We start from the raw sequence: 144,179 nt of genomic DNA on the forward strand, positions 1-144,179 counted from the left end.
TTTAACTTTGATTTTTGTTGTGTTTTTGAATCCAGCCCTCAATCAGCTGGTGATTTGGGTTTCCATGGACCGTTGTTATGTCATTTTGTTCTCAATGAATTACACAATGTTCAGTAAAGACTTTGATGTTGAATATTTAGATTTCATTGAGATTCGATGTGTGTTTTTAAACAGAGTATTAGCTCAGTGTTCAAACATCTGCAAGTGAGGATTGCTGTAACAATTACAGATTGATGAGGTACAACAAACATGTTACTGTTTGTTGCAGGAGCCTGGAAGACTGATCAGAGGGTGAATATCATCATCATCCCCACACTCTGAGATTGGGTACCAAGGCCCAACGAGCTCTTACAAGAGCTATTCCATCAACACAAGGGCGACTGGTCTGAGATTGACTATCATCACTAAACTGGATACCCAAAAACCCCCGCTGCCAATTATATCTATAATCTAATATAACTGTACTTTTTAATGCTGTAATGTCTTCTTTCTGTTCTACTGCCCTCTTTCTCCTGCTTTTGTCTTTGTCTTTTTTCCTCATGTTGATCTATTGCTCCATGAGAATCATGTTTTGCTTTGTCTGTCATAGACACTGTAAACTCTGCTTTTAAAGGTGCTATACAAATAAAGTTATTGTTCTATTTAATATTAGTTGTGCTGAGCTATTTCAATAGTTGTTTGAGTTGTCCATTTAGCATCGCTGAATTTTTTCCATTACACCTAATTTGCAATGGTGGTTGAATAAGTTTGAGTGCAACTGTGTATATACTGTTTAAGGCAGGTGTGAAGAAATGCTGTCAAGTAAGAATGCTTTCAAAAATACAAAATCGAATTGTTTATTTTCATCGATTGACTAAATGCAAAGTGACTAAACAGAAGAAAAATCTAAATAAAATCAATATTTTGTGTGACCTCCCTTTTCCTTCAAAACAGCATCAGTTCTTCAAGGTACACTTGCTCAAAGTCAGGGATTTTGCAGGATCATAGACAGGTGTATAATTAACCAATTATACCAAAAAGCTGCTAATGATCACCAATTTTTTATCAATTCATCAATAAATTTTTCATGAACTGAAACTCTGCTACCAAGGTGAGGTTGTGGAAGACAGTTTCAGGTCACAGGTCACAGGTCATACACCATGGCAAACCTGAGCACAGCAACAAGCCACAAGGTATTATACTGTATCATCAAGGTCTCTGCCAGGCAAAGATTTCAAAGCAGACCTGGTTTTCAAGATGTGCTGTTCAAGCTGTTCTGAAGAAGCACAAAGAAACAGGCAACGTTGAGGACAGTAGACGCAGTGGTCGGCCATGGAAAGAAACCAGTTGGACCCAGGTACACCCATCTACTGTCTGGAGACATCTGGCCAAAAGCCATACCTTCGACGTGGAAACATGGCAGAGCGACTCAACTACGCACAAAGACATCAAAACTGGGATGCAGGAAAATGAAAGCAGGTGCTCTGGACTGATGAGTCAAAATTGGGTATCTCTATCTCTTAGAAGCACCACAAACAAACAACCATGACACGTGCTGCAGTCCAGACAAACTTTGACTTTTCAAATGCAGAGTCTTGGTTCCTGCTCTCTCTGGGAGAGTGGGGGATTTTTTTAAAAAAAAAAAAAAAGAATGATGAAAAGCCCATTTCACAGCTTATCCCCGCTACAAAAAGGAAGACTTATCTTTTCAGTAAGATTCCAAATTAAGAAAGGCAAAACCTCGCTGGCAGATGTGCTTTGCTTTCATCAAGCTGACTCCTATTTGCTTGGGTTTATCTGCCGGCAGATATCCACAATGTGACAGAAATACATTTTACAACTGTAACGACAAGCACACCAAATCCTGTGACGGGGGAACATTCAGCAGTCCTTTGTAGATGGTATGCAGACTGCAAACTTGCATATTCATCAGAGTGAGATAACACTGATCCCCACTTTATTATAAACTTAAAACAAACAGATGCCACAGTTAACGCCTTTAGATGAGTATTCAAGAATGTGGTTCATCTTGCATCGGAAACCAGATGACACAAAAATACCCCTAAGTGTACTGTGCAAGAGACTCTTTATGCTTGCCATGCCATATAAAATGATTGTCTGTGCAATCGCAAGAAAATGGCTACAGCTGCATTATACAGACCTCTAATGCATGTTTGAACAGTCTGTGTTATTGGGGAGTATCAATCAGTCAGAGCATACATTATACCACGTAAATAAATATTCCATATTTTCTATTCTATTACATTTACATTCTGTAAATGAATATTTATTTATTTATCTATCTATCTATCTATAATGGGAGATACAAGGTCGATTGTTGTGGATTAGTTTCGTTATTGTGCAAAGATCAAATGTGTCAGTTTAGATCTTTATTTTGTGCAAATGGAAGCAGTGGATGTTTGTTACATTTATAGTTTTTCTTTGCTTAAATAAAAAGTGTTTATATTTTCATACTAAACATATTGTATGTGTGCCATACATATAAAACTATAATATAGTAGTGCACAAAATTTTGGCTTGGGAGCCACTCACAGTTCATTTTGGCCTGACATCTGAAATGTCTACATTGTACAAGTCATTGGTTGTAACACAACCTAACCTCGTATGGACAGGAGCTGTCGTTAGTTTGAAGAATGATTTTTCTCTCTAATGAAAATGAGAGAAATGCTCGCTGATAGATTGACTCACTATGTGTTTGGGTAGTGAATTTCAGGACTCCCATTGCTGGGTAAACTAGCTGTATCTAACCTTGTACAAGTGTGTCTGAGATAGCAGTATATAGCAGAAAAAAGATGGCATTAAAATATGTATATACTTTTTACAGAGACATTAAGCATTGAGAAACTAGGAATCACATTATAAAAAAAACCTGTCAGCTTTGCTGTGTGCTGACTGACAGGTGATGCTTAGTTAGCCTTCGTTAGCTGACCTGCTCGTTTTCGTAAAATGACCAATAAATTAACACTGAACCTTGAGTCTTTAAATACCATCTAGTATTAAAACCACATGCTGCACCTTTCAACATTAAGGATAATGGAAATTATTAATGATTGTCGTGATAATGAATCATTGTCATTAAGGCAACGATAATTTTGACAGTGACAACGATGATCGAAATGAAGATTATGATGCAGAGTTGAATTGATAGGAAGATTATTAACGAGATGTTAAATGCAATTTTAACAAAATCAATGTCAAAATAGTTTTTGGTTGACTAAAAAAACAATAACATTGTGGTCACTGCACCTTGCTTATGCATAGCTATTACAACCATCCAAGACAACAACAACCAAAGCTGTGGCAGAGGGCCCAAACTACATTTGGGTCAAAGAACAAATCAGCCATTATGGTTTTGTACAGTCAGTGCAATATCAACTGTATACCTATAACCCATTTACATAGCTGTATAGTTAAACTACTTTTCTTAATTTTACCCTTCTTGACACTGAGACACTGAATGTCCAGCTTCCGAGCCTGCCTGAGAAGCTCTTTAGCTGTTAAATGCTCTGCTATGAGTGCCGTGCCATTTTTCCGACATCCCATTATTCCAAAACCCCAATAATTCAAAAAATGACCCATCGGACTGAAAGCCAATTTGTCCAACAAGCTCATTATGTAACACTAACCCTAAACCAATAGAAACTTAACCCCGACCACCAATAACACACAGCACACATAGATGTACCTTGCAGTTTACATCGAATGACTTGGGTATAGGGGGTGCACGCCAACTGAGGTGAAATTGGAAATTTGTCGGTGAAATCACTTGAAACGTTGCTTGGTGTAAGACCAGAGAGATGTCCTCGTAAGGGCGAAACCCCTCACCAATTCAGCACCTTGGACGCGGCCGGCCTGCTGAAATAACAACTGAAGCAACAATGGGTCACTCAGAACGCAGCGTCTTGCATGCAAACCTGACTGCAATCATTTGGATTCTCATACTTGTAGTTTACTTTGTCCCTGCAGTCACATGGCGACCCTTCCTGACCTGTATGCATCGTCATTCCCTTCTTTTGCAGTTGCCTTTTGCTGTGTTTTAACAAATGCTGTTTGATATACATGCTGTCCTCTTTAATGTCAGCCAAGACCTCAAAGAGCCTTCAAACTTTGCCAGCTATCAATACGGTCATTTTGGTTGTAGTTATTAAGTTGATCAGAATACAAAAATTCTGGTTTAGTATAGTTAATGAGACTGCATCAGTTATTAGTTAGTTGAATTAAGATCATTTCTCCTCTTTTCAACGAGATGGTGCTCCCAGGGGGGACTATAGATTAAACCTTATTAATGAATATAATCATTAATTATTTCTGATCATTCCAAATTATTTATGATAGCCAAATCTAAACGTAATGTCCCAAGTATGGCACAACCCCAACATTGAGTATAAAAGAATGAATTTTACTTCACCCAAACATTTGATTTTGAGGCAATTCGGGGTCAATGACGGCACAGAATAGCCCCTTTGTTTTGCATACTGTATTTATCCCATCATGTTATGAAATGTCGCATTGAAAGTGAGATAAGCGACAAAACTATACCTACTGTATAGGACACACCACAAATTCATTTTTCACTCTGTTCACTGAAATTCCATTATGTTTTTTCATCCTCATGCATGACAGATACATGTTGTATATGTGTGCGCAAGTACACAAGCAAATCCAAAGCACACTGCAACCATGTCTCCAGGCACTTTAGGTGTTAAGAGAATGTCAAGCCATCGGAACAGCTCGCTCTGTGGCTTCTCTCTCTGATCTTCTCTTCAGACCTGATCTCTCTCGATGGTTCTCAAGTTCTCTCATGCCTGTCTGCTCTTCTTGTGACCTTTTCAAAGTTATACATACAAAATGAGATTCTTTCCCATCTGGAATGTACCATTTGAGAGCAACCCCATAACTTAGAAGACACTTTCCAGTGCTGCGAGGATTTTCAAATGCCCATTGAGACGTACTGTGCATGATTTCTGTTTTTTTTCACCCCATTCTCCTGCCTCGCTGTTTTTTTCATAGTCATTCCTCACTTCAGCTCCCACTCTACATCTAATATTGGGCCAAGATTTCAATTTGTTGTTTGACCTTTTCTCAGCTACAATCTTGGGGAAAGTGCAAATAGCATTGTGCTCCCAGGGCTTTGATTCTTGGCACTGAGCTTCACTGAAGGAAAAGTCCATCTTCATTATTTAAACTATATATATATATATATATATATATATATATATATATATATATATATATATATATATATATATATATATATATATATATATATATATATATATATATATATCAATAGTGCTCTATTTTTTGATGCCTTGGAAATATAGCTGTTATTTACAGATATTAGATACTCCCTTGCAGAAAATTAGGTTTGCATCTCCCCTGTCACTGTTACCTCAGAGAGACCTGTGATGCTACTCCGACTGTTTTACAGGTCCAGTGGAGTTTACATTGTGCAAATGCAACTTGGATCATAAATAAACTTGTTAATTTTTGCCCTGCTGTTAGTGATGACAAATCATCCACCATGTAAACATTGCCAACAGATGGCAAAATTACTCAAGCGAGATTGTGCCCGATACTTCTGGGAGCTGTAATGGCGGGCTGTGTCTGGCAATGGGATGCTAAGTGATGCAGAGCTCCATTCTTCTTAGCTCAACCTCGGCAAACAGCTTCATACATCATATCGACGCACCTCCTCAGACAAATGTGCGCGGAGGAAAAGACAGAACACATGCTACTATTACCTCAGACAGATTTTGACAAAGCAAAGCACACAATGGATATTCTGAGCTTAAGAGGCCTCTGGAATAACAGTTCACCCCATGAACACAATGTATATGTAAATGTAAGTGAGAGCGTATGCATGCCTCCTGTCTTCACCACATGTGCTCAGATTTATCAAATTCCATTCATATTCTGTGAATAATTGTTAGATACACAAAGTCATCATTTGCAATTACCCACTTTTGTCGTGAAATTGCAATTACACAACACACACCACATTGTCGAGGGGGTCATAGCTGTTTGCACCAAATTTCCTCCCATCCATTCAGCCTCATTTTTTTCTCCTTCTTTCAAAAAGGCAGGTGAGGAAAGGGGGAGCAAACAACCTGATATGCAGACCTTGTGAATATGGCTTTCAACATGAATGGGCTCATTGTGTCTGCTGAGACGCAATTACACTGCCTCTTTTGCTCACCTTGTTTGCCCACTGGATGAATAATTGTTGTGATATTTGGAGGTTAGAGGTGAGAAGGCGCAAACTCGAGTGGCTTGAGTCTTTGTTATGGCTGGGAAAATGCGAGTGGAAAAGTGAATGAATAACACCGTGTTTTCAAAAGTTGTGTGAAGATGAAATTCAGAATGCGATGAATTTAAAACGATCTTGGTGAAATATTAAAAACAGTGACTTGGATGAATTCACTGTCTTAGCATTTGTTCAAAAACAATCTTTTCCTAACCTTAACACTCGAACTGCTAGCTGCACACCTCAAACTGCAAATGGGTAAAATTTACCCACTATTAGAATGCGTTTTATGATTATTTCTGCTATTCTGTTGCTCAAACACACTTTTTGCAAATATTCAAGACCTCGGCTGTACACATCCCAACAAACAACATCACTATGCAGATGATTCTCCTGCATTTGTAAGGGGCTTGTCCACATGTGGTGACTCTTATGAGGCCATCCAGTCCAAGCACATGAAGCTAAGCAATGCACTAAGATAGAGAGAGAGAGAGAGAGATCATGTTCATCATGTAATCAATTCCCCTCCAAAATAAAAAAGCATGTATAATGACCACTTTTGCTAAATACTACCCTGCAATCGAAAACTATATACTCTTGACCAAAGTCATGTGTGTCAGAGCTTATTAGCAGTCAGACTCTATTCCCCTCAAATTGACATACTCAAGTTTCAGCGGCTTGGTTCTGATAAGATTTCTCAATTTTTTACAACTTTCCTAAATCATTCATAAATTTTTATTCATTTTCAGAGTGCTTTTATGTTTTTGCACTCTGTTTCATGTATATGAATACATGTGCTAAGAAACAGACCAGGCATGCTTCACTATACCTGGGATCCAAACCAGTATCCCTACAAATTACCAATAATACCTAACGTCTACTGTTCATTGTCAGTGAAGGAGGTGGTGCAGGCTTTACGTACTGAGTTGGAAAGTATATGTGGAGTGTAATGTGGTGGATGGATGTGTAGTGTGACAGACTGTCATGCTGTTGTCTGATTTCTTTATGTCGTCACAGACTAACAGTTGTATTTGCATGAAGGAAGTTTGTCCATTTGTCTATCCTAACCTGCTTTTAATGAAACGTGGTGGAAGGGTGTCACATGGGCCAAGGAAAACCCAATACATTTTGGAGGCTGTTGGCCTTGGCTAAAGCCTGAGCTCTCTGATTACCTCTCTAGTTTATTTATTGAGTCGTAACCTTGGTATCACTCAAGTTAACCAGGTTTCACTAGTTGCCCAACCTTTTTTTTTTTACTAAAACCATGATTTTTCACCATCTTAACTGTACTGCAGATGCCATGCATTGATATTTTAGCTGGAGGGTCATCGATGAGGGTCATATTGAAGTGATGCTTGCTATCTTTCTACCCATATAATTCGATGACCATCTTATAATGAAGCTCTAACTCGAAAGTCGAAAGTGAAGTCTAAATCATCTTTTACTACCCTTCATTTTAACTCTTCTTCAGATCAGTCACCTGATGTTTACCAGACAGATATTGTTTCACTGCAGCACAAAAGTGTGCAATTCTAACATCTCAGCATAAATGCTAAGCAAAGCTTTGATTTGAAATGAAGTGAAGGCAGGAGGTGGAGCATGCGCTGCCAGTGACTGAGCATTATATCATATGCACTATGCTAATCTTTTCAGCAACACAGCTGGAGTCCAAGTTAGACCGAGAGATACAGCTTAGTTCTCAGGTTCAGGTTATTTTAAAACATAAGAGACCTAATTTTCAAAGGAACGGTAAAATGAGAGGGAAAAAGGTTGAGCCCCAAATAGAAAGATAATTAGGTATTCTCTGCAGCAGTAATTATCTTTGTTGTTTTTGATAGCATTAGATGTAAGGGCTTGTTTTCCTTTGCTTCCATTTACTTGTGGATGTGTAGCTCCTCTCATCTTGGTCATGCGGACATTTGATTTTCTGGCTTTTCTAGTGGAGCCTTGCCACATTTCATTATTTCATCATTTTGTGGGAAATGGTAAACACCACTGCACGAATGATGATCAAATATCTGCAGAGGAACTGCTCATTCTCACATAACCTCAGATTATTAGGAATCGTAAACCCAGAGAGAAAACAGTTAAAAACCCAAAAGTAAGTAAATCTCTTGAATGTTTTAAGACACCAGATATACTAAAGTAACAATCGCAAAAGTTCATCCTGCAATTTAGCTCATTTGTCTCTCTAACAATGAAATGCTCAGATCAATGATGTCATAAAGAGAAAGCAATTTTGAGTCAGCTCTCCGGGGGAACTTCAAAAGTCTAGTCTGAGCCTGCCAGAGTCAACTATCAAATCTGGGAGGATGACTGAATTGAAACCATAAATTGATTGTCTAGCACTTACAATTTAAATATGTGGCAGTAAATATGGATTGTGCTGACAGAAAGGTTATTTGCTTTAGAAAAGAGTACAGCAAAAGGAAAACCTGACAAGAAGTAGGCTATTGCTCATGTAGCTTAATAGGCTTTATTGTATTAAAGGTGAACCCCACAGATTTTTAGATACAGAGATAGATACTGTAGCTACCAGTAGCTCACATAGTCAAATTGACAAACAATTCAGTGATCCAGTGAAATCAGTCTGTGAATCTGGGGTAGAGAGTGGGTAGGTCATGAGCCGCTGCCCTCAACTGAGGTATTGTACAGTCTGATGGCTCTGGGGACAAAGGATCCTCTGTACCTCTCAGTCCTCAGCCCAGCGAGAGGAGCCGTCCACTGCAGCTGCTCCTCTGTCCTGCCAGGGTGTGGTGAAGAGGGCGGCTGACATTGTCCATAATGGCCTGCAGCTTGCTCTGTGTGTGTCTCTCCACCACCACCACCACCACCCTAGTGAATCCAGGCACCTTTTCAACCAGCTTGTCCAACTGCCCTGTGTTTTTAGCTGTCGTGTTCCCTCCCCAGCAGACTGCAGCGTAAGACAGTACACTTACCACCACTGACTGGTGCAACATTTCACTGCAGACATCAAAGGACCTGAGGCTCCTGAGGAAAATTAGTCCCTGTGTCCCTTTCCATAGAGAGCATCAATATTCAGGGACCAGTCCAGTTTGTTGTGCAGGTGCACAGCTAGATATTTGTAGGATTGCACCACCTCGATGTCACTTCCTCAAATGTTGACTGGGTGAGGTGGGGGACTTAGACCTCTGAAAGTCCATGACCACCTCCTTGGTCTTCAGTAGGTATTCAGTAGGAGGCCATTCTTCTCACTCCAGTCCTTCCTGTCCCTTCCTCACACCTGCTACAATAGCCGTGGTGTCAGAATATTTCTGGATGTGGCAGGATCCAGAGTTATATGTCCGGTGTGTAAAGGAGACAGAACAGTCCCCTGGTGAACCCCTGTGCTGCTCACCACTGTCCCAGAGAAACATTTCCCCACCCTGACGTACTGTGGTTGTCATGTCTGGTAATCAGTGATCCAGGCAGTGAAGGAGGGATCCACCCCCATCTTTTCAAGCTTGTTTCTAAGCATGGAATGTTGGATGGTGTTGAAGGCACTCAAAAAGTCAAAAAACATCATCCTCACATGACCACCTGGCTCATCCAAGTGAGAGTAATCGCGGTGGAGTATGTTGAGGAGAGCATCTCCCAACCCCAAATTTTCCTGGTACCCAAGCTGTAGGGGGTCGAGTGCGTGTTCGCGCTGTGGTCTCAGGAGGTGGAGAAGTAGCCGCTCCAGTGTCTTCATGATGTGCAATGTGAGGGTCTGTAGTCGGGCGCCCTACTTTGGGTGCCGTAAAGAAACATGATGTTTTCCATAGAACTGGAATCCTCCCCGTCTGCAGACTCAGGTTGGAGATCCTTCAGTCAATGTCAGTGTCCAGGTTATTGTTATTCTCCTGTAACCCCAGCAGTACACCCCAGTCTGTGCACTCAAAACAAACCCTTGGAGACCCTCTGGCCTCTGGTGTCCACTTCCTGAATGTGCAGGTGGTTGCAGGCTGCCTCAGTACACAGGGTTTGTAGGAGGACTTCAGAAAGACCAGGTTGTGATCTGATCTGTCAAGTGGTGGAAGGGCTGCAGTGCAATATGCCTCCTTTCCTTTTGCATAAAGCAGATCAAGTGTCCTGCTTTCCCTTGTGAGACAGTCAACATACTGTGTAAAGCCAGTCAGATGGGAGGTGAGGCTGAAATGATTAAAATCTCCTGATATCACAAATAAATGCATCTGATGGTCTGTATCCACGCAACAGCGTCGTTGATGACGTCACACACAGCCCCAGGCCCGGCTCATGGTAGATGTGAGAAAGCTCCCTCAGTACGTAGTAAGGTCTGAGACTGACTGTGTTTTTATATCCATACTAGGAACTAAAGATCCTATCCTGGCCTCTACTGCCTCACCTTTGACCTTTCTTTTGAGATGCTTTGAGCGTGGCTCAAGAGATGACATACTGATATTCATGGTTCCTTGACAGTGTATCCAGATGACTTCGGTGAACCCTTGACTCTCCCTCCAGTGTCATTTTTTTATTGTAAATGACAATCTCAACAGTTATTGAATGAATTGTTGTGGCATTTGCTACAGATGTTTATGGTTTCTTGAAAATCAAAGTGTAATTACTGGAGTACCTCTCTAAAGGAATTATATTGCTATGACCAGGGCCCTGAATGAATTACAAAATGTCCCTCTTAGGAATGACCCTTCATGATCACTTAAAATGTAGTTGTTAAATTCTAAAATTTAACTTACTCACACACACGCACACACACACACACACACACTTGTGTGTGCTTGGCAGCATAGAGACGTAATACAAATTCTGCTTCACTTGCAAGTGCAAGCTATCAATATATAGTGCCTGTGCAACATTTGTACCCACAAGTCCATGAATTGCCACCTGTGCTTTAGCAATGGAAAGATGTTGAACGGGTGAGGAATGGTTAGTGGTGCTGCTACAGTCCATAATCAGTCTAATTCAAATTAGTCTTTAAAATGTTGTGTTAAAACCAGTTCATTTTAGTCATTGAAAAACTATAATTCATGTGTGTCTGTGTGTGTGTGTGTGTGTGTGTGTGTGTGTGTGTGTGCATGCATAAACACACACAGTGGCTTGGAAGTAGATTTTCATGTTAATTCTTCACAAGCTTAAATACATCTGAAACGAGAACAAATGCAACAATTATAAATCAGCAGCAAAGTGCTTCAGCAGCTTTTAGCCAACCATGGCTTTTCTGCCTAGAGGATATTTTGTGCTTTTTGCTGTTTGAATACCTATTACATACTACATAAAAAAAACTAAACTAAAGAACTAAAACGCCATGTCCTCATGGCTCTGAGTGCTTTTTCCTTTCTATTTCATAACCAGAGCAGAGTACAGGACACTTCCCTAGTGGCACGGCCGCCAACGCCTCCTGGGATCCCGGCACATATGGATGGAGGCCTTCCACTTGTGGTCCTCAGTTTGTCCATGACCTCAGCTTTCTTCATTTAAATGACTAAATCTATTTGGTGTGGAGAAACAACTGCAGACAGAAAAAAGAAAAAAGATTAGCAAACAATAGTAGAACTTGTTGAATCAATATCAGCCTAGACTTTTATTTTCTAAAGAGTTTTTTCTACTAAATGCAGGAAATGAACAGTCAAGTCCTGAGTTCCCCAAAAACAAAGACATTTGCTACGCATTGCTTTTCACCTTATTCAAAGCTTTCTAGGTGACATGCAATTAATTTCATTTTTCAAGAAGATGCTTTCTAACAAAATTACAATTATTCTGTAGCTCATTTCCTCTCATCTCTCTACTGGTGTTATCTAATAAAGGAATAAACTCATCCCATCCCATTCTAAAAATAACTAATAGGTAGAGAAAGTTCAATAAATTATAAAAAAAAACAAAAAAAAACAATTAGATTAGTGAGAAATCATTGTTCACATACATTTGAAGTTCACATGTCATAAATACCTCTGAGATCTCGTCCACACCTGCACCCCCTACTGGCACTCCCCTCAGACAGAGGGCTCCGTGCCACTCCTCAGACCAGGCTGCATTCTGTGGGGGGGCCAAGCCCTCAGTGCATTCTTCTTGCCTCCATCTGCAATGCGGAGTCCGTTTCTGTTATCAAATCTAGACTTAAGATCCATATCTTTAGCTTTTAGATTTTTCATTAAACCTCATGCTACCAACATATTTAACATACAAGCACTTAACATCTGGGCTCCCTGGGGACCCCTATAATAAGCTGCTATAAGAAACCACCATCATACTTCAACTTATGTATTGTGATGTAATGTATTCTCATATATTGTTATCTATAAGATATAGATATCTATATTTTTTTCTTCTTCTTCTTCTTTTTCTTCTTCTTCTTCTTCTTCTTCTTATTATTATTATTATTATTAATATTGTTATTATTATCATCATCATTATTATGAGCATCTCAGACAGTGCATGAAGCCAGTTTGTGCAGGAGCTGTAATGGAAGATTACTGTTTGTGTATCATTTGCAGCTTCATGCACGTGCAGTGTGTAAAATTGTAATGTAATGTGCAAAATACTGAAGAAAGGTACGTCAAAGTGCCGCGTGTTCTACAGGATGTGTCCCGGTCGGTTTAAACCAGTTCTGCAGATAACCCCCCACTGTCCCACTGCAATAAAAGGACAACGCTTGTTGGGCTTCTCTAACAGACTGCATGATTACTCTGTTACAGTTTGCTCCTCTTTGCAGAGAATAAAACCCACAAAGACAGTTTTGGTGACTCTCCGTTCATTCAGAAATAGTTTTTCCAGCACAGAGCCTCTGCATCTGCTGCACTCAGAGCAGCCATCAATCACATCTGTCATTCATGACTTTCCACCCCCCCTGTTTTATAGCATCAAATAACTAATTACAACCAAACTGATCAGATCTGCTAACATGGAGAGAACGACGTTTTTGACCTGTACTGCCACAGGGGAGTCACATCTGTGATCCAGATGTTTTAGCTTCACTTTTGGGGCTCTGTCATGCCATCCATCTAAAACACACTATGAATACAATAATGGAGGCAGTGCAGGCGAAAGCTTTTTTTCTGCAATAATGTGAATATGCCTGTCTCTGAAGCCGCCACATCAACTGTATATAACACATGTAGACAATGTGGTAAAGAAGTAGAAGGCCTACTTTTTGGAGGTATGTAACATCAGCAGCTATAATTTAGTCCCTGGGACTATACATACCACTAAGTATACTACAGAAACGATAATGGCTTCACACACTGATCTGAACAACACCATAGCTGACTCCTGACTGTAGGCTTACCTGTGGCTATTGTTAGCTGGTCAGCCGAAAAGAAATCAAATGTAAATAAGACAACTGTGGAATTATCAGACGGCCCCTAACAATACATGCTACTGTAACGCATTACACAGAAATGTGTTACTGCCCACCAACACAACGCTCTGGGGTGTGCAGGGGATTGAAAATGGCATGAATGTGGCTAGCTTCTACTTGTTAGCCTAACTTGCTAGCCTCCACATAATAAGAGAATTACAAACTTAACAATGCAACACTATGCTAACTTGTTCTCAGTCCTCATCTTATAGTGACACTTTGTTGTCGATGTGGGCTCGTCGAAAAAAGGATGAAATGCCATGAGTCAGCAGTCCAATGACAAACAGTATGATGGTCTCCAGCCAGATGCACATCATGGACTTTGACAGCAGGCATCGTAGCTATGACGGCAGATGTGAGTGAACTGTTGTCATGGGAAACATTCATCTATAGTCTTGAAACCCACATGCTGTCTCGTAAAAGAAATGAAGCTCCATTTGAATAAAAGATGCACAGCATGCTGCATTGAGCGTATCCACCCCCTTTGAATTGCTATCAAGCTCTCGGACTCTATTTTAATGTTTGCTCTGTGTTATCTACCGCTGTCCTTGGTGTGGTGAACTGGAGCCGGGATCAGCAATTATCCATCCTCCAGCCCCTCCCCCTGTCCCCTTGTCATTGGCATTTCTACCATTCTCTATATTCACAGAAATGACATTTCCACCAGTGCTGACTCTGTTTCCCCACACTGCAGTGCTGTATTTATCCACTTCAACATCTCTGACCCCAGCAGTGACCCGCAGTGAAAACATTTCAGCTCATCTTTTCCTGTGTTTGGACACTACCTGCTCATTTCTAGGTTTTGTTCATTTCATTTATCATCAGCCCAGTATTTGGAACAGGATGCTTTCTATGAATGTATTTAGTCCATTCGCTTTCATTTTGTAATACAAAATATTTGAGTCTACTAATTTCGAATGACAAACAATCTGGTATCAGTAACGTTTCTTACAGGTAAGGAGTGTGGGGTGCACATAATTAACTTAATTATAATTAAAAACTAACCAAACTCTGAAATAGAGAACATTTTTATATTCATGAATACAAACACACAAGAAAATATAAGAAAATAATTAACACTCATTACTAAGAGAAGAATTGAAAATAAAATGCATGAATAAATGCACAAATCTAACGAAAAAGAAAAAGAATAAAGATGATATTTAAAAAGTACAATGCACTGACATGCTACAAAAGCTACCACAAAACTTGCACCATCTCTAATGACAAGTTGTTGTGCAGAAATGATTAGTCAGTTAACTGATAAGCTCGATGGCTGAATTACTCAATTCAATTCATATTCAACATTAATGTCATGAAATGTTACGTCTTAGCTTCACATCAGTGTCAGTTCAATATCTTTAGCTTTTGGACTGTTTGTCAGGAAAAAGCAATAGTTGATTAATGGAGACACAATTGATGGGTCAAGTTCACCTCTTCGTGCCATGTATGTTAGGTGGTGCATTGTGCAAATGCATAAAGATGGTAGAGCAGCTGTGACGTGAGCAGCACTGTTCACATGTAAAGTATGCATATTTAGTATGTACCTGCAGGTTTACGTTTGCTGTTTTTTATGATGCTGACTGATTTTTCAATTTGTTGATTTGTCTATCGGTGTTTTATGGAGCACTTTGAGATTTGCTAATGTAAAGTGCACTACAAATAAAATGCATTATGATTATTATTATTATTATTATTATTGCGTACACGGGTTACTGCTGCATTAGGTTTGTGTTTGATTCAACAGTTCAGTCGTTATTTAGGTTACTCTCCACTGTAAGAGGACCCATTTCTGTTGTTTCTCAGAGTTACTTTGATTCCTCTTGTGTGCTGATTTAACCCCTAACCTGAATTGATTTGTTTCCTGTGTGAAACCAAATGTCAGCATTGATTTATGGTAACTGTGGACTAATTTTGCAACGCTCATCGACGAGATGGGCCTGATTTTAGCAATATTACTTAGATGGGAAAAGGCCGTCCTGGAAATGTTGTTTTATTATTATTTGTTTTATGTGGGAGTAAAAGGACAAATCCTGATCACAGATAACTCTCAGATTCCTCACAGTGGTGCTGGAGGCCAGAGTATCGCCATCCATCCTAGCTATATTTCTCAAATGTAGTTTTTAGACAAACCAAATACTCATAGTATCAGGCTGAGCTAATGCTTCAAAGCCTCAGTAATCCATATAATAAGGATGGATGGGGAGAAAATTTGTCTCTTGTTTATCTGTGAACCGTGACTTTAATGACAAAATGTCAAAGATTTAAGGATTAAGCATCACATATCAACAGTAATACAGCAAGCACTGCATGACTCCATCTGATCTACCACATGCTGAATTTCTTCAGTACATTTATGTGCCGCAATCTTTCAATAAATTATTTAGTCAGTTCAACTACAACATGCTTGTTGTCGAAAGCAGAGCTTTTTTCTCTGAGGACAAAATTAGTCAGAGGTTTCATAGAGGCTTTTCTGGGGCCTATCTCACTTAGTTCATGTTTTTGTTAAAAAAAAAAAAAAATCATAATTGCTCATGACTTTAACTATCCAAGATATTTCAATTTATAGCAGCAATACACCAGATAACACAATCTCTTCAAGCTTCTCATGGCTGACATTTTCCTCAGGTAGTATGTCAGAGGGCTGCGGTTGAGAGGCTCAAACTGAATGTAATGAGTCTGGCCTCAAGTTAGCAATATTTTGTGTTAATTAAAATGTTAATTAGACTATCCCTGCAGCTGAAAAACTTATTGCTGCAGTGCTCTTTTTTTCAGGTCACTCCATCTAACCTCTCTTGGACAACACAAATGTCATGAAACAGCAGGGAAGCTGCTTTGAAGTCTTCTCACTCCTGAGATTTGAAACGCAGCATGGAAATATATACGGCATGTTATAATTAAAGGAAATTCTTTTCATGGGAAGAGAATCTATAATTTGATGGTGGGGTGGGGAAAAGTGCATACGTTTTTGTTGAAAAAACTATTCATTGAAAAATTGTAGCAACCACAGCTTTAGCGATCAGCTTGTGGCAGGTCAGGCTTACACCAGAAGTGGGTCAGCAATATCTATACCATAATACTGCTTGAATGATGTTCATATGCAGCTAAAATGCATCATCGGTTGACATTCACCGGTAATATTTATTGGTTTTGCAGGAAGCAAAGTGACATAGTGATGAGCGTGAAGGAAGGGTGTATTAAACTTCAACAGCACATCCATCCATCCATCCATCCATCCATCCATTATCTTCCGCTTATCCGAGGTCGGGTCGTGGTGGCAACAGGCCAATAAGGGCGCTCCAGACGTCCTTCTCCTGGGGTAGCGCTTTCCAGCCCCTCCTGGGGGATCCGAGGCGTTCCCAGTCCAGATGAGATATGTAATCCCTCCAGCAAGTTCTGGGTCTCCTCCCAGTTGGACGTGCCCGGTAAACCTCCAAAGGGAGACACCCAGGGGGCACCCTGACCAGATGCCCAAACCACCTCAACCGGCTCCTTTCGATGTGAAGGAGCAGCAGCTCTGCTCCGAGCTCCTCCCAGATGTCCAAGCTGCTCACCTTATCTCGAAGGCTGAGCCCAGACGCCCTACGGAGGAAACTAATTTCAATCTTGTTCTTTTGCTCATTACCCAGAGCTCATTACCATAGGTGAGAGTTGGAACGTAGATCGACTGGTAAATTGAGAGCTTCGCCTTCTGGCTGAGCTCCCTCTTCACCACAACAGACTAGTACAGCGCCCACATTACTGCTGTCGCCAGTCAGAGCCCTCCTGTTCACCGGGGAGAACTCTGACATGGTGGTGCTGGGAGTATCCCCACACCCACCTGGCGTTTCTCCGAAGCTATGCGAGGGAACACTGAACTTCTGGCTCCGCTTCATACATGTTTTTTTTTTTTAATCTGTCTTAGTCTGGTCTCTCCCCTGGAACCACTTTGCCATTTCTGGAAGATAAGATAAGATAACTTTTTATTGATCCCACGGTGGGGAAAGTTCCCTGTTATTGCAGTTCAAAAGACAGACATAAAGCAAACAATTAAAGAAAGAGAAATTAAATGAACATTATATACACAGAAACATTATATACACAGTAATACAATACCATCTCAGCAGTGGTCTTCCCACACCGAAGGATCCTAGCCTCCTCAGCAGGTATAGACGACTCTGACCCTTCTTATAAAGAGAGTCTGTGTTGTCTGTCCAGTGCAGTTTGTTATTTAGGTGAACACCCAGGTACTTGTATGTTCACCGGTGCAGTGATGGAGGGTTTCCTGTGGAAGTCGACCGCCATCTCCTTTGTCTTGCTGGCGTTGACTAGAAGGTGATTCTGCTCACACCAGTCGACAAAGTCCGCGATGACCGTCCTGTATTCACAGTCGTTCCCCTCTGACACACATCCCACGATGGCAGTGTCGTCGGAGAACTTCTGGAGATGACAGCTGTCCGTAGTGTTTCTGAAGTCTGATGCGTACAGGGTGAAGAGGAAAGGTGAAAGTACTGTACCCTGGGGGGGGGGGGGGCTGTGCTGCAGACCACCACATCAGACACACTGTCCTGCAGTCTCACATACTGTTAATAATTAGAGATAATTGCTAATTATATTAATGGGACTTACTTTGAAATCCAATTGAAGCTTCTCATTGAATAACTAAGCTTCAGAGTTCTTCTCAGAGTAGAGGTTGGCAATATTCACTCACACAACATTAAAGAAGACAGCATGTATAGTAAAACATATATTAACTCCCAAAACAAATCAAACATACAGTCTAACTAAATATGCCTAGCTAAAGAACAATAGGAGGTGTGTGTGTGTGTGTGTGTGTGTGTGTCTGCCCTAGTGTGTGGGTGAGTGTGTGGGATAAAGGTGCCAGGTTAAGAGAGGATGGTCGGTTGCATGCAGCACCCTGTGTCTGTGTGAGTAGATCTAACCAACTTACCTGTGTTGCTACACAGTGAATGAAGACATCACAATAATCAAACTCATGGAGCAGCAAAAAGCGAATCAAAACCAATACATTAATACGGCTAAACCATCGCTTAGCCATGTATACAGTTATGCTGTGATATATATGTACCCAGTTAGAGTTTGTTACCAGTCCCTCAGTGTGCTGCTTTCTTTGCCGGCCAATCTGTTGATGAGCCAGGCTGGAAGAAGGGTTTTGGCCCTGTTTTTTCTTGCTGTCCTGGTTTCAGGTTGCAGGAAACCAGTCGCCCCTTTTGTTCCTTGCTAGTTAGCAGCTCGGTGTTGTGGAGTTCATGTGCCGCACATTAACCGGCGGTGGCTGGAGAATTGGGTCCAGGGGTGTGTTTAGCACATAGGTGTGAAAACTTGAGGACTCTGGGAAACTGAGTTCAGAGCAGGAGCCCTTTGTTCAAAAGACAAAGAAACATGTAGTCCTCAGCATTCAGTGGAGCCAGACAATTGTCATTGCCTTTATACTAGTTTTAGCAGCGAGTGAGTAATAAAATGTTGTTTCAGAGTGTACATAGTGCACATATTTCATCGCATCGTTTGTGACTACTGTTACTGCTGTATGAACCTCTGGGCTGTGGCCTGTATATAACAGTGTGTATATGTTACTATACAATCACAATATGGTGATAAACAGAATCACTGACTGGATTCTGGTCTGAGGTGAAGTTTAGGCAACACAATCACCTTAGTTCAGTTTTTTTTTATTTTACCCAGATCATGATCTTTTCTTAACTACAATAAAGCTGTGGTCTCAACAAGCAGATATTCCGACATCAAAACAAACAAAATATTTCGTCATTATATAATGTCATTGAACATTTTATTGATACATTCAGAATCAATTTTTTTTTTGCCGGATACATTAGACACTGATACTTCTTTATTTACTGGATGTGATGAGACTGTTACTTTTATTAGTGCTGTTCTATTACAGCCATGTTACATTTGACAAAGATTATGTTATGTGAAGTATTTCAAAGCTGGATTAACTTTAGATTTAACTGTGAGAGGCGTCAGGGACTAAATGGCTCCATAATACACACTTTAACTCAGCCTCTGCACAGGGACAGAAACATATTACTGTTCTTTTCAGCCAGAGTTGTACAGCCAGTCCTCCATCCGGCCATATGTCATCTATTACAATGCTAGTCAGTGAGATTCACAGAACGGCAATGAAAGGTTCTCCCAATGTCCGCTCTCCTATCTTTGAAATTAAGTCAACGATTGAAAGGAATGAAGACAGAGAGCAATAGGCCATACTTGAGGTGACTGGCAGGAGGCTGAAAAGTGAGAGGGAGTTCTTCAAGTAGCCATTTGCCGTATCTTCACGAAATGATGGTCACAAGTATATCTTTGCAGTCTGTGTGTGTGTGCAGAGGCAACTGAGCAAAGCAGGAGAAAAATGGACCTCATACTGCTGTAATCAAATATTATTATGGTCTTGCCCAAGGACGCTTCGACATGCAAACATGGAGGGGATCGAACCGCCAAACTGAACGGCCCACTCTGCCTCTGAGCCACAGTTGCCCCTTCATCTGGTCTATCTCTTATATTACTATGAAATAAGTTGTAATATCCATTGCTAGGCCTGGTTGGCACAAAAATTATCAATACAAGAAAAACTACAAGTCAACGACATGAGACTTTGCATTAATGTAATCGGGAATTTAAAAATGGATTTGACTGAGCTATGGATATATAGAAGCATTTTGTCATTGTATATTATTGCACTTCCATTTGAAATGTGAAATGTGAAAACGGCAGTAAAACAACACTGCAGTGAAGTCGTGCCATCAGCCTTGATAGACAGACTCAGACTCAGACCAACTCAGGTGCAATCATTCAAATTTCGAAACGCTATTTGTTCTCCTCTTCATCTAATTAAAATGATTGGATCGGTGCTGAATGCAGGTCTGAATTAAGGAAGCACGAAACCCCTTTTCATCAGTAACAGGCTTCTTTCCATTCTCTTATCTCTGATTTTGCCTTTAGCATGCACCTTGGCTCTCAGTCAGGTGCAGTCGGAGAATCTGTGATAAATTACCTTTAGCCCTAAGCAGAAGTAGGACTTTTTATCTTTTTTGTTGACTGTTCTTCATAACCTGTTTGATTTCTCTGCCATTGTTTACCGTCAGATGTGAAGTAATCAGTTGCAGTGCAAAAGGTTGTAAGCTGTAATCTGTGATGCACACTAGAATCGCCACTTTTTTTGAAAATGGTCATTAAATGGTTTCGACACACCAGAACATCTTACTTTAGATCACAAATTATACATTTACAGACTGAATAGAAAAATACAGAACAAACTAACTGCAACAAAATTGCAGTATGAATAAAATATCATTCTTCAAAATAGAGCCCAGAGTCTATATTCTACAATCTGTAGAAATAAGTTGTACAGACAAAACTTAATCACTATTTAAACGTGCTCAGACTTGAGCTATTGGAAGCCCGTTGGTGGATGGCTGGCATCTGAAGGGAAACATCATAGATTACTAGGTCAGGTGTTCCAGCTGTGAAGGAAGAACAGGAGAGGCTCGCGGCTGATAAAGGTGAAAAGGAGCTATGCTGAACTGCACCATTGAATCATAAAACCTATTCTTAACAAGAAGCAAATGCTCTGAGATGTAAAACAGCAGTTAGCAGTTATGTAGTGTACTATTTCATCTAAACAAGTGCTTGAATTTGTAGACCTAGTTTGAAATTGTCCTACTTAGTCGTCAATAAACAGATATTGGTTAAACTTTTTATTCGCGGGGAACTCAGATTTTACACATCAGTGTGTTTTCCAACTGTTGGGGTGCATTGCTGCAAGTATCAAAATCTACTTACTTCCTTTGTGGCTCCCAACTGACACTGAGACCTCTGTACCCGGCTCCTCGTCTCTTCTTGAGGCTACATTAGCAACCAGGATTTCTGACCAAACTGTCAGCTGTCTATTTACGTTGCGGGCAATGCAGGCAGCAGCAGCAAGAGAGAAGGATGCATGGAATAAAAAAAAGACAACATCTTTGGTTCTGCTGCATTGATCTTGATCCTTTTGGCCACGACTGATGGTGTTATTAGGAGCACTATGCTTAAACAAGTGGACTACTCTTGTGATGGCGCTAGCTTCAGAGTGGAGTGTCGGGCCCAGAACTAACAGCTACACAACGTTACTGCACCCTGAATATCTGTGAGGCTCGTTCTTCACTGAGCATGAAGGAGTTTACCTTCAGGTAGAAAGACTTCAGGAAATCAGGTGATGTAGTTTAGTCGGACAGAACAACCGAATGAGTTGAGATCCTGATGGCTGAATAGATCAATAGTCCATTCGACTCTCACATTGATGCAAAAAGCTGATGTTGAGATTTTATTTTTACAAGTACACACACACTATGTGTATGTAGTAGCTTTGTAATTTGTCGTGGCAAACTCTGTGCAAATATGTGCATTCCGTGCACTCTGAGACAACATTTTATTGGTCGCTCGCTGCTGAATCTAGTGTAGAACAAAATGAAGAACTAATATTTTATGGTGAAATATAAACTGAGCTTTACAAGGAAAGAGCAGCTTTACTGGTCATTATTGGAGGCTCTTTATTGTAGGAAATGGCATTTTCAAGTGTTAATTAAAATTAAAATGTTCATGTCATACCTTCCCTTGACCGTCATGCACTCCCACTTTTCACTATAAACAGGCCCATGCTTACTGTGCTAAACACTTTTTCATACCAGTAACACTTCATTTATGGTGCTTAAAGCAATATAAACTGAGCTTCACACGAAGAGACTGTTGGTTTCCCTCTGCTTCCATTCTTCGTGTCAAGATAAACTGAACATATCCTAAATGAACGCCTCATGTTTAATCCAGATGAAAATGATACTGATGAGGCTTCACCGCTCGCTTTCCACCGTCAACCTCCGCCACTCGCTGATTCGCACTCGCTCAACCACACGTTCTCCGCACAGATTTGCTGAACTATTGTTTTTATTGTTTAAAAGGAGATATATTGCCCCTTTAATAATGTGTGTGATGGCCAGCGTTGAGTGACCAAAGCTGACTCCATCTATAACGCAACCCTTCAGCTGGGAAACACTGTGATCTCACGTTTCCCGATACAACAGTAAATATTATTTTGTCCTGAATGTCAGTGTCGTCTTTAATTGTTATATCGTGAATGACAAGAAAGTATAGTTTTTCGTATGATCTAACGTCATCATATTCATTCTGACAGTGTGTTAAGGTTCACTAGGCAACCACACAGTGAAAAGGTAAGGGACCTGTCTTCTACTTTAACATTCATGACACTGATTTGTTTTCAGTACCTGAGATGCCCCAAAACAACCTTGAATTGATTTGACAGCGGGGTGTCACCCTCATGTCCTCCTGTGTATGCAGTTCGCTTCCTTCAATTGCGCCCCTATGGCAACCAGCGAGGATTTCAAGGTGCAGGGAGGATTTTGCTGGAGGGGGCTTTCCATATTGCATGGCAGATAGATTTGGAACTTTAAGCACGGCGTCACATCTGAATGCTGGATACAAAGACTCAATAATTTACCGTAGACCCCGACACACACACTCATCTTTCAACTGCCACGATTGATAGTGAATTGGAACTAATTTGTTTGTTAACACATGAGGAAAGTGCTCAGGAGAACAATGCACGCCTGTCCCAGGCTCTATAGTTTAATGAGGCCGGCTTCACATTCTGTCAACACACATTCAACACTCAATTCTCTTGGGCTCTCTTTTTTTTTAATCAACACACCCACTCGCTTCTAGCATCGCAGCACATTTCCATAACTGCTTTCATACGGCTTCGTCTGCCTCCCGCGTTAAACTCGGCGCGTTGTGTTTGCACATTTTAAGGTGACAAAGCTGTTGTTGTCATATTCAGTCACTGACAGCCGTCCTAAAGCCAATACATTTTGGCTGATGTGTCAATATGAGTTTCCTCCAATAGCTTCTGGGATTTGTAAAGCATTGAGTGATACTTGGCACTGATGGGTCTTGCACAAAAACATTCCCATTCTTCTGGGAATTTTGTGGGGGGGGAAAAAACAACAAAACAGTCAAGCAGGGTTAGAAAGTCACACGGTACATTACAGTGACGGATTCCTGAAAGCCCAATAAAGACCCTTTCATCAATGCCAGTTTCAATTGATTACTTTTAATGAGTACAAATAAATAATGCAGGACTCTTCACACACACACACACACACACACACACTGGCAGGCTACAGAAACTGTAGTAAAGTTTAATGCCCTTCAATTGCTTTGCCATTGTTAAAATGTCTTTGAGCAGAATTGCTTGTTAGCACTTTGCCAACCACCAGATCCCACTAGCACCAATAAGACAGCGTCAGAGGACCCTTGATCCTGTTAAGTCAGACATACCGGACAGCATTTGTGAAAGCATACAGGGGATTTATATTTCAGTTCTGGGATATCCACATTAGCCTCAATAGTAAAACCTTTTCATGCATTGCTATGGGCTGATCATAAATTGAGTTTAGCTCCCTTTTTTGTGGAAGGGTTTACGGAGTATGTTTGTTTTTGCTCTTTTGAGTTAAATCATGAAGAGAGAGGCTTTCACACCTGGAGCTGGTTGTACTGGAAGGGCTTCCGCCTGGTCTTAAGCTAAGACGGCTGTGACTTGGTCTGACTTTGTAACCAAGTCTGACCTCATAGCTACGCCGATTGCACCAACAGGACTCAAGTCTTCTTCTCAATGACACTGGGCGTAAATCTACCGCCTTGTCGGGAGAAGGCATGCAGTCAAAATCTGGGCCACTTCTACTGTAACAACACACCTTGTATACAGATATAAATATAGCAAACTGGTATTTATAGAGAGCAATTGGGGACAGAAGTAACCCATTAGACACTTACAACAGATTGTAATTCTGTATGAGAGATCTATTTCAACTTGAGCTGTCGTCACACCCGCAGTTTGTGTTATGAGATCGAAGCTGAACACCTGAACAAATGTGTAAACATGTAGATCCATAACCTGGAAAGTGCAGAAAACAGCTAAATAGTAAAAAAAAAAAAAAAAAAAAGTAAAAGAAAAATTAAAACAAATGCTTTTGGAGAGTGTCGTGGGCTGAAGATCTGATGGGAGCAGAGGGAGACACTGTTATTTGAAAAGGTCTACCTGTGTCTGCATTGTTATTTTTGCTTATTGCGATATTGTGATTCATATCTCTAAGGCCTGCACAATTGTACAACATTCATGTATGCGTTAGATGGGAATTAGTTCTCCCAGCAATCATCACTGCTGTTCAGATTGTTTGAGAACTTCATCAAAGAGCCTATTGCTGTTGAATCTGCATCTGCCATGAATGGTGCATTCCTTGATATGTCTCTGATTGAAAAGTAGACTGGATAGTGCTGGGTACAAGTGTCCATGACTATCCAGGGGATGGACCCCACTGATCTGAGAGTGTTCTCAACAGAAAAAATGACAGCCTTGGCTCAGGGTTCAACACTTAAAACAGCCTGTGTTTTCCTCGTCCTACCTGACAAGGACTTCCTGTGGTCACATGAATGATGACCCAAGTATAGATCACCTAACTCCAGCTTGACTGCAGCACCGTTAGCATTTTATACATTTTTTTAATGGTTTTGGCGAGAACAGACAAATTATTTCCAGATCGGAAATGATTGCTTGAGCTTGAAGAACAACCATTTCCATGACTACTGAGCAAATCTATCCTCTGGGGATTGACACGAGAAGCTTTGGAAACAGGTACGTTTCCTTTTTGTCTGGAAGGCATTGCCACATTTTTTTGTCCTTTAGATTGAAGAGATAGCTCTTCTTGTTTCATATTTTTCTAGCCAACATACTTCCAGTTAACTCCACTTCGCTAACCTTTAGGCCACAGCATCCCAACAGCGTTGTTACATTTCGGTCTTCCCCATTTTATTTGATTTACAATGTCATCCGCGAGGTGTGAGGAAGCAATTGAGAACACATTGCCTACACCATACAGTGCTGCCAGTGGGGCGCATTGCATTAAGTCAGGAATCACAGCGGCTCTGTCTCTCAGCATGGATCCTGTCTCTGCAACGTATACATGTATATTTCATGAGCGTATGAAAATGTAAACTTCAGTTATCTCATTGTTATTTTTATTTTTTTCCTTCGATGGAAGCATATAAAAAGATCTTAGGCCATCTGTGATTCAACATTGCCACAACAAAACATATTTGAATATGCAAGCGTTAGACAGCCTTATTCATACAATCATTTCCCCCTTCCCTCTTTCTTTGTGCTGCAATAGTACCAGTAGCCTGATTAGAGTGCCAGAGCCTGGTTTTTGATTTGCCCCCTCTTCGCTGCTACTCAAATAACTGTGTCATCGCTCACTGAATTAACAAACACAAGGGTTAATTTTGCATTGTTGCTCATCTTTGTCTCTTTCCTTTGCTTGCTTTTGCTACTTTGCCCGCTTTGCATTCTGAATTCACTGATTAAGTAAACCTGATTAGCCGAGCTGCCGTTGCCAAATTCATTCCACAGTTCCAAAGAGGATCTTTTTTTTTTTCCTCTGGCTTCATTTTCCATTCCTCTATCTTGTCTTTCAAACTGATGAAGGGATGATGAGATTTGACAGGCCCATTTTTACCAACAGAGAGGTAGTTTCCTGTTTCCGAGGTTTGCACTGATGAAGGCTGACTGCCAAAACCAAGAGACCTGCAGTAAAACCAATTTGCAAAATCACCTGCAAAACGCTGCCCCCCCCCCCCGCCTCAACTCAAACATCAATGAAATCATTTGTGAGGGGTCTGGATTGCTTTGTGGTTAGGAGACTATCTAAGTCAAAATCTTGCTCTCAGAAATATACCATAGTTATTTTACTACACATAATATACATATATATATATATTCAATAAATGCATAATTGCGTACAGCTTTTCTAAAATAAAATGTATACGCATTTGCACTTTTAATCAGCAATTCCTGAAAAACTTGCTGTCACCTACGGTGTTAATGTTCCAAAGACTCTTTTATGTTTGTCAGATGTTTTCTATTTCTATGTACAAAACACTGTGACTTCTCTTAACTGTTGTTCTCAATGAAATATTGATATTTTCATAAAATTCTTATAGAGGTCCAGCTGGTCCGAACTTCATTCAAATTTCAAAAGGCTCAGCGGTGCACACTGATCAACTTCACAAAATCACACAATGATATATTTTATATTCAAGTTGATCAAGTTGTCACATTCAGTCTAATTGTATTCATACTGCATCTCAGCACCTGTACATAATAAAAACTATTTGGAAATGTTTAGCGGCATATGCAGATCATCTATAATAATAATCTCATTATAATGGCATTTACAGTTGATTGATTACATTGATTGAGTAATTTCTCGACTGTTGAGGCTCAGTTTTTATGTACATAATGTCTTTGTAAAGACACGTATAGTCTTTAGATCATCATCCATATGGAATACACCAGAGTGGATGGGGACTCATTCAGTCCTATAGTAGTTTTCAGCACCTGTACACAGCACAAACTCTATTCAAATTCTGAAAATCTGCTTGCAGATTGGACATCATAATTGATGTTATGCACAATTTGTGGGTTATTTGAAGTTTTATATTACACTAAAGTCTAAACGGGCCCATACATTGCATTTAAAACACCACTCAAAATGTAAAAATTTCCTGCATGTTGACTTACGTAACAAAACAATATATTGTGATGCATCATAACCAAACACTAAAGTGTGTTAAAGCTCCCACTCTTTCCCATAGCATCTTTTTCATATGTTTCTAAAGTTATCCAAGCATCATGACAGAAAATATGTGTCTAATTTTATACTACTGTCATCACATTTTTTGTTTTTGTTTATTCCTCCTTCTTTGGGTAGCTGCAAGAATGAAGGGCAGATGGGCCAGTTTCTGCTGTCCCAGCACTGTTTTCAGCCCCGTCCCCAGTTCAGTCACTATCCAGCTCGGTATGCTACAAACCAAACAGATGGAAACCCCCAGTGTTTGAATTTCATCTGTGAAAATGGTTTATTTAAATATTATTCTGATATTGTCATTATATTACAAACTGTTGCAATGTTCCAGTACAGAAGCCTTACACAATACCAAAGAAAAGAGAACTATTATTCATCAGAATTTTTGACAGCTCAACAAACAGACAGGACCGCATTGAAATGAAATACATTAGAGGAAACAAATACATCTAGAGTCTAGAGTGGATGAGTAGTGTGGCATATGGAACAGAACAGAAAAATGGTCGTATGATGTTTCTCAAATAACATCCCTGGATGAAGGAATTGCTGCTCAATCCGTCATTGTGAACTTTTTTTTTTTTCTCTTTGGTAACAGAGACCGTGTTGCCTGTCAGCAATTCAGCCTCCATCACAGCCGAAACATTTCTTTACCAAGCATGGCTTTTCTTCGCTGACCACTTTATCAAATCAATCCTCACTCCAATCTCTCCTTCTTTGTTATTCTATATCTTGCAAGGACCCACAGTCGAGCGAGTCCCTAGATTGGAATGGCAACTTTTTTTTTTTTTTATGTTTTAATGTTTCATACATAAACATCAAAAAGTTTCCATTCCAATCTTAGATACATTTTTCCCCCAAGTTAATTTTGAAGACATGAAAAATCCACTTTGGACTCTCTAACATTTGAATATGGATACTTGACACTATTGTTACAAGTACAGAACATCACTGGCCTCTGCCTTTTTAAATGGATTTTAAAAAAAATGTTAACATGCTATTTCATTTACAAGTTGTACAGATCTGTAACTTTTTACATGAAGGTTGGACAAACTGTCCACTCATACTGTGCATACTCCCTCCAAAGTGCTTGGGCACATATCCAATAGAATCAACATCCACATTTCCATTCTTAATCTTTAAAATGAGCTGCAATTATTCTGCAAACTAAACATTCTGAATCATATTACATAGCATGTCTCATTTCTTAACACAGCAGTCGATTTCCAGTCACAGCAGAGTGGCATATAGGTATATGATAGTGGTGCTAGATTGACTGTCCAAACAGAGCTGAAGCTATTTGGAATTTTGGGGATTAGACAGGGTTGCCCTCTATCTCCCACACATCTTGTACTCAGGCTGGAAGCTGCTGATGAGTAGATGTCTCTTGTCTGATCCCAAAGTGACGCACTCTGTCATGTGCCTGTTGAGCCTTGGCACTGAATCAGCAAGTTTCCATCCACATGGTCTTTGGGAATACAGTCCAACTATACAAGTGGGTTTTTGCTTTGTCTGTAAAGTGTAATAAAAGCTTGAAGGGAGGTGAGTATTCTGCACACAGCACAGTCATCGTTGGCAATTACATCTGTATGTTATGTATGAATGTGTAAGATTATACCATACAACACATGAGGAACTACATAACCATGCTTCGTGTTACCTTAAGTAGATGTAAATTTTGGGCTTCAACTAAGCAAAAAATTAAAAAAAAAACAACACGTGCTTAGGGGTCAATGTCTTCCAAAATAAAATACTGATCTCATTGCAGGGTCACTGCCAAAATCTGGCAGCATGATACTGATAGTAGATAACATTCACTTACAGTGTGAGTCTTGAGACGTGAATCAACTACTTCATCATTCATAAATATTTCAGTTTGAATCGGAACATCTGCATTTCTGATGGTTGGCGCACATTTTTTTCTTTTCAGCTCAAAAGTTAACAACATCAAAAGAATCCCATTTATTTAGACTGTATCACTGAAGGTGTTGCACTATGAAACAAAAACAAAGAAAACAGCTGTCTGTGTTTGTGTCAGATTGTCAAAGCGGTTTGCTTATAAATGCTCTGCATGGATAAAAATATCTATGATATATCATCTGAAAATAAAGCTAAAAATAGATATTAAAGTTAAGATTTTAACAAAACTAAGTCGTATCACCCAAACACGGGTCATATACAGTGTTGAATATATGTGAGTCTGCTCTCTGTGTTGCACTGCATGTCACCATCCAGCCGCTCAAACATCTATCTGCAAATGGTGAGCGTTGACGTGCTGGCATCAACATCATATGAACTAGCGATACTCTAGCATCCAAAGCGGATAAATACTAATTCACCCTTCTATAATACTGAGAATTATCCGGGAGGACCGCAGAAAATAAAGCATGCCATTTAAAAATGATGCAGGTATCATCCAGTGGCCACATATCAGGATTTTTAAATGACTCATAAATGGTGACATAATTTTTTAAGTCGCCACATTAAAATAAAGCCAAATTCCGCATACTGTGAAGCTGACCTCCAAATGTTGACTTCTATGGCTCAAATAACGTATGTTCCCTTCTTGTAAGCCTTCAGACCAACAAGCGTGCCCACCTGTATATGTATAATTAAAAAAAATGTAAAGCTGTGCACAGTCGATAATTTGAATGGCCAGTAAGCTGGAAGGAAAATGAGAAATTTAACCTCTTTCAACTTGACGGTTGATGTTAACAGTCTAAATTAACATGTACTTGAATTTCATTTGCTTCTTTGAGAGGGGCAGAGTTTCTATTCACAATGAAGTTTCACAGCTAATATGGTGAATGTCAGCTAGTGTGTATACAGTACATATAGTAATTCTATGTGTTTCAAATAAAACACATATACATCTAGAATCATATATATTACACAAATGTAGATTCTTCCTTTTTTCTTGTTCACTTTTGAGCAATGAACACATGAACAGGAACGGTAAATCATAAGAAAGTCATTCTTCAGTTAGAGTTATTCTACACAGTTATCCTACAGAATCCATTTTAACACCAGAGTATTGCACCTCGGGTGGTGTTGAGTCGACGTCTGTACAAAAGGTAATCCAACTGATTTAAAGGTGACTGGTGTTTACAGTGGCTAAGAACAATGTGCTGGGTGCAAGAGCAGTAGTGCCTGGGAAATGAGGGCCAACTGTGCTGTCCGCATGGAGGGGGTGGGGGGGTGGGAGGAAATAAAACAGGCAATTTTCTCGTTCACTTTGAGAGCAAACAGAGAGAGAGCGAGATCGGGGTGCAAACCATGTCAGTTCTTCAAATTATAACAAGGCACCCCTCACCAAACCGCACACGAGAAGGAGGACAGCCAGTCCATAGCTGGATGATATTCTTGTACCTGAGAAGAGAAGAAACACGGCATTAAAAGAAGGACATTTTCTGATGTAAGCATTGCACCAATTTTTTCTAGCTTGCTGAAAAGATAAACCGGTGCAACTCTGCAAGACAGAAAATTATATCTGGTTTTAAAGGTCCTATATTCTGCTAAATGCACTCCCCGCTGTGTAGAGACCCCCAAACTCTGAGGCAAGACCATTCTCTCTCTTTTTCCTCCTCCTCCATTTTTAGTCAATGTGCGTAAAAACGTGTCCTTTAGATTTGGCTCCCGTTATGATGTCATAAGGGGATTTACTGATCATGTGATCTTCTCCAGCTCTTCCACCTGTCCCTGCCCACCGCAAACCTCGCTGTCCACCATTGTTTTCTCCTCACGAACGCCAGCTCTTAGTAACATGAAGATGTAAAGGCAAAAGCAAAGAAGGCAGACTGTTCTGTGCGGGCAGACGGAGGCTGAAAATAGCTGCAGCAGCCATGTCTGGTACAAGAAAAGTCTCACTTTTCTTTGTTTTTTTTCTATATGAAACCATGTAAATCTGTACTTTTACATCACATCCTCATTCATCCATTCACACGTCATTCATACAGGAGGAATCTAAATAGGAGGAGATTATTCTTTCACATGCACATTCCACACAGAAAGGTGAACGGTTCAAACCACTCATTTATAATAACTCAAAATAACCAATGTTTAGTTATTATAAATTAAGTCACGTACATAACATCATTTCACTTCCATAACTAACATACTTTTTTTTAACTCAAACCATCATCCTTTACTCAATCTTTGTGCATAGTTTTGTCAAAATGCATTGATAAGAGGCATGCTTTTTTATACACCATCCTGTGAAATCACATTGTCAAGACTGACCTCAAAACAAGAGACAAACAAGAGCAGCAGTAGTTTCAGAAAATCATTCTGACATTCAACTTTTAACTTTATATTTAATGATGGCCATTTACGTCAATTACTACTTAATTACTGTAACCATCATGACAAAAGTCTCCTACTCTTAACAAGAGTATATATATACATATAGTATATGTATGTATTACACTCTGGAGCCTTACGTACTTTTCAACTCATCATGACATAAAATGCATCATAAAGTTGATTTTAACTCTATGGCAAACATTATTGGCCCATTCATCACTCAACATTCAACATTTACATTCACTCACCTTGTGACTCAATAGTGTGCAGTGACTGAAAACTGTGAATATAACTTATATGTGCATTCATACCAAATGGTCAAGGTCTAAAATTTGGCTCTGTGCTGGTGAGGAGTGGACACGAATGCCACAATCTGCCACAGCCACAGAAAACTACAAGTGTAACCCCCCTCATCAAGTAAACAGCTTTTGAGAGTGTTGTGAAAAGGATTTACATGGTCAGCTACTGTTGCCTCTCCACTACAGGCAGCTGTGACTGTTTACTGAGCATCTGACATGATTAACAGCTGTAAAATAGAGCACAGCTTCTTCAGCCGACTGGTTGATTCTTTTGCATGACAACATTGAACCTGAAATGATGAGAGCAAAGTAAACTGATGACAACTGAACAATCCTGCGCAGCAAAACTCTGTGGACGACACACAGTTTACTCTCCATCTGCACAGACAGTGAGAGAAATGATGTGAGAGAGACAGGAGTGAAAAGTGAGGAATATGAGAAGTACAAAGTTGTAGAAAATTAAATATACACTAAATCATATTGCCATTGACTAGTTTCCATTGTCTGACACTTTATTAGTTGGAGCCTAGCTCTGGATTTTCTGGGCTGCTGGGAATTAGGGGATGAATGGTGAGGGGGGCGGTCAGAGATGGAGGGCTCTGACCCTTTATTCCTCCCCTCCACATCTCATTTGGCTTGATGTGATCGAGAGAACAGGAGTGCCACAGAGGAATAAAAATCACTCTGGGCCAAAACACCCTTCACACAGAGAATAATTAATCAGCCTCCAGAGGAATTAGAGCAAGGCACAGATGCAGAGAGATAACATGCACATGTACATGGAAAAAACATGCACTGATGCCCTAATATCAAGCTCTTATAATAATAATAATAGTAATAATAACTAAAGCTGCAAGCAGTGATTAGCGGGCCCTTGCACCTCTGTGAAGGCCGGGGTGTGCGGTGGCCGCGTCCCATTTCCACACATGAATTGTCACGTATTTTGGACACTCCATGAACTTGTTGGATGCCACTTCCTGTGTCCCCTATGTGACATTAGAGAACACCCACTTATCACGTCTATATTCCAGTATTTGAACATTTCATGTCAATCAAATGATGATTGCCACGGACGGCTGACTTCCTGTTGCCAGTGGGTGGTGCAGTGATTGTGGCCACTGATGCAGATGTCTTCAGGCAAGGACTCTTATCAAACCTCTGAAATTTGGGGCAGATTGGACAATGTACGCTGAAGCTGAAACAACTTCCTGCTTCATGGCGAAACATGGAAATGGAAGTTTTGTTGATACAAATTTTCATCGTCAAGGTCTTTTCTGCTCTGACCGACTTTGAGGTGAATTGTATTAACCCTCTTGAATTAGTTCGTCAATTTACGACCCCTGTAAATGGCAAAAATGTACATAATTCATAATGGTGAACTTCTTGTTGGGTTTAGGTCAAGGCACCATAGACTTTTTTAAGGTCTCTGCATGCTCCATATACCTAACGAATTTCGTACATCTCGGTGAAACGTAGCGCGAGGGCTACTTTATTAAAATATTGTAGGGGGCGCCATTGAGCCCTCTTGCCACCCCCAAACTCATAAATCAAATCAGATTACATCTTTCAGGCCTCCTTATGTGTGTTCCAAATTTGGTGAGTTTTCAACCACGTCTAGCCCTTCAAAAGCAACTTCCTGTTTAATGGTAATGTATTGTCGTGGCAACGCATTTGTAATGTGTTGTCGTGGCAACACATTTGGCAAAAATCAGCTTCACATTTTAGCATCAGCAACCTCTTGGGACTTTTTGAACCAAATCTTAGGTGGCTCTGGTTAACCCACTGGGAGGAATACATCAAAGCAAAGTTTGTTTTTTCATGGCGAAGGATCAAAATCCACCATGCCACCACGGTAACGCCTTTCCAGGGAGATTCACAATTTTAACTATGAAACATCATGAAGGTCTTTCTGACCAAATCTGAATGGGATTTGGTTAACTGGCTTGTCGGGAGACATTGAAGAGCATGTTTCGGTCACATCGCATTGTGCTTGGGCCCTTATGGTAATAATATTGTACAAAGTAACATTAATATTCAAAACCACTCAATTACTGACATTATTACTCCTCATACCATATATGTATTCATTCTAATTCCCAGTCATGTACCATATTTAACTTAATCACATAATAACAATGAACTGACATGTCCAGCAAGGTTTTCAAAGCTTTTTCAAAGTCTTCAATAGTGGAACAAGTCTAGCTGTATCCTGAACTGCACAACCAATCTGGTCAAATGTTGAGTACTTACTGAGGATGAACCTTGATGAATGTGTCAATGAGTATTGAACTTGAACTAAACCTCCATGCCTTCAGTCTATAGCTCCTTTGGCAAACCTTGATGAAAAGTCCGGCTGACTCTGAGAAGAACTGGTGTGACATTTGAGGCAAATTTTGAGTGGTGATAGGTCAGAGAGGGAAGGGTGATGTGGTAATAGACAGGTATTAGCACTGCTATTAGCTAGTGCATGCATGAATTTTGAAAGTTTGATAGCTGTGTTGTTGTCTTAATGAACCCTTCCTGTTCTTTAGCTGTTTTCATTCAGTTGCTTTTTGGGTCACCAAAGTTCATCAAATAATAATTAGTTTGCTAATTGCTGATGAGCAATGTTCATATACTGTACTGATGCATGATTTCAGGAGTTTAGGACAATAAGAATGCCTCTTACTGTACTAATGTTAAGTGAATCTGTTTTCTGTTGCATTTTTAGTTATTATTGTACTGAAAGATTGCAATGTATGAAAGATAGCGGTAGTAATTTGTTAAAAGTTAGTAATGTTGATCTGTATATTGTATATTTTTGTCAACATACCCATGATGAGACAAAAACCCACAATGAATGTCTTCCACAAACAAGTGTATTTGTATCACTGCCTAATATATCTTCTTCCTCTGAGCCATAGAATCCATTGTTGTCCAGAGACCATTGAAAACCATCAATAAGCCTCACCGTTGCACTGATTTACTTTGACTCAATTCCACATACACCATTCTGTTTGCCCAAAACACTCACTAGAGAACTGAATGTGGACTAATCTGCCCCTGAAAATAGTCCACAACAAAATGCGATATTTTGTCCTGTTTAAGTAACGGTTGTGAGAAACAATGCAGTGCAGTTGATTTCTCTGTTCTTCTGTTTTGTTGAAATGAATGTAGTTAAACTGAATATCTTCTACACTTTGATTTGATGGTTTCAAACATTAGAAATAATTATAACTTTATGTAATGGTTTGCATTCTCAAAGAAGGAAAAAATGTGGGGTTCAATGTCAAGGACAATCTAGACCCACTCCTTCTCTAATGGTGGACTTAAATATGAAACTGACATTTCCTGAATCATTTCAAGTCGATCTTACTAGAATGCATATCTTCATGGTGCCATACTTTCCAATATGTCCCTCTTGTCTTGCAGTTTGGTCTCATACTACTACAAAACTTATCGAGCCAGTAGCCAAACTCTATAATAGAGTTTATTAAACACATTACATTTTCATAATTATGCAGTACTTTGCAGTATTCATTTGTAATGTCAACTATAGTATCACCCTTTTCCTTCTTCACTTTGCCAAGAAATAACTCCACAAGATCTGGAGTTCTGTAAGTTCTTATGAACTGATTCATAATAGAATTATTACGAATGAACTGAAGCCATACCTACTGTTAATAATAACCATAGTTTAAGAGAATGATTCTGTGTATACACTAACATTTTGAGTAAATCATTAAATGATAATAAAAAAAAAACATCACACAAAGAAGTTGTCCCTCCTTTTTACAATTCAAATATTCACACAAATGTCCTTCCTCTGAATCATCAGAACTGTACCCACTAAAATACAATACTATTGCTGTTGTCCTCACAGTGGGTCAGCATTGCTCTCCTGTCTTTTCCTGCAACAAATAATAACAGCAAGGAATGAAGGATCAAAAGGAAACAAAAGCAAATGAAACTATTTTCTACCAATCTGTTTTTCTCAAGCTACAACTAAACACAGCAGCAGGACAGCGAGGGAAGGCTACCAGGGCTCGGTCATAATGACCTCCTCCTGGGTATAACCTAACATGATGGGTCACTGCACACCACACGGCTGTGCTGGGCCCTTTCTGTCAGATCTGACATCTTCCAGATGTACTTTTAGAATCCATCGAAGCACTTCTGAATGCTACACTCTATCCAGAATCTGGTAATCAAGTCACACTTGTACAGAACTGCGAGGAGATTGTTATTCATACATTATTGATTTGTTGTTGCAGTGGTTTCTGTTGCTTTGGTTGGTATTTGTAAAGTCATTTTTCAGTTTGGATGTCTGAGAGAACACGAGCGGCAAACAGAAGGTACATGTAGATTTTATCAGTTAAAGGATAACTGTTTTTCTCTGCGCAAAGAAATGAAAAATACTGCCTTTTTTTTTTTTTTTTTAAACTAAGAAGGCCCCAAACCCCTTTACACACAAGCTCCAGTCGTGTGCATGTGTGTTGCACTGAGCATGTTATTTACATCCTCTGCTCTGACTGAACAGCTCATTTCCGACTAAGCCGCTGTACTACGTGCGGTGCAGTTGTTCATTTGTTTTCCCGAGCACAGGAAAGCTTTGTTTCTCAGCCTTTTCTTACCTTGCCGCACACATTGTTAAAACTATTTTAATACAACGGTGATGTCTGAGCTAACAAGACATTACTGTGTTCTGTATCTGCTCTGGAAGCAATCCCCACTCCTCTTGTGAAGCGGAGTAGTAAACAACTCTCTGCGTCTGTGGGAGAGTCAAAACATGCATGATTGGCTCTCGCCTGGTTGTCGCTCACGTTGTAACAGAGGACATTTGCATGAAGTTGAGCCTCTCTCGACTCTCCCCCTGCAGTGCTGGAGGCCACCTTTCAGACCTAAGTAGCTCGGAAGACAGCTGCAACACCGGGTCCAATTCATTATGAGTAGCAGTTTTTATCACTGTCCCATTGTCTGCGTGTTTATATGAACAGATCGACATGTATCCACCTCCAACACTCTGCTGTGGGCTGCAACTTGAGTTCTGCTTTGGTATATTTGTATATTTTGTTATTATGAGAAGAGTTGAGATAATAGAAAGGTAATAGAAAGAAATAGAAATAAAATAAGCAACAGTAGAAAAACAAGCAATAGTAGATAAATCTATATTCTAATGATAATAAATAAATATAGAGGTATATGACATTATGAATGAAAAACAGTGCCAATCAGCTACCATGTAGTGACTGTGGACTGTTTCTCAGTGTGTTAACTTCAGCCAGTGATGCTGCTGTTAAAGAGTCTGATGGCTGATGGGAGAAATGACCTGCGGTAGCGTTCCTTCTTGCAGGGGTGGGTGTCTCAGCCTGCTGCTGAAGGAGCTGCTGAGGGCCCCCACAGTCTCGTGCAGGGGGGTGAGAGGGGTTGTCCATGATGGACTTGGGTTTCGTTAACGTCCTCCTCTCACCCACCTCCTCTATGGAGTCCAGGGAGCAGTCCAGGACAGAAGCGGCCCTCCTGACCAGCCTGTTCAGTCTCTTTCTGTTCCTCTCCGTGCTCCCTCCTCCCCAGCAGACCACTGCATAGAGGACTGCAGACGCCATAAGTCATAAGTCCTGCACACTCCAAAGGACCTCAGTCTCTTCAGCAGGTGGAGACCACTTTGGCCCTTCTTGCACAGAACGCAAATGTATCTGCATTTTGAATTTGTCTGGTCCAAAAATATGCATGTCGTGTCTGCATGGTCAGATTTGTGGCAATTGGCCACCAAGAGTGCCTTAATTGCCTTAATGAGCCGTGCATCACAGCCACCACTGTTTTCCAGCTGCTGACCATGTTGGTGACCCACTGGCACTTCTGTAACGTACCCGCTGTTACTTTTACACCAACGTGCACAGATCACTTTCACTTCACACAGGATCTCTGATTGAACTATGGAAATAAGCCGTAATGAACCCAAGTTGTCCTTTAACTGAACTACAGCCATCAGTGCCAGGCGCATTGAAGCACAGTATGATTCTATGATGCTTGCCATGTATATGAAATTATTTCACCTTGTTCTACTCATTAGAATTTAATTATATTCCTGCCACTAAAAGAAAAAAAAGCACACAGACACTATCCATATACAAGTGGAAAGAAACAGTGTGTCTAAAGCTATTAAAGTCATATAAATTACACCCATTCTTTCAGCTATTTTTTTTGTGTGAGCTGTTTTTCACTTTGAAACTAACCTTGCCAGCAAGCATACTAGAGGTAAAGGTACCTTCTGTGTTCCTGTTCCTATTTTTAGAAAACAACAAAGGAAAAACTTTTGTGAATTGTTTTTGTTTTTGTACATGATCATGCATTTTAATTGCTGAGCAAAGAAAAAAATACAAAAAAAAAAAAACACATCCAGCATTTCAGCTGAACACACCAAAAAGACTACCTTTTATGTTGGCGATAGCTGTATAATTTATTTTCTCCATGTCTGTGGCTAAAAGCATCTCCTCCCACTTCATGTCATAGTTTGGTTGACAAGGTCACGATGTCTTTACGAGTCATTTCGGATTAATTTACGGCTGAATGATTACATGGTTATTTGGCTAGGGAGAAAAATGAATGCTGGCTGAAAAGGTTTCCGAGGCACATATCATTTGGAGCTGTCTGACTTTTATGCCATGTCTCGGGGTTCAGGACTGTACAGGGTGCCTCTTTGAGTTTGCATTTTCTCCATGTATTTTCATGGCTTCGCTCCACAGTCTGGGGGACTGCAGACTGACTTATGTGTAAGCATAATGAGAGAGAGTATCCATCTGAGCTAGTGGAAACCTTTTCAGGCTTTCTTGGTGTATGCTGGAATAGACCCATGCTGAACACTCGTTCATTTTGTCCTACTTAACCTAACACAACACTATATTTTGCCAAAATTGTTTCTGGCTCGGTGAAATGGTGATGTGGAATATCAATTCCAGGCCAGCGAGACAGTCAGGTTCAGTGAGGCAGCGAGGTGAATCACCACAGCACCTCCACAGGGAGCTCAAACTGGCTTAGTGCCAGTTCCATCTATTCCTGCTGATCCCTGGCTAGCTGACTGTCTCTTTGACTCGTTTCCTTACTTGCCTGGTGGCTTTGTTATAAAACTCGCTGTCTGATTTGCTTGTTGACTGTCTGTCAGTCTGGCTGCCTGAGCCTGGACTGAAAATACAAATACATACGTTAAATACATGACCTTGCAGATTGACTGTTCAGTGACTGGTTTGGTGTGTAATGCAAAAGCTCCAAATGTACCATTCACCACATTTGAAAAGATGACACCGGCAGTCTTGTGTGTTTTAGAGGATATGACTGCAACAATTTCCAAACCATGTAGCCATAACTGATATGAGGAAGCTGATTAGGACTTAATGTGGGGGCATCACACACAAAAATACTGCTAAACATTTGCTTAACTAATGTACATAAGTATAAACTTGGAGTACATTAGTATTTTCTTTTCATGACATTTTTCACTTCCATTCCCATACATCTCTGAGGGAAGTATTGTTCTTAAACCTCTATAATTAGCGCTTGTTACTAGTTAATTTACAAGATTTTTGCATGCAAAACATATGAAGAGCTTCTAAAATATGATGCTTGTTATATATCAGACTGCCGAGTTCACATCCAACCCATGTCCTTATGGTTGCATCAGATCAAACACACTTTCCCAGAACTCTGCCTAAAATCTCTGGGATGCCTGCTATTACTTTAAATAGAATTCTGGGGGTGTGAGCAAAGTTTTGCTGCACAGTTAGTGTATACAGAGATTATAGTGATGGGGCTTGTAGAGTTAGCAAAACATAATGGGTTAAAAGGGTAACTCCCCCTAATATCTGTCAAAGATAGCACAGTATTGTTTCTGAATAGCAACATCCAAAACAAAACAGCACACGTTTCTGACCAAAACTGTCTTCACCTACAGTTTCACAGCTAAAACTGACCAGCCTTGCTAAAATAACATCCAGTGTAGCATCAAAACAGTATTAAAGACTCTTAAGGGGACAACAAGAAATATAATGAATGCAATAACTAACAATATTAAAGCAATTCATTTAGCACAGGCATTTTTTAAAACACAGCTATTAGTGCTAAAACTCTCCTGCTCCTCCTCAGTGACCAGATTTGTCCCAGCAACTTGTAACTTCAGTTCATACATTGTAATCTGAGCAACTCAGAACACCATTATCGAACAGGAGAGACCCGAGAATGGATCCCTGAAGAACTCCACGTTATTTGAATATACTTATCTTTATATTATAACATTATCGTGATGCCACTTTGAGAGCACAGTGGATATCAATGAGTACATTATGTACACAAGTTATCAAAAATTAAATAAATAAATAACCCTTGCACTTTAGGGGGTCCTTTTACACAAATCAGCATGAAATCACAGGCTGAAATCTGACAGCAGATAGAAAATATTCTTGGTAGCTCGATGTCTAGTTTATTAAGATAATTTTGGACACATTTAATTGATAGGAAATTTTCTATATTATATATATATATATTCTATATATTCAAATTTTGCAAATTTGCACTGTTACTGTATAGTTTCAACTTAACAGGCACAGTAATGCACAGTAACTACCACTACTGCAGTCTCATTTGATATGAAAACATTTAGCCACATCTCTCCAGTGAATCTCAAAAGTACACTTTTTCCCCCACTAAGTTTTCACAGACGAGAATTTAAATTCACACGGATCCAAACACAACAGTGTAAGTAAGGAAGGTCACGCATAACCACTCTCATGAACCTGAAGTGACACCCTGACATTGCGTGCGACTGCTTGAGCAATATGAATGCAGCCACGAAAAGCAGTCCTGCTGTTTCTAACCACCTACTGGAGAGATGACTCACTGGTGTTTTTTTCCTCAAAGATAGAGTTGAGGCATTTAAAAGAAAAAAAATATATAAATACATTTTTTTAAAAATGTATTTTTTTTTTTTTTGTGGTTCTTAAAAGCAAGGTCATGGATTTTTTTTTTTACTTCGGATTCGTTCGTGGATGAATGCTTACGAAATCAAAATGAGTCCATATTTGTTTTTCTTCCATGCGGTCATCGGGCTGTGGGGACAAGTCTGGCTTAGGGGACATTTTTCTTTCCCGCATTCAGCTCTGGTCACCTCTGAGCTTTGAGAGAACAACACTGCCAGGAACGATGGAGGCTGAGCTGTGATCTAACAACAGCTGACACACTGGTGGGGAGTAGCTGTGAACAAACCACTCTGCTGCTGCTGCTGCTGCTGCTGCTGCTGCAGCCACTCCACCAGCCACAGTCACATTCTCCCCATCTGGAAAGTGCCTCATTGTTTACAGATGCAGCAATGCGGAAAAGGAAAAATATCTGCACTCTCCCAGCTTTAATTTCATCTCAGCCCATTTCCCTATTGTTGCTCATCTGCCTCAAACCTAAGCAGTAATAGAACTCTGTCGCCCTCAGCCGTAACAACTCTTTGCCGCTCAGAAAAGGTGGCTAAGGCTGCCTGAGCAGCCACGGAGAGGCATTTATCAGTGTCAGACACACCGCACAGAGGAGTCACTGCAACACAGTTGTCAGCATAATTTGGCTGCCTCATAATCTCCAACTCTGCAGCTCTGGGGATTATTCAACTTTTTACCTCTATTCAGTGGCAAGTAATATCTTTCTGTGTTTTGCTTCAGGGTGCAGAGGGTTATCTGAGCCCAGAGCAGAGCCGACTTTGTGTTTGAACTGTCTGACCAGGTAGAAAATGATTGGCGTTTATACATAATAAGGAGCAGTACAATTGTAGCATAGTTTGACAGTAAGAATATTAAAAACAAAGAGTTAATGAGAGAAAATTCACATTAAGGCACCTAAAGGGAAAAAATAGGTTGAACGTATACTGTTAAAAGCTAAACACTATAAAGTTACGAGACAATTTCCCTTTTTTTTTTGAAGTAGTATGAAAAGGAAGCCACATCTGTGTTGTTTAGTTTAGTTGATCCATTGGCCTTCATCGACTGCTGGACTCTTTATTAGATTGTTTGTTCGCTTACACTTGTTTATTTCAGTGAACTTTGTAAAGCACTGTGAGACACTGTTGTGATATTGGGCTATACAAATAAATTGAATTGAATTGAATTGAATAGTTGTCATGTTACAGTGACTTAACAGAGTGAAAAGCAGTGTTTCTCTGCCCCCTTTTGTTGAAAGTTTCATGTAAGTTAGGTGTTAAGCTGCTCTTTAAATACACTATTAGTGAAGTAACACAGCGATCCACACATTTCTGAAGCGAAAGGGTTAATTATTTAAATACATAGATGTTTTATATTTAACCAAGTAATATAATATTTTATGGATTTCTTTTAATGTTGTTAGCCGTAACCTTCAACAGTTCCATCTGTTTAAGCAAGATATGCGTTCATGTGACTCACAGCATATGGGAAGAGGTCATGTATTTTTATACCACTACTCACATCTTGTTACATCATCAGTGAGATGTAGCATGAAGACTATCTCGGACAGTTTGATCATCTAGAGCACTTATTTCTGTTCACTAGCTTGACTGTTCCTTTTAGCAGGGTGTTGTCACTTATTTGAAGGCAAGGATTCCTTAAATGGGTGAATTTTGCTCATGTTTGTCAAAGAAATCCACTGGGATCACAGCTGACCTCAACAATCATTAAAAGGTCAAGGGTCATCTTCCATTAGCTTGGTGTGCACGTTTTCCATTTCTTGCAAAGGTTGATGATGTTTGCACTATTTCAGACAACTGAAGAGGTGTTACACCAGAAATGATTACAGCCTTGCTGCCGTTTGATGAAAGAAAAAGATAACATTGATATTTGTTGCAATTTCCTGAATGTAATTGCAGACCGGCCAGTAGAGCCCCATAGAGACATACTGCAGTAAAGCTCACAAATGAAATGTGCTCGAGTTCACTAAAATAACTTAATCTTACTTTTTAGGTAATTATAGCATCTGTCAAATTATTTTAACAGCTAATACAAAAATTAAAATACTGGAGAAAATGTATGTATGTGTTGCTGTCAGCTCTTTATAGTCACTGACCCTGGGTCACATAGAGGGCAACACATTTTTCTAATTCTACCAACAACAAACAAACAAGGATAGCAATTAAAGAACAGTGACATTCAACCAAAACCAATTTGGAAAATAATACAGCAAGATGCTGCTGATTTTGGCTATCCATCTCAGACAGGCATCCCAGAGCTGTGAGGCTTGCAGCAAGAAGACCCTTGGTAATAAGGTGAATTCTAAGAACCATCAGAGGAAGCCTGCCTGAGGATTTCAGGGACCTGCTCATTGGGGATAACCATTTCTAAAATATAGCACGGAGCCTTACCGTGTAGCGCCTTAAGCATTAACAGTTAAGTCTTAAAAACAATTTTAAAACTCACGGGCTGCCAGTGAAAAGATGCATGAAAGGGTGGAACATGATCTCCTATCTTAGAATGAGTTGAGGACTGAGCAGCAATATTTTGGGTATGCTGGAGGCAGGCAATTGACTTTTAGCTGATCCCTGAATAGTACAAGATTCCTAACAAGGTTTCCAATATCTTTGGTGACTGAAAAAAAAGATTTTTCTTTTCTTTTCTTTTTTTTCATTTTGGCTGAATTTATGTCATTTTTTGACCATTTCATCCTGATCAATCCCTGATGGGATATTTTACAATTACTGCTAATTAATGAAGTTACTGGCTGCTCTACCATGCATGCAATGTGCCTCTGCTGTGTGATGACCACAGGTATTTAGTAATAAATATAAATAAAGATATTATTCCATTCCAACACCTTAATTGTTACATCTCAACTTCCTGTTTCCACTTAACTCATTGCAAATGAGTTGAAAGAACCATCCTCATGACCATCCTGTAGCTATAAAATCGATGTTGTGTTCCTGTCTTTTTGCAGTCTCTTGAAACAACATTACGCTTTGGATTTGTCTTGACCATCCTCACTTGATAATTGGCCGAGCAGAGGAATGAACCCAGCGCTGTGGTTGGTCAGACTATTCTATTTTTTGCTTTCTGGCTGGCTAGACATTGATGATTAATGCTGTGATCTTTTTAATGTGCGGCCAGATGACAGCTTACGCCCACGATACCTGAACGCCACGTGTGACAGAGTGAAAGGTTACAGTACTCTGGATTTCACACCTCCCCTGTGAACAGTACCACGATCTTTGCAAGCAGACAAATGGCAGTTGGGGCTACGAGCTATGTGAATCTGCAGTATGCTACACTTTGCATCTCAGGGAGACTGGTGGTGTTGTTAATTAATAACGTGGACACGTTGATTACTCCGCCAGCTTCTGCGAAATCTCATTCTAAAATGAAATGTTCCTGCTTGTACTTTTGTTTTACCCCCTCCCCCAGGGCCTTACCTGAGCCGGGGTTGTGTTTAGCTGTATTGGAGGATGTGTGAGAGGTGGAGGTGGAGGCCACCCTCTGGTCTGAGCTCATGCTGTCGTGGCCCAGAGCTGAGCTGGACTTTCTTGGCTTCTTGTCTGTCAGGTGCAGTGGTGAGCTCTTCTTGGGAGGTTGCAGTGGTCGCCGTGGCCTGGCTGTGGCATTGACCTTCAGCCAAGCTTGGGCTTTGTACTCCACAATCTCTCCGTAGTTGGCGCGTGTCACCCGGCACTCGTACAGTCCTTCGTCACTCTTGCTCACTCTGGAGATCTGCAGTTTGTGTGAGATGTCGTTGCCCTGGACTTTCACTGTCTGTTAGAGTAAAAGACCAGAGTGTAATAACAATGGAGGGTATGATGGGACACCACAAAGTTTCATGACACATTGTGCCATTTTATTCTACGGCAGGTTAGTTGACCATTATACTGTGACATTTGGATGGTAACACATTAAGAAGACGTTGGACTTTTGAAGTTGGACTTGAAATTCTCATTTGATTAACTTTTCATGCCCACGGTACGTCTTTATATCTATCCGTAGGATTCTGTTGAACTTGGGAGCAAGTCAAAAACGTGTGCTTGATGAGTCCACAATATGACCACTTAATGCTGTGACCATCTATTCCTCCTTCAGTCCTGGACAATCCTGTTTTTTCTCGTCAGTCTTTTTAGGAGTGGCAGCAGCTCGACTGTTTCCACGGAGGTGAAGACGTGTCCTTGATAGCTCAAAATGCGGTGGACTACCGTTAAGACCTTCAGTTTGAACTATTTCCTCCTCAATTTTTAAAAAACAAGTTTTGTTTTCCCGTTTTTCATAGCAGAAGTGGAGGTCGTTACCCATGAGCCCCTTCGACCGTTGCTATGGAGACGAACGCACTTTGCATTACGTTGCAAAACTACTATTATTACCATGATACTATTATATTGTTTACATTACTGAATTGAATCATTAACCATCCAGATGCAGTGTTATTACTAACTCAGCTGTTCTAGTGGTGTCTTAAGAACCGTATACCATGCTGTGGGTGCCTTTGACTGTTGTTTTGGGCTTTTCGCCATCGGTGAGCTTCATTCCATTTCAATTTGCTGTCGTAAGCCACTCCACATCTCTCCTTTAATCCCTGCACCTGTCACTTTCATATATTTCATCAAACTTGACTTTAGACTGTGAATTGCACCTCCACTGTTACACAATTTAATTTGTTATCCACATGCCACCTTTAATTTAATATTTGCTCTTGTAGTTTAATATTCAACTAATTTAATGATTTCATTTTATAAAAAAAGGGCCTTCATGTCTAGTGCACTCAAACTTTATAGGGTTGTAAAAGCTCTATATATTAAATATCTAGTACAGATGAATTCGTACTAACACTGCATCTAGATGATCTATGTTAAAAAAGTAGGATTGTAAAAGGAAATATATGGAATATCCAAAATATCTATTAAACAATATTATAGTATTATAGTAATTAATCAATCAATAGGTTTAAGTTAAGTATGAGTTTAAGTGTATTAGTTTTGTAACGTAACGCAGAGTGGACTGTGCTCGTCTCCATAGCAACGGTCGAAAAAATTCTTGGGTAATGACGCCGATACACTATAAAACAGACAACAAAACTACCAACTCAGATCCACGGCAGTGACGTTAATCCATCGTATTGTTGAGCTACCAAGAACACTTTATGAGAAATGTTTATTTAGGCAATTTCAAAATAGCAGTTGTTTTGGTAAGTTAACTGTGAAACCAATAAAAGGTCAATGGTATTCTTGGCCTTGTTGGGGTGTGGTTAGTTTTTAGTTTAAAAATGACTAAATAAGCAAAAATCTAAATTAAATTTAGCAATTAAATTGAATTCATAACTCTCAAAATACAATCAGGACTCAACTGTTTGTGCAATGCAATGTTTTTTGTTTTTTTTTCTGCTACTTTGCAGAGGTCATATGAAGGTGTTTGGGAAACAGCAGGCTAACAAAGCACAGGACTTTGATTTTCGAGATCAGGGTTTGCATCCTGAGTCCTTTCCCCCCTTCAGTTGTTAGTTCAGTGACTGCTGACCCTGTCTGCGGTGCTCAATTTGTGGGGGTTCTGAGCTTAATAGGCTTTTCTCTCTGGTATTCTCTCTCAGACCTCATTGCTTTATCTAAGGACCAGGCATACTGATAACCTGCCTGAAGCTGTGTATGGAGACTTTGATGGGTTCACTGAAATCACAACAGAACCAAAAAAAAAAGGCGCCTTAGTTTGCGTTTGGTGTTTGTAGACTTCAGCTGTATTCTGAAAGGAAAATCATGGCTTCATACAACCTTGGTCTCTGAGTTTTTCCCATCATTAATGGCAATAATACACTATAAGTGTATACATATTATATATTGCTAAAAAGATCTCAGACAAGAGAAAACAACAAAATGTCTCCCTGAAATAATAATCCAATTTGTAATGAACCAGAATTCGACGTTAAAAGACATTTACAGAATAGGTTCTTTTATTCTAGACCCTTCTTATTACGTACGTTACATGATGTGACATTTTCATCCAGAGAGGTAATTTGGAGGAAAGCTGTGCGCACAGTAGCAGGAAAAAAAAAGGGGTGGAACAGTTGCTGGGGCACACACACAGGAAGTAAACCACTCCGACAGTAATAATACACTGCCACTGATTTCACTGATTAGCTCCTTTCTCTGGTTCAAGGTGTATTATTCAGGGAAATCAGCGGCAGTTGTGCTTTTCTTGGAATGAAACTCTTGCCAACTTGGGTCATGACAGGACACGCTTGACTGGCACCGGGCTACAACCGCGGGATACAAGATGCGTTCTTACACTTATTTTTGTCCCCTCGTCATCGGGATCAGGCTCCGGTATCATCTCCATCTGGGAATAGAGAAAGTAACAGATAAGAGAGAAAGAGGGCATTAGCAAAGTGATAGAAGCATGCTGACTACGGTGTAGCTCTCAAAGAGCCACTCCGACAACACATTCAAAGATGTATTTTATCCAAGTCTAGTGTCAGACTCCTTGAAACCAGATATGAAATTACTAAAACAAGTTCAGTAAAAGGCATCATCTGTCCACCGACGGTTATAAATCTTTCATTCCGACATCAACACACGGTGTGCAAGGCTGAGTGACTGCATCGCTACTGTTCTACTTTAAAAATAAATGCACAAAGATGTCACTCTTGCCACTGTTTTTCCATTTATTTTTAGATTCTTTGAGTGGTTCTGTAGAGAAATTAAAGACTTTTCTCAGACGTTGCAAGCAAATAAAGGGGGGAAAAACTGGTTCAGAGCGGGATGCTTTATGACAAACTAACAGCTTCCTGAGACAAATTATGCCTCAAAAGCCTCCATCATTCTGCGCAGTAAAAGTAATGATACCCATGAAAACCGCTGACAAATAATGAATGTGTTTTTAAAAAAGAAAAACTGAAATGGCTTTTCAGTTAAAAAAGAAAAAATCAATTCACAAAAATACTGAACAGCAACATATCAGCTTAAAAAAGGTCCTTGTCGGAGCCCCAGTGGCAAAATTCAAGCATGGTGGCAAGCACTAAGCCTACAGCCTACATCATGGACTGGGCATTGATTTTAGAGGCTATAATTTATTTATCCCACATTGCATGCCAAATGGATGTGTGCCCGGAAAAAAGTCTGCTGACTACAAAGCTGAAGAGGAGCAAGAGCAGTGCAGCAGAAAAAGGCTTGACAGGAGGAGGAGGAGGAGGAGGAAATTTCTCCAGAGGACATGGAAGTTATTGGCTCTACGGTTGACACACACACACACAAAAAAAAGAAGAAGGGCAGCGGAGGGATAAGATGGCTACTTATGAGCATTTGCAGGCGAGAGCATTCATTCAAGTGTTGTAATTGCCTCCGAGGAACCGGGCTCTATTCTCTGGAGGATGTTCCGCAGACAGGTGATTAATGAGCAGAATTAGGAGCCGTAGCTTTCTCTATCTGCGTGTGTGCACGACTCTTGCGTCTTGACTTCACAGATGGACTTGGCGTCCTCCGTTGTATTAAGGAGACGTCTTTAATGGTGAGGCAGGATTAATTGTCTTTCCTCTTGGCATTGGACTGTTTCAAGTCATCAGTTTCAGTCCTCTCTTTATAAACTTCACAGTAGTTATATGAGCTGGGTGTGCAGTAAATATATTTCACCTAGGGCGGAGGGGATAACAGTAGAGTTCAATTGGATGGACAGATGCTCCACTCTGGTCCACACATGCTGCGTTCAGGGAAACATGGATTAAAATGGCAGAACTGCTTCTCAACTATTACACTAGAAAAATTGCAATTCCTGAAGAAATTGCAGTGTGAATGCTGCCCTGCTGATGCCACGCTGCCCTGATGCTGACATGCTGCCCTGCTGCTGACATGCTACCCTCTTGCTGCCACGCTGCCCTGCTGCTGCCACGCTGCCCTGCTGCTGACATGCTACCCTGTTGCTAACATGCTGCCCTGTTGCTGACACGCTGCCTTGTTGCTGACATGCTGCCCTAATGCCCTGCTGCTGCCACGCTGCCCTGTTGCTGACATGCTGCCCTGTTGCTGACATGCTGCCCTGCTGCTGCCACGCTGCCCTGCTGCTGACACGCTGCCCTGTTGCTGACATGCTGCCCTAATGCTGTCAGGCTGCTCTGCTGCCATCTGGTGGCTCAAACGTCACTAATGAGCTGCTGCTCGTCAGCTGTCAGGTTGCCGTGGTGACGGTGCCTGCCAAGTCACTCTGTTCTCAAAGGCAGATTTCAGCTGTGACACACCTCTGAAAATCCAGGTTTTACTCAAAACGGTACGTGTCACAGCCATAACGTGCGGACCAGTGGAGAGAAGAGGGTCTGCTGAAGACGTACATGTAATTTAAGGTCTCTATCTTGTGAGATGAGAGCGCCGGAGCAGGTTAGAAAAGTCTTTGTCTCTCCCTCCCTCCTCAACTTAAAGCTCTCACTTAACATGGCAGTCAATGAGGCAGTCGGTCGGCACTCCCGTCGCCCCGAGGTTCACGGCGGGAGCTGCGTGAGTTTCTGTGTGTTCTGAGCCACGTCGCTGCGTCCGCACGGATTTTTCCTACGTTTTTGATACATAAATTGTGACTGTGGGTGAAACGGTTCGGCCGTGAGAGAGAGTTAAAGACAAAAGTTTCAGCAGTTGAACCGTTGCAATGAAAAATAAAACAGGATAACAATAGTGTGAATGCTGCTGTTGCACTAATTATGGAACTATTCTAGGGAACTAGATAAGAGCTAGATAGATAATAAATAGTTTTTCATTACAACACACCTATTTTCTTGCCAGTGTCCAGTGTCTAATCAATTAGCAGAAGTTTTGCAGATGATTTAGATTTTTTTGAGTTAATTCGATCCATTATTGACTTGTCCATGTTAGCATTGCTCCATTGATTACATAGTAGTTAGGAATAGTCTTTAGCTATTTTAGGACTTAAAACCAGTTACAGTGGAACTACACATCAAGATCAGTATACTCATGTTACTTGGAACAGCACTCAGCTAAAAGAAGCTTGTTAAGTGTGACAAAATAACCATGATGATTTCATCTGGGTTATCAGGGCGATTGGTGCTTGGAAATTAGACATTTTTAAGGGAAAACCACAGACTAGGGGCATGGAGTCAAACAGTCTGTGGGTGTTTACAAGCCAGTAAGGGTCTAACGAAGAGGACACTATGGAATGTAGATTTTTTTTAGCTAAACTTTGCTGAAAATATTGTTGATGAAAATGACTTAGTGAAATAGACTAACTTGAGATTTTAGTGCAGCCACAGACAAAAAAAAACATTTGTTATCCTCTGTTCTGACTGATTCAATTATCTGACTGTGATAAATTCTTTAATTCTTTACTTTACTTTTTCCCTTGCTGATAAATAAGTACTGTGTTGGAGCATCTTCCTACTTCACAATATTTCTGAGACTTTTATGCTAATTTTGTTATCCAAAGCAGCTGTCAGTCCGAGCCTTGCTGTTCCCCTCATGCCATTATTTGCCTGCATGCGCACACATATTGAACTTGTTAAATATTCTCTCACTTACAAGGTCCCCTTGTTCCGTCTTTAATTTGCACGTTATTCAGCACAAGCATACTGAATCCTTCTACCAAGTTTCCTGAAACCAGTAGTTTTACAGACAAACGAGCACAGAAAACATAGCCTGCCTTGACATAATAAAATCACACATGGACAACTTTATGATAGTAGGATGTAAAACATGTCCACAAATACGAACAATCAGTGTGACATGACACGAGTGTGTTTAAAGGGGAAGAAAGAGGTGTTGTGATTGTTGTTATTGGCCACGACTGTCACCTCCAACGTGCCCACGTATAATGCATGATCACGTATTCTCTCCACTCTTGTATCCGAGTGCAACAGGTGAATGAAATATCAAACAACAACAACTGGATCTGAAGACTTCAGATCAGATTCTCAACATATCTCTCACTACATGATCAACACCAGCCATTTCCACCACTGTGGCTGCGGGGGATATGTCAGCAGGAGCGGATTCTTTTCTTAAATTTGCTGGGAGCTAAATTACCAACTTTAGAAGTATGTGAAGTGCAGCGTGCCACCTCATCTTTAAAGCTGGAGCTGCCACTGAGCTCACAGGCACTGGGAGGATTAGTAAAAAAAAAAATTGCAGAAATATAAAAAATCATCACACTTTCATATCAGACGCAGTGACTTGAGAATGTGATGAAATAATTACGGTGAAAAAAAAAACTTGATTTTATTGTGTCGATCGGTCCCACATGACCAGAATGTGGCCAACTGACATTATTTTCCTCTTTATGTCAATTAATCGTTGCTTTTCAAACCAAAACACTTCATTCACATTAGACTCTTTAAAAGAATCATGTCGATTCAACAAATTATTTGTCAGTTACCTTAATACCAATTGACTGTGTCATGTTAATGCAATTTCATCATGTCCAGGGTACCTGATTTTCACCTCTAACTCCAATTTGATTTCTTAATGCAAATATTAAAAGATATTGGACAGGACTGATTCTTCTACAAGATCCGGGGGGGGGGGCAGCCGGTAAGATGCAGAAAGTGTTTAACCTGCCGAAGTCTGCTGCTGCGGTTTTGTGTTAGCATTAGCTTTAGCTTTAGCCACGGAGATCGGCGCCATCATGAGCGGCTGGCAGTTTGACCTCTTTCACGTCCATGTGTGAATGGTTGGTTGTTGTCTGTCGCAGGGTTATTCAACTAAAATACCTAAAGGTCCAGTCAGAGAAAATGTGTTAAAGCAAAGGTCCAGAACATCAAAATGTCTAACATGAGTTAGTGTGATGTATTGCACTTATATAGCCTATACATATTGCACTTTACAATCACTTCATGCACTTTAATATAGATAATTTAAAAACACAAGTTAAAAAGTAGAAATATGCTAAAAATATTTAGAGTAAATATGCTAAAATTGGATTAAAATTGGCTCTTTTAAAATGCAGTAAAGATCCATGTGGTGCATGATTGGGCTAAAATTTCATCAGTCATGACATCATTTATTTGCTTCAATTTTATTTCATATGTAAATTTACAAAATATAAATGGAGTAAAACAATGAGGTGAAGCGGTTTACATAGAAGGAAATGTCTGGTACTATTTGCAGTAGGTTACAGTAATGTGAACATTTTTCCTTTGTGTTTCTGTTCAGAGGTTTGTCACCTTGTCACCTTGTTACTTTGCCACCACTTGATGGACTTAACTGCTAACTGCAAAATAAAAGAAGGGAAAAGAAACAGCTGTTTGTCTGTCCAAATGTGTTGTAGACATTAGGCTCCATGTTTAAGCGTGTGTCAACACAAAATCACAAATGTAAAAACTGATTTGCATTGACATAAAGGAGAAGAGTCAAAGGTGTGGAATAACATTGAACCATAACACACATTTTACTACTGTGCATTTCTGAAAACAAATATGGCAATAAACAAAAATTCCACAAAAATAATTTGCATTTAGAGAGAATGCTGTACAACTTAAAGATTTGACTCAAAGTCCACCCAGAGGCTGCACACAGAACATTAACATTACACAGTGCAGTCTTTTTGTCCTCGGAGGGCAAAGGTACTAGATCCTAATGAAATACCTACTTTATGACATGTGCTAATATTTTCCAGTTGAATTAAATATTTAATGACACAGTAATGCAGTAACAGTACTAGTTCTGACTTCCTTCACATAATACTAATACATGTCACTTAGCTGTTAAATGCCTAATGCACGTTTATCAGAGTGACAAGCTTTTTGGGGACCTTTAAAGGTGTACTTGGGTTCAGGGGGGTAGTTGAGGTTCAAATAACATGGCAGTTTTCATCAACCTCATCTTGTCCTTGAGGATGTTGGTTCCCACTGTGGTCTCCTTAATCTTGATCTCTGGATGCTTCGTGGTTTAAGACCTGTAGAGTGCATATTCATAAAATAAAGCAAGATGAGATGAAATATATGCGCTATAAATAATAAAGTACATGTCCGCAATCAACAATACAGTCAGATATAGTGTTGAGGGTGCACTTGTATAACATGGGAACAGGGTCTGGAGAGAGTAAATGCTGACTGTCAGGATGAAGATACACATGATTTTGTCTAACTTACAATACTGAAGCCTCATCTGACATTGAGCTGAACTTCATAATGTAGAAAAAAAGCCAAAAACTTTGGATTTTGTCTCCCATCTCTTACACTGTACTCCTGTTGGAGGGAGATCTCTTCACAGCCAGTGTGGACAGCAGACATGATTACAGTCCCCAAACAGGCATTGGAGTCTTCTACCAACTCCCATTCAAATGAGGTTTATCTTCTCGTGAAGAATGATTTCTGTGATTCCCGTCAGAGTCTCAATAGTAAAGATGAATGGTTTTAACAGAACGTTTGTCTTGTGCACAGTTAGACTGCTGCCAAAACTGACACATTTTGAGATCACAGTTTTTTTTATAAGTCTTAAGATTTTTCAGAATGCATTCTTACTTGAGCCATTGCTGCCATAATGCTGTCTGGTGTTTCAGCTCTCAGTCCTCTCTTTATCAACATCTATAACCACATATCTAAAAAAAAAAAATCGAATGTTAACGTTTGAAAAAGTCGCCTGAAATGAAATTCTCTTTTCTTCTCACAGACCTTGACCGTATTGTGACTGACTGACTTACTTTTTCCAACTTGTCTCACATGAGACACACAACGTACCTACATCAGTCTAGAGAGACAAGATAGCAGCACACATTAATGTTAACATACACGGTTTAATGTTAACATGGCCTGTGAATGCTAGCTAACTAACATCATGCTGGAGAACAGCTGTTCTGCATCTCTAACTTTGACGGACTTGATTAGTTTTACGTACCTTCACAGTGTAGAGAGCTCTGGAGGTCCGTGACAAATCCTCCTCCACCCCAAGAGAGAAAAGGACGACCTGTGTAATGGCGCTGGCTGTTGTTTGACCTGTTCCCAGAATTTTGAGCTAAACATGACAACTTCATGTCATCTCAACATGATTTGATCTAGTAGACTTAACATCTCTCAGACTTCTACAAGACTGAAATATGTTTGAAAGGGAAACATTAATGGATTGTGCACTAAATGCATATTTGTGAATTGAACAACCCCACAATTCCCAGTTTTCAGTGCATACAGGGTATACACACGCACGGCTGACATTATGGTCATTGTGTAACACTGATGAAGACGGCAGCACCTAATCCTACACAGCAGTATTTTAACCCTTTGATTCTGAGAGTGACGTCAGCGACACGTTTGTGCAAGAACGCTTTGGATTACTGCAATCACGTCACGGTTTGCGCTATCGGAAAAAACGGTTCCAACGGTTTCTGAAAGCTGAGACGTTGCGAGTTACAGCCAATATGGTGTCACTACGGTGATTTCACTCAGGCCTCTCCTGGAACTGTTATTACACTCTTATGACTCTTGTATATAACTGCCAGATATTGAAAGTTCCATGTTTTCTGGAAAAATGGGCAAAAGCTTGCTCACTCACTCACTCACAGGACATTTTCTGACCCTTTTATAGTCAAAATAAGCAAAAAAAAAAGTCCAGACGGACATTTTGAGGCTTAGGTATTAAAGGGCAAATGGCTATGACTACATATGTGTGGGAACAGTGCAGGAGTTATTTAGGGGGTGGATTTGGAGTGGTGGGAAGTGGGGTCAGTAACTCCCTGCTCTGTCTGTCTGTCTGCAGGTCAGCTGACTGTGATCACCGTATTCACATATTTAGGGTTCATCCACATCAGGCTTCACCTCTACCTCTGAATCACTTGAAAATATTTTATCCAGACTGACTCTTTGAATCTGCAGGCACAAAAACTAGGAAAATTAGGTCGTATTTTAGTGTGAACCCATTAGTCACCCAGCAACGGACAAATGCAGCAAGTGTGACATAATGAATGTCCAATATCAAATCAGAATGATTTATTATCTACGGTTCACACATTCACCTGCAAGTAAGGTGGTACTTCTCTGTGTAGATACAAAAGTATTAAAGCTTTTTATATAGAATAACTGTTATGTTGCATTAACTTAACTTAACTAAATGTACACCTGCTCCCAGAAGTACATTTCGAGAAAGATTTTAGTGACACTGTTGGAATAAACCTCCATTATTTTCCCACTTGTATTACATTTCTTTCGCATGAATGCCTTTCTGAGCCAAAAGCTGTGGCCACTCGCAAGTATCTCCATTTCAATCGCTTGTCTCTTTATTGCAAAACCCTTCCACCATAACATGCTCCCATTCTTCATGCAAATCTCAAATTGACTTCTCGTAAAATGTGCTCTACAATTATTGTGCATCAAAAAAAAAAAAAGCTTTATTGAGTGGCTGAGACTAAATTAATGTCACATGAAGAAAAAAACGTTATCATTTAAACTGAAATAAAGACTGGGTCACCCCGTGTTGCAGTGATTGTACGACAGCACTTACTGTGACAGGATAAGATCTCGTGCGACAGCTTTGACCCTGGATGATGGACATGCACTGCCAATAAAACTCATTAATAAGACCACTTATTTAAATGAGTTTATCCACTACTCATCTGTTTTATACACACTAAACACTCAGAGGAGGTTAAACTCTGGTCATGGACTCCATATGACATACTAAGCCTTGTATTCTTAAGACATGGTGGCGGAGGAAATGTGTCATTAGATGCGGCAGAGTAAAGCTTATCACTGCAGCATCTATTTCCAGTAAATCCAAAAATCTGTAAGGGTTTTCACTGCCCGCTATAAGACAGCTGGGCGCCAGCCACGAGTAAGTAAATAACTTACGTTATGTAATTTAATGATGTGAAATTGTCACAGTTTGGCTAGATTTAGGTTTAGGCACCAAGACTACTAGATTAGGTTTAGAAAAAGATCATGGATTGGGTTAAAATAAGTACGTTAGTTGCAGAAATGAAGTTACATTACAAATGTGACATAAGTTAACATAACTCAACGTTGGCATTTGGTTTCACACAGGTGAAAGTCTGTTGGTTTGCATTGCACAAGTGATACAGGTGATGTTACAGGTTACTTTATGCATGTGAAATAAGTAATAGTTGCACGTGGGTCACCAATAGTGGCCTCTTAGGGTGAAAGTCCTGTGTTTGACCCAGTCACTATATAATACATCACCTGACTTCCACCTTTGCTCCCGTCATCTAGTGCTGTGCGGATCGATGCTGAAGTATCGATACCTCCGATACAAGATATTTATGTTCTAGAATCGATTCTCATATTAAAATATGGATATTTTAGTAATTTGGAGTAAATGTTTATCATTAACAGGAACACAGTGGAAAGTAACTATACTATCGGAATCTCGTCTAAACGATACCCAGTTGGTAGGAACTACTTTCATAGTCATATGCGAAATACAGCTGTGTAAATGCGTTCGCGCTGCGACGCTAACGAATATTTTCAAAGGCAGGAGAGGTTGTGAGCAAAAACGAAGCAGACTTAAAGGGCAAACTGTAAATATGCTGTTCCTAATCAAAAACCTTTGAATGAGGGGAAATTTGAGGAAAAGTTGAAAAAGTGTGAATGTTCATGTTGAGATGTTGTCAATTAACATGCGAGTAGAACGAGTAGTGTGATGTCTTGCAGCCATTATGAAGCTATAATTGGAAATACATCACTTTTTGCTTAGATTTTCCAAACACATTAAGTTTTTGTACAAAGTATCGGATCAGTACCGTCGATACCAGCCTGAATTTTACTTGGTATCGGATCGTAAAGGAAACCTGTGGTATCGCACGTCACTACCGTCATCATTACTTCAGCCCCCGAGAGGTCACTTACATGAACATAAAACACTGATCATTTTCACTAACTTGGGGAAAAAGTTTTAAAAAGGGCAGAGACCATTACAGGTGAAACATACGTTAGGCTGATTATTCACTGTAAGACTTCCATGGACCTTAATCCAAGTGTGGCGCAGTAACAGGTGAGTTTTATAGTTATTTCATGGTCATTTTGAAATAACATTGATGCAGTATTTGTCACCTACACACAGAAGAATACGCCTGCATTTTGAAGATGTGTGACAAGCAACTTATTGGCCTCATTTCATTCATACAGCCCCCGCAAACAACATGTAGGACAAGACTGTAAGCTTGGCTTCGCTCCTCAGATATAGCCCATTGATTTACTATCATACTTGTGCAAAAACAAACCATTAGGCTGAACATGGTGAAACTGTTTTCAGGTGGTTAAAGGCTCATTTGGCTCAAACATATAGTTGGCTCAGTGATCTGTTGCCTTTATGTACATTGTTTCATGTTTGCAGGAGGGGGGGGGGGGGGGGGGGGTCTCTGTTTTGTCAACCACTGCAGACTCTTAACATAAAAATGCAATAATATCTGTTGCCAAAAAAATGTACTTGGCTGTGTGCTTTTACCATAGTCACCATAGTCATGACTTGAGCCTGACTAGAGTCTAAAACATGTTCCTCAAGTCCATACTCTCTGTCTTTGGTTGCTAAGGCAATAGTGACTAATATTTGAGAATATTTTGTGAACTTTGAATGTTTTGTACAGTCCATCACATGCATATGATGTTTAGATGTAAAGAAAATGTGATTCTAAATAAAGTAAATACTTAATAACACACATGCTAACAGCTGTTTGGGGGTGTTCCCTGCACATCTAGATAATCTTTGTTATCAGTTGGTATGTCATAAAACTAGATGAATGTGTACCATGTGACCTAGTGGCAGGATATGTTCAATGCAGCGTCAATGGGTTTAAAAGAAAAGTGTCAGAGATCTGACATACTATGTCCTGGTGTCTTTCTCTGAGAATCAAACAGTGACTCTTTCTTTGTGCTGACGCTCAATAATGATACAGAGAAGTTGTGGAACTCCCATCATGTAAAAGATGGTGGCATCTACATCTCCAGCTGCAGAAAATAGATCATCGCCCAATGAAGCGACATGATAATATGTAACCCACACCTGAGTGTTACACGCCCACAGACCAATTTTGATTAAAATCAATGAGCTCATTTTTCGGACAGATTTTGAATATGTGCACATCATGAGCTGAAGTCGAGGTAGATGAGGCAACCTCTGATGCATCAAGCATCGCAAATTGATGAGGTTTAACAATGTAAGAGTATCTGTGAGGATTTTTCTTCACCTGGTGTTGATGCTTTGAAATAATAAATCTGCAAAAGGCAACACCACACCAAGAGTCAGAATAGCAGATTGGTTTCATTTGATCTTAATGAAAGCACAGAATCTTTTTTTTTTGCTCTAGAGAGATGGTGACTGACAGTAGACAATCAGTCTGACTTCCAAGGTAACAACCAATACAGAGAAAACGTATTGACATCGATCCTTACATCATCTTTTTAAAAATATACAGTCTCCAACTTGAAATACAAGACGTGTCGTCATCATCTTAAAAGAGACTGCCTGTCTGATCATCAGCGTAGTAACATATTGTGAATACGACGCAAAGGACATTAAAATCCTCACTCCAACAGTCTTCCTCTGGCCACTGCCTTGAAGATCAGTACAGGATAGATTTCAATTTTTAGTCTGGATTATTACACTTACTTTTACGTCATACTGTGTTGGCTCCTTCCTGATGTGAATCCAATGTCACAATTTAAAAACAGATACCAGAGTCCTCATTTTGCTCCAAAAAATGTAATCAGAATCATTTTTTTTAATTTAAAACCCAGTCTAAGTTAAGCCAAATAGGCATCAAGTGGGCGTTTCCCAAAGTCTTGCATACAAAATGTTCTCCTTGTGAGAGGCATAGATGTGCCTGTGTGCCTTTTATTTGAAATAACGCTCTGATTAGAGTCATTGTTGTGAGCATGTACTGGAGGAGTGTGTGATTGTGCTGATTCAGACAGATCCTCGCATGTGTTGTCTTGTGGCCGGTCACCTCCCTCCCCCCCTTGGCAATAATGTCAACACTGAATGATTCTGCAAACCCCGGGTTACAATGAAAGTAAGTAAACCCTAGAGCAAAAAAAAAAAGGTTTGGAGGTTTGTGATGTGTAAATCTCTACGCCACCCTGAGCTCCACACCTTTACTCTCCACCTCTCCACATACAGGCACACCTTTTCCTGTGTTGGTACTGGTGGGTGTCGTTGGATATAAACTGTGAGGTGTGGAATCGTCCGGTATGGATGTAATTCCTGGGCTACAGGGCTGAATGGTAATGTGACACTTTTTATCTCAGTAAGGTTCTAACTGGTGTTATCATGGAGGATGTGACAAGGTGCAGCCATACTTCCCATGACACAGGACACAGGAGGAAGATAAACGCTCGATCTGGACAGACCAATTAAAGCTTCGTGGCAGCTTCAGCTGTATTTTAGAATATATTGTTGTACAAAATGAGGATTTTATCCCTCTTTTTATACGGCAAAGTTGAAGGGTTCACTTGACAGTCCGTATAGACAAGAGCAGTGACTATTAAAGCGTTCATTAAAAGTCCAAACCCGTCTGTGCCTCTGCTTCAATGTCATAGCAACAACAGCCCAAAGACGACCATTCCATTTCTGGTCCCAGAGCTATAAAGGGTTCAGTTTGCTCTACTTGTTCCACCATTGTGAGGCCGAACTTCTCTTCCTTCCTCAAAATAACTGGGAAATCTTCCATGTGAAATCCTGTGAAATGTATAAAGTTGATTTGACGTGCTCTTTCCTCACTTTAAAACACAGCGATCCAACTCCTCTGAAGCACGACGGCCACTAATTTGTTGACTGAGTTCAATGCAATAATATTCCGTCTTGTAAAATGCATATCTACAAACCCCCTGGGCCATGCAATACAGGAGCAAGCTGCACGTGTAAGGGACCTGCAAATCGACAATGTATTGGTACTCAATGACTCATCGAGCATGATGGATGTGTTTTTGTTGTTTGGTGCCATCAAGACCCATTAGAGCCAGGACAACTTCATCATATCCGATAATGAGTAATGAATGTTGCATGCTTTTTAAATTCAATCTCTCCTCCAGCTGATGTACTTGGTGGAACTGTGCCCCCCCCCCTCTTTAAGAACAAAGTGAGGCCATAGTGGGTGTAAATTTAGAGTACACGAAACACAGTAGTGAGACCTGTAAAGTGCTTCCTAATTACAGTGTTCAATGACTCCCGCTTGAAAATGTTTTGGGTCTAAGCTTAGTTGTTAACCGTAATTACATCCCACAGCTGACAGGGGTCCCATTCACATGCAAAGACTAATCCCCTTCACAGCCCATTGGTTTATGACAAGAGCTATGTTAATTGCATGTAAGTCTACAATTGTGTGTGTAGAAAACATGAAAGTGTTTGAATTGTGTACAATCACTCCATTACTTTACCCGGTGAAAAGGAAAATGATCGTTTGATAAGCAAATGTTACAGGAATTAAAGACCAAAGTAGCACTCTTACTGAACTGCGTGATGGGCTCGATGCACAAGTGCCACAAAAGGTACATAATGATTCCACATATTAACACTAAAAATGCCCTAACACTCTTCTCATCGCAGCCTCGTTCGCAACATCCATGCAAAGTTTGGCAGCTACATTAGAGTTGGAATGAGGACACATCAGTCTCAAAAGTCTGACGGGTTTTTTTTCTCTCTTTTCAGCTGCTCTTGCTAAAAGCCCTTGACTCTCTTTATGTCATAGCATCACAATATTGCAGTTATCATTTGAACTCAAAGGGCTGCTAAGAGTGGCTTTGAGCTCTTCCATTATTTCTTTTCCACCATGTAATGTACAAAATGTCTGTAAATTCTTCTTTAAAACTTTTTTATTTGTGTAACTTTGTTTAAAGAGGCCATTTGTGTGGGTCCTTCTCAGTAAATTCTGATCCTGTATGTGTAGTGGTTAACACCATTACCTTGAAAAATTGCTTGAAATCCCGTTCTTGTGAAAACTCGACAGAATAATAACAATAATAATGATAATTATTATTATTATTATCTCACCACTGATCATTGTATTTATCTTAAATCTGAATATTCTTTCTTAATTTCTGTTTTAGTTTGTAGAATACTGACTCTGCTACCTTTTTGGTGCCCTTCATTTTAAAACAGTCTAGTTATTAAAGAAAACACACCAAAGTTGTGCCTTTGTGTTTTGCTACACAACATATGTAAATATGATTCATGTTGCTTATTTCTACTTTTAATACATGTTGGAGTTTGAATTGCCACTCCATGCCAAGAGGGAACCAAAGGTGGACTTCCTTCATTCCACACAGCTTGTTTGGACCTTTTTAATGTGATGTGGATCGACCATCGAGCTGCATTTCTATGCACATGCGTAATTTTTGAAAAAGAATTGACATCCAGTGCTTCCTTTTTAAAATACTTACTACTCTGCTCTAAAAGACTTAACCTCCCAGCTCTAGCCTGAGGGGCAAAAACTGGCAAACATTTTTTAAAAAGGTCATTAGAAGGATTTAGGCATGATTTTAGCATAATTTAAAGCAACGAAGTCCACCGTTAGACAGGTACACACACACACACACACACACACACACACAATATGTCCTCCAAGCTAAATGACAAAATGTAAAATGTCACCACTTTCCAAAATGATAGCTAGGAATTAGATTGTCAACAGTATTGTAATGTATTTTAATACATTAAGTTGTGATCATTGTTAGTTATTGTAAAAGCAGCTATGTTTTATAATACAGATCTCAGAGTTCTGTTCCGTTTCCGGGGCGGCAAACCAGACAAGTGGGCATGGGTACGCCTCTGCTAGTGGTTTCATTCAATTCAATGTATGAATATCCTTAAGTGTGCCACTGGAAGGCACAACTATAGTGGGTAACAAAAGCTGTCTTTCCGTCATACTTGTCAGCGATTAAGCTTAAATATAAAACAGTTAATAACTCCTGAAGGTGATGAAAACTGGAGGTAAATGGTGTGGAGGAGGGCTGCAAAGATTTCGGAACAACGTGATCGGCTCACAGAGATTATGGCAAAATCTGATTGGTTTAATCTGAACAATAAACACCTATAGATCAGTCGATTAAGATGACAGCTGGAGAAGAGAGAGAAAGAGAAGTGTGAATGAAGATAGCTTAAAGATGGTCTCACTGTTTGAACTTGATGCTGAGCTTCATTACATGTCATGGCAGTCCATTGAATACTTGTCGAGACATTTCACTAAAGCCGATACTGTCAACAGAAATCAGTAAGATTCCTCCTCGGGGCATCATTAATGTCTGAACAAAAATTTCACGCCAATCCATCCAGTAGTTATTGAGATATTTCAGTCTGGATCAAAGTTTGGACTGACTGACGAGTGTTGCCATCCCTACTGCAACGCTGCTAGTGGCGGGGAATTTGATGGGCACGTAGACATGAGATGTTTATTTGTACAAACAAAGACTTGTGTGGGGGCAACTTTTCCACGTGGGTTGCTGAAGGTTAGGTAGAGATTAGACTCACGGTACAAACATAAAGCACTCGCAGAGATCCTTGGAATCCGTTCATCGTTGTACGTTTATTGAAAATTACGGCTAACAAAAATTTCCCTCTGGTTGACTTTTCCATCAAAATCAAATTCTCATGTGAAATACTCAAAAGAACAACTTAAATTCTACGACCTGTGGTCATAAATCTGTTTGCCTGTCCTCTCTCCTTCAGACACAAAAGAATCCCTCAGCTGTCTTCTGTCACCTGATTATAATGCAGGAGGAGGGAGGGGATGCCCAGTGCTAGTTACTTTAAGAATAATTCTAGCAACGTAACATTTCTCTAAATATAATATTTCAAATTATTAACAATCAAAAAATATATATAACTAACAATGAATGATCCAAAAAACAGTTCAAAATATAAATTGGATCAAATTAAATAAATTAATTTTCTTAGTTCATGCTTTTTGGCTCCAACAACCTGATAAAGCCTCCCTATGTAAGGGAAGCAGCGCCTGCCTAACCTGTGAGTCCACCCATCATGATTTCCACTCCAGCCAGATCATGTTACCAATAAATTTTTTCCTCTTGCGAATCGTTCTGGTTGAAAACAGGAACTGGTACGACAGCCAAATCTGTGTTCCCATCACAATCAGGCCTGCTTGGGTGTGACTTAACCTCGTGCGTCTGAGTACATAAACATTGTTCCACTTTGCACAAAGGAAGGAAAGACACAGGCTTTGTTGACCCACTCCACTGCAACCTTTTCTTTAAGTAGAGGAAACAGATATGATAAAGATTTCTAATTATGAGCAGAGAGGCATTTACATATTGTTTCCTGCAATTATCACATACCACTAACTTGAATAGGGTGTTTATGAAAATGTCTAGCTTTGTAAATTGCCATATAGCAAAAGTGCAACCAGTAATCCAAAGATGGAAACAGAGCAGCTAATAAAGGGCACGATGAACAAGCGTGAAAACGAATCGGCACCTTTGAGGAGCCCTAATTGATTTGGTCGTTTAATTTTTTCTGTCCCGGCTGGCTTATCCATTTCCAGGGAGACGGAGAGGTGAAATGGCATCGCTGGAAACGAGGGGAGGGGGGGGGGGGGGGGGGGGGGGGGGGGCAAAAGGCGGTCTCTGAAGAATACAGAATGAAATGAGAGGCGCTGAGTGAAAAGTCAATTCAATGCGACGGCTAGCAGAATGACAAAGTGCTTACCACTCGCAACAGGAATTCCTAATGAGAGCTGAGAGGTGACATTTAGGGAGGACGCTGAATGGTGACGCTTTGGTCCAGTTTTTTAAAGCCCTGACTGACGACTATTTAAAAAGACCTGCTCTGAAATTCTCCGAAATCCTCAAAGATAACATCAGTCAGTCCTTGCAGGCTGTCTGGACTTTAGACCAGTTTAGATTTCTTTCTTCCCGTTGACAGACTTCTCCATCAGCGACAGCACAGGTAATGGTATTTCATTTGGACAAAGGAAAAACATCACAGCAGCTCAGTTAACTGGAAGCTATTTTTTCTCGCGGTCCCACTTTGTGAATGAGGCAGGTCACTTTTACAGCAATATTTTGCCAATATTGCTGTAAAGGGGCCTCCCTTCATGTGAAGTCTCTCCTCTCTTCTCTTTAGATACATTAGAATCTGCAATTAAGGTTGCAAAAAAAGTGAAATATCTATGTACATCTTACATATTATATTTCAGACCTTCTTCTTCAAACAATATGGTCCAAACACATTTGAGGTGCACGGGACAGATTCCTAATGAGTTCACGAAAAAAACTTGACAAGAAAGTTGAAAGACTCAAAGTGTGCCCCACAAGACTGGGGAAAGAAGAGTCTGTACAAAGCACAACAGAGGATTCTGTGCACAGTAATGACATGAGACTGTTCAAAAAAGAAAAAAAGAAAAAGAAAAGAGCCACGGGGATGGTACAATAATAGGAGCAGCACATGAAAAAGGTCTTTGAAATAATTAGATCACAATTACAAATACAGCTGCACTGGCGAATCACATCAAGTTGAATGACAATTCTGTGTATGCGTCAGCAGAGAATGGACTTTATACTACCGCTGCTTTATAGCGCACAGATGGTGTTTTTACATCCACGTGAAGAATGAAATTGTCCTAACTTGCAAGAGAAACAGCTGGTCACAGAAACGGCAGGTTTCCTTAACCAGCGGCTGTGGCTCAGAGGTGGAGTGGGTCATCCCTCTAATGGGAAGGTCGCCGGTTCGATCCCTGGCTACGAGTCAGCACGTCGAAGTGTCCTTGGGCAAGACACCGAACCCCCGAGTAAATGTGTGTGATGTCCTCCTGAATGAATGGGCGAATGAGGATGTGATGTAAAAGCGCTTTCAGTGTTTGAAATGACTAGAAAGGCGCTCTACAAATACAGAGCGTTCACCATTAACCCTTTGAGGGTCTTCAGCACTTTCTAGTGTGTTATGATTTTTATTTTTAGCATATTTTATCAGTTTTTCATGCATATTGCTTATAATTTTGCAAGATGGTGAATTTTTCAGAGTTCTCAATTTTTTTCGTGTATTTTTTGTGTATTTTAGACCATAAAATGATGCGCATCATGACAAAAACATGGCAATTTAAGGGTTAATTTTTTAAAAAACTAATTAAAATTTGATATGTATGATTAGGGCTGATGCTGGTCTAAAAAACTATTTAAAAAAATTTTAAAAAAAGAAAGATTTTTAACATTTTTATGGCTTGTTTTTATGCATACACATTTATGTGTGTAAGGATCTTTAACGTGATTATTTCTGAGGACCTTCAAGGGGTTAAACCCTTCAAAGTGGAGAAACGGCGATCAATGAAAATGCACACTACTGATTTGAGGAGGGTACATTTCTAGTCCTCACTGGTGCCTCACTTTTTGCTGGAGGAAAACTCTGTAACGCCATAAGCCAGTCGACAGCCGCACTGACACAGATTACCAATGGTGAGCTCATTGTCAAGGTAGATTAAACACAGGAACCACCAAACTGTACTTGCTAAGCTTAGATTGTGCAAAGATGCACCTAACTTAGTGAGGTGCACAATCAATGGGGCCAATGAAGTCCTCCCAGCTGAAACAGCAAACATAGATGTGATCTTGTGAATGTGTGGTCGTGATAACTAAAGAGACACTGCTCTGCCCAAACCAGCATCCATCACAACACGATTGGTTAAATGTGTTAATTCCACTATTAAGTATAGATCACAGTTGAATACGTTCAATATCTAAGCAGATGTTGGATTTAATTTCTGTAAAATCTGCTTTGATAAGACATTTTTTTTTTTTTAGCAAGGATTTCTGGTTGACTTCAAAGTTAATACCTTATTTTCTGTGCTGTGTTTGAAAGGTACGCCGCCACCATTTTGAGAAGCGACCCTGCAGCACATTCAGAGTCTCTCTTCATAAAGGAGAGTGTCTCCAGTGTACTGTGGCATTACCTGTACCAATGTCCCTGATACACCATCTGCTATCTGGCAGTCACTGGAGAGAAGTGGGGATGAAACACCTGAAACACTGTCATGATATTTTTATCTCTATTAAAAGCAAACAGAACCTTTTTGCCGATGGCTAGGGTGGTGTGTTGCCTCAAATCTTGACAACTTAAGCTGAAAAATACAGTTTTAACAGTCAAAAGGGGTAAATATCTGGGTATTGATCACTTAAAGCTGCCGTCTGCCGCATACAGCATGCTCATGTTTACCAAACAGGTTGATGTGTGGTGGGAAGAGACAGGCAAAGCATCCATCAATTCCCACAAAAACTGGAAATATCTGCCATGAGATAGCTTCATACATTGTGCTTTTCTGTCTGTTCTCTGAGGAGGTTTCCTGGCAGTTGCCAACAGCACGAGATCCACTGATATATGAACGGTAGTATGCAATTTAGCATAATTCATTAAAATACAACCCCTGTTCTCCAGCAGAAACTAGTTTTATTTCATTCACATGCAATTGGATGACAATCAAAGTTTTTTTTTTTAAAGCTTTTTAATCCTCTAGTGGTAATTAAGTGTCTTCTAGGCCTAGCACCAGAGCTGGGCAGGGGTCCAGTTACATTCAGTCACATCATATCCGGTAGGATTCTGTTGTGTTGAAGCGTTTCACTGACCTTTAATACATGAACATCAGCTTCATCTTGGATCAGGTCTGATGATCAGTTCCTATTACCCTGAGTTCCCTTTTTGTTTGGGTCGTCTGGGTTCAGTTTTTTGTTTTAGATGATTATTTAATTCATGTTTTTAATCATAACTGGGGCAATAAGGACCAATAAAAACCTGTGCCAAAAATATATATTAAAAAAACAAAATTGCCTTAGGGCCCTAGTCAGCCTGTCTTCATTTACCTCAATGGGGTTAAAACAACCACTGATTACATGGCGACTTCTATACAACTATTGTAACTAATACTTACTTTAACCAAAACTGGCAGAGGGTGCTGAAAATACTCATACATGTCATTTTGGGAGTCATTGGAAATGGCCCTATTCTGTACTTCATTGAGTTAAGTAATGTATGCAGCCTCTTTCCCTTAACAGGACTGATACCCATGTTTTTTTTTTTTTAGGTACATTAAATGTCATCTACGAAGCTAAATCTTGTTTTTCATATTTTTAAATTCTCAGGTCTTGTCTCATAATGGCAGCACCTTATTGAAGTCACAACAACACACATACAAAATCAAGCATGATAACCGAATGCACGTTTTAATCTAACAAAGCATAACCTACCAATCTACCAATCTACCAATCTACCACTCGTAAGATCACTTTTCATTCTGAAGTTTAATGACAAGAAAAGGTCCCACCCGGCCAATTATGGGTTGGACCGATCTGTGATTTATGGGGAGGTGTTGAAAGTCAATTTGAAAGTCAGAACAGTGACGGCTCAGCGAGAGATGAGCGCACACAATCAGATATGGGATGGGTTACTGTGTGAATGAAGGACACAGCCGTTAATCATCTAGTGTGCAGCCTACTCGAAGTCAATCTCAAGAAACCTTCTCTACAACATTTCAACCATCACAGATTTAACATTCTCTGAAATTGAAATCATCTATTCACTCCAGATGCTGAAGAGTCGTTGGAATAAAAAGCAGTTAGAGCCAAGGTGCTGTCAACTTGAGAACTAGTAAAAAACAACTGCAACTAGTAATTTGTTTTGCTTTTCAAGCAGCGTCTGTGAGACAAAGCTCAGGGAGGTTATTAAACGTATAATTTAGTGTTTTACATCCAGTAGATGGCAATTGGCACGCCCCCCAGTTTGGAGAAGCAGGCAGGAGTACAGAGGCTAAGTACAGAAACAAAGCAGCGTGCTATTGTGGATGTTGGCAGCAGAAAAACACATTTCAGCCACCTGAAAAAGGCCCACCTAAGTAAAATCAGCATCAGATTAAGTGTACGCTACATTTACAATATTTGTATGGCTGTAACCTCGCCGACAGACGGCCCTTCGCATGGTAAACTGAAGTTCTTTAGAATCTCAGATGAGATAAGTTTTCATCAGTTTCAAAGGAATCCAGTGAACTGCAGGCAAAGCCAATAACATTTAAGAGGTAAAGGATCATCCCTTTGTGGTTTTGGGGTCTTGTGGCCATTAAGATGTTTCTTTCACATCCATGTTGAGTTGGAGTTCCAAGGAGTATTAAGGGATGCTATATCCAATCACAGATTTAACTATGATTCAGATAACAGAGTGAATTTTATGACAGGATGAACACAGGGTGACGGGGGGGGGGGGGGGGGGGGGGGGTTAGATTATGGAGACAGAGATGTGTTTCTCAGTCACAATGGGAATAATTGGAATAACACCGTATGTGCTTCTATTAATGTGGGCTCAATAATTGCTCATGGGTTTGGAATCAAACATTTTCACTTTTCTTCCAGTGAACTACAGCCAGAGAGGTTGTGTGCTGCATTATTGAGAGGTTGTGCTCCACTGGCACTTTGATTCTATAAGCAATAATCCTCTTTAAGCAGATAAAAAAAAAGTTGGTGTGTGTGCGAGAGAGAGAGAGAGAGAGAGAGAGAGAGAGAGAGAGAGAGACTTTGCCATGAATCCATATCAGCTTTGAAGTTCAGATGCTTGACTTCAGAAGGTAATGAAATAGTTATCACAAAATTTCCCAAAGTTAAAAGGGAGAAATGAAAGCACTGGAAGGGAAGAAATTGCACTTAGATGTCACATTCCTTTAAAGACATTGGGAAATTTCTGCAATTGAGCTTGAGTTCTCATGCAAGAATTAACTCTCTCAAATCAAAATCACATCAGGCTTACATTGCATTATTAAAACATTATTTGTAAAACGATTTCAGAAATCAGAGCGCTCACTCTTGCACTACTGGTACTAAACCTTTCAGTCAGTTGTGCTTTTGCAGAACCACCACAGCCGGACCGCCCAGATCCTGTGGCAATCAAACCATCCACCTGTGAAGTTTAACTGTGTGTTGTGCATGGATAATGGATAATGGTTCAGTTTGAGGAGCGACCTTAGGCGACTCTTCAACTCCCTCACAGGACAGCCATTAGTGTCTTAATCAATTTTATGAGGTAAATGACCACAGCAGTCAGTGGAGACAGTCAGTTGGAGGTGTTGGGGGGGGGTGCTGATAGAGTGAAGAAACTGTGAAAAAAGGAACCGTATTGTAGCCGCTTGCAGTTATGACAGGAAAGGTTTGACTTTAATGGTGGAAATATTGATTAATTGTAGCAGTGCAGTGGTGCAGCCTGAGTGCTTCCCTTTGAATCTTTAAGTCCATCTGTCAGCTTGTCCAACACTTGAATCCAGAGCAACATGTCTCAAGAGATCATCATGAAATGTGTTGTGAATTTCTACTGCCCCTAGAGGGTGATTCCCCTGACCCTTACTGTGGGGATTAGGTCACTGACAAGGGACCTAAAAACCTTATGGTTGACTCCCGTTAAATGTGTGGATGTTTATGGCCCCTCAGAGGATCAGTCATCATTTTTTTAGCTGAAATGTCCGTGTACACAAGCGAAATGAGAATCAAATGAGGTGCTTCAAAATGTACTGAGAACACACACACACAGCTTCACAGAGGATGGACCCTCTCCGTCTATCATTCACATATTATGACTCACACACCAAAAATATGATGGTAGGCCATTAGTAGAAAATTAAACATCATCCTGGCGCTAGGCAGGATGTGGGATAGGGGTTTTGTTAAAGGGGGTTAAAACGGCCAGTGTCGAAATAGGTGGCCTCCGGTGGCCATCGTAATTATGATCGGAGCAAAAGGAGGAACTCTGGTAGCGTAGCATAAAGAGCATCCACACAGGGAGGGGGTCAGGTTATCTGGATGGGTCACACACAGGACTTTCACCTTTCAGGAGAAGTTCGCAATGTAACTGCACTTCTGTAACTAACATACTTATTTTAACATCTAACATTTTCCGAAACTAAACCAGTTAGTTTTGGTGCCTGAATCAAACTGCCACTGTTCAACAAAGTTAATTTCACCCTTGTAATGTAAGTGAAGTTATGAAAATGGCTGGAAGTGATGTCATGAGATATTGTTGGTTGCTTTCTCGGCATTAAGGCTCTTACTTGTGTTTTGAAAGGGTATTCCTTTGCTACTAACTTTCCAGATCCTTCCCTCCTCTACTAAGTAAACTAAGGACAATATGGCAACAGAGGTGATTGTGTGTTTGGCAAAAGTGTCTTGCAAATGCAGTTCTGTCGTCTGAGGAAATGACTGTTGTTGCCTACCTCACACTGTCCTGGGAGACAGCGCAGCGATATTGTCGGCAGACATCAGATGCTTTGGCCTTATCTTAACAAAACTGAACCTTAATCTCCAAACTGTCCATCAAAAGGAAACAGCCTTATTAATAATCATTCACTTCAAAGGAAACTTTAGCATTCGGCTGCAGTTTTCTATCTTTCAACTCCTCCTGTTTGCTCTGTCTTCTTTTAAATTAGATTCTACTCTTCCGTGTTTTGTGTTCTGTCCATTCCAAGCTGTGTTGTGGATCTTCCTCAGAAACTTCTATTTCAAGGGCAAAAATAGAACTCATCGATGTAGAGATGAGATTTTAGTCCGAATATCAGTACTTTGATGGCGACTTTTTAATGCAAAGCATGTCTACAATACAACGTCAATACAATGTCTACTTTGGGCTGCAATATTAACATCTGTTTTCTACAGGATTATAATTGAAGTTTACAATTGGATGTATTTACCATTTCATTGCACTATTTAAGTGCATGTACATAGAATTATGCCCCTAATTAAAACACACACACACACACACACACACACACACACACAAATATCTACACTGTTGCCCATAAAGTTGGAATAATTGTTCAATACCCCCAATTTTGTTAAAGCCTGAATACACAGTTTGCAAAGGTTCATTGTGGTTTAAGTTTCACTGTGATATGTTTGGAAGAGTTTGATCAATAAAGTTGAGAAGATATAAACTTTATTTATCAAGAATAAATCACATTGTCACAATCATTTCATGAGAAGAGGTCAAAAACATTTTAGTCCAACTTTATGGGCAACAGTGTATATATATATATTTATATATATATATATATATATATATATAGGGCTTTTGGAACCACAGTGCTGGTGGAACTCCTTAAACGCTACAGAGAAAGGCTTGACATATGGAAATGACCTCTGTATTCTTGTAAAGGTGTTAGATAAATGTTATCATACTGATGTCAAGTGTCTTGATAATTCCTACTATTCTCTCTTATTTGTTTTAATTCAACACAACTTTTGGCCTGCTTCTTTTTTGGCTATGTCATTGTCCACAGAGCAATAAAGGAACAACTTGGCAGGCTTTGAGCGTTCACCAACCAAGTCTTGTTGGTGATGCATGTTTGCCCTTGTTTCTACTGAGTGCTTTTGGATGAATTACTGTAGAGCCAGAGCAGTCCCTGGCACCTCCTAATGTTGTGCCGTGTAAGATTCAGTCTGATTGATCAGTGATCAGGAACAAAGATTTGACTGCTAAAAAAAAATGCCACAAATTTTTTTTACTTGCAGCCCTAAAGTTGAATTTCATCCAATTACCACAAATTAGCAGAACATGCAGACTGCTGGTTTTCCATTAACACATGTGCTTTGTCAGGAATTAATCTGTGGAATTTCTTGCCTTCTTAATGTCAATGAGACCTTCGGTTGTGTTGTGGAGAGGTTGGGTTGGTGCACAGCTCTATACAGTGAATAATATAGTAATAGTCATTGGCTGCTGTTCTAATCTATATTATGGCAGGAACCACACAACTAGGTTAAGAGAAACAACAGTCCATCATTACTTTGAGATTTGAAGGTCAGTCAAAATGGATGAAACTGGCACTCATGAGGAACCCCTGGGAAAAACAAGACATGGTGTTACTTCTGCAGCACGGGATAAGCAGCCATAATGACGTGCACCTCGGATTAGAGCCCACATAAAGACCTCACGGAGTTCAAGCAGTAGACGCATTTCAACGTCAACTGTTCAGAGGAGACTGTGTGAATCAGACCTTCATGGTCGACTTGGTACAAAGAAGCCACAACTGAGGAAGAACAAGAAGAAGAAGGGATTATGTACTTTTGGTCTAATGAGTCCAAATTTGAGAGTATTTGTTCCACTTGCCGTGTTTGATTCTGAGAAGCAGAAAAGGTGAGCAGATGGTTTCTACATGTGTGCCGCTCCAGGTGACTACCTGATCAAGCTGACTAAAAGAGTGCTGCTAGTGTGTAAAGCTGATATCGAAGTAAAAGGTGGCTACTTTGAAGAATCTAAAATATAGAATATATATTATATATATATTATATTTTGTTTACTACATAATTCCACGTGTTCCTTCATAGTCGTGATCTCTTCAGTATTAATCTACAATGTAGAAAATAATACAAGTCATTGAAAAACCATTGAATGAGAATGAGAGTGTGTTCAAACTTTGTAATGGTACCTTATACTGTGTGACGATGCATCAGTAATAATAATGAAAAAAAAAAAACAAGGAAACAGTCTGACTGATTCTCACTTCCTAAGAGCAGCCCCCAGTAACCAGTCCTCAGTTTGGGTCTAATGTCGCTGCATTAACAGTAGAAACCCAGCAACACTCCGGATGATTGATACCTCCATCTTCTAGCAGATGTCAGCGATTCTCTTTGATTGACAACTTGAAATGACTTTCTTTACTCAGCCAAAGTGCTTTCTGTCTGCTTGCACCTGAGGATATTGAATCAGTTATTCGTGCTGCTGCCTCCACACACACACACACACACACACAACCTGTGATTTAAAGATTTTGTTTTTTTGTTTTTCTCCTTCAAAGTGTGTGCTGGCCTACACCTGAGACTAGTAGGACCCTGTACATAGAGAATACCTATGAGCCAGCAGCGACTCTTTTGCTGCACTTGAGGATTTGAATAAACACGATCTGGAGGACGTGATCGTACTTTTGTATCCTATTTGTTGATTTTATTCCTTCATTTTTCCAAGAACAAGCTTGTGACACTCTTCTTCTCCTTTTCACCAGCAACGATCCGCCTTTTTTTTTTTTTTTTGTTCTCTGCCTCTTCTTTTCTTTACTTTAGTTACTCAATTTGCCATAGCAACATTATTAACAAAGAGAGGAACAAACAGATGCTGAAAGTAATTCAAACAAAATCCCAAAGAATATGTTGTGATTAAGTGCCCATTTAAATTAGGTGTGGGTGGAATGAATACGAAGAAGCAGGTGATGAGGCAGTGTCAGAGGATGAGGCAGGTTTTAAATGAGCTCATCCCGGCGAGCCAGAATGGAAAGGCAGACATAATGACAACAGCAGAATCTACAACAGAGATGCGTGTCAGGCTGCTTGAGGTGACCTTGACCCACTGCGTCATGGTTCAGTTCATTTAAATGAAACTCCATTAAGGGATATTTTTGACATTAACATTAAATCAAATGGCTGTGATATGAAATGTCTGCTGCTATTATCAACAGGGAAATAACAACCAACTCTGCAGCTCTGCAGAGCTTTTATCCAATTTAAGCTTATTGTTTGGGGGTTCTGGGCCAGACGGGCTGTATGAAGGGTCACGCACTGACAATTTTGAGGAGTCGCTTCTAAAAAGAAATCTAAAAAAAAATCTTAAAGTCTCTCAGCTCACTGTTGTGGTTTTATGGTCTTAATATCTATACACCAAAACAAAGCTGAAAGACTGAATAACAGGATTTACTTTCATCAGGCAGCCACATACAGGACGCCTAATGAATGCTAATGTAGTGTGCTGGATGTGTGTAAATAGGTATTTTCTAACAAGTATCATCACATATCAGGTGCTACTGAGTCCATGCTGTGTTTGCAGTTTGCCCCAAATGGCCAAATAACTGTTGATGCAAGATTTGTTAAGAAAATTACATTATCAGTAGATAGACTGACTATTTCAAATTTAAAAAAAATTAAAAAAAAAACAATCAAAGCAATGTGTCCAAACGATAATCAAACACACCAAATATTAGATATATTTTTCCCAAAGTTGTGTTATAGCTGGAATTATGATTGCAGATATATGCAAAGAATGGTCTTTTAGGTAACTACTGGTCACACCTCCCAGATGTCTGATGTCTGCTGCATATGTTTCTGATTTTTACTGCAATTAAACGACAAAGGAAACAACCACACAAATATTTGCAAATGACACTCGATCTCTTATGATCTCTTACTTGCAGCCCAAAAAGGTTCGAGCCTTCACCCTCATCAACCATTTACTTTCATTTCTTCCATTCATTAGCAGCGTTCTGTTCTCTGTTGAGCATTAGACACTGAAAAGGTATTTCTGACTATATGTTGTCAGTTTTTCAGTGTAATCATTCTATGCATGCTTAAAACTAGGCTGGAGTTTGTACAGGTGGTTTATTTGCAGCATTTTGCAAAAAATCTCTCTCTCTCTCTCCCTTCATCTGTCTCCTCTCCTTAAAAGGCACTGTTACTGTAAGCAATGTGCCTAACAAATATGAAGCTTCATTTAGAAAACGACATTAACGTCAGCCAACTACAATTAGTCAGCAATTAGCCTGTAACAGTGCAGAGCAATTATGAGCTCCAGAATATCCAATATAGCCTGATGAAAACAGTAATACTCTTTTAAGTATAGGCATGGGCAATCATAAATACATCATTGAAGCTTCCCTGTTATTAATTAAACAGACGCAACAAAAAAAAACGTTGGTTGCTGGCTTTATTTGTATTTCATTATGTGGTCAGAGAGCTCCAGTCCCGAAGACTTGGTTTCAGGCAAAGAGCCATAACAGCTAATTAAATCAACTTTCTAACAGAGAACTGCTTAGATCATGTCCATTTAAAGACAGGAAGAGAACGTGCACAGTCCGGTCACTGAAAGAAATGAACGCAGCTACTTAAACTGACGACGTCGTTGATGTTGAGGCTTAAAGGTTTTGTGCTATAATAAGAATAGCAGCAGCATCGAAATGAACAAAAGCCTTAAGATATTATAAAAATATCACGTATCTAATTATTTTTGTCATTAGGGTCAGCCCAGCCACAGACAGCAAAGGGCCAATGGTTTAAAGTGTGAATACATTATTGTGTTAACCTTCAACACGTAAACATAACTGGTGAGGAAAGTTGAGCATCTATCAAGCCGGAGAGCCTGATATGTTCATCAGGCGGATAGAAAGACGCTAACGGGATGCCCACGCTGCTCTGACTCTGCTGGCTAAGAAGGCAACCGTTTACTCGCACGTTACAACATATATTTTTCATTCATTCGATCTTCTGGAATCGTTGAGGGGCGTGCCCTCGCTTTCAAATGATGCTGAGAGTGCACGTCAATCAATTAATCTCGGTTCACGTGGCCCCAATTCACAAACAAAGGTTATCGGGCCTGTGTTTCTGTGATTACACAAAAGAAGAGCGATGTAAATCTCAAAGTGGTCCTGCAACAGAGAAAATTGTCCTCCCTAGCAGAAAATGGATTCACCCTGTTTCCATAAAATAAGCTCTGATTGCTGTGTATTGACCGCCGGACACTATGTGAGAGGAGGACATGTAATAACCTCATTCTGGTCCTGGGTTCTCATTCTGGGTAATAAAATCTATCAAAAACTTTAAAACACCAGCTGCTGTCTCCTGCTGTCATTTTTGGGGCTGCTACAGTGAGCCACGGCTTAGCACAGCTATAAAATAAACAGCATGACATTTTAGGAAATACACATTGATTGCCATCTTACCCAGAGTCAGATGAGAAGATCAATATTATTTTCATCTCTGTGCAGCCCATACACAGATGTTTTAACTTAAGCTCCACAATGCCCAGAAGCACAGGCGGAACTGTCAGCGGAGCGTAGGGGGGAAAGAATATGCCCTCAGAGAGCTGTGTGTGAAATATGAATGTAAAATCAATTATTTTTTAGCATCTGTTGCGTAATTGAGCTATTCATTAGCAATATCTCTAAAGTTTTGTTCTCATTTTGAGATCGCCTTTACTTACTGTCAGGTAAGCGCGGTGTTTATTGCTGCGTCGTCAAGTTCACTTAAAAATAACCGATATAACTAGGATTTTTTTGTGCAGGTTAGCATTTCTTATTAGTGCCTTCTACAGCTATTACAAATCACTTACTCTGTGATTATAATATAGTATGTTAACATAATTAGAATGATTCAAATGTTCTTTTATCGGTTCTTACTATCTATGGTTATGGTTTGTTAGGTTTAGGCACAAACATTAATTGTGCATTTTATGGTAAAAACTTGCTTTGGTTTGATTATCTAAAACTGATTTCACTGCTTTACAAGAGCTTTGCTGCCGTTACGACTTTATTTTGCTTCCAAAAATATTCGATGGTCTGTGGGAATGTAAATTATGGTCCACTTCAGAGTCAAATAGATGATAAAACCAGGAGCTAGCCAAAATTAGCATCCTAATTAATATTACAGTTAATGTGAATTATTCATTTATGGATGCACCTTGCTAACAAGCTAGCTTGCTAGCACTAGTGTTAACTAGTTAATAATTTCCTGTCCCCTGCTCCGCCCTTCCATCTAAATATGATCACTTCTGTCTCCAAGAAATGGACAGCTTCAGGGCAGCTTCATTTACTTCTTATATACGTTATATGTTCTTTGCACAAGTACTTACACAGATGCAATGAAACACCATGAATGCCTTTTGGCGCTTTTCCATTACACAGTTTCAGCTCTACTCGCCTCGACTCGACTCGACTCGGTTTTTCATTATAGTAGCGTACCACCTCAAAGTGGGTGGGGTCGTCATAGCAAGGCGGCCCGAAACTCCAGTGGCGTATTTTGTATGCGGCACAAACAAACACAACTAAGGACATGGAGTGTTTGGTTTGCGTTTAGCCGTTTACCTCGTTCACAGAAAATAATAAAAACGCCCGGTCGCTGTTTCCAGCATTTTAAAAACGTCGGGTTTGATTTTGTGAACGAGTTGCTCTCATGACTCATCCAGTGATGTCACTCCCTGACCAATCAGTGGCCTGCAGTCTGGTGACGTCACATTTTCGGCTCGACTCAGCTCGCTTGGAACCCCGGCCAAGTAAAAAAATATATATATAAAAGTACCTGGTACCAGGTACTATCACCTAGTGGAAAACCAAAAAGGTCGAGTTCAGTCGAGCCGAGTAGGTGCTAGTTGAAAAGCGCCATTTGAGTGAAGAGACTGTATTCCCATTTTCAATGACATTTTGCATGAACTAGCTTATTTCAATCATACACTGGCATTTAGTTGGTTTTAGTAACTATACTAATGGATTCTTGGCAAACAGTCATAACAGGGCTGAATGAAAAAAAGTTGAAATAAAAGAAAATAAATCGACCCAGGTTTTATCCACCATCGGCATTTGTTGCTGGCCCCTGACTGGAGATGAATGTAAGTCCTATTCTAATGAAAATCTTTGTGGATAAAGAATCAAATTGAAGATAAAGGAAGGCAGGGATGCAATGAATCATTAGTTTGGCTCAATGAAATATCCATGCTGGATGGAAAAGGAGCAGTGCTCTCTCTGAGTTATGCCCCTAAACAATCGCAGTAATTGTTTGGAGGCAGCCCCAATCGATAAAAGGACACTGTTGGCACTGAAAACACATGAGTACATATCAGTGTGTAATCAGTGTCATAACCATTCTAGTGCAACAATACATTACATTTAATATCCTTGGACTGCGATCCAACCCACGAAGGCCTAAAGCAATTAAAGGGGGAATCAATGCCCTGAGTCAAAACACTGTGACAGCTCTATTATCCCTGGATATAGGAGGCCTGGTCTGGTCCCATTTCTAGGTTTTTCCCTCCTTGTCGCCCGGCGCACACACATTCACACACTTTCTTTCTCATCCTTCTTTAACTATGTGCAGTGGAGTAGATACACTGCCACACTATCACACATAATACACTGACCACCGACACATTTTCTGCCATTTTCCTTCTCTTTGGTCTGAAATAATCTCTTCTGGTATTGTCTCACTTCTTCCCTCTTTACCTGCCTCTTCTCAATTCCGTCTCGCTCCCCGTCAGTTGAAATCCAACCCCATCAGTGTCAATCGTACATCGGCACGGACTGTGCTTTCATCTAATCGCCCTCTTTACTGAGCTCAGGCTCTTCTAGTCCTCTGACGTACCACAAGCGAAAAATGATTTCAGCCTGTATTTGCTCATTTTGACACTTAATACTTTGCTTCATTGACTGTAGATCCAGAATCTAGAACTTATCTAAACCTTCCAGAATTACATTCGCCCACTCTTTTGCAGCCGAACATTTAGGGCCAAGACACACCGAAGCTAACACTGAGGACGCTGAGGTTATGGCTGTTCTTCTTTGGGTTTTAGCCCCCCCACATTGAATAGAGCTATGAAATAGCATTTTCTGTAGACGTTCATGTTTGAACATTTCTTAACGTTTTTTTTTTCTTAACAGGTTACTGTTTTTCCGCTAATTTCCCAGGAAGGTTCTTGAAAAAGTTGTATCTCATCCTGATTATTAAGTGCTGAAGTTCCAAGGCACTTATTTTAGTCTGAGTTCAGTTACTTTGTGTTAGGATCCTGTTGGTTTCTGTCTCCCCTGCCCTTCCTCCCCCCTGTGCTGTCTCCCTCTACCTGCCACCTGAGCAGAGGTAACTCCAGGTCACTCTGCACACACACCTGCAATCCACACACACCTGACACCAATCCCCAATCAGGCCGCCCCCTCCTTCCCTGCCTACATAAGCCCAGCCCAGATCACCACTCTCAGCCACACTGTCTGTTACACTTGGTCCACTTCAGGCTCCTTTCTCCAAGACTTCCTGTTATTTTGCTTGTGTTTGCTCTCTGTCCTGGTTCTGGTTTTTGTCTCCCTCCCTCGTCTGTTCTCCCCCGGTCTCCGTCCTGGTCCTGCTTCCCGCTAGCCCCTTTCCCCCATCCTTGCTCCTATCCATTGGTGTAAATAAACCCATCTGCCCCCCCACCACCCAGTTGTTCTCTGTCTGCATTGTGGGTTCAGCCGGTCTAGTTCCACACAACACTTTGAGTTTGTAACTGGTTGCTTCCTTGAAAGAGCTGTTCTACATCTAACTAAAATGGAAGGAGTGTCTGCCAGTCTGTCCATCCTTTGATTTCTTCTTCTTCCTTCTTTTTTTTTTTTCCTTTCTTGACAACTGTTAATGCAATTTTACACTTGGCAGATGTCTTGCTGAGGACCCAAGTAGTGCAGTGTGAAGTTAATTAGGTGAGCAGTCATCAGCAATGCTGCAAACAGTACTTCTGTGGGTTAAGCAATCAGCTTCAAACAAGCAAACGTTACGAGCCGACACTTGCTTTCACTAAACTTTTATTAACACTTAGAATTAATCACTATACAATAGCTACAGTCAGTGTGAACTGACACCAATATTGTCATGTGTGATCAGAATACAAATTTAGATTTTTAAAGTTTCCTTAGCTTGAGAGCATTGAATCTGCCCGTCAGCACTGAATGAAACAATACACATACAATGAGGAGTTCAAGGAGCTCAACTGAAAGACCCCATTTATTTAGTTTTCTCTCAGGTTAATGTTCTCCTGTGGAAAGGTAGGGTCAACCTATCACAACGACAGCAACGCCCTATGCTGACACCAGAGGTGAGTTACATGAGTGTTAATGTCTCACAGCAGCTGGTGCTCGTTGATGAAGTTCATAAAAACACATTCAGCATGCTTTGGCCCTATTGGCACATAGCACATGTCCTAATAAATCAATACTTACAAGTCCTACAAACCTGCACAGGTAAATGTAGCCAGCAAGTAGAAGTGGTTTTCAAATCTGTGCATCGTCATTACGGTATGAATTCCGCTGTGCAAAACTGTATTGAGAAATGGGGGAATTGTACTAAATCCACTTAAAGAATGTAAATACTGTTGATGCCTTTTGCATTTGCAGTCTGTCTATTTGCAACGTGTGAAAGAGCCTTTTTACTTGCATTTTACGGGACGGGACACAGAATGGGTGCACAGAAAAGGAAACCCTTTAACCAATATACTGTGTTTTGTTCCACCACGAGCCCTCAGGACACCCCCCCCCACACTGTAACTCTGTTAAGGCAGAAAACAGCATCATTTTCCCCTTTTGTGTTTTTTCCAATCTTTCATTACATTTTTTGCTTTAAATTGTCACTTGTCTTAAAAGCCAGTCACACAGCTGTCTGTAACAGACTGCCACTGATTCAACACGAGGCTGCCTAAATAACCAGACAAGAGCTGACTACAGCCAACACACAATGCCAAACAGATCCTCTGTGACGTCCCAGCAGCGCCTGATTGCCTTTTTAGAAATGGTCAAATCTGACATGCTAAAGTGAAATAAAATCCCAACAAATCATTCTGTAAGTTCTCCGCTATTTATTTATCCAAATAACTTTACATAGCGGTCATTACATCTACCCATAAAACACATCTAATCATCCTTAATGTAAAAAAATGCTGTCAACAGATGCACCTGTGCTGCTCTGTCTGAACGGTCCTGCAGCACTGTGGTGGTTAGGAAGCCTAATGCCAGCAGACGGACAGGGCTGAGTGATGAGAATGCTGCCTGAGGACATCACACTTCCTGCAGAGTCCCTACATGTTTTTTGTCACTTTACTGTCACTGGGTTGCCTTAACGAAGTGGAGCAGGTCATGCAGCCTTGCCAGCCTCACCGTGCATGTGAGCATTGTTACTGGACAAGCATCTATCATTAACGTGGTGCTTTTATTTATCCTGGGAATCTAAAGTAAGGTCTGCGCTGCGCTCCAGTCACACCTGTGGTGAGATTTGATGCTGTTACACCGACAAGCTGATGGTCTTGGTCCTGTTTTATCTAGTTGTTTTTTTACCCCTGCTGAGGGTAGGACATGCCTACACTTGTAATCTCCTGGATACTTCCAGCCATCATGTGCAACTGACAAAATGTATTTTGATGGACTGTGTACAGTTACACTCTTTTTTAAAAATACACTGGCACAATATTCATGCAGAATGTGTCAGTTTATTCTGATTGAGGCGTTTTTGAAGACATGTCTTTTCTGCCAACTCAGCAAACCAACAGGCAAGTGCCCCCAGGACATTTGGGGGGCCCAGAGTCTGCAGCTTCACCTGTTTACTTATTTATTTATAGGACGTGCCGCTAGACCACGTCGTAAACTGAAATTATGGGAGCCTTGAGGCAACACCTGCATTATTACCTAATTTTAACGGTCCCATCTTAAAGGAGTCTTGAGTTTAGATCTACTGCAGGTGCAAAGTCTTTATTTCATTTTATACATTCATTTACAAGTTGCATTTCCTAAATATATGTGTGCTCAATCTAATCATCACAAAAAAAATGACTGATCACTAAATACACTACAAAATGTGCTGATGCAAGGCTGGTTTGTGTGGAAATAGTAATGGTCATTGAATTGGAAGCATATGCAGGGGAGAAATATTAGTCAGAGTAGCTCATTGGACCAGACTGCGTGAGTTGGTGGTTTCAAGGGGAGGAGACCTTTAGTATCTGTGATGAAATAGATCAAAGCTTTTAAAAAGGAAAAAGCCAAATAGGCCATTTGGTCAAACTGCTAAATTTAAAAAAATAGAGGTTAACAAAAATCCTAAAAGATGTCTTTAGCTGCCATTTAGCTTCAATATTGGATCATGGGGAGCAACGCCAGTCACGTTTTATCGCCTACTGCATGACAAATCTGGTAAAAAAAACCCATTCAGATGTTAAATTCTTAAGGCTCAAACATGCTGAGGATATGAATATTAAACTTGAAACTATCCACACCAGCTTTTTATTTATACACATATTCACCACCCATCATCTGGATTTGTTTTTAAACTGAAAAAAGGCCTGACTTAAAGGTTAAAAGCAAATTATTGGTGTTTATTTTTGATGGACAGCAGTCTATGCCTCCATTAACAGCAGCAGCCAGGGCCATTTCATTCATTTAAGTATAATTTTAGGTTCACAAATGGCTGAGTGGAAATAGCTGAAAGTCGTAACTTCTACTAAATAAGAAACAATAAAGTACTAATCTGGCAGTGGACATGTAATTAAGTATTTTTCAGTGAGGATCGGTGAATAATGCCGCTGGAAGCAATAAGAGAAATTAATCATGACAGGCAATAAAAGTGTACTACTTTAGATCTAAGCTCCTAAGGGAAAGCATTATGGGCCATGACTCCGGCGAGCAGAAACAAATCATCGCTTTTCCTCTGGCAATAGCCTGCTACCATAATGTTCTGGGGTCAAATTAAAAGAAAGACCGCCTTTCTCATGTGTAGTACGGTTGTCCTGCCCTCCAACTTCCACTTGAGTCATTTATAAAATTATTCTTTTCATTTGCGCACCATGCTCAGATATGATAATTCTTCATTTAATTGTACAATACGTTTAATTTTTATTCATCTTAAAACACAAAAGAGAGGAAAAAAAAAAGATCTCAGACAAAAGTCAGAGTTGTTTTTCTCATCATAAGGCGTTTAAGCCTGAAGGGCTGAAAGCTTGGTGTTTTTATGCAGCTTTATTATATTATATTATGATACAGGTTTATTATATTGTTGTAACAGGAGTGTTTAGAGCCTGTGAAAACTCACTCACTTTTATTCCGCCTGACAAGCACGTGAATGCAGCTAAGAGTAACAACCTGGCTCAGAGTCTTTATGTTTGGAGGACACCCCAGGACTGGTAAAGCCGGGTCAGCGGGCCGCTGAGTGGAGCTGGGGGAAGGTGAGCTCGCACTCAGAGGACAGTTCAGGGGGAGCTGGCGGTGCGGCGGGGCTGAGAGAAGCAGCGGGTTAGCCAGAAGACTGACTGTGTGACAATTATTATTGTACTTTTCTTCAGAAATGTTAGTGCAAATTCACAATGAAGAGATGAGGTGATGACCAGTGTTGCACAAAAGTAGTAGCATTACTTTTTCTTTTCACGAGTAGTCTCATTAACTACTATTTCAATTCCAGTAATATCAGCAAGGGAACATCAAGGAGAACGTAGTTACAATCCTAAAAAGAGCCATTTCAATTATTGTTCTCCATTGAGACCCTGTTAGACCAGATCCAGATCAGAAACCACTGATTTCACTACTTTTGCTACATCTAAACCACACTGGACCACGTCCATATCAACAGCTTTCAGTTCCCAGTGGTCTGCGTTGGCCTGACTTACTGTGTCTTTGCCTTCACTGACAAGTATAGAGCTGGAGAAATATAGATAATGAAATGGAGTCATTATAATATGCTGTGGAAAATTAAAGGGGACATATTCTGCTCATTTCAGGAGGAGCTGGTATTGACCCATCCTGAGGCTTCATTATTAAGGAAACACTCCAGAGTAAAATAATTGTTGTCAACAGCTCCATATATTAAGGATCCATATCTGGACGGTGTTGTTTTAACAAATAATGAAAAGAATGTAGTAAAACACAACAAAATATGTTCTCATGGAAAAAGTTATTATTGAAAACCATGAATGATCACCTAAAATAACCTTAAACCTCCATGTCATCACACTGTACTGAGTTATAAGTATTACCGTAAATGTAGTCGTGAGGAGTCACAAACATTTTTCTACAAGTATTTGAAGTTTACATATTAAAAACAACAGCTCAAGAAGAAAAGACGACTAATACTAGTTTATAATCATGATCATTCTAAACACTGAACAACTATCAAAGATTATTCATGCAGCTTATGAGATCTTGATGTCAAGCTGCAAGATCTGTTGGAAATGATCCCGTGAAGATGGAGCAGCGCCTCTGAAGGCTCAGATTGAATGAAATGGAAACGAATGCGTCGTTGGAGCATCAGACAAAATAGCCTCGACTAAAGGCCCTTAAGCCCGTGTGATTTTGGGCCATCCCTGACAGCTTGTCTCTTTGGTGAATTAAAAGTGGGAGTAATGCAGATGGATGCTGTGAGCAGGTAACAGTTTCCTGCTCGTCCTTTTGCTATTTTACACTGTGGCACTTCAGCAGGTACCTCAGGCACTCGAGCAATCTGACACGCCTCAGCGTTTGTATCGTACGCAGAGTCTTTTGGAATAGAGTGAGGAGGGCTGCGGTGACTCAGAGGTGGAGTGGGGCCGTCCCTCAATCGGACCGTCGGGGGTTGGACTCCTGTGAGTTAGCGTGTCGAAGCGTCCTCTGAACCTCAACCCCAACATGTGAAAGGCGCCATACGTACCTATACAGACCATATACCATTTAGAACATATCCCAGACAAACTCACACCCCTGGATGGATATCTCTGAGGTACGCTTAGCTGCCGTCAGACCCATCACACAGAAATGTCTGCAGCCGATCCCAACTGACTTCTACTTCAAGACTATGAAATATATTTGTGTTTATATGATTATATATGACTGATACATATTTGTTCCTTCAAATCCCGCCTTAAAACACACCCTTTCAGAGAAGCATATTCCCTTTAATCTTGGAATGACTGGAATGACCTCACTGCTGCTTTTATCATGCTTTGTATTACTTGTTTGTCTGTTTTACACTTTATTGATTATTTTTCTCTTTGTACGGTGACCTTGAGTGTTCCTGAAAGGCACCTATAAATAAAATGTAGTATTATTATTATTATATGATTAGAGCTGCAAATAATGATTATTTTCTTTATTTTATTTCATTTCATGATTTATTATTGATAGATCAATAATGAATAATATTTAATCATTGATTCAATAATGAATCAATTCTCAATTCAAGATAGTTGGAAAAATGATTAATCAGTTAATCATCGCAGCTCTAAAGATGTCACCCATTACATGTGTCATTAGAAGATCCCTCTGTACCAAGTATGGCACCCATCCATTTTCCCCAACATGTCAATAAAAAAGATTAAATATGTAAATAAATGATCATTTAACAAAACTGAAGGAAAAAAAAGAAAAGAAAAAGAATCCAAGTAAACAAAACCACATCCTCATGTCAGATAGCACAGCACAGAGTGACAGAACATGTGGGGGGGCTGGAGTTTGGCAATGTTTCCATCAATGGAAGAGTATTCCAACAGAGCTGACATCAAAGGTGTCATCTGTAGGCATTTGGAAAAGCCTCTGATTCAATTTGAAAAGTACTTCTCCGAGTCTGACAACTGCTTTTGTGACACCAAATGGATTCGGTTTCCTTTTGGTGACAGTGTAACAGCAGGGTCTACCAGAACAGTGACAGAAAAGGATCCCTTGATTGAATTATCTGCAGCGAGAGAAGCAGATATGAGATCTGACTCCCCTCTTGTCTGCTGGTGGATCGGCTGCACAGCGGTTACTGGGGCTGATATCAAAAGCAATGAAGGGACTGTGCTGTTTACAACCACGTATCTGTGGCTGTAGACTCTCCACCCTACAAATAGTACAAGTAGAACACATAGAATTCCACGCTTTGGGGGCGGAAAACGACAAGTCTGTGTCCAATAACAGAAGAAAAGAAGTGTGTGTAATGATTTACCGCTAGCAGGACGGAGAAAGCATATTAAATCTTTTTTTTTTTCTTTTGATTAATACGATGGAGGTTTATGGATTGCTTTTAAGCCAAGGTGGAGGTTAACATCGTTAACTGTAAAAGTGAAGCGCTGATAATGGTATGATAATTCACAGTGGTGGAAGAGGTACTCAGGTTTTTTTTTTTTTTACTTTTAGTGAAAAGAGCAACACCACTCTTTACAAGTTAAATTATCAAATTCAAAATTTCAATTGTCCCAAGGACACTGCAGCACGAGGACAGGAGAAGATTGGGATCCAACCAGCGGCACCGGTGGACGACCTGTTCTTCCTCCTGACCCACGGCTGCCTGTTTGGGTACTTCAAAATGCATACGAGAAACACATCAGGCAGTGGCAGCAGGTCTATTTTCAATGTAATCCTCGCTCCTATATCAGCAATAAAAGATGTCAAATAGAGCTCGTGCATTCAGATCAACATGAAGAAAATAGTCAGTGTATATAAGCTCATTTCCATGGTGCTAAAGTAACAGCCAACCTTAACACCTCCATCATTCATCATAGCATGTGTTATAATCTGCCTCTGCTATCAAACAGCAAGGATAAACCATCTCCCTGATCCCTCTTTAATTTCCTGTCCCACTGTGATGTATATAAGCCCTTTTTCCGCCATCACTGGTCATTATCTGCTGCTGATTAAAGCAGCAAAAGGAATATGGCAAATTATGGAGAAGCTGTTGGTAAATAGCTATATTGGCTTCAGTTAATGTATGATGTATCCTACCAGGTCTGATTGATTTGATTCTATAGGCTATGGGATAATGTGTGGCGACCACTTCCTTTAGAATGTTGCTGAGGGGTCGAGGTAGTGAATGGTCGGTTGCCTTTGACGGTGATTGACACATATAGGATCTCAAAATCTCAGAGTTCACAATGATCGTCTTGTCTGATGATATTTAAAGCTGCAAACTACCACGTCTATTGTGAACGGTGTCATTCGCAGTGATGAAGCTCATGAGGATGATCTCTAAGTCTGCAACTCCTAATGCATAGGGAATGATCGGGTCACCAGAAACCTCTCTCTGAATGAATTGATGATGTTGCTCTGTGTCTTTAAATAGTTTAAATAGTCAATAGTTTAAATCTACATATTTACAGTATACATATTTTTGTGCAAGACTTCCGGTAAGGAGTGATATTCTGGTAAAAAGTGACTCATGTTATGTCACAATGATGATCGTTTCTTTAACAGTCATGGAGATGAAGCCTTAGTCCAGACTGGCCTGCTTCATGTGTTTCAATCTTAGCTTCTAGTTAGGCTTAAAACAATCATTGTGCTCCACTTATGACACTGCTAGTTCATTGAATTCCCTTTAATGCATTTCTTTGGTTTCATCAGTCAGCCTTCTGCAAGTCCAGTGGGAAGAACCCTTACCCTAGCACACAACGTTGGAAACAATGCCGCTCACTACACCTCGCTCCCATATCCCCCATCCTTTATATCCATTTGACCACATTATGATATTAGTGCCCAGATGTGTCATACTTTCCTGCAGTTGAATCGCAAAAAACAACAAAGTTCTACCCTTTGTGCCAAATCAGACTTTGATTTCTTAGCAGCACTTATGTATCTTTGCTTCTAACTGAAAGTTGGTTTCCAGAAACCTTGGGATCATTTTGACACTCAGTTGAATTGTGAAAAACACCTTAAGTTAGTTATTCAGTCACATTATTATTTTTAATTAAGAGACACTGCCAAACTACATCCCCTCTTATCTTTCGTTCATATTTGTCTGTGGCAAAAAAGTAGAGTTTAAAGTTCCTTCTGCATTATCATCGACAAAGACAACAAAGATACTGGCTTATACTGCCTTCCAGTTAAATTTAGGACTGAATTAAAAATCCCTCTATTATATTGTATGTGAATTGCTGATAGCTCACAGGTTTTGAAAAGTACTTTTACTTACACACTTAGTGAGGAATTTCTAATAGTGAACCAAACCCATACATGAGAGTGGGTGAAAAACAGATGAACAACATTATGAGATGTTTTGAGCTTAGATTTTCCTACTGCTCCTGGATCATTATATATTCAATTCTGAACTGTTCATCTCAACCAAAAAGGTTTTTGAAAAGCTGTAATTTATGTAATTCTTTGAGTGATAAAAAAAATATTTAAAAAAAAAGCTTAGTTTAAAATGTAGGACAGCAAGAGATAGACTCCACCTTGGCAACCACACAAGGAGCATGATATGATTACAGTGTGAGACGATCTTTTGGATCAGAGGGCAGATATATGTTGAGTACAAAGTGCTCGCCAGTCACTAGTTGGAGGCTGACCAAAGGGCACTGATCACTCAGAGTGTAGAGAATAGTTATATCACTTCACATACAGTCTCTCGTTGGGCCCTCCACCATTTTATGGTGGAGACTACATGTTTCTTTAACTTTAAAAACAAAAAAAAGGGCTCCCTCTCTGAACTCAGTTTCCCAGAGTCCTTAAGTTTTCACACATATGTGCTAAACTCACCCCTGGACTCAGCTTTACAGCCACCATTGGCCAGTGTGGGACACATGACCCTACAACCTCAGGTCAACAAAACCAGAGCTCCCCCACTGATCTCTCTCTCTCTGATCTATCATCTGGACTGTGGAGAGTCCAGCTCTCCTCCCAGAGCTCTCCCTCACCCCCCTGAGAGCCTCTGAGTCTAGGGAGTCACCAATTGGGTTCTCCCACCTTCTGTAGTCCTCCCTGATACATTCCTTTGCCTAGTCACATGTACACACCGCCTCACACACACACACACACACTCTCCCTAGTGTTTGTTATTGTGTGTTTGATTTTACAATGTTATAATAAATGTTTTAATCCACATGCTGTCTTCTCTAATATTGTACAAGAGTGAAAACTGCCAACCTCTACTCTGTCAAGAACTCTCAAGTCCTTCAACTAGCTGTCGATGTGGTAATTTTGCTGGGAAGTTATTAAGTTAATTATTAATCATAATACCAAATTGATAGTTTAGTATTTTATGAGACCGAATCACTTAAATTGGCTTCTTAAATCTTTTTCCTCGTTTATCGAGGTGGTGCCCCGATCGAGGTGGACTTTTCACTACGTCCCATTAATCAATATAATTATTAATTATCGTAGATAACTGTTCATTATTTCTGATAGCCAAATTGCCCCAGGCAAGGTACCATTCTCAACACCACTGATCACAACACTCTCACTGCAGATCTAAGTGTGTAAATGCATTGGAATAAAAACAAATAACCAACGGACCAGTACTCACTCTTGAAATGTAAGAACACTACAAGCATACTATCCATCCATCCGTTATTTATACCACTTATCCTTAAGGGACACAGGGGAGCTGGAGCCAATCCCAGCTGATATTGGGCGAGAGAGGTGGGGGGGTTACACCCTGGACTGGTCGCCAGTCAACCACAGGGCCAACACACAGAGACGGACAACCATTCTCGCTCACATTCCCAAGGAATTTAAAGTCACCAATAAACCTAACCTGCATGTCTTTGGAGTACTGGAGAAGCATGGGGAGAACACGCAAACCCCACACAAAAAGGTTCAAGGCTCAAACCACAAGCCTCATACTAATGCTCCAATGATTCTAATCTCTGTAAGAGGCCTAGAAACTTCAAAACGAGGGGGGGGGTTTGTGCTGAATACCAGAGTTCCACCCATTGTAATGTACAATTGGTCTGCCACGACACCGGCACCTCTCTGAAAACCAGAATCCTACATAAAGGCAAGAGCATTGAAAAGCCCTACCCACCTAACACTAACACTAGCCACTGAGCTAGCTAACTGCTGTTAGCCCTCCACCCCTCATTATGGAGCATGGACGGCTTGCTTCAATGAAACATCAAGCTCCTGATTTGTGAGTCGACTGTGCTCATGTCAAACAGCCCGACCAGCACACAGTTCTGTGCAGACACACATGGGACGGCAAGAAAAAGGATTTGTTTTGCATGCATGTATGAATCTCTTCCAGATATTTCCCCAGAGGCATCCTGTATTCTTATTGCATCACACCTCCCATATGTTATTCCATCTGCCTGCCCCTTCAACTCTCCCTCCATCGTTTCGCTTCCTCTACAGCACATGAATGGAGTCAACATGGCTGAAGCTGTCCCGGATCCAACAACAGGAATATTTAAAATTGCACAGCGGGGTTTTTTCTTGCCATGTTAGAGAGGAGAGTTCAGAAGGAAGAAATGTGGTTTGCACAAATAGAAAAGAAGACAAATTGCAGCCTTTTCTCTTAACCTTATTTCCTGACTCAAATGTAAAATGTACATATTCTAATGCATTTAATGATAAATTGTCTTCATGTGAGATAAGACCATGCTACAGACAGAAGAATACAGCTCTTGTAGGGCTGGAGGAGTTCCAAAATACCATAAAGGGGCAGACCAAATAAAAAAAAAATATGCAAACACAATTAAAATCCCTGAAAGAGTAAAAAGCTTCCGTGTGACCTCCAACTTTCAAAATGCATCACGGTCGTATCGCATGTCCGTCCGACGAGCCTTTCCGGTGCTTTGATTTTCAAAGAGGAGGAAAGCAGACAGGCATCTGAATCATCAGATTTATCAATATGGAGAAGTATAGCTGTGGCTTCTTTTTTTCCTGAGATATTGCACAGTCGGCTGACGGAGCTCCGTCTGTCATCCTCTCCGACACCTGAACAGTCAATCATATTCCATAACAGTCGCTCCATCACCATCATGAGAGAATAAATGCCCTCTAACTAGAAAACCTTGGCTTAACCTTTCTCCAGTATTTCCTTTGTACATCATTCACAATGTGCTTCAGCAGTTTAGTTTTTTTTTTTTTTTTTTTACATATTAAACCACAAATCTGGAGATTCCCTTTCTGTTTTTTTCTTCTTTTTCTCACTTATTGACTACAAAAAGACCCAAATACTAAATGGATCATACTAAGAAGTATTGTGTACGTGGTTATCCAAACCCTGATGTGTCGTATTCCTCTGTGCCAATAGAGTTCCAATAGTGGATTCATTCGCCACTAAAAATAGTTCCCAAATGCATAATTTTGAGTTTACCTGCTACAGCAGATAGATCTGTTCTGTAAATTGCGCTCGCTACATGTTAGTGCATAAACCAGGACGCTGCTGGTCCCTCATCTACATAGACAGAGAGCTTCTTTTGATGTAGCCAATGAAATCATTTCATTCTACATTGTATTTGCATAAAGCAGTAATGTCACCAATGTTGCAGTTTGGCTGCGGGTCACGCTAGACATCGGCCTGCCGCCCTCCATGAGCAACAAACCCTCACCAAAACCCTACGTTAAATTATTAACTCATTTAGCAGATTAGCAAAACATGTAGCAGCCCTCCCACTCAAACATAGAATGGGGAGGTATGACATGCAACAAGGAACTCAGCCACAGCTGCACAGCTGAGGTGATCAACTGGACCAATTCCAAACCTTTTTTTGTACCAATAAGTCCTTTCAAAATATCAAAGAGTAAAATGAGGGCCATACAAAGTATACAAAAGCCGTACCACTGTATAGTTATTTGGATTTATTTCATTCTAAAGTATTACGCTAACTTTTTTGACTGTTCTAGCGGCACACGCAGTAATGAAGCAACTTCCAGTGATTTCAAAAGGAAGCCTTCCGTCCATGACTGATGACTTTAGTGGAGCCTGACAGCACGAGGTCCACGGTCTGCAAGCCCAAAATGAGAGCAGCCAGCTCTTTCATGTGCCGGTGCACGCTCACACACAAACAGCCACCTCCCGCGGAGAACTCATATTCACTGCGAACCGTTTGGAAATCATTACAATCATTACAGACGCGTGTGTGTGTGTGTGTGTGTGTGTGCATAGGCGGGCGGCGGTGCTGATGAGAGCGGTTACCATCATATTGACTCCCACCGCAGTTATCTCAGCGAGAGTGTTGGGAGAAGGCTGCACGAGCAGCAGCCAGGCGGTGATGGAGGGGCAGAGAGGCAGACAGTAAGGTCACTGAGAGAGCACGGCAGCCGATGGATTTTATGCTTCCTTGCTGTTATACCCACTGGATTTAAAAAGTCACTTGTTAAGAGAGGGAAAGCTCACTTTGGCTTGAGAGCATTTTAGTCAGTGTGTTGGCGGATGTTTCATGTAATGGACATTTGTATTCTGACCGCAGGCCTCAGCTGATCCCTATTTTTATTGCTGGGAATGATTGAGGGGAGCCTTGCATCATGCCAGCTTACCTTTTTTTTTTTTTTTTTTTTTTTCAAATCCATCTCACTTTTAAAGATACATCACACAGCCTTTTAAGAATATCTCAGGTCAGGTAAAGCCAGGTTTGAATCCAGCAGCAGTCTAGCCATTCATGCACTCCGGGTGGTATTTGAGGAATAAAATACAACATGAATTTTTAAACAGCACATATCTGCGTCGAGTCTCCAGCGTTAGCTCCGATTCTTTGTGCTTTAGCTTGATCCGGTTTTTGAAATTCATACCGTCAAGGTGTAGCTTTTTGACACATACACATTTAATTGACTCTAAGCTGTTAATATTTTTGATGTATTCATTCTCAAACTAGACGGCACCTTAAATATGCGGCTGCACACTGAAGTAGTGGCTGAAAGGATCAGAAGAGTTACCTTCACAGATGTGGCTCAGCTTTGCTGCTTTTTTTTTTTTTTTTTTTTTCTCCCCTTGTATTGTAACATAATCCCACACCAAATAGAATTACCAGTGGACAGGATTGTAAAGATTTACTCAATAAATTGATCTCATGGCAAACAATAGCAGTCAGATTAGCTGGATAAAAAAAAGAGGGATCAAACCCCGAGAAGAATGGAATCCACCTCTTCAGAATAAGAGGGGTTTGAAACCTAAAGGGGGAGTCTGGTAATGTGTTTTCAAATTGAAATACATGGAAATGAGGCTTTTTCGTCCACCATGTGTGACATAGCCCTCAGCTGTTACCATTACCCAGGAGGCCGTGCTCTGTTCTTTCTATGCTTTCTGATTCTATGATGGAGGTCGAAGCAGCAAAGCAGAAATTGACAGCCTCGGGGTGTACTTATTTAGTGTGGGTGTATTTATTACCTCCACCATGTTTTCACCTCTGAGTCGTGTGTGCATGACATCACAAGAGTAACTACAGATTGAACTGATCTGAGGTGGTTAGATAGGCTCAGTGGATCTGGCATATACAATGTCCAGCACGAGGTGATTTACGCTTTTGGGTCATAACTATTCCGTATGTCATCGCAGGCTTCAGTTCGAGGCTCCTGAAACAGCTTTGTGCACACAAGTTGGACGGGAAATCAAATGTGATGGAAGAAGACAAATGATAGATGTGACTGCAAAATCAAAGAGAGAAATAGTAACGCACCATCACCACACCTGTTTGTTTGTATTTTCAAATGAGTTGAAGATTCAAATTTTGCATTTCATGATAATGTTTGGATCACAATGAAATGAAACCTGCGAGATAATTCAGCCAACTTCAGTTTGCTAGGACTCTCTCTTAGCCTGGAGTCTTGTTGACTTGTTGGATCTACCTCCTCGGTAACGGTGACACAATGTGTAAATGAACGTTGTTACACCAAATGAGGAAACACTTCATGTTTTACTTGGTATAGATGTTATAGGTATATCCCTGTTGTAGCTGATGTTACTGCTACTGCTGCTGCTGCTCATTCACCTCCACCCCAGCATCTACCTGTAGACTCTGTCTTGTCATGATATGATAAGATATGATATAACTTATATTGGAGTTTTCTTTCGAGATGTGGAGAAGGTGCGAGTGGTGGTATCCAACGTGGGGCTTGTTTATTTGTATTGTATTTGTTCTAACTTTTTTTTTCTTACTTTTTTCATCTACTGGCTGGTTTACCTCTGCCAAGAATTTTACATTGTGAGCAAATGCGGCATACGGCACCTGTGATGAGTCTGGCGAGCAAAATGCCAAACAAATGATGCTGTTTTACACATAACAGGAAAATATATTTTAGTGAGAAAATCTGCAGTCGCAAAATTGTCATAATGATCAAATTTGCAAAATGTTTCCTGACAACATATTTCATTTGTTTTCCTACAATATTTCTCACAGCCATAGCGACTACAGCATAATTAACGTTATATAAATAGCATTCACGACTCGTGTTTAAGGTTGGCTAAGGGGACAGACTGTAATAGATCATGAACAGTGTTTTGAAGCACAAGAAAAGAAGCATTTTCCTTATCAATTTATAACCAAACTTATGCTTTCGTGCCTGGAAGTAACCATATGCCGGACTCTGGATGCAAACCTTGATTCTAATGTCAAGGTCTTGTTTGTGCGTGCTCACCATCACCTCTTCCCGATGAGTGGGACGAGAACGTAGCACTTTCATGATTAAAAAAGTTTTTGGCAGTAAACACGTTTGCAGGCAGCAATTGAGTTTCCTTCAAAACATATTAGGAGCATAGAAATATAATTTCTAGGAGACAGGATTGGGGTCACAAGTGCATGCTGCTTCACTTTAAGGGGGAACAAATTAAAAAAGGTTGGGAAACCGCTGGTCCAGAGGTTACATGACTTGTAATGGAGTACACGAGGAAACCAGAAACAACCCGATGGAGGCCGAATAGCCACAAAGGAGCACACATCAAGTTATTTAATGGGAGCTAACTACCAGAAGTGCTACATAAGCCCTCTAACAAATCACCTCCACTGCTGCGAACTTCATCCTCAAACACATAGAATAACTGTGCACGACATTAGAATCTCGAGAGCTACTTTTCAGACTACATAATCATGTCCCGTCTCGTTTTGTTGCACAAACTGCATGTCGAAATGCCGCACAGAGCGACGACCCATTGCTTCAGCAGCAATCTGTTCCTGCTCTGGAACAGCACATGTTTAGCTCACGCTAACGCTCTGCTATATCTGTGCATCTTTACTCTTTGACTAGAATCAACAACATCACAAGTGTAGCAAATCCCGTCAGCGGGACGGATCCTCTTTGTCGCGGAGGTGTGAATATTTTGTTTCCGTCTCTCTGTGTTTGTGGATAATTATGAACTGGCACCGCGGCATTTATAATCTGAGAAGGAGAAATCATTTGCCAGGCTGGAGCCAAGCAGCAGCTTCCTCTATTGACATGCTTCCCTCTCTCTAATCTATGTCCAGTGCAGCCTCACACATTCTCACAAAATGGCCTGAACATTATGGATCTCATTTTCCTTTGATACAAATTTGATCTTAGAGGAACATCAAACATGCTTTTTTTTTTTTTTTCTTATATTTATTCATAAACAAACTTACATGCAGCTAATTGTTCGCTAAAACCGGTTTCCTTTTACCCAAACCACAATGTTTACTCTCCGTCCGTAAGCAGAATGCTATCTAAACACAACCGTGAGCCGTAAGACCTAACCCTGGCCTAACCTCATTCATTAATAAACATGGTGAAAGTGGATATCCCCATATATATATATATATATATGTGTGTGTGTGTATGTATGTATTTATATATATATATCTATCTCTCTCTCTCTCTATATATATATATATATATATATGTATATTCATAGATACTAAACGTCTAAACTTCGGGGGAGTCTCTATGAAATAATAATACATGAGCCATTTGAAATGTTTTCATTAGCTGAAATGCTGCACCCATTTATTTATTTGATTTTTCCTTCTAGCAGGGATAATACAGATAAACGTTCTACATAAGAAGAAGCAATGCACCATATAAATTGGATATTCAGGTTAAAAAAAAACAAAAACCGACAGCGTACATATAAATGTGTGTGTGTGTGTGTGTGTGTGTGTGTGTGTGTGTGTGTGTGTGTGTGTGTGTGTTTAAAGAGTGTAAATACAAATGCAGCGTGTCGGTACCCTCACGCACGCGCTCAGAGGTGTCACATTAAGAGGGGGTTTAACAGGATATATATGTGATACTGTCACAAGGAGAAGGCTAAGATGATTCTCCAACCTTTAAGCCCATTAAAGAGGTTCAGTGCTATCTCACTGTGGATGAGACAAGGGTCTGTGCCTATAGGGCGATTTATATTTTAAAGATACATCTTCACCTCATTCCCTCACCTCCAGTGCGAATAAACACCCTCTCCCTCTTTTTTTTTTTTTTTTGTTGCTTAGAAATGAGGTTTAAATCAATGTGAAATATATTAACCTGATAACCAAATTAGTTTTTTTTACACGTCACACTTTCAGATGGGACCGTTCCATCCACAGAGCGTCTCAGAGAGGTCGTCTCGAGCATATTTGGACTAATAAATTGTCTGCATTCGGTCTTGGTCTGTAAATTCAACATATTAGTTGAATTAATGTATTCATCAATTATTAGTTCATGAGGGAGGTGCAGGACCTGTGAGGGATCTGTAGTTCACCAACTTTGGGTTTTTGTCTCAAAAAGACAAAAAAAGAAGATTCGATCAGTGTTCCAGTGTTGTGTGATATGGAATTCACCCAGAATTGAGAAAAAAAGTACAATCCCAGGTCGGTCACAAACATGAGCACACTGTAACTTTTATTAGTGGAGTTAAAGGGATGAATTATATTGTTTGGGAATAAAGAGTACTAGGACTTCTCCAGTGGTTTAGTGAGTTAGTTAGTTAAACGTTGTGTTAGACATGATGGAGCTCAATCAAATGTGTTTTTTAGATATACAGATATCACCAGATAATCATTTATTTACTCATATTACTGTATTTTTTCTTGTTGTAGTAATGTCCTCTTGTTTTAAAGGGGTACATAGTATAAATATTCATTACTGTTATTAATCTAGTTATTGTATTTCCATCAGTCTGTCCTGTTTTCCTACTATTGCTTATTTTTTCTATCCATGCCTATCTTGCCCCTGCCTCTGTTGCTGCTGTAACATGCAGATTTCCCCACAATGGTGGATCAAGAAAGTCTTATCTATCTATTTCTTGCCGACTTTGGTGGACCCAGGCACACTTCAAAAGACTGGAGTGGTCAAAAACCTGTTTTTGTATTGTTGTCTGATATCAGCTTTCCATTGATTTGACACGGGAGTTATATGCTTTGTCAAGACATGCCCAAGCAAAACAATGGGGCTGTGTGTGAAATTAAAAAAAAAAAAAAAAGGAATTTTACAACCACCTTCTCCACCAGGTAGGTGGCTCGGTACACTTCTTGGCGTAGGTGTCTCTACTTTTCATTGTTTTCCTTTGTGATATGACTGAAACACTTATATAATTTTCAAAAATGAACTGAATGCAAATGATTGTAGCAGAGAAGGACGGCGGCCTCACAGTAAGAGATTCATTTGTCTAGCTGAGAATTGATCGTGGGTCACAGAGAGTTGAAGATAAAGTATCCACCCACCCGTCAGCCCGGCACTTACTTTCCCTCTGCAGCAGCATTTCAGTGTGAAACTGCTGTCTGTTTCTCGACGTTCCTCTTTTCATGTCATCTTTTCAAAAAATCCGACAACTCTTTTTTTTTTTTTTTTTTTTTTTTTTGTTTCAAGCTGGCAGCTTATATTTGCATACATATTTGCATTCTAAGACATCGTGCTCATTTCCTCTAAATTTCCAGGAGACCAGCTGCTTCCCTAAGCAGCATCTTTCACACAGCCTTGACTCTGTTCCCATTCAAACTGCAACACTACAGGACAAACACCCCCCCCCCTCTCTCTCTCACACACACACTCACACACACACACACACACACACAGCGGCTTTCATTTCAAACAGCCAACCCTGATAAGAAATGCGGGCAACAATGTGATGTCTGCATCAATAGGCCACTTCAGCCCAACATCCAAGAGTCACGTGGGATCAAACCCACATCAAAGCCTGGCCGACGCCTCGATGAGAGCCCCCCGCAACAATGGAACAATAATTAAAGCCATATGGATATCCAACCAACCCCTGTCACACACACACACACACACACACACACACACACATCTTTCTTCCTATTTGTCACAAAAATAGAAAGAGCACCATTTGATGTCTGTCATGACAATACACCAGCCCTTCCAAATCTTGACATGCAGCTACCTGCTGTACAAAACGCGAGTGAGTCATCTCCATCCCTTTGAATGCAATAAACACATTTAGACGCTTTCACCCACAAAGCAGCCAAATCATTATTCGGGGGGGCGGTGGGGGACGGGGGGGGGGGCGAGGGAAGTTCTCACAGGCAGCAGTAATGCAACAGCAATGTCAGAATGTCAATGCACTGTTTAATGAGGCAATATACAAGAATATGCTTTAGCTGTATTGATTCAGCCACGTTTTATCCAGTCATGAATAGTCAGGCTCATTTACTTCATTTATTACGTAATTAATATCCAGAATGAGCCCCCCCCCCCCTCCACACTAGTCCTTGATAATTGTTTTTTTCTGCTCCCTGCTCAGTGTGTGGAGGAATTATCATTTAACTGTTTGAAGGAGAGAAGGGACATAAATATATATATATATATTTAAAACAAGCTGCAAACCTCCAACTTTTACATTGAACTGATGATCATGGGGGGGGGTCACACTCAAGTTAAAGTAACTAACTGTGCATGAAGTTTGTGATCACTTCCAGGCAGCAGCTTGATCTATTTGAAGGTCATAACTTGTTGTTTCATGTGAAGAATGAGGTCAGTGAGAAGTTTGCTGCTCCACCAGCACCACCGATGACATAAGGCGCTTGTGCGTAGTGGTGCGGGTACTTGTTGGATGATGATGTGGGGGGGCGACGGGGGGGGGGGAGAAGGAGAAAGAAAAAAAAAAAAAAGGCTCTTTGTACCTCTTCAGCTTCGACGTCCTCCTCGCTGTCAGTGGGCTCCGGCGCTTTCACAAACCACCACTGGATCTCTAAATACACCGACGCGGTTCCGCTCTGGAAAGCACACGCCATTTCTATGTTTTGTCCCTCTTTAACCGTCATGTTGGAGGGCAGATCCGTGAAGCGACCTGCAGATGAGAGAAGGGGAACGGGGGTTGGGGAGTGGGGGGGGGGGGTTGTAGGTTGTTTCGATATGATGGGCACAGTTGTGTGATTTCAACACGCAAAGCAATACCCACGAATAACAGACTCCAGTGGTCTGCAGTCCTGCGTGTGGCGCGTCCGCAGCTGTGTCAGTGGAAGCAGGAGCTTGACAAAGGTGCGTTTTTGTTTTAATTGAAGGAGATGCACTCCCCCCCTTCCCTCCCTCCCTCCCTCCCTCCCCACACACACACGCAACCCCCAGTCACGGATACTGACGCGTCTTCATTTGGAATTTACATAACGCACAGTCGCAACATGGCATCATAATTCAGATATTAAATCATGAGTATTATGAGGTCGAGGTTTTATGGCAGTGGGGGTGGTGTTGGTGAGGGGAGGAGGGAGGAGGGGGGGGGGGGGGTGAATTTCCCCATTCGATGTTTTGATTGTGTCGCCGCTGACGGACACTTTGTGCGCGCCATGAAACACTAAATAAACTTGGCTCTTGTGCAATGACACACGGAGGCGCCAAGAGAAAGCATGATCAGATGATCATTAAGGGGGGGTTTTCAACAACAAAAAAGGGGAATATTGCCTGAAGCAGAAAAAAAAAAAAAAAAAGAGAGTGATGCATATTCATGCTGCAAAACTTTAATATCAAACCATCACGTCTGTGTGATGAGCTACAGCCAGGTTGAGGATATATTTATAGATCTGTGCGCTTTCTTTTGCGTTTGGGAATGTGTCTGTGAGAAGGAAGACGAGCAAAAAAAACAGGCAGTGTGGAAGTAGTAATGTGATGGAGATGAAGCAGGGCGCACAGACCGAGGGACCGTCTCCCTCAGCACCGCGCACGGCCGCACGACAGGAGCTGTCCGCGGTGCTGAAGCCTGCGGCTCACCGCTCACTTTCTCATGCGTGGAGCCTCTTAAGGAGAACTTATACCTCTCTTCAACGGCTCAATCTCATGTCTGGCACGAAAGAAAATGCGAGAAAAACATCCCACAAGATGTGAAAAGACTTGATTTCAAACAATCACCAGTTGCATTTTTTTCGTCATCACGGGGTAGCCTTTATATATATAATAAAAAAAACCTTCATCTTTCATCGTGAGCTTGCTTTTCCCTCTTTCTGGGCTCGTTACAATCCATCTCACTTCAAACACTTCGCGTTTTGCTCCTAACAGCCTCCTTTGCTTTCCAGAAAGGCTGCGCACTTTTAACACTTCCTCTCTCCAGGCGGAGCGGAGCGGAGCGCAGCAGCCCGACGCGGTGACACCGACACACACTGTTTGGTAGGAAAACATGCAACTCTTACCTTCAAGGGAGGATCCCAATTGCACACAAAATCCGGCCAAGAAAACAAATCCAACAGTATCATGAGAGGTCCACATCATTCCAGGATAGATAAGATGTTTTTTTTTTTTTTTTTTACATCAGCCGTAAGGGGGTAAACAGGCGGGTTTTTTTTTTTTTTTTTTTCTCCCCGAAAAAGCAATCAAGTCAAACACACCAGCAAAATCAAACAGTTGCCGGGCGAGTGGGTTTAAACGGAGATCGCCGAAGGTGGAACATGCTGCAAAAACTACAGCTTGACGTTGCCTGAAGTTCTTTTTTTTTATCTCCCTCTCTGCCTCTCCGCGCGAGAGACTGTCGACTGGCTGGCTGAACTGGAGTCTGTAGAATAACCGGGCTGCGGTCTTCGTCTGCGCTACCGGAGAGACGTCAGTCTAGTGGATCACTGTGGCATCCACACACACACACACGCACACACACACACACACACACACACACTCCACACCTCTGCAAATCTAGTCCTTATCCGGCCTCTCTCTGTCACCTTGACCACTTGATTTAAAATGCGCTGCACATTTCGGCATCAAATGGCTGCATCTTTACTGAGGATGTGTGTGTGTGTGTGTGTGTGTGTGTGTGTGTGTGTGTGTGAGGGGTGGGTGGGTTGGATAGAATATTTTTGCTAGAATGAAAAGACGTACGATGTGGAGTTTTGTTTTGTTGCATTGCACTTTTCAAATGACAGATGCTTTACAAGGCTCTCTCTCCGACCAAACCAAAGTATGAACACAACAGAAGCCCAAACAGAAGAGGTCTCCAAGCCGCGCAGAGTTAAAGTATCCAGACTGGTGCTGGTTATTTAGAGTGGGTGTGTCCAACTCTTGAGCGCTTATGCAGTCAGGAGACACTCCAGCTGCCAATCTAAGAGGCTGGAGAACAATATTGTAGCATTAGATGGGAGCAAACAAGTAGGGGGGGGGGTGGACCGGTGACCCAAAGTGCAGGGCGAGCACAGCATGTACTGGGTCATCAAGACAGAGGAGATCATGCCGGAGTGTTATTAGTCTCCCGGGCAGACTGAGAACATTTTGCCCTTTGTTGCAATGGTGCTACTCCTAATATTTGCTCCTAATTGATTTAGGGACCAATCAGGGATCATCCTTTTGGGATAAGCGCTTTTCTCTCTTCCATCAACACAAGTGTCTGTGGGCAGAGGTATTAAAGTGACTGGTCGTAAGTCAGCTGGATAATCACTGCTCCCCGCTGTCCTCTACTCCACTGCAGACTCACTACTGCTCTTTGAGTATCCAGTCACACCTGGTAACACATCCACCCTGATGTGGGCCACTACAGTGTGGTAATGATGCACTAGAAGAAGTTATAGACTTCATGCATCTTTGATACGTGTTTCTGTTCATTTCTGAGCTGCAGATCCAGAGTTGTTGCAAAACCACTGTTGTATTTTATTTTATTTTTATGCATTCTGTGAATTATTCCCGTGGAATTATTCCAACATGTGTTGTAGTAAAAAAAAAAAAAAGCTCATTAGTACTGAGTTATTTGTGAGAAAGTAGAGCCATCCTCCATCTATCTGTAGCTTTGCACTGCTGTTCATGTTGGCCACTAATTGTTTTTAAGGATTTTGGGTGCAGCAGAGAAGTGGGCGAGGACTGAGTGATGAGGAAAGACATGGATGGAGGCTTTACATGATCATACTGGAGCCTCCTGTCCATACTGGGAGGGTGGGGAGAGACGCCCTCCTGACGCGGTTTCAGCACAGTGAGGGAATAAAACGCTAAAGTTCAGCTGAAGATCACACAAGGCTTCGACAGCGTGAGCTGCACAAATCAAGAGGTTATTTTCCAAAGTTACGGGGTCGGGGTTAGGCTATGGACAGTGGGATTAATTACAGCAGCTAATAACCCTTCCAGGGCACCCATGGCGAGTCGGAGTTCTTGTGAATCAGTAATTTGACCTTGAAACTAAATGGAATAAAGACAAAGAGTTCTAAAGTTTAGCCAGATGTGCTGCAGCTGTCCATGGTGCTGAAACCACTTCGCTTCCAAACTGAACATGCAGGGACCCTCTAAGAAGAATTAACATTGTGGAAACTTGGTTTCAAATCGTACTTTTTAATCAATAACGTGAATATATGCAACTAAATATGTATGTTTAGGTTTTGAAAAAAGAAATAAACACCCCGACGCCCTAAAAAGGAACTAAATATTTGGTCAAAACTGAGTTATAACGTGTATCTGACTCTGTAAAGATATGAAAACACTCAGTATTACTCAACACACTGTCTGAGTAGATGCAGTTTTTCTAAGCATCCCATGAAGATTATTTAAGATTAAGCCAAACAACATCAGACAGTATATATTACATATTACAACCCATCGCTTTATGTATTTATATTATTCATACAAGAAAGAAGAAGAGAAATTGAAGCACCACTCTCCTGAAAAGACAATATGATATATAAGAAACATCATAGCACATAATTATGTGTGATGTTGACTCCAGTTATCTGATTCATCAGCAGTTTGGCTCTTTATTGTTCTTCACACGTTTTTTTTTTTTTTTCAACAGATATGTTACAAGAAGTAGAATAGTAGAATTCTCTGTATTTATACATGCAAATCCACATTCTAGTTAAAAACTACTGAGTCACTGAATTAATTATGGTAATTAACAAGAAAAGCAGAGTTAAACATAAAACTGACTTTGACAGGTGATTAGTGATTAGTGATTAGTCCGACACCCAAGAATGAATCTTTTCACCATCGTTGCTAAAGTCATATATTGATTTTAATGTTGATATTTTAGTATTATGAATATATTGTGATTTTATTAAGATGAGTTCATACTCGTACCGTTAGCCACTAAATACACTGTTGCCCATAAAGTTGGACTAAAATGTTTTTGACCTCTTCTCATGAAATGATTGTGACAATGTGATTTATTCTTGATAAATAAAGTTTATATCTTCTCAACTTTATTGATCAAACTCTTCCAAACAGATCACAGTGAAACTTAAACCACAATGAACCTTTGCAAACTGTGTATTCAGGCTTTAACAAGATTGGGGGTATTGAACAACTATTTCAACTTTATGGGCAACACTGTATTTGACAAATGTGTTCAAAAACAATTGTGTATATTTATTCATATTATTATACACTTATTACTTTAAATAAGTCTTAAATCTTTACCTAAAAGTATTCAAATGCTGGATAAAATTGAATAAAAACACTATTCATCAGCAAATCAGCTGTAATAATTTAGTTGAGAAAAAGCTCAGAAGACCACAGTCAAAAGCGTTAGAATGTTAGAATGTTGGTACAAATCCGTTCTTTTGTTGGAAGTAACTGCAACATGTTATTGTTTGTTGTTTTTGAAATTACTAACAGACCAAATGACATTGAAATTTAAAACAGATTTTTTTTTATAGCTCTATGGACAAAGTGTGACATTTCATCATCCATAAATCGTCTCTCACAAAAAAAAAAAACCCTATTGCACAATATGAAAACATTTCATAGCCTAAGAGAGATCAAAGAAATTCTAGATACAAAAAGATCTGGAGCCCCGCTGTGAAAACAAGATAGCTTCTCCTGGACCGTCACATGTAAGTACACCAATACACTGACTCAGCGTGCCACGCTTGTTTGATGACAGGATGGAGTCAGTGTTTTGTTTTCAAAGAAGCCAGAACATCAGACTAGAGCTGCTGTGTTCCAGATAACGACTCAAACGTGTGATTTGGTTAGCGCTCCCATCGTCTGTTGCTTTAAACTTCTTCTCTCTCCTCTTTGCATTGTGTATGTAAGACATGCACACACGTCTTTATGCGGAGGTAACGAGGGCAGGCCTCTGTGGGAACGGCTCCGGACGCCCCCCCCCCCCCCGCCCTGCAGTGATGTCTTGATTCCACTGGTTGCATTTGCATCTCGCTCTGGCAGTGACGCGGTTTTGTTCCGTCCATCCACGTGGCTTCATGCCCCACTGGGGGGTGTTTCACAAGCGGAGCATTTTGCCTGCCTGATTCCGTGTACGTGTTCGGATTTTGTTGATTCGGTCATTTTTCTCTTGATTTAGGTGCTTCTGCTATGTGAGAGTAGGTTATATTATTAAAAGGTGCCAGTGGCCGGGAGTCTGCACGAGGTGTTTTATTCTGAAAATTGACTGGATATTCAGTGCTGATCCCGTGTCTGACTTCCTGCCCGGCTAGATCAGCTCTGTGCAGCTTGACATGGCTTCTGTCACAAATAGACGACATAGACCAGTCATGTGAATGGTAATTTGTCATTTGAAAGACAACAGGTGTAGGTGTAGAACAGGTGTAGGTGTATTTTATGGTGTAGATTGGAAGACTGATGTAAATGCGCTGGGTGAAAAAGATACTGGAATCAGCCTCTTTGATAGCAGTAGTTATCAAGTGTTGGCTCGTAACTGTAGAATGTAAGCTGTCCCACAGATCCTAAAAATACAGTGTCCTCAGATAGCTACAGCACGTCTTTCAAACTGCAAGTACTTATTGCCCTGATGATGACAAATCACCGTTCACATGACTGTTTTCTGATCTGTGTCAAAGTCTGTTGACCCTCTCACGCCGTCTGTCCTTCTTCCCAAGCGGTTTAGTCAAAGGCCGACACGCCGTAATCTCGGACCACGCTGTCAAATAGCCAGCAACTGATAGACGGCTAACAGGCTGAACCCAGTGTCTTTTTTTATTTCATTATATGCAAATATATATATTGGTGATTAAAAATGAAATGTGACTATTTTTAGACCACCATATATATTTTTCAGTCAGGGTTTAGAAGGCTTTGGCCTTGTTGACCATCATGACACAAATCAAACGTACAGGCATTACAACTGACTAAATGGATAAACTCAGCGTATTGCAGACTTGAATTCTTCGAGGAAGAAGAGTGGACTTTCTAAAACACTGTCTGCTGTCTCGTTTGGAGGACATCCTTTGCTTTGGTTCTGGACCAGCTTTTAATCTGCTGGAGAAAGAACATCCATATCTCCAGCCTTATATGTTGTAGTGTGCCGATGTTTCGGCTGCTGCAGACAGCGATTATTGGAGGAACAATAAATACCTTTAAAACGAAGCGGTGTCACCTCTGCGGCGGCAGACCTCAGTGCATCTCCACTGTCAAGAAATACCATCTGCCCTGCCAGTACAATAGCCATTAGGCAGTGAAACCACAGTTTAGCTGGCTCCCTGCCAGCATCCATTTTGTCAGCCTGAGCACACTCCACAAGGCCTGCTGAGTGCAACAGAGTGCATCAAAAAATAATTAAACACTTTTTCCAGGGTGATGATGCAAGCAGTAATTAATTGCCTTTGCATTCAGTAATGTTCTTTAATGTGACCGCCACAATAATAATACTTTCTACAAAACTGTCTCATCTCTTATTATCTTGCTTCCCAAGGCTTCATGGTTATAATATCTGGGTGTGGAGAGCAACTGGCATATCAATACGACCAAACAGCCCCCCCAATAGCCAGTGTACAGTGAGCAATGACTACACTAATGTGTACAGCGATCAAAAAACAAAACGTCCAAAATGACTCTGAATTTACCTGAACTGCTTATTTTGTGCTTCATTGCTCGTTTTTTTTTTTTTTTTTGGTGGATGGTTTTCAGTTCTTTCCTATCATCATCAACCTCCCAGCACAGTGTGACATCCTATCTGAGGCAGCCTGATGTCAGAATGATGCAGCTTTGGTGTTTGAGCAGTGTGAGAGGTGTAGGAGATAGGCCTGTAGTGTTTTTTTTTTTTTTTTTTGTGGCTTTGATGCATGGAGGATGTCATTTATGAAAGAGCTAGTTGAGCTGTGTCTGTGTGTGTCATACAAGATAAAAGCCGATGCACTTTTAATGGAATGTTGAAATCTATCGACTGTCAGGTCAGAGGTCAGGGCCAGCTACACCAATAAAGCACATAGGAGTTAAATTGTGGTTGACTTTGGTCGTGACGTGCTTAACCTTAGACACATCAGTGGTTCCACAGGATGCCACCCACAGGTTTGTGGAAGTCTGGGTGGGATAAACTTCTATCAGGCCTGACAGTAACAAGCTGAGAGTTGCCAATCAAGCAACACAGCAGACTTAAAACACAAATATATGGTAAATGGTCTGTATTTGTATAGTGAGTGCTTTTACATTACATGACATTCAGGAGGAATCTATTCTTTCACACACTGAAGCTAGTTAGGGTTCAGTGTCTTGTTCAAGGACACTTCAATCAATCAATCAATCAATCAATCAATCTTTACTTATATAGCGCCAATTCAATTCAACAGCGTTCTCTCAAGACTCTTTCCATAAAGAGCAGGTCTAGACCAAACTCTTTAATTAGAGAGAGACCCAACGATTCAGGAATTCAACAAGAATCAAGAATTCTCACATGAGCAGCATCAGATATTATATTAGGAAACAGTGGCAGGAAGAACTCCCCTTTAACGGGAAGAAACCTGGAACAGACCCAGGCTCAGAGGGGGGGCTTTCTGTCAGGGTCCGTGTTGGGTGGAGGTTTGGACAGAGAGAGAGAGAGAGAGAGAGAAAACACAAACAGCAACGTACTAGCAGTGACTATAGCACTAACAATAGGAATGTGACTAATAAATTAGTAGTATGTTAATATTGAAAAACATGACGAGTGGACGATGATCCTCAGCAGTGATTCATGAACCAGAGAACCACAGCAGGAGAACCAGGACCAGGATCCACAGGAACCAGAGAACCACAGCAGGAGAACCAGGACCAGGATCCTCAGGAACCAGAGAACCACAGCAGGAGAACCAGGACCAGGATCCTCAGGAACCAGAGAACCACAGCAGGAGAACCAGGACCAGGATCCACAGGAACCTGAGAGATGAGAAAAGCACAGAAAGGCTCCGGGGAAGATACCAAGTTAGTAACAGACATTAAAGAGACATGAAGCATCAGGATGGAGAGGAAGAGGAGGAGAGAGGAGCCCAGTGCATCATGGGAGTCCCCCGGTAGTCTAAGCCTATAGCAGCATAACTAGGGGCTGGTCCAAGGCCTGATCCAGCCCTGAACTATATGCCTTATCACTAAGGAAGGTTTTTAGTCTACTCTTAAATGTAGAGAGGGTGTCTGCCCCCCCGAACCCAAACTGGAAGGAGGTTCCACAGGAGAGGAGCCTGATAGCTGAAAGCTCTGGCTCCATCACTACTTTAGAGGACTTTAGGAACCACCAGTAGGCCTGCAGTCTGGGAGCACAGTGCTCTGGTGGGGTAGTACGGTACTATGAGCTCTTTAAGATATGATGGAGCCTGACCCTTAAGAACCTTGTAGGTGAGGAGAAGGATTTTAAACTCTGTTCTAGATTTTACTGGAAGCCAATGAAGAGAAGCCAGTACAGGAGAAATGTGGTCTCTTCTCTTAGTTCTCATCAGAACACAAGCAGCAGCGTTCTGGACCAGCTGGAGAGTCTTTAACGACTTATTGGAGCAGCCTGATAATAGCGAGTTGTAATAGTCCAACCTGGAAGTGACAAATGCGTGTACTAATTTTTCTGCACCATCTATAGACAGGATGGACCTGATTTTAGCAATATTACGCAGATGGAAGTTAAAGGACAAATCCTGATCAAATAAGACTCACAGTGGAGCTGTCATCATCACTACAGGTGACACCTTTCACATGCACATAGTCTTTTGACTCATAGTTAACATAAAAATATGGATTAGATCAGCTTTACTTGCAGTCAGATAGACCAACCCAGAGTGTACAAATCTCCATTTGGGATTCCAATGGCAAAATTCAATCGGAATATTTTTACACAGCATTTTGCATAGATACCACTGAAAAAGGCACTGCAATGAAAGAAATCTACATAATAATTTTGTTTCAAAATTCATGATTGAAAAAGAACTGGAACCCAGACTGTAATGCTTAGTTTTGATTTAAATCCACCTCACCAGTTTATATTCATGGAAAGAAAGTTGGATTAGCAAACCATATTTTGCAGAACAACTCAACACCTGTCATATAAACATCACACAACAATGGCAGAATTCAAGTAGTAGAGACGTAATTAATATCCATCACAATAAATGCTGTGGTGCCGACAACTGTTTTGCACGGAGCTCCTAAAGGGACATGGGTGAATTTTTATATTATTTAAAGTGTCTCGTGCACACCAGAAATTACTTCCTGTGGCACATGATATCTGGCAAGACCATTCAGAGCATTCAGAGTTCGTGTTTCTGCAGCAACCTGAGACATTGCTGCTTTACTTGCAAGTCATCACAGTTATATTGTCTCTGAAAGACATTTAAAACGAATTTTGAAGTCTTGTAACCTGTTTCGGCGCAAGGAATACACCGGTTTGGATCGGGTAATTCATTTCATTCATGAACAATTACAAACATCTGGCCGACTCCACGGTTATAGGTGGATGCACACAAAATGCAAGGAGAATGGATTGCACATACGCTTAATTCTACAAGAACTAGACCCACGCAGTGTTGAACTCAGAAGAAGGAGACGGCTCCATCACCGAAGCTATTTTGCTGAAGTTGCAGTTGAATCTTCGAGTGGTTGCTTCTCAAGTATTGTATTTGTACCTACAGTACATTTGGGGAATGACAGTATTAGCTCTTATATAGGAGTGTTGTCATAGATGTTTTACTTTGCCTTTACATCAGTCATGAACGGGAAACAAATAAACCCAACCACAACAAAGAAAAACAACACGGCAGAATATCAATGAAGAATTCAATGTTTATTGAAAAATATACTGCTTTTAACAGTTACTGGCAGTATATTGCCGGCAAAAACAGCCGTGGGCGGCCATTCGAAATGGTATGTGCAAACAGGCATTATTTTGTTGAACACTGACATGAATTTCTTTCTGAATAACAAGTGGATAAAACATGCATATGAAAATGTGAAAATGATGTAATGTGGTGTGAAAATAAAGAATCTCTTGAAGACAGTTTTTCCTCATTTATCCCTGCGTCTGCCCATGCAGATGTTTTCATTTCCACGTTTTGTCATTTCCATATGTAAGGTTACTGTCTTCACCCAATTACAATGGATACAAATGGAACGTATTTCTGGTGCTAACAGTAAAAAAAAAAAATTAGGGATGGAGGCAAAAAGCTCTGAGTGCAAGTCGGTCCCCATATCTCACGATATACCGTCCTAATTCCTCATCAGTCATAATGTCTATGACACTGATGTCGATCGGTAAGAAGCAGCAAATGTTTTTTAAAAAGGACATTAAAATACCAGGTAGAGAAAGCTAGCGAAATTAGGCTATCCAAGTAGGCTAACTTTATGGGATTAAAACATTTAACGTTACCTACAAAGCATGCAATGAATTAACGGCGGCATCATTTACCTCATCATCATTTAGTTGGTTGATGATGCTATATCCGGTATATTTCATGTTTTCAGGAAAGACACTAAATCCACTTCTGCTGCCGTTCTTTCAGCTGAGCCAAGGCTAATGGTGCGCATGGAAGTACTTTCTGGTGCTCACGAGAAAGTTTCTGGTGCTCACCAGATAAAAAATCACCCATGTCCCTTTAGAGGCTCTGTAGTTTTGTCTATCTTTTATAGAAAAAAAATCATTTTCCATCACGTGCATGTAGGTGTGGCTTTGCATAGCAACTGAGATCATTTTGGATCATCAGTATTTTAGACAAGAGGGATGAAGTTAACAAGGGGTATGCATTGTGTGAGGAACATTTCCTTAGAGCTATGGCTGAACTGCAAAGCAGTCACTGATAAATGATCATGTATGCATCATCACTATCAAGGGAACAAAGCATGTGTGCTCTGAGCAATGTGCTTAGGTGTGAAAAAAACCCCAAAATGTTGCATTAAAAATTCATTGGTCTCCTTAGACGTGTTCTGTAACCCTGAAATATCATGTCCCACTCTTTAATATTTTGGTTTTCACAGGCGATCCCCCGCAGAACTGCTCAAATCCTACATCTCTTCTCACTACAGGCTATTTGTTTTGCTGCTTTCTGCAGTGTTTCAGAGAATTAAAGGATAACTCTGGCTCGTCACTTAAGTCTTTTTGTAGTTTTAACCATCATCCGTATTGGTCATTCAGACCAAGAAACAGTAAAATAATTGCCCAGAGTGTTTGCTGGAAAGATTACACAGTACTCAGCGTATGCACGCACAGTTTGGATGTACAGTGAAGGGATTAACTTGTAAGATTTCAGCTATGTTCAGCTCACCACCTAAAGTGGTTTAGATAACCTGGGTAGACTGCGGTTTACGCGTGTTTGCATCATGTTGGATTGTCTTACCCTTCTTTTCTCTTGTTTCACCAATGGAGATATTTTAAGGTTTCACTAATCACATAACCAACAGAAAAAGGAGGTTGCCGCCTCTGTCTTGCTCCATCTTTGTTCCTCCATCATGTGTTATCTGCAGGACCTGCTCGATCTTCTAATAGCCCGTTTTTCTCTCTTCTGAAGGGTATCCATGCGTCATGTGTCTTCTCTTCTCTTCCCTTCATTCGTCATGTTTGGTTTTTATGCGCCTAATAATGGGCCTCACGTGAGAACATTTTTTTTAATCTTATCTGAAACCTCGCTTAGTTTTTGTCGGCGAGATGAAGCTCCAACAAGTGGTCCAAGGCGGCGAGTGTTAAACCGGCCGCCGCTGCTTCTGTGTTGTTCTTCCTGAGATCTGACTTTTATTGTTGCAGTTTTTCATTCCAAATCACGTGCTGAAGTATAATGGATGTATGTGCACAGATGGAAAATGTGCGATTTGTTCTCTATAAATGAAATTGATTTGAATGAGACAAATCTCAGGACATACGCTTCTCTCATTAGCGACTCAAGAGGCCCGTTTGATTGAATGCAGGCTTGTAGACACTAATTGCCTCAACTATTTTCACACAGCTGACCTTTGACAAATGAGCTATTTGTGTGAAATCAGTATATTGTGAAGGGCCCTATCCCCTAGTCCTTGATGATGATCTTATCGGCAATGATTGAGGCAAACACCATCAGAGATGAGGCGAACCTTTAAGCCTCTATCGGGCTATAATGCAAAGCCAGTCACACATCAGCGAAAACATCTCATCAAACATTTATGCTATCAGCTCCACAGCGAATCCATTTGAATGCAACGAGCCCCAGGTATAATTACAACGCAGGATGATAAATAATCTTTTCAGCTAAGTTTGAGGGACACATTCAGGAATTATGTATCTCCCAGCCAATGCATGTGATGAGGTAATTAATAGCAGCATGAAAATCATGACAGTATTTCTTCATTAATGTTAATTACCTGCCTCACCATGGTGGATTTCAGCAAGCCCACTATATTTTTAACAGTTTGATGCTGTAAATCCAAGGCCTCGGCTCTGTGTGTGCTTAATGAAATAATATGGAGCAGTAAGTAGCAGGAGAGGAGAAAATGTAATGAAATAAAATGTAACTTTGAGCATACAGAGATAAACTGTTGTCTGCTTGAACTCTTCTGGAGAGGAGGAGGATTATGAAAAGTGGAGGAGCACATTTAAAAAAGTGCCACAGAAAATAGAAATGTATGGAAAATGGAGTGATTATTAAGGGACAGACTTTATTAGGGATTAATACGTTGTTTGCTAATGCTTTATAGAGCAGTTATAACCATTAGTGCAAACAACTTTCAGCCAAACAGTTCTCTCCTGATGGTGATAGTCACTAACAAAGGTTCATTTCTCACTTTCCAGTAAGCCTTCAAGTCTGCAGCTCTAAGTCAGTCATAATTGGTCATGTTTCTGGCCGTCTAAAGGCCAGAAACACTTGGTCATTAACAAAGTGTTCTTATAACTGTTCATTAAGTCCGGCTAGAGTTGATCTGTGACATCTGGTCTTCTTATTATCATACATTTCATGACATAGGCAAGTCCCAACCAGTCGACTGAGGACGGGCCTTGCTAGGTTCGGGGCTGATTTAAAACAGTAGATGGCCTGTTGAGCAATTTTCAACCCATGAAATGCAGAGTTTTATGACTTTGGTAAGAAATGTCTACACCAGCACCCGCTCTGATGTGCTTCATTACAGTGCAGTCATATCATTTAGTTTACAGCTCAAAAAACACATTTCATGTGCAGTGCCTTTGTAATTTGGGCCCTGATGCTCTGCAGCTCTTCCACTGAGAGCCAAGATTTTATTCCTGTTTTAATCTCTTTATTTTCCCACTTCCCATCGGTCTGTGGGTGGTCCAGAGGGTCTGCTGCCACTCACTGTGGGTTTATTTTAATTGCTTTATCCTCAACATGTTTTTTACACAAAAACACATGTTCAGCAATACGACCAATAAATTACATGATCTAAATCTAGTTCACTACCCACGAGCCTTATCAATCAATGGAGAGGAGGACACTTTTTTGCTTTTCCTCACTGCCACCGCTTTCTTGCTCACAGCTCTCAACATAAAAACACGGCGTGTCCTTGATAGCTCAACAGTGTAACAGGCAGTCAGTCAGAATTCTTTCTTCCTCGATTCAAAAAAAATAAAAAAAATTTGGTCTATTTTTCTTAGCCCTGACCCCTGTCGACCGTTGCTACGGAGACCAACGGAGTCTGCTTTGTGTTACAAAACTTTTATTAATGCTTCTATACTATAATGCTGTTATTGTTTGCATAATTGAATTTAGTCCTAAACCTAGATGCAGTGTAATTACCAATTCAGGTGTAATAGGTAATTAACTTTCTTTAAACAATAAAGCGCTCAAACTCTTTGTGTGGGTGTGCATCTCATATTGTATAAAGGCCATATAAACGGTCTGAAGGTTTTCCACTTCACATTCCTCATATAATCCTTGCACTTGTCTCATCACATCAAACTTATACACACTGACACTGTGCACTGCATTCATCCTCCATTGTTACATCATTTAATTATTCATGCACATGACACATTTAATTTTTGCTCTTGTCACACTCTTATTTCATAGACCTGCACTTCATTTGTTTATCCGTAGTACATTTCCGTTGTACGGTCAATATTTGATTTTTTTTTTAATTGAATTTCAATATTGGGTTACCTTTTTAATTTCATTATTTTACGACCTTAGTGTTTTCTATCTTTGTTCTTACGTGTTCTGTTTTTTGGGAGCAAATGCCACGACACAGTGTGGCTTATAAAGCAGATTCATCGTGTGTGTGTGTGTCATGTTGACACAAAATCCCCAGACTAAGAATCATAAAGATCTATGGAGAAGATATATTGCCAGCAGCATTGTAATGCTCGAGGGGTGACTCATTTTGGTCACTATTTCTACTAAAAAAGAATTTAAAGAATAAATAAATAGAAAGCTTCATTTAATAAAATTGGAAAGTGTTCTCTGAAACGAGGCCCGAATGCCCTGTGTCCGTAAAATTATAAAATTACAACTTTGTTGTAGAGCTAAACTAAATGCATTGTTAGAACCTGCCCTTTGAACCTTCACCTTTGTGCAAGTTTGAAGGCTTATAACTCAGCATCACAAGGGGCTACACTCATGGGACCAACTGTTATAGAGAGCTCTGGACCACATGTATCATGTGAGTATATTCAACAACTGGGTGGTTTGTCAAATATGGGTAAAATAAGGTTAAACTTAATTATCACCCATTAAATAATTAGAAAGCCTATTTAAAACCTGATTCCACAAATGTGTTCCTCTTCTCATTCTAGGAAAAACACTAATATTATTTAGAAACCTGCAATTCTCAAGACCCACGCAGCTTGATACAAATAAGCACCACAGCTGTAGCTCTCAGTTCAGGGTCGTAAAAAGATATTTCTACTGACTACATCCGATAACTAGTACACCCAGATAATTATATCTATATATAATAATTACACTGCATCTAGATGATCTGTGTTAAGAACATTTAAACATGAAATAATTTAAGCTGAGCATGTTGAGATATTCAGGGCACTTTTGTGTGTCTGTGCCGAGAAATGTTAACAAGAAAGCGTTGACAGCGAGGAACAGTGGACAAGGACTTATGGGTAATGAAGCTGCTTCGGCTATTAAACAGACAAAGGATCGAAGGAGAAATAAATTAAAATGGACGGTCATGACATTAGCAGGTCGTATTGTTGACTCATCAAGCACAAGTTTTTGTAGTTTTGTGTGGAGAAAAATTGACAGTGACCGCGGATTAATGTGAACTAATAAAATAAAGAGATGAAAACAAGGATGAAGTATTGTGATTAAAATTTGAGTAACGTAGTGATTATGCTATAAAAAAGCGAATATAAAATGAGAATGCAGCTTCCCTGTCCCCAAATCCTGACTGATAGACAAAAAAGATAATTCAATCGATACAATACATTAGTTTGAAAGTTGTGCTCAGTGACATAAAAGAAAAAAAAAAAAAGGAAACTGGTACCCGTGGACACGAATCAATGGATTAAATTTCACGTCTGTCAATCTAACTTCTGTGAGGCTGAGCTGTATATTCAGTGTGGGACCTTACACAGCACAAATAAGTGCATAAGGCTGGAAAAAATGAAGAGCATATCTGAGGCGAACACTGAACCTTTGCAGAGCTGCACCATTCATACATCTTCATACAATCAATACATGTAACACCAAAGGAACATTGTATAGTACCACTCTACACAATTACTGCATCATTACTCTGTCTTTACTGGTCGACCATTAAGTTCTAAAAGGCATCAACTGTTACTTTTCTTGTTGAAAACTTTTTTGATGAGAGACCTTAGTGAAATGAGGCTTTAGTGTAAAAGAAAAAAAAAAAGAAAAGTGCTTTAAGGCACTCAGGGTATTGCTCAAAACACCTACCGTACTTAATCACTGGACCTTTGGATCTTAAGATCAGAATTTCCACTGAACACAAAATCTAAATTCAAGGAAAAAAGTCAAAACTTAAAAGTTGTTGGGCTTCACAGATCATTATAAGCTCTTGGGTTCTTGAATCCTAAGTCTGGAACGGCATCGGATAAACTCTTGACTCCTGCAAAATGCTTCTGCTCAAGTGCGTGAGCCATGTAAACGGGTGTCAAAATAAAAATATAATGTTGTGTGTTGTATGAGGTTTAGTTCCACCTCAAGCCTCCAAAGTAGCTTCAGTGCTGCTAATCACATATATAACTCTCCAAATTCTCCCGCAGGCGTTCAGTTTACTAGACTCTCGTGACTGTGAAGGCCGTAGAGTAAAAAAAAAAAAAAATTTCCTTTTTCATGAGTCCAAGTCTGTGGCTGCATGAGCCAAAAAGCAGATATGTCCATGCCCCAGGATGTCCCTATTCAAACCAAGACCTAATTTTAGTTTCTATCAGGCCAGCAGACTAACGTGGTAGAGAACCAAATTCTTGTGATAGACAGACAAACACGAGGCTGGACCTGTGTGAGTCCAGAGGGTGACAGGCAGTCCTCCTGCATCATTAACCCAGTTTGTTGTGAGGACCTGCTGCCATTGTGAGGTTGTGTTTTTGGCATGCGGTGCTATCAGTAGTGATGGGGAGACTGATTGTAGCTACACACAGGGGGAGGAAATTTCCACAGCCCATCTATCACAGCTTCAGATAAACAGATGGAGGACTGTCGGCAGTGCGGGCTGAGCACCCTGCCTCTCCTGCTGTCCATTAAAGCTAAGGATTCAGCGGATGAAGGAAAAAGTTAAAGATGCACTCCAGGCAAGATTCTCCTTCATGAAAAGGAGGCCTTAATCAGTCTGTGCAAAGGACACACCCCGTCATTTTTAATCCAGATGTCAGAGTCACACTATTTAGCCACATTAAATGTTGCTGTCAGAATTGCCATTGGGATTAACTCTTAAATCACAGTGAAAACTAAACACTATGTATTAATCATAGCATAGCATGCATATATAAGTTATTGTACATGTTCTGTTTCCCATAGGCTTAACCCACCTCCTATTAAAAAGAGAAAAAAAAAAACAACCTCCATGCAATGACCCAACCACATGTTAAAGAAAGAAAGCTCTAAAACAGCCCACGATCGGTGCCTCTAACTTATCACCCCACCTCTGATGTGATGTCAATAAACCTGACAAATACAGCTAATTAGTATGTTAACTTAGACAATCTTTAATCTTTTTGTTTGAACACAAAAAGTAACCCTGACAGTGTCACCATTTTGGGGCTTGAGTCTAGATTCCTTTTAGGCAGACATGTCATATTACAAACTGAATGAGCGAGGTTTGAAAGAAGGGAGTATGTAGGAGGTAGAAAATGCCAAATGAATGACACTATTAAGCTTATTTATGAGAAATGTTGGAGATTTGCTAAGAAAAAAATACAGTATTTCTCAGCCTCTGCGATCTTGATGTTGACCAGAAATCTTTTTTTCTTCTGCAGCGCAAAATATCTGGACCAGCCCTTTAATCATATTCCAGATTTCACTGTAATATTGGTGTAATTAAGTGTTTTAGTTGCCGAACCTTAACAATAACTAAACTGTAAATAATTTGCCACAATTTGACAGTATCTCCCCAGCATTAAGCAAACGGTAGTTGCCAAGCACAGATATGAAATGAGGACATACAGATTGTTGACAATGAACGTAATGACCGTCTCGGTTGTCTATGTCTTCATCTTTACCTGAAGAACCTTTGGAAAGCATGCACATTCTGAGTTTACAGACGAAATAGAAACTGTTATTAAACCTACTTTATGACTCAAACAGACCTTATGTTACGCTGATGCCATATGCTAAATAAATGATGAAATAAGTTCAAGTTGGATAAAGTTCCAATCATTGCGAATGAGTTACTACTTTTAGACTAATGTAGAAATAGTTAGAAGTTAAAATCTTCAAATAAATGTTCAAATACAGGGCAATCAACAACCATTCAACCTTGCCAGAGACTAAGCACATTTAGAAATATTATACACAGCTTGAAATGTTTAATATCAGTTCTAAAATGTTACAATGGCTGTTGATAATACTGCGTGTCACCGATATTCTGACAAACTGGACACGTGTGCTTTGAAGTTTATTACCTCTTTATTTTCCTCCTGTAAAAATCTCCACCTCACATCCTGTTCTGCTGAACTTTCAGCCTCTGCTGTTGAATGATGTAAAGCACCCGTGCTGTTTATTACTTGGTTGGGAAGGTGGATTAAATATAAACATAAGGAAAGAACATTTTAAGTCAACATGTTAGCATAACTTTTTCTCTATTAAAGGACAATCTGAAACCTGACCGGAGTGGACGCACTGAGACACACTTGTAGAAACTTAAGAGATTACATAAAGCCTGAATACAACTTAAAAACTTCCAGTCGCTAATGATCTTCACCAAAGCCATCTTAGTTAGTAACAGAAGCAGTTATAACACACTGATAAGTCATTGTAGTGTAGTTGGTTAGGAAAACTGTCTCATAACCAAAAAACGTCCTGGGTTTGAGCTCGTCCTGCATGTTGATGCTTTTTGTTGAATACCATCGATGACATTATGAACTCATCAACCCATGTGATGGCTCCACTCATGTTGAAACATCATATGCATACTTTTACCCCTAACCTGTTTGCTTTGGTTCAGATTAACTCTGGTGTGAACGCTGTGAATCAGGATCCTGGTTCGAGCCAAACAATGGGACCAAGACCACCTGAGGGAGGATCTCGTGATTCCAAGTGGACTCGTGCACTTAGTTTGTGGTGTGAAAGCAAAACAGGTGAAACAGGATGTTCGTAATGGGATATTAGGCTGAACTGAAAAGCTTAACTACTAAATGTATCTGTTTATAGTGAACTGTCAATTTTTTCCGCTGATCAATCAGAGAAAACTACAGAGTTAAAACAGATGTCTGATTGTGTCTCACTACACGTGTTTCAGCAGTTTCTCATGAAAAAGCGAATAAAACGAAGCCATTACAAAGAAACAGCTGCCTTTGTACTGCAATACTCCAGTATTACTCTAGTACTACAGTACAAGATGCCTCTTTTTGGACCTTTTGGACCTGCTCATCATCATTTATGTGATGACACATGAGGTATAGCCAAAAACTAAAAGTGCTGATGATCAATCATCTGTTTGTGAGCTCTGTGCAACACCAAAGAAGATAAGATGCAGTAAAATATCAGTTTGACTCGGCAGCACTCACCCAAACTTTTTTTGGTTTTCAAGTAACCCAAAATGACTTCTGTTTACCTTAACCTCTTCAGACCCGAGCTCTTGTTTGATATGCATTTTTTATTTCTCCTTGCTATTTGGGCTTATTGGACCCTGATAAGTATAAAACCTAAGCATCATCTTTTTACATGGTGCAGTTTTAGAGAAAAATTATTATATAATTTCCAGAAAACACAATAGTCACCTTTGTGCAAAACTCTTTATTTCCACCCTGAACATAGCAGTTTTTTTTCCTGACTGCTTTTGCATGTATTTAGAACACATACAAACATGTTTTGAAAATCACGGTGCAAAAAACAATATGAAATATCAACAATTTTGCCCACATACATGTCCATACGGCCCCAGCAAGGCAGAATTAACTACTATGGTAATATAACCCAAAATGTGATGTCCACACATGTGTACTCCAGGTCTTTAGAGGTTAATGGAGTTTAATGGGGGGGGGGGCAGCTGCTTATTTTGCACTTCGAACCAGCAGTCAACAAGTGTGTGACCACGATTGTTATCTAACCTTAGCCACACGGTTATCTTTGCAACCATGACGATGAAGCCCCCGAGCCTTCTCATAACCAAAACTGAACGAGTGATGCTTGTGCCTAAACCTAATCAAACCCTAATCCTATTACTGTCATTATAAATCACTTTTATATTTCACCAGTGGTTTCTAACTTCCGTCACAGTGGTATGTAATGGCTGCCGCGGACAAATGAAGGATTTTCTTGTGAGTTTTCTCCGTGGGCCCATGTAGCTGTCGATTTTCCTTTCACCGAGTTGCCTTTCCTGTTTCCTGTTTTCTCCTCTTGGCTCATTTGTAAAAAGCCAGTGTGAACACACAGACCAGACCAGACCAGAGCTAAAAGGCAACATGTATCTTCTTTTTTACCCCCCCTCCCTTAGTCTAGGCCAAAATAAACTTAACCACATGCGCGCAAATCATTTAAGTTTGTCGAAGCTGATCGACGCACTGGTTGGAAAAGAGCGCATAACAAGGATTCATGTAAAACACTGTGGATGATAGCAGGATATCTGATATGTGGAGGAAATCCTTTAAGGCTAAAAAAAAAACAAAAACCCACTGGGAACAGTTCATGTAACGTATAAAATGAATCCATCATTTTATTTAAAGACTGAAAGTGTAACTAAGAGGCAACGCTCTCTCCTTGAGACCGATCAGCATCCACCCACACACACTGACACAACCAAACATGTTCTCAGCCACTGTATCTGCAGCTGATTGTTACAGTGGCCGTGGTAAATTATGCCCTGCAAGATTGCAGATTGAGACCTTGCTTTCTGATTGAATGCTGGCAAAACTAGAGGGAGGACAACCTGGCAAGACGGCACAATAATAAGCTGACAGAGCGCAGGGCAGGCTTTTAAACAACTGGCCCTGAAACTTCAATATTCAAGGCTGATGAGTGCATACAGTGTGTGTGTGTGTGTTTGTGTGTGGGCATGTAGGGATGATTCACGACACCAGCCAATGACTCACCTTAAAACAAGAGAGGACAATAACAGAATATTCCAGTTAAGAAAATAACAACCTATACCCAGCTGTAAATTACATCACATATTCCAGTCTGGTCATTTCATTTCAATTACTGTAAGTGACTTTCGTGTCTGAATCACTTGCCGTCGTTCCGTCTTTTTTCCGCCGCGCTCTGTGGAAAGCGCGCCGCTTCATCAACGCTTCTGGAATTTTGATTATTTTCTCAAATTTTTTGGCGCACGTTAAATTAAAAAAAACAAAAAAAGTGAGGCGAACTCAGTCGCGAAGAGGTTAAACGGCACCGCTTAGCATTCTAGAAGGATCCGAGCCTCAACCTCTGAGTCAATCTGTCATTAAATCACCAGCAGCACCATCTCTGCTCCGCGCGATGTGAGGACATCAATAAGCCATCTCCAGCAGCATTGGGTTAGGCTGCTGAATTGATCATTGTTATCCTAATGGCCATGTGCCACTGGTGCTAAAAGGCTCGATCCACGAAAAGGGAAGTCTTTCTCAGATAAGGCAGCCCTGAAACGTCTGTTCTGCACAAAGGCAGATGAATGTGACATTATCTGCTCACGTTTGTGGCGTGCCTCCTCCCTGATTTCACTTAAATCTTCCTAAATCAATGGCGAGGGTGGTCACAGCTCCAACCCCACGGCTACGATGATAACCTGTCTGAGTACAACTTTAACGTTGACACAGTGAAAACACACTAATGTGATAATCTCACAACACAACAGCACATTAGATAACAGTTCGTGGGCCAGAAATGAGTCTGATACTAGAGCACATCAGGCATTACATGCAGCAAGGGGGGGGGGAATGGGGATGCACTGATTACACAATTACACTACCTTCTTGATATAATAAATCAGGGTTTCTGATTGACACACACGGTGCCATCCTCTTTGGATTTTTCTGTGTAAGTCCAACATTCTGTCTTACGCTACAGTGGATTCTGTTTTTAGCCTTTTATCTGAAAACAGCTGTCTGCTGCTACTAACTGACATTACAAGAGCTGTGAACCGACGCAGCTGAAGTTGTGGGTCGCGTCAGAAAAAAGAAAAAATCATGATACACAGGGTAATCAGCTAATTCCAACACTGCTGCTCGTTACCACACTGTGAAAAGGGCTCTGAAATTCATTTGGACCTTCGTGTTTGGAAAGTAGTGACACAATTAGTAGTTTTTCCATGTGACCACGTAGCGTTCGCTAGTTATATTGGAGAAAAATGTCGTTTTTCATCATTACAATAGCAAATACATCTGAATGAAGATTTACATTTTACAGAAACAATTATTAGAGCACACCAACAGCTGTGCATATAAATATTCCTTTATTATTATTATTATTATTATTGAAGTTGGTGGGGGTTGCAGGGGCTTGGCAGCCAGCTTTCTAACCGCCTCGGTTTTAGTTCAGTTACATTATAATCCTCGGCAATGAATAAAACTCATTCTGAATAGAGCTGCACACCTCTCCAGGCTCTCAAATATCGCTGCCTAATTTCAATAGAATAATTCCGTCATATTATAATTGGCCAAAATAGTTACGTTCCAATTTAATGCTGCTGTAACATTTGCAGATCCAGGCCCATTAAACTCTGCACTACTTCATTTCTGCAAGGTGAAACCTGGGACAATTAATGGCTTTAGCCTCTGCTGTGGTGCAACCATAAAGCATTTTTTTCCACTTAATTTAATCATAAAATGTGTCAAAAATCTGTTCTGTGCTTTATTAGCCTGTGAAGAGGGATTTCTGAGCACATCCAATTATGTCGGGACGCACCACCAAATGTCATTGAGTGCTCTGCAAGATCATAGCTTCATATTAATGCTTCAGTGAGTCTTTGCCACCTATCATGATAATGCACTGATGGATAGCACAAGTAGTGAATTATGAGGGCATTGGAGTAGCAGGTGTGATTGTGTGTGTGTGTGTGTGTGTGTGTGTGTGTGTGTGTGTGTGCGTGTGTGTGATTGCTCGTGAGCAACTCTGTAAATCTCCGTGTGTCACACTCTGATGAACTGTAATGAGAAGTAAATGAAGCACTTGTAATGTTGCATGAAGGAGCAAATAGCTTGTAAATGCAGGTATGATTTAAATATGAACACAAAAACAAAACATAATTAAATGAAGTGTACACACATGGAAGACTGTTTAGCGTTTTTATTTTTAATCTTTACAACAAAAAAAAAAAAAGAAAAAAGACTTTTCCTTCAACCTTGATTATTTGTTTTTCCATTTCTGAGCGCTGAGACTGAAACAACGTTTTAATGGGTTTTAATTTCAGGCTTCAGGCGATAAATCATGAGGTCTGAATGACTATAGTGTGTTGACATTTACTGTATGCCGTGTTAGTTTAATCTGTAACTGAACTGCGGTGGTGCAAAAGAGGTAACTGTCAACAGTAGAGCAGAGGCATCTTCACCGCTCACAGAATGTAATGGGCAGAAAATGTCCATTAGCTCAAGATGTGCCCCTCCCTCTCCGTGCACAGCTATTAGCATAGAGCCATCTAGTCACAGCCGTGGATTTTAATGAGGTGCGGGATCATTCGGCTCCCATTGTTAGTCTGTGTTTGTAGCTGTTAAATAAATAATGCTGTGATCAGTGCTTTGGTGATCAGTTTGGTGTGAAAGAAGTGGCTGACTGGATGGCAAACACACCACATTGTCAATATTCAAAAAAAAAATATATATATCAGAAGCAGGAGTTTAACACTTTCTTGTTGTGATTCGCCGTGGTCGAACAAACAGTGCTTATTAAATATCTGTTTGAACAGTTTCTTATGAGTGAAGCTTTGTTTGTAGACACCGCTGGAGAATACATGATCTGGCACCGAGCTGCTGTCCGGAATATCTAATGGTAAAATATTCACATCCAGACCAAGGTGATCTCACCGTGTGCAGCTAAACAGCAGGAATTCCTGTTTTTGGAAATGTGAGGATTCACTAATTCACCACATTTTTATTGCTTTCCTGTAATTTCTAAATAGTGAAAGTTTCCGCATAATCCATAAAGAAATTTTGGCTTGTGTTCTCAAACCCCCCCCCCGCCCCCCAATCCGTCAATGGCACAATTCTACCTCTGCCTGGATGTGAATCATTCAGTTCCATGTGCAGACACTGTTTCATCACATTTAATCCTGTATTTAATGATTTTTTTTTTTTTTTTTTTTTATGCACTTTTTCTCGAAATATTTTGGCAACCGTTGCTCAGGGGGGCGCACAAATGGAAAAAGCTTTGTGCATGTTTTACAAATCCTGTGTTCTTTTTCTCCTCGGGCACCTTTTTCTCAACTAAAGCCGGTCAAGGAGTCAATTAGCATTTTTCTAGCTCTCAAATTCTTTTCTTCAAGGATATTAGAGAAGGTTCCAAATCGAAATGTCAGGGCCACAAATAGAAATAATAAAATGTATACAGTATATGTTTGGTTCATACCAGTTGAGTATTATATTGTGGGAGCCATAGCTGGTCCATTTTTTTCCACTCTCTCTTTTTCTTTTTAAAGACCACACTAGTGATTTACATGTTTTACTTAGATTTAGATTAGTGCTGAACATTTTACTTGTAGACTGGAGGGGGGGGGAATCTAAGAAATGTGTTTTTCCTACTCCAGGCATTTCAGCATGCTTTGAAAATCAACTAAAATCATTCCAACAAACAATACACCTGCCCAGTTTTATTTTTCTCATATATCTTCCTGTCAAGTAACTATGGTAATACAATTAAAAATGTGGATGGGCTTTAAAGATTTGGCTGCTCGCCTGGGACGCTTCTGTCTGCTGGCAATGAGCTGCAAACTCTGAGATATGAGACCTGAGATAAGTTCTGTAGGAAAATCAAACCAGACGACACACAGTAGTCAAACATGGCCATTAAAACTCTAATCTAATATAAATGCTTCTTAAATCTTTCGTGATAGCAATTGCCATCTACAACGTGTGATGTGGAACGGTTGTGTTCTATAGCTCCAGCTCGGTCACAGTCAGATTTCTTTGGTATTTTCTATCACACGTTACAGGAAATAAACCAAACACGGTGTGATTTCTTCTTCGTATTTGATCTTCACATGATTACTCAGTACACGGGCTGCAGCAATGAGTTATGAGCAAAAATAGAACACATTACTACTGCATCACAAGAGGTCTATGGAAGTCCATAGGGGACTATCTTAGACTGTGCATTTGCAAATGAAAATGTGATTTCACAGCAGCATTATCGTTTTCCCCACACATGAAAGTGTTGTTTGAGTAAAACATTTAAATGACAATGCAATAATCCAATTTGCATTTTCATTTCCACACACTAGTATTGGCATTTTATGATAATGCTAAAGTGAAAGTGAAAAGGTGCTTGACAGCTGCTGGATTTTTACAGTTGCATCCCGCTGTACATTGGATACTATTGAAATGTTAATTGAAATGAGAAAATCAAGTAATAATGCAACAAATATTTGTTACAATTAAAATGCAAATGAATTTGACATTTCATTTCCAAATACTCCACCTGCTGAACAGTGGACGTTGTTCAAATGCAGTAAGTCAAACAACGTCCCCAGTATATTTACATTTTTACATGTCGCCAAGCTCTTTTGGTGCAAAAATTAAAATTAAAAATGCAATTTCTATTTGCCTCACAAGTTTACATTATCATTTTAACCCTAGAGCACTAATGTCCGGTTATTTTCATTGTGTTTCATTGTGTCTTTCTTTTTTTTTTTTTTAAGGAATTTTTCGTGAATGATTCCCTAATTTTTCACTAATTTTAGAGCCTTTTTATAGGGTCCCCCCATGATACCTTTTTTTTGTTTTATGATACGTTGTATAGGGGAAATAAAAGAAGAGTGCTTCAATTTGCCATGTATTGTTGTACTTTAATATATTTTGATGAGAAGAATTTTTTTATTGGGTATTTTATATCGGGTAAAATATACCCGCCGTTAGTGATGGTGTTACTGACTGTTAGGTTGGTGTTGTATCTATGGGCTTCTATAGCTGGTCTGTACTTTCACTAGTTTTGACCACTTCTTTTGAACTGATAACATGTTCCAGTTTGCTACAGAAAATGACTGAAAACTGAAAAAAAAAATTTTTTTCCATACACTCCAAACGCTACATAAATGCAGGTCATTTAGCAAATATTGCTGTATTTGATGTAATAACACTGCTTATTGAGTATCTCTTTGTGTTTTCACATCTTTCAAATGCCTGATTTGTGGCATGAGAGGAGTATAAGCAGGTAGAAAAGGAAAATATTAAGGAATTTCCAAAAATACTTACTAACCAATACTAACTTGGCTAGACTCTAACACTCGCAACAAGATACTAACACAGGCTAAGACGCTGGAACGTTCGGCACGAGACGATCTGACACAGGACAGGGGGAAGACGCAGGTGGAAACAGGCAGGGCGGGGCAGACAATCACAAGTCACAAGTGTGGTAAACACACAAGGGCAGGAAGTCAAGGGGTCTGAAACAAGAGGGAGAAGTTGAACGGTGCAATAAAATGGAAAATACACAACACATGAACTAAACTTAACAAACTTGACGTGACATAACAAATTCATTTGGAGTTGTATCCAGTTTATCTCTCCTTTTATCCACACCGTCACACTGCCGTGCCCTAATGAGAAAATGTGATAAAGTATTGCATTTAAAAAGCACAACTTCAGAAACCGACACTGGCAGAGCGAATAGATGTTTCGACATCATTTCTGTTCACTGTGGCCTGATTGGCCCGCAGCCGACCCCCCCACCCCCCCTCCGCCTATTTCTCTCTCCTCCCCTCCCTGATCTCCCCCATCTCTCCAACTGCTGGGCACTTTACAGCAAGCCATAAACAATAAGCAGAGAGCTGTCATTGTGCCCACCAATGCAGCAGCGGCCATCTCTGGGGGTCATCTAATTAATGCAGGGGATTATTGCCGGGTCCCTGGGCCGAGGCTGGGCTCTTGTCTCTGAATAGGGTCATTATGGGAGGTAATGAACAGGGTGAGCAATGAGGTTTGGGCCAACTTGGCAAGGGACTGCCTCAAATGTCAAAGTCACAATGTAATCATCACTTTGTTTGAGGCACTGGGGATGCACTTTATTTGTTTTTAACGGAACTGCTAGAGTGGAAACTGCATAGATGGAGTCATGAATGGATTCATCTGGATGGATAAGGGAAGTTTGGTTAGTGGCAAAAGCCTTCCTCCTTGACAGATCTTAAGTTTAAAGGGGCCCATGTTGGTGCGTTGTCGAGATTTGAGATTCACACTGAAAATCTCTTCATAACGAGCACAGATTTTGGACTGAAATGTACATGTTTTATCGCTCATGAGACTGGATGCACATTTTTGATCTTCAGAAGTAAGAGATCCTCATGGTAAGGTACATATTTATTGATTTGTGTTCCCATTTATTTATTTTTTTTCTCATTCTTCCAGAATGAAAGCAATGAAAATAGAAAATGTGTTAAATGTGAAGGTGTTGTTCATCATCTGTCCGGAGGTTTCCAGTTTTGAAAAGGTCCTCTGTAAAAGGTGCTCTGTAAATGTCAGCTTCATAACTACAAAAATACCCACAATTATCTCCAAATCAATTCCAGACCAAACTAAGCGGTAGCTTACTCAAACACGCTCCTATCTGTTGTACTGACTGCTGGTCAGTATCAAAGAATATTGCAGTGGCACACAACACAGCACTGAACACATGTTAAAAAGCAAAAAGACAACGCAGCCACTCATACAAGATTGCGCATATTTAAAATGTTCACTTGTGTTTACTCGTGCTCAGACCTGTCCAAAACTAATATTACACACAGCTGATGGAGTTGGAACAGTGCGGATACTTTCATTGATTATTTAACACGACACTGGGAATTAACTGTTAACTGACCTTGTGTGCTTTACTGACAGCAGCGAGCCGTTCAGAGAGATTCACAGTGTATGTATCAAGAGAGAGAGAGAGAGAGAGAGAGAGAGACAAATATGGAGAAAAAGAATCACAGAGTTAAGAATGTGTTATTCCATCTATATTGCTGGGATCCATGCCAGCAGCACCAATAGAACATCTGCTGCCTGTTCACTTCCTACTTAGAATATGACCTTCTTCAAAATTGTTTGTCAGGGGTCAGGTGGTAATTGGGAAGACTGTTTGTCACTGTGTCATGTTTGAAAGGTTGAATACAAGAGGGTTTTCTCAAGTTCAGATGCATTGCTGGAGTCTGCCATATGGGAAAGCTACAGTGCCTTTAAATGATGATGTCAGCGTTCAGCACCAAGGGGGTACTGCTTGTCGTCATCGTAGGGAACCCAGGATACCCCCACGGTTTGTATAGCCCCAGACAAGAATTCTAAGTTACACCTTAAGCCTTGAGGCAGCAGAACTACGAGATTTCTCCAAGCCAATCAGAGACAATCAGGCTACATGACAGACCGGCAAGAAACCATTTATGATGACTTCCAGCAAGAAACCAGTGCGCATGTGCGGAAGTATATGCTGCCTGTTACGATTGCTCCTGCTCGTTTTCTTATTTTTTCTTACTTTTAACTATCTTTTTAATTATTTGTTTCACTTTTTTTGCTGGTAATGTGTTTTTAAGATGTTCCCTCTTGTCATCTTTTTGCTGTGAATTTTACCATGTCGCCATGGCAAAGGCACTACCCAACTTCACCCAGTACGGGAACTGTTTCACCTGAGAGGAGAGGACCCTGGACTCTGGACTCACCTGATTTACTTTTGTGTTTGAAGTTTATTCTTATTCTTTTGGAGCTGTGTGTAACAAAAAGCAATTTCCCCCTGGGGATTATTAAAGGAATTCTGATTCTGATTCATTGACTTTGACCATTAAATTGAATTTTCTTTTGAAAAACTCACAAAAGTAAAAAAAAGTCTTGTAATGACCACCAGTAATGGTCTAGGGTTGAAATTTAGAATTTCACTCAATCAGTGCCCTATAAAGGGTTAAACTGAGCTATACCTGACGGTATATTTCAGGGCAAATAGCACTTTTTTGTACATGCTGCCTCCCAGATAATAGCTACCTACACATACCATCCATCCATCCATTATCAATACCGTTTATCCGTCAGGGATAGCTGGAGCCAATCCCAGCTGACTTTCGGTGAGAGGCGGGGTCACAACCTGGACTGCTCTCCAGTCAATCACAGGGCCAACACACAGAGACAGACCACTCACGCTCACACCTACGGGCGATCTAGAGTCACCAATTAACCTGCATGTCTTTGGACTGTGGGAGGAAGCCAGAGAACCTGGAGAAAACCCACGCAAACACAGGGAGAACGTGCAAACTCCACACAGAAACACCCTGGTTCTAACTGCAAACTGCACTAATATCAAACTAATACAAATTAGTACTGCCCCCCTCCCCCTTGCTCATGTTGGGATTGAGTCACCAGCTGCTGTCATTAACCTATGAAAAATATCCTGTTTACTCTTATGGGAGCTGTGTACATATAACGACATGTAGTGATATGGGTGTTTTTTTTAACTGTTTTTTGGTGAAACTGTGACTTTTTAGAATCTTTTTTTTATCATATTCTGAACAAAAATCTCATTTTATAATTGTGACTGAAGACACATGCGCCAGGTCTGACCTCATATTATTGCTCCTACAGGACACAACTGTTCAATTAGATACAGAATCCACGCAGAAACTGGAAATGTTCATTATTAACACATGGAATGGCACCATGTGTGCGCTGTTAACACGCCGTAATTACATCACAGCTGCTTCAGGAAATGTCATGAAACAGTTTGAAGCTTTACAGCTTTCCGGTACGGATCAGCTGTTAATCAGCTGGTTTAGAGGCCCTATGGCTGCATTGTTTTTGAACACATCTGAGTCTTCTTCTGTTCTTTTAAAAGCGTGGTTGGCAGAAGCCGCGTGTGTCTCAAAGCCACGTGTCTAGCGTTTTGTGGCACTGCCTTGGGCGCTCCAAGGTCTCCGCTTAAACTGCCGTGCACAATGTCAGCGTCAGACAGAGAAAAACACAGCAGTACCTGAAGAGGCTTACACATTTCCCGCTGAGTCCTGTTAACTCTTCCTATGTCCTCCATACTGTTCCATTTTTATCATCCATCACGTCATCCAACTCTTTTAATGAGCAAAAAACTGACTCATTAGTCTGACATAGCAGTGCATGTACAAGTGAACCAGTAGAGATTGCACAGTGCGCTCCAAAGCCTAGTGTCACATGATCACTTGACACATCCATCCGTTTCATTCTGATCAGAGGCAAAGCAACAACAACACCAAGAAACATTCCTCAAATTCCTCTCGGAGAAACCCCAGGTGCCCGTAGACCAGCAGACATAATCTCCCCCCCCCGCCCCCCCAGTGTGTCCTGGGTCTGCCTTGAGGTCAGCTGGTCATGCTGGGAACACCTCCAAAGTGAGACACCGACAGTAATCTTTGTCAGGTGTCTGAAGTGCTCCAAACTGGCAGCTCTCAATGCATGGCAGACACACACACACACACACACACACACACATTCATTTACTGATTAACCCACCATACAGGCTGATGATTGGAGCCTTTAATGTTTTAATGATTTTTAAATAAACTGCCTGAATAATTCTAAAAGAAATTTACACATGAATAGTTTCTGACTATAATCTGTGAAATAATTAAAAAAAATAAAAAAATGAACTAAAGCCGTAACATAATAACTGTTATCTCATCATTTTTACTCATTTAATGGGAGTTCTTTTTTTTTTTTTTTCATATTACACGTTTTTGACCCCTTTTCAACTGTATGGCTGCTGCTGCTGCTGCTGCTGCCACAAACAAACACATTAAAAAGACACGCAAACTAACATCTTCTTTTATTTATTTGTCTTAACATGTTAATGGCAGAAAGTATAGAAAAAGGGTGAGGTGTCATTTACCATTGCTCATTTAACTCCATTTCAAAAATGCGTCATGAGTGACTTGCTGTCTCATCACCTGCTTGCTCTACATAATGTATTCAGTTTTTCTCCTTAACTCTAATGAATTTATTTCTAAAGCAGAGGACCACGTCCTAGCCACAGAAAATTGCGAGGGCAACTCAACCCTTTGCTCGCTTGCATTTTAGAGACATGTCTTCATATAGTCTTAGCCATTAAGCTAAATGCGCCAGTTGAGAATATAGAAGTGCAGCTGATGCTAAATGCTGCTGCTGGGGAACCAGTGTGTTACAGCAGCGTGTGTCCTTGTGTGCGAGGGAACCTCCCAGCCAGTTAGCCTGCCGGAGCCAGGAGAGTGGATCTCATGAAATGCAGATTGCCTGATTGGCGGTGACTGCCTTAGTGCTGAGATGAGATGACACATTATGTAAATGGTGTCCCCTATTTCAGTCAGGCTGGTGTGTCACAGAGGACAGACATGAGCAATGTAAACAACGCCAGCAGATGCTAGGTGCTGGACGGCTGACAAGACAGTGACACATTCAAGATGTCATATTTACCAGAGAGAAATGGGTTTCCTTCCCTCCCACCTTGTTGGTATTATATTTGGATGTGTAAGCTGATATATTTGATAGGAACTGAGTTTCACTGCCAGTGAAAGCAGTGTACCTATCAATAAAGACAACATGAATATCCTTTTTTTTTTTTTTCTTTCTGTATGTGCACTGCCTGGACAATACAGCAGCTCTAAGAACGGCACCGTGCACACACTGAGCAGCATAAAGCACCGTATTGCAATTTCATTATGCAACCCTACACATTGTGTTCAGCCACGTGATGTCTGATGACGGAGGAACGGCCGTACTGCACTAGTTAAAAAGCAATGCCTCTGACATGAGCTAACCTTCCTGAGGAGCTCGAGGAGCCCCGTCTCCAGGCAAACAACACAAACCATGGGTATTGTGAGACTTTGCCATAGTGTTACCAATGCATAAAAATAGCTTCCTGTCCTCCATCTGGAATTGTCGACAAACACATGGAAACCAGCTATTGTCAGTCAGAATGTTTGTATTTGATAGTCCTTCGATTTGTTATGCAAGTATTTTAAACTACATTATGTACTACAGTGTAGTATAGAGGTAGCTAAAATATTTAAAGTGCCAGTGCATCTGCACCTAGTGGTGCCTCTTTGTTTCGTAACGAAAAGAACAGAGGACACTGAGCATTTTCGTGCGATGCGAAGAGATATAGATAGAGATGCTCGGCTGAATCTCTCCCACAGCCTCCATTTGCCGTAGACAGGATGCCCTCTTGAGAGCAGATCCGCCCCGCTGTCGAGCGTAATGACAGCAGGTGCTTGCTGCTCCACAATATTAGCCTCTGGGCTAGTCTGTGGAGGGTTACAGAGTGTGTGCCCTCTTGACGGTTTGTATAAACCACTGCTGTCGTACTGACTGATCTGAACAAAACATGGCAATTCACAAAGAGAGGCAAAAAATATTTGAGAGCCAGGGAAATTGCCAGCAACTCCAGGTAATTTATATGAACGTGACGGAGCATCGGGGGCCAGGTTCCGTCCTCCATCCTGACCAACGAAGCCTCTGTTGTCACCAATTTCCTCATAACCACCGCTCCCAAAGGGACCTCGGCAGTAAACACTCCGATGACGTAGAGCGAGGACGCGTTCTGGGGAAACCCTCACCATCCCATTGTAATCTCTAAACCGAGAATGACCTTGCGTCCAGTTGGTATGCCGGTGTCTTCCACAGTCTCATCATATATTTCATCAAGATCTCTGCCCTTCAGTACAAATGCAAAACTCATTCACCCTGGCCATACAAAACTGCAGGCCAAATATTTTGTTGAAAGTTGCAAGTAAGCGAGACATTGTTGTCAGTGTTGGATATTAATCGCTAGCTAGCATTAAGATAGGTCTCATATCTGAGTGAGCAGGTCTTCTAGAATCCAATTCTGAATTCTAAAAATTGTCAATCCAAGTGTATGCTCTCATTTAGTTTCATGGTCAGGGGATTTTATCAAGGAAACCCTGGATAGATTATATTCTCCCCAGAGAATCCCTAGAAAAATATCTGATTGATTACATTTTTTTTTCAACATGAAGTCATTCAAATGCACAGTGCAAGGACAGAAAGCAACAGAAACAAGTTGTTGTTGTAATTTTCTTTTCTTTTATTTATAGAATCAATCATATGGTTTTTTTTTTATGTTGTGCAGGGCCTTCTCTGAATACCTTGAAGGCCCTGACAGGTCGCCTCTGTATTATTGTCAATTGCGGGCTTCATTTTCATTGCTGTGGTACTGATACGTAGTTATGCTCCAACCCAACACAATGTAAAAATCTGAAATGTTTACGTATTGACCGACACACAAACAACTATTTAAATATGTCTCTCTGAATGAAACAGTTAAAAGTTGACTGTCAAGATAGCTGCTCCAGATAGCTCTACTATTATCTACCCTGGCAGGGTGTACCCCGCCTCTCACAGACAATCATAGAGCTGACACAAGGAGGCAGACAACCACTTGTGCTTACACTAACAGACAATTAGAGACAGCTATTAACCTATCACGCTTGTCTTTGGACTGTGGGAGGAAGCGGGAGAGAACCCTCGCGAGCACGGGGAGAACATGCAAACTCCGCACAGAAAGGCCACAGACTCAAACTGCAAACGGCCGGCAGATTCGAACCTGGAACCTTCTTGGTGTGACGCAACAGTGCTAACCAGCCCACTACCGTGGTGCCCTAAGACAACTGTTCCCTATCTCCATAACATAGCAGGAATACATTTTTTTCATTATCTAATGCAAATACTTTGATTTGTGGAGCCATCTCCTCGAGGCGTATTATTGTAATTTCCTTTTCTCTGGACCACCCACTCATACAGCAGCAGTCTGCAGTCCAGACCTCTCTCCATTGGCTGATAAAGTACACTCACGTTGATTTAAAGGTACTCACCCTGACTTATTAAGCACTACATGGGCTTACACCCTGTTCCCTGGTCTCATTTTACTTTAATACACCAGTGTGCCTCCTATGTTCTTCATGCTCTGCTTACCTATCCTTTCCCATATTTCTTTTCTCTTATATAGAACAGCACCTTCTTTGGAAACCTTTTGAGTTTGGAATTAAAACTCACCTGTTTTCTCTCTCCAATAATGCATGTATTTTAATGTACATGTACTTTAACCATGCAGTGATGCAACACCTCTGCAGCCTGTTGGTTTTATTGCCATTGTTCTAAATGTTTCTCTGCCTATTTTATGTGTGTATTGGCAAAACAATAATTGTTGTGGATCATACGGAGCATATAGATGAACGACAAAGGAGATTATCTTGCAGGAGTAGTTTAAGAAGTTTCTTTCATTGTGACACATTTCTACTTCAGCCTCACTACTACTAGAGACCCCTTTTTTCTCCTGTTTTTTCTCAAGCTTTCCAGATTTGTTGCTCCCTGCCTGTGCATCAGACACCTTCAGCGGTTCCTGGCCTTTGCCAGTAACCCTCCTCCTCCCTGCACACCTGGCACTCATGTCCTTATTAAACCCAGGCATTTCAACCAGCCACTTTCCTTTTCCAAGACTGTCAGTGTTACATGTTGCGTACCCCTGAGATACAGCTATTCGTAGCCTCTCTTTTTCCCTTCCTGCCCCCCTCTTCCTGTCTATGTTCTGTTCCCAGTGTTTCAACATGCTGATTGTCTTACTTGCCTATTGCCATTGAACACTGTGTCACTAATCTGCCCGCCTTCTTGTTGCCAAATGGTTGTTATTTATCTGTTTTCGTCTTTGCAATCGCTCAAAGTTTAGCATTGTCATGACATTGTCAATTTACAAGTCAGAGGTCACCAAAGTTTAAGTCAACGCAGGAGTCTCATCAGTGTAGTTTATCTCTTTACCGTTCCATTGGAATGAACTGAACCTCCAAATTTTACATTTTAAATGTCTGTGTGACCACCTGCATTGGCAGTTTCTGAATGTGGGTCCTCTTTGTTGCCAGTGTCCAAACTATTACACTTCAATCACAAAAACACTTACACCGCTGCAATCCAATCTAATTAAATCACAGCATTGTGAGCATTTGATATTCAAATGTCAGATATTCCATGGGGTCATTTAAGGGAGATGCATAAAACATTTTGTGTTTCAAGCACCGAACTGTAGCCCATACCTAAGCCCCCCCAAACATAACATTAACCAATACACAGCAACGCAACACCACTACAACTGCTTCTTTATGTCACCTGTCACATCTCACTGCAAGTCGTGAATGTGGTGGGAGAACTGATCTGCCTTCATATGGTGCTTTACTCAAAGGTTACCCAAAGGTTTCCATGAGCTTTGCTTGTCCTCACCACAGGGCACCTTCTCATTTACATAATTCCTGCAAAAATATGCCACAGCTTTAAAAAAAAGGTGGCAACAGAGGTCAAAAAAAAAAACCCGGAAAAGCCTGGGGTGCATTCCACATGAGACATTTGGATGAAGAGGTTTATTTTAAAAAAATTTTTTACAGTTGCACGTCTGTGTCTCACTAAAATCTGGCCTAAGTGTAGACTGGGTGCAGAATATTACAGACATTTAGCAATCTTTCTCAGCATGGGGGTGATTAATGTTGATCACCCCACAGCTGGTATGGCAGATATGTATCCAGGTACATTATATACAGACGTATATAGTATATCAGTGACTGAAACAAGAAAGTGCAACAGCGGCCCTGTCAACAAAGTAATACAATAAAACATGTTTGGTAATAACTGATTTGTGTGTATTAAAAATTTAACAAATCTTTTGTTAAATCAGAAATAAAGTTTAGAGAAATGTTGCTTTACATGCAGTGGTGTCTTGATGGTAGTAGTAGTAGTAGTAACCCTATAATATAACTAGTAATATTACAGTACTCTCTGGTTATTTCTTTTTGATGATGATTTCAATGCACGCCTTTAATAAACACAGATCGAGCTCCCTCCATCAAATAAACATCAGTGGAACCATTACTGGACGTTTTATAGTGTGGACAAAGTTTCAAGGCGCCCTGATGTATTTGTTTCATTTTTGCATTTGTGTGAGCTATGAAGCTTATACGTCTATTTAGCTCTACTTTACACATTAACACCGTAACAAATTGAACCATTTGTGGATGGGTTTCATAATAAGGCGTATGGCTTTGTCAGTGCCAGATTTGGCTGTCATCTGTTACCATGATCAACAGTAGGTTAGGTTAACAGATTTGTTCTAAAATCGGATGCACCTGAGCTTTTAAGACAACTTGTCACATTCAATTTAGAATTATTTTCTCTCAGATGCGAACAAATGATTGATCCCAGCCTGTCGTACGCCTCATGCACAGCTCTGCCTTTTTTCCCCACACAACACCGGTTTGACTTACTTAATTATAATGCTCTCATCTGAATACATTTAGAGTTTAAATATGTTTTCCACATCAAAATGTATATTGTGTGCACCACATTAGCATGATGTGCATATTGAGGCTTACCTTTACTGAGAGGTTTGACTATTTTTTTCACTTCCTAAGCATTTGTCTTTTTGATATGGCAATTTATACAATTCAATATTTTCAGATGAATTTTACATTTCTCTGTTGCACACAGCGGTGTCTATTTTTTTGTAACGGATTATTCGACGTGTTTTGCCATTTGACTTCACAAAAAGCAATTCTTTTATTTTAGTTACGTATGTCTCTGATGATATAACATCGATATATGTAGTTTTATATTCTCATTTTTAAGGTCCCCAAAATAATACAAAAAGGTTCTTGCATGAGGCTCATTGTTTCTGGAAACAGATGTTGCTGATGAAGTGAATTTTTCAATGTATAAAATAAAGCAACTGAAGGGAAATGACCAAAACCTTGATTGTGTTGGGGTGGAGAAATCTCAGAAGCTAATGTTACAATCGCAAATCAAATAAAACTGAAACTATCAGCATGACCAGGTTCCATTTAAAGTAAGTGAAAAATATGTTGTTTTTGTGCTGGAGGTGTACTGACTCTTTAAATGCGGGGAAATGACCGACGTGATAGCAACATCGGTGGTTTGGTAACGTATATCCAATACCGACTCTGACCTCCCAGCCATCAGCCCGATGGAAGACGACATTGCCCAATTGTCAGAGCAGACACGGTAACCGACTGCTCTTGGAACAAAGACAGATCTGGAGGTTCAGTTACGCTCTCAGCCGCATATGTTGAAGGCCTCAAAAAGATGTTGCAGCTTTTTGAAGAGGCGAAATCTACTATGTGTATAAGGATTTAGCTTCTTTATCCTCTTTGATTCCTCCTGCGAGTCTCTTGGGGATTCACTGAATAACCTGTGGGAGGATGAGGCAGCATATGCTCCGGCAGAGGCATTGATACATGTAACATCATTGCAGTTGATGTTTAACGAAGCTTCAAGACGGCCTTCACTGATCCCCCTGGACATTAATGTGGGAGCTTGACTCTTAGCATCATCAGAATTTGAAAGGATTAAGGGAGATTTAATGTCAGAGTTTAATCATGTCACACTGCATCAACAGCTTCAGGTGATTAAAAAGCCTCCTGCAAATGAATCGGTCACTATACATTGTGGTGCATTAAAACATGCAGCGGCGTAAAAAGAAAAATCTGTTTTCAAGATATTCAGTCATGTTTCACAGTATTTAATCTGCAACCGCTGACAAAAATGCAATGAGACATACTGTCAGACGCAATGGTGAGTCAAATTCAAAATTACACTGATCTACCCGAGGGGAGAACTGCAATTACATGTCAAAGAGGAGCACGACATGTGTAGTGCTTCTGTGTTCGAGAAAGGGCTTTAGACATTTATTGGTTTTCTGGTGGGGCGTCATGTGGAGAAAAATTCAAGCCAGACACAATTAGATAAGAGACATTTGTTGTCAAACTGCAAAAAGTGAAGCAGAAAGACCGAAATTTAGTGGATCATACACTCCATGTAATCTCATTTTTATGACAGTTGGTGATACCAACATAAGCATTTGTGCGAGTAAGCAGTGTGAGCCTACACAGGGCTGAGTGGGTTTTCATTAAAGATGTCTGAGTCTTCACAGCACTTTAATGTCCAACTAAATTTTGCCTTGTAAATGTTTTCCTGACTTACATCTTACAGTCTCTACAGACTGTAAAGATGCTTTAGTGCTTTTGTTTGCATCATGTATAGAGCAGGCACTGAGAGTGTTCATTTGTCCAGGACTTGTTCTAATGTGTCCTCTCACCCTTTCCATCTCTAGAAAAGGACAGAGACCAGCCCCTCTCCAGGAGTTTGGCTCTGGAGTCGAAGATGTGGGTAGAGGCGAGCCCAGCTATATCTGAGCTGGTACCGCTCAGCCCCCCACACCAGCTCCAGCTCCTTACCCACCAGAGAGGTGGTGTTCCACGTCTCTAGAGCCAGACAAAGATGCCTGGGATCCACACAGCCAGGAACCCACTTCTGCGTGTCGCCCGGCTTGCCATGCGCCCAACCCCTGCTACTGGGGGTGGTGAGCCCACAGGGCGGCGACTCAAAGTTATTCCTTCAGGCTTGGTCTGGCCAGGCCTGGAGGATCCAGGACGCTCGACGCTTGCCGGGAAGCTCCCCTCCCAGGTCTGGCTCGAGGAGAGGGCCCCACTTTCCTCAAGGTAACACTGAACCTCTGGTTCCGCTTCAGATAGGGTGTTCGCTTGCTTCGCTCTTAGTCTGGCCCCTCCACTGGAGCCACAACACAGCTTCCAGGTTCACAGGAGGGTATTTGAGTTTTTCCAGTTTATGTTGTTTTACACTTCTACTCAAATAGATTTCAGAGGGAAAACACTTTTTGCTCCACTTATTTAACATCTATAGTTACTTTTTTTTTTTTTACATTAAAAATACATCATCAATTATTATTTATAAAATACAGCTCAATGTTAGAGATTAAATAAGTGGTCTGCAACCATTTTGCTGATCCCTCATATAAATGTTTGAGACCAAACAAGGTCAAGTTATGCAATATTTCATAAACAATGCATAGATTGGACAATGCCACCTAGGCTGGGATCTACTGGACTAAACTAGTTATGTCATGGTTGTGTTTTTCCTACTCTTGTGTTGTACTACTCTTGCAGTGCTGAGTGCAGAGTGTGGCAGGGTGGAGCAGACCTCCTCAGCAGCAACAGGACACACCTCATCCTAATCATCCCCATTAAGACTCCCCTTTTTAAGCAGGCCTCCCTTTAACTCCTTTGTCAGACTATTCCCACATGTTTCCTGTGAATGCTACCGATCAGTCTCCGGCTTCCTGCCACGCTTCACCTGCCCTAGCTGTTTTTCCCCTCGCAGTGATTTTGTTTTTTTTTGGATAGCCTTTGTTACGTTTTTCCCTATTGTGGGGATTTTTTTGGTTTATTCTTCTTTTTGTTGATAAACCTTCTTTGTAACCCTGCATTTGGGTCCACGCCTACCTTGTGTCCGTAACAAGTTAAGGGCATAGAAAGAGTTAAATCTGCTTATACACTGAATAAATTGCATCAGTATTAAGTCTAATAATGTAAACATACATGGCTTTTAAATGAAGTAGTTTTACATTGTTGCTACTTTTACATAAGTGAAGGATCCGAGTCCTTCTTCCACTACTGTCTAACCTGTTGGTGCTGGTATTGATACTTGAAACAAAACCTAGTCCATAGTATCAATACCATAGGTGTTGAACTGTCCACCCCTCATAACCAATCTGTGATAACATTTCAAGCGAACCTTTTACTCACTAAAATGATACAAATGCAAATTTGGATTCCGGCCCAGTGCATCTGTTTGACATATACAGCCAGTGTCAGTGGTATAATGCGCCACATCTGTGCCTGAATGAGGAAACTCTGATTAAGTGCAGCAAATGTGATCAAGATAGAAATTATGCTGAAGATCAATGACCACTCGTGCGTAGGAGGGGGAGAAATGGAGGTCAAAGTTACGCTGTTGCTGATTCATTAGCCAATAATGAACGCTTTTCTCCGTGACAAGTGGGGGCATTTTTATCTTCAAAGAGTTGCTCTTCTGAGACTTAACTTTGACAAAAAGGGAAAATGTTGATGCAGATTGCACAACTAAACCTCATGATGTCCTCTGAAGGCTTAAAGGCTGAAGAAGAACTCTCAAGAAAGAAAGAAATACAACAACCACTATAATTATCTGTAAAACTCGTTTTTCTTTACAAAACCGTACTTGTTTTGAAGCGTTTCCACAGTGGTCTGTGTAATCACATGGCAGCACCTTTGATGTAAAAGGCTGTGCACTCTCTCCATCAAAAACCATGCAAGGAGAAGCGCAGATTAATTACCTACAACTAAAAATAGGAAGGAGGGAAACAGACGCTTTTATTCTTTGGCTATGTGCTGAATGAGAGATGTCTTTTATCAACACAATTGTGGAGAACATGAGATATATAGGTCAGACTTGGTGAAGGGGAAAGTATGCGAAAGTACAGACCCTCCTGAGGTCTGTCAGAAACATCTGCATCCCCTTGTGTCATAAAGGGTTGGGTTTTTTTTAGAAAGGATGATGGAGTCAGTCAAACTTTGACCACACAATGAGATTCCTGCAGCAGCTGACCTGTGAACTACTGTCTTTAAAGAACATTTTCAGACGAGCAGATAAGACCTGGGGGAAGTAGAATGGGAAGACAGGGGGCAGGAAGGAAAAGAAATTAGATGAAGGGATACATATGAAAGTATATACACTGCGATAGGAGTGAAGAGAAATGTGGTGGACAGGGCAAAATGGTCAGAAGGATAGGGTTGTGTGCTTGAAGGTGGGCTAGAGACTGATTCAGCTGGGAATGGTCTGTCCATGACGTTTCCATGACAACATTCTGGTTTTAATTGGCTATTTTTGATATGCTGACTTATGGTCAATTGCTAGCTAGACCAATGTACTGTCATCGTGTAGATATAGCTTTAGGATTTCAGAATTGTTCAAATTAATGTAGTGGACTAGGGATATGGGAGAGACCACTTCATTTGACCTTGAAACAGTGCAAACAGCAGTTATTACCATGTACTCAAGCAATGGAGCTTCAGAACAGTAGTGCTCCTTGTTGTGCTGATAGCAACATGTTTACAGTTCATTGTTAACATTTGATATTTTTATATAGAATTTCAACATTATCATATTATTATAGAACATCAGGTCATTTTTCTAACTTTTTCTATTACTATTATTGAATCATATGATTATTCAATCATAATTTGTTATTTGCTAGAGGATATACATTTGTATAAATGAAAATAACATTTCTGAACGTATTGCTTGAAGAACCTCTGACTTCATTGTGCTCAGTGGCTTTATAATTAGTTGTAAATATCATTCATTATATTATATTGATATTATTTCACAGTATAATCTCTATAATAAATATGCATCCAACTCCTCTAATTCCAGTATATTTTCATGAAGGAAGTGAAGTGTTCAACAGAGTGGAGAATGGATCAAGCTCTCTATTTTTAAATGTACAAAGTCATATTAGATATGATTGCTTTGCAGTGTACCTAACTACAGTTGCTGCTCAGCTTTCACATTGGTAATATTGTTCCGTATAAATGCATGTTAGTCGCGTTATCCAAAGCCTGCGCCATGGAATCAATGTCGCATTCTAAATGGTAAATAGACTACTTGTATCATGTCTTGCTAGTATTTTCAACCACTCAAAGCACTTCATCAGTGCATTCACACTCATCATTCATTCATTCAAATTGCCAGCCCTGCCATCAGGAGGAAAACTAATCATTCACACACCAAACCTACTTACGGAGTAAATTGTGGTTGAATTGTCTGGGCACAACATGTGGACTAGAGGAGACAAGATCGAATCGCCAATCTTCCAACCGGTGGACTACGTGCTATTCCTCTGATACACAGCCGCCCTCAGTTGTACACTGTAGTGCACATTAACCCTATTTTAGACAAGCGTTTGGAGTTGACCTGGAACACTGTGTCCCATACCTGGGCACGGTTTCTTTACACTGTTTAAACCATGAGCCTAAAAACTTATTTTTAGAAAGAAACAAAAGCCACCAATTCTAGTGGGAGTGTCACTAAGTTGGCAACACTGCTTGGAGTGCACCTGGATGTTCTTGGGTTACTGTAGCTATCACCCTATATTTACTAAACCAGGTCCACTTTCTGCTTGTAACTACATTACAGCAATTTTCTGCAAAACCTATTGTTTGTATCGTATTGAATTGTAGTTTGAATGTCAGCACACTTGTCAAGAGGGTTTAGCTGCTGCGGAAAAAGAACTTCATGAGTGTCCTGATCATCATACAGTATTGATATTGCAGTTAAATATCTGCCAACCTGAGCTGAGCGCCAGCAGACTTGGTGTAGTGACGCAGTACTACAGTGCTGCTGCTGCCTCCATGTTAAGGTTTGATACAGTTAGTTTAACTCAAAAGTGGTAGAAAGAACACACAATTCATGCAGGATAGACAGAGGAAGGTTACTAATATAATAGTATATGAACTGTATTTCTATAAACACTTTCTATGCATTTTCAAACTCTATAGTAATGTCTACAGATAAGTGATGGATGAGGCAGTGGTTCTCACAGGTCATGCTGGCTTTTTAGAAATATGGTTATTACTGCTGCAAGAGAACACAAAACATCAGTGACTGTACCAACATCTGCTCTAAAGTCCATTCATCCATTACCTATAGCAGAGCTTTTCAAACTGTGAGGCGTGTCCACCCAGGGATCCTTCAGTAACAATATTGTTTTAATGGTGCAACGTGTAAAAAGATATAAACCTTCAATCAAAATGCATAACCATTGCCTCGTGCCATTCAAGGTTCAAGGTTAGTTTATTTTATTTTACAACAAAGGGTTGCATAGTGAAATGAAAGTTGTAGTAAAATGAAAATGATGTATGCAGTTATTTATATATCTACAGTACAAATCAATCAAGTTACTATGAAGGAACACATATGGAACGATGTTGTAAACAAAAACGTGTTAAACACACCAGAATAGGTTTTATATTTTAGATTATTCAAAGTAGGCACCTTTTGCTTTGATGACAGCTTTACAGTCTCTGGGCATTTTCTCAATTATCTTGATGTGGTAGTCACCTGCAATGGTTTTTGATTAACATGTGCCTTATCAAGGGTTCATTTGTGGAATTTCTTGGCTTCTTAATGTGTTTGAGAGGTAGGGTTGGTACACAGTTCAATACAGTGAATAGCCCTATTCAACTACTGTTCTAACCCATATTATGGCAAAAACCACTTAACTAAATAGATAAAAATGACAGTGCATCATTACTAGTAAGGAGTAATTAAGTGCAGTCATGAAAACCATCAAATGCTATGATGAAACTGGCTCTTATGAGGACCCCAGGAAAGCCCAAGAGTTACCTCTGCTGCAGAGGATAAGTTCATTAGTTACCAGCCTCAGAACATCATCGCAGCGCAGTGCATCATGGGAAGTCCTCTGGCAGTTTAAGCCTATAGCAGCATAACTAGGGGCTGGTGAAAAAGGAAGGTTTTATGTCTACTCTTAAATGTATAATGCCAGACTATTAAGAGCCTAATAACTAACTTAAAAACTACGACCAAAGTTACCATATTGATAGGTAGTTGAAAGTTCTTGACAGAGTAGAGGTTGGCAGTATTCACTCTCGTACAACATTAAACAAGACAGCATGTGGATTGTAACAAAGTCAAACATACAAACAATCTAACAAAATGTGCCTAGCTAACAAACAATAGGGAATGTGTGTGTGCATATGTGGGGGGGTGTGTACATGAGAATATGCAAAAGAAGGTAAGATGGAGGACCACAAAAAGGTGGGAGAACCCAATGTTGACTCCCTACAAAATGGCTGCCAGACCCCCTGGTGTGTGGGTCAGAGGGCCAAGCCATATGCTGTGACTCTTAGCTTTGTGTCTTGGTTGAGGCCTATTTGTAAAACTGCATGTGTGATTGTGTAAGACAAAAGTGCCAGGTTACGAGAGCCTGTGTCTGTGTGAGCAAACTAACATCAACTTAACCCTCTAAGCGCCAAAGTCGCAAAATTGCGACAAGCAACATTGCTGAATAAAACAGGCTGTATCTATAAATGTGGTGCCGAATCTTGTTATTACTTTTCACCAGGACATGGCGGACATGTGTGCCTGTAATCTGAGCAACATTTGTGGGCGTGGTTCTATTCAAAGTTTTACAGTAAAAAGAGTTTGTAAAACACCCTCCGGCGCAGAGACGCGGCGGCGAAGTAGTAGTGCAGAGCATAGCGAGAGCGAAAGAGTGTTTTTTCATTTACTCATGATGCCGAGAGGTCGGTTTACCATCGACGAAGTACTTTGTCAGGTACTGGCTGACTCCGATTCCATGGAGGAAGACATGCAGTTGTCCAGTGAAGCAGAAACTGACATTAGTAGTGACGGCGAGTCCGCGCGCCATAGTCCACAATCAGCACATGGTATAGCGGATGCTTCACCTCAGCGTGGCCAGGGTGAAGCATTCTGCGATCGTCAAGCAGGGGACGTGGTCGAGGTGGCAGGGGGGCTCATAACACCGCAAATATGGGTGAATGTAGCGGGGATGAAAACAACCGCGGTTGTCGTGGCAGACGCGGGAGACGCCGCGGGAAAAAACACACCGCTAATAGCGGCGGAGGTGGCGTTCATCGCCGCACCGTAAATCACGGCGGTGATGATAATGATGATGATGGCTGGCAGTTCTTGAGAGAAGAGGAAGAGTATCAAAAGTGGATCCAAAATTTTGATGAGCCTGTTGGTTATTGTGGAGACGATCTGACAAATTCTGAGCCCATTGATTTCATCTCTCTTTTTCTGAATGATGAATTCTGGTGTTGGGCTTCACTATACAGTGAATGACACATGGTGAAGACCGCATGTTTCTTTGTCTGTAAAACTATTGGGCTCCTTTCCCCAATGCCCCCCAGTTTCACAGATAGGTGTGAAATCACCCCCGCGCCCAGCTCCACTGTCACCATTGGCCGGAGGGGACACATGATTTTACGACCGCAGGCCCACAAAACCAGTTCACCCCCACTGAACTCTCTCTTTCTCATCGTCTCTCCTGAAGTGGAGAGACCAGCTCTTTCCTGCTCCCTCTCCTCCGGCAGAGGAGAGACCAGCTCTCCTGATCTTTCCTGAAGAGGAGAGACCAGCTCAACTCAGCTAAGCTCTGCCTCAGTGTGGTCTGTCCAGAGCAGCCACCTCCTTCATGGTAGCGACACAAGGTCCTGCCTGAAGTAAGCAGATCAGCGCCAGCAGGCACGACCCAGAGTCTGCCAGCTGATAACCAGAACCAACAACAGGAGCACACCAGCAAATTAGCACAGAGCTGCTAACTAACAGGAACAAAGGAGCGACCGGATTCCTCCAGCCTGCAACCACTCAGCACGGACACGAACCACACCTTTCCTCCAGCAACAAGCTGAGAAAGCAGCACCCTCAAGGACACTTCGTCTCCCCTTTTAAGGACTGGTAACAAAGTCTAACTGGGCATAATTAGCATAGCATTACTGCATACATGGTTTACCCTTGTTAATGTATTGACTTGCTTTAATGTTCATTGAGTTTGATTATTGTGATGTGTTGTAGATTACTGTGCATCCATTAAGTTTAGTTGATGTTAGCCTACAAACTAACCATCCTGTCTTAACCTGCACCTTTATCTCTCTCACACACACAGTCTGCAACAGGCCACTGAGGGACAAGGCTAAGCTAACAGCACTTAGCTTTCCTTTGTCTGCCTCTGACCCACACCCCAGGGGGTCTGGCCATCACCATTTGGTCTCTCTCCCCCACCTTTGTGGGACCCATCTCACATTCCTCAGCCTTATCACACACACACACACACACACACACACACACTCTTACACTCATATTATTTTAGTTTAGTCATAGAGACTTAGTTAGATTGTTTGATTGATTTTGTTTCTGCAACAGCAGATGTCTTTAACACCTACTCTGCTTCAGCCGTACTTACAACCAAAGTACAAGTCCTTAATGCATAACAAATGATGTCCCTGAATTTTGCTCTGTTTTAATAAATGTTTTAATACTTGCTGTCTCCGTTAATGTTGTACAATTGTGGACACTGCCAGCCTCTACACTGTCAAGAACTCCAAAATCCTTCAGCTAGCTATCAATGTGGTAATTTTGGTAGTAATTATTAAATTAATTATAAAACATAATTCCAAATTGATAGTTTAGTATTTTTATGAGACTAAACCAATTAAAACGGCTGTCTTTTCCTCGTTTTTCGAGGT

The 144,179-nt window shown here is 40.5% G+C and overlaps 1 protein-coding gene across 1 annotated transcript; it reads right to left on the reverse strand.

Annotated features, from left to right (window-relative positions):
• Positions 1-37,079: 37,079 nt before the first annotated feature.
• Positions 37,080-99,473, reverse strand: vstm2a (V-set and transmembrane domain containing 2A). Its single transcript, XM_070853327.1, has 5 exons — positions 99,395-99,473; positions 97,895-98,061; positions 47,097-47,147; positions 44,252-44,588; positions 37,080-37,327 (listed from the first exon to the last, which is right to left on the reverse strand). Exons 1-5 carry the CDS (start codon positions 99,471-99,473, stop codon positions 37,080-37,082), a joined length of 882 nt encoding a protein of 293 aa, XP_070709428.1.
• Between the last annotated feature and the right edge of the window lie 44,706 nt (positions 99,474-144,179).

Source organism: Pempheris klunzingeri, chromosome 21 (genome assembly GCF_042242105.1).
Source record: "Pempheris klunzingeri isolate RE-2024b chromosome 21, fPemKlu1.hap1, whole genome shotgun sequence".
In the NCBI taxonomy this organism is placed as follows: Eukaryota; Metazoa; Chordata; class Actinopteri; order Acropomatiformes; family Pempheridae; genus Pempheris; species Pempheris klunzingeri.

What these genes read in the sequence shown, in the direction of transcription:
- vstm2a (XM_070853327.1), bottom strand. Translation starts at nt 99,473, where the DNA reads ATGATGTGGACCTCTCATGATACTGTTGGATTTGTTTTCTTGGCCGGA. An exon ending in ATTGGGATCCTCCCTTGAAG is followed by an intron (nt 98,062 to 99,394) that starts GTAAGAGTTGCA and finishes TCTCATCTGCAG; the next exon opens with GTCGCTTCACGGATCTGCCC. An exon ending in TAAACACAACCCCGGCTCAG is followed by an intron (nt 37,328 to 44,251) that starts GTAAGGCCCTGG and finishes TGGACTCCATAG; the next exon opens with AGGAGGTGGGTGAGAGGAGG.